The following is a 142,946-nucleotide window of genomic DNA, read 5'->3' on the forward strand; positions in this document are numbered from 1 at the left end:
TCGTTTTCATTTCTCATTGAAAATGTGTCTTTGTGGGGAGATAATATTGTAATCATCCTAGGAAACAGGCTTTCATCCTTCATTCTATCTCCATAGTGACCAGCACGGTATCCTGCATAGTTGATGCCTGATCGATAGTCATTGACTTAATAACTAAAGTGGCTTTAAAAAAAAATTCTACCTTAAAGTGGTACCATCTGCAAATATGTGAGAGCCTACAAGTGCAGTCGACTATTCGATTCATCTCTCCCACTTCCAAACAATGTCATCTGTTTCTAAACTTTTTCAGGACTTCTTTTTTAAAATCTAACGAGACCTTACAAGATGATGAAATTGTGTTGGTAAAAACAAATGATTTCGAATGAACTAATTTCCTATAAGCTCAGTAGATGAATGAAACTTTGTGATTATTATCACTCAATCTAAAATTAACTGCTGTTCATGGAAGAGGCTTAAAACAAATAAGAGTTTTGCATTGCTGGTTGAGCCTAAATCTAATCTTGACCTCACTGGAAATATTTTTTATAAGGATCTATTTGGCTCTGCTTTGGAAAAAGCATAATAAGTTGCCCTGAACTGATTGCTAACATTTCGTAGGCTTTTCTGGTTACGTCTGAGGTGTGGCCAGTGCAGATGACAGCACACCCCTCACGTGTGGGTACCCCTGCCCCGCCCACCCTCATCGGGACTCGCGCTCCTTCTCTTTGTCTTCACGTGTTCTGGACCCGAGCTGCTCTCTGACTCCTAATCACCAAATTACCTTACATTTTCAGTCATTCTATCTGAAGATCATGACTCGTATTTTCTATCCATTTACCTCTATGGGGGACCAAAGATGGCATCCTGACATCATGGTACTAAATGTGGGACGTTCTGAAGGCCCCTCTGGGACGATTTTCCTGAGATTTTGGACCTCAGGTTCTTCTACTACTTAAACCTAAAAATCAAAATTAAGAAACTTGAAATTGGCCATGAGCTTGCCTAGAACCCTAGTTTTCCTGGGTACTCCCAGAGGTGTGGGAACAAAGCAGCTCCATTTTTTAGAAGATTTCTGAGAATTAATGGGGTAGAAGCCCTACCGGATGGTGTTTAAAAACATGAAGTCTTGAGTCTACTGGCTTGGATTCAAATGCTGACAGTACCATTTATTAACTTTATGACCCTGTCTCAGATTATTCATACTTAAAGTGAAAACAAGACTTCCAGTAGTATTTACTTCTAAGGCTGTTGTATGGATTAAATGAGATCACGCTTTTTAAGCCTAGCAGGTAGTAATGCTTCAGTATAGGTTAGCCAGTATGTTGTATTCCCATGTAGTCTTCTACCTCTTCCCGGACCTGTGGGGAATTCATGCAGGGTTCCAGGTTCATTGAGAGTCACACCAGTGCCTTACATTTCAACTGCAGCATTCAGTCCTGTGGATGTGCCCTAGTCCTTCCGAGCCTCCAAGCTGGGGTCCCTCAGGCACACATGATGTCTCCCTCTGGAATTGCTCTAGGGAAAATGGTGTTTATTTATTTTTATTTAAAGATTTTTATTTATTTATTTGACAGAGATAGAGGCAGCCAGCGAGAGAGGGAACACAAGCAGGGGGAGTGGGAGAGGAAGAAGCAGGCTCCTAGCAGAGGAGCCTGATGTGGGGCTCGATCCCATAACGCCGGGATCACGCCCTGAGCCGAAGGCAGACGCTTAACCGCTGTGCCACCCAGGCGCCCCTAGGGAAAATGGTGTTTAGAAGTCACTAGGTTATAGACCTTCTAGAAGTAGGACTAAGTGTCTCTCTATGAGCTAAGGGCATCATCTTGATACTCTTATCTGAAAAAAGTAAAAGTAGCTGCTTTCCTACAGAGGGAAAGACATTTTTGCCCCGTAAAGTGAAAATTTTACTACTCTATGCTTCTTCCCACAGTATCCATAAATATGCTGAGGTTGTTTATTTTGCCAGATGGTTTTTGAGACCCTGCTGAAATGAGAGATGCCCTCATTTTATATTTCCCTCAAATCCTACCACAAACCACACTTCTTGGAAGAAGAAAAAAGTCGCCATGTAAGCATGTTTACCTTCAACAGACTAGGAAGCGGGAACTTGTCCATAAATGATGAGTCACCACTGCAGGTCTATAAAAGTAAAGGTGCCTGCCTGGGGGAAGGCAGAGGCTCCAGGCACAACCACCACGATGTTCCCAGGCGTCCTGGCCGCCTTCCTCTTCTTGAGCTGGACCCCGTGTTGGTCCCTGCCCCTTCCCAGCGATGGCGAGGACGATCTGTCTGAGGAAGACTTCCAGCTTGCCGAGGTAGAGTAACTTGCCAATCCCAACGGGGTGTTGCATCTCACAAGTGCCCTTCTCTTTTAAAAGCAGGCCATTCTGGTGTCTTTTCCAGCGCTACTTGAGATCCTACTACTATCCCCTGAATCCCGCTGGAATCCTGAAGAAGTCTGCAGCAAGCTCCGCGGTTGACAGGCTCCGAGAGATGCAGTCCTTCTTTGGCTTAGAGGTCACCGGCAAACTTGATGATAACACCTTGGACATCATGAAGAAACCAAGATGTGGGGTCCCCGATGTGGGCGAGTACAATGTTTTCCCCCGAACTCTCAAGTGGTCCAAGACGAATCTGACCTACAGGTAAATCTTTCTTTACTATTTGTTAATTTTTTGAATAGTACTAAATGCCTAATTTTCAGCACACACTATAGATGGCAGAACATGTTGGGTCCCATTTTCTTTAGGTAGGCTTTAAATATTTAACTAGAAGTTAAATAATTCCAGTACCAACTTTAATACTATTGGTGAGACTATCTCATGACACCTATTATTGTTACATTAACCTAGCATTATTTTTCATTGGAAATCGCAAAGTATTTTTTTAGGAAAGAAATAAAATTTGCAAATGAGGCATATTTATTAAGAGTGCTCAAAAATGGAGAGTCCTACGCTCTCTAGGAACTTGACAAAGCTATTTTGTCTATTTAGATCATCGCAATACAAGTCCATACCTGTATCATACAATATAAATTTCATAAATATCTGAATACTTTAAATGTAAGATTCCACATGGTCAGATATTTGGAGATACTCAAATGTCTGAGTTCATCTTGTTCTCTTTGTATGGCATCATAGTTAAGAAGTTCTTTGAAGCAACGGACCTCTAGTAGAACTTTTAGAGAAGCCAGTGCATTCTGAGTTGAAAAGCAGTATTCCAAGAAAACATATTCTCAAATAGCTTTCTCCTTCCAAAATATAATTGAAACTTCCTCTGTTTAATAGGATTGTGAATTATACCCCTGATCTGACTCATTCTGAAGTTGAAAAGGCGTTCAGAAAAGCCTTCAAAGTTTGGTCAGATGTGACACCTCTGAATTTTACCAGACTTCACGAGGGCACAGCTGACATCATGATCTCATTTGGAACTAAAGGTAATGATGCAGAATCATTTTTGAGACATTTTTACATTCTGCTCCCTAATTGTCTCCACTTTTTAATTCCTTCTTTCAGTCATTCATTGCTTTTTTACAGAATTCACCAAGAATTTGTGCCAGGCAGTGCTGGATATATTTAGATTCTTAACTCTTGCTTTTTATGTGTAGACCACGGCGACTTCTACCCATTTGATGGACCCTCTGGTCTGCTGGCTCATGCTTTTCCTCCTGGGCCAAACTATGGAGGGGATGCCCATTTTGATGATGATGAAACCTGGACAAGTAGTTCCAAAGGTAATGTCTCTTACAAAGGTCTGAGATTCATGATGACTAGATTAGGTTAGACAGTGATCCCATTGATAAGAAGTTAAGAAGCATACTGTAAATTATATTCAATAGTTGGTTATATTTTTCAAAAAAAATTTAAAGTTTATCTTATTAGTCTCTACAAGTGACATTTCTACAAACCTATTGAAACATTGAAAGTGAACAGTTCAGTGACTGTCAATCAAGGTGTTGTTACTATGGATTACCTTTCTGCGTGTACAGTTTATTACAAATACATCCCTAAAAACTATTAGGGCTAGATAGGCAGGTCATAGAGGAGTTGGATGTGAATTGAAATAGTTTTTTTTTCCTTGACAGAAATATTAATGGCACAAGTGCAGTCAGTTTTCTGTTCTCCATTATATGAATTACTTGTTTTCAGACATGTCTATGTCACTGATTTTATAAATACCATTCCAACAAATCAAGATGGTGTCTTACTCCAAACAGCATAAGACAGACAAGATAAAAATTATGAGAGAAAAATGAAACTCAGTGTTGAATGAATTCAGTCCGTAGATGAATCTCCAAAGCTCAAAAGAATTGGGAATATTAATTTAAGAAGAAAAGTGAGATGGTTCCAACTAGGACTTAGTATGGAGCTGTACTGACCCTTGGTTGTGACAGTTAGAGGTAGTCTTCATAGATACCTAATTTTTATTATTCGTTTAAATCAGAAGAATTGTTTTTCCAAAGAGTAAAACTGGGCCTTGGCTGACCAATGCCTCAACTTCAATGCCCCCAATATATCTTTGGAAGGAAAGGTGAGAATTTACATATTTATGTTCTGAATATTACACAGGTAAGAACGATTTTAGGAGGGAAGACTAATATCTAGTATTGTTAAGATAGAGCCTCAGTTTTAGGCTCCTGCATAAATTCTGGATTTGAAATATTTAATCAAAATGAATGAAACTATTCACAAACAAACCATGATTGATTTTTCAGCTAAAGACCAAGAATGGGCTCTCTCACCAGTCATTTCAATGAAGAATTGCCTTTTACTCAGACTATGTGAACTCTGGTTGCTCATGCTCTGCATGAGTTACTAAGTGGGTTATGCATTTTCTTCAGGCACAGGCTCTGATAGCAAATAGTATTTAAGGTCAAATTAAAACCACTGACTCCAGCTTCCACGTGTTTTTTTTTTTTTTTCAATCTTTTATCTTTTTTTTTTTTTCCAATTTAAAATACCAGTATTAGGAGGCTCAGAAATTGCTAGAAAGAATGACTGGAGGAAATAATGTAAATACAGTGACACGGTAGTCTTCTAAAATCGAGGAAAGCTGGCCAGTCATTTCCAAAGTTTCTCTTTCTTTAAACTTTAGAGTCCAGAGATATGCTGGAAAGGATCATTTGGTTGGGATTTGTTCCCAAGTACAATGCCAGAGACCTTATTTAGTGCATGCTCCATACTTGGTCATCACCCATTTGCATGATGCCTCTTATTCAGACAATGTTCTAGACACGCCCTGATAGGTAGCACCCTATGTGACTTCTCTTGACTCCTCCTTCAAGGCCTCCATTGTCCACTTTCTTCACATGAACCAAGAAAACAAAGAGCGAGTCAGGATTCCTAGTGTCTTCCCAGTAAATCCTCACTGATTCCTAATTATTTGAGAGCATTCTGTTGATATTCTAATTATGTAGGCAGCTATCATCAAAGAGAATATTAAATTATTAATAAGGATTAAATCAATATTTTGAATCTTCCTTCAAGCAATTTAATATTGAATAGTAATTTTTTTTAAAAAAAAGAGTGAAATAGCCAAGAAAGAGAAACAGGCAAGGAAAATAGCATTCCATCCATTAACTAGTCACTGTCTTTTCATCATTGCTTTGTTTTCTTACAGGCTACAACTTGTTCCTTGTTGCTGCCCATGAGTTTGGCCACTCCTTAGGTCTCGACCACTCCAAGGACCCGGGAGCGCTCATGTTTCCCATATACACCTACACTGGCAAAAGCCACTTTATGCTTCCCGATGATGATGTACAAGGGATCCAGTTTCTCTACGGTAACTCTTAATTTATCAGTCTAGAAACAATAGATGTATACATTTATTTGCAGATGTATACATTTATTTGCAAAATTATCAGTGAATTTATCATTACCAATATTGCTGTCCTGGTTCTGTTATTAAAACCTGGGAAGACATGCCAATTTTCCTTTCTGAATCAGACCACCTGCTCAAGTAGAAAATATTCTATTCTCCAATATTTTGCAGATTCATATTTGTATTTATACCTTGCAAGGTACTTTGATTCCCACAAAACACCTCTGACATAAGGAAGGAAAATATTTTATTCCCCATTTAGCCAATGAAGAGTCTAAATAATGTATCTCTAGTACCGTGGCTGACAGTGAAAGTGTGGTCTTCACCAGCTTTTATAAGTTTTGGGTATTCCTTCAACCACGTTAGTTTGCCACAGTAGAAACCGTTCAAGTGGCCTGTGGTAACTTTTAATCAATATCTACGATGACCATTTTAAGAATCTCTTCTTTTTTTTTCTTCCAAATTTTCAATAATATTTGCAAAACAATGAAATCTAACCCCAAACCAGCAAAATTACCTGCTATTAAGAGAGTTAAAGTCATCAGTGTAAACACGTCTAGAGCACCGAGCTCAGAAACCTTGCCCATGGCACCTGGCCCATCCTTCCCCCTCTGGACTGAAGTCTACTCTAGCAGCTAGTGTAGGTGTGGGCAAGTGCTTTGTGTTTCTTGCTATTTCTACAATCCTGAGACCAAGGGACTCGATGATAGAACGAATATGAACCAGGCGGAGAGGAAGCAGCTCAGAATTGTTACTGTGCATGACGCCTGCTCTGCACTCACCTGAGCTGGGGGAAAGGGACAAACTCGTGGCATATCAGGGCTGCTGAAGGCTTGGCTGCTCGCTCATAGCAGCGGGACTGGGGGAAACTGGTGAAGCGACCGCGTCAGACGTCGCCCACTGGTAAAAGAGGCGAGAGATAGAGCAGAGGCGAGGATGCCTGCAGGGACGGTTCGCCCCCAGAAGTGGCTCCAAGAGAAATGTGTGTCTCAAGAGCAGCCTGTCCATAGCTTGTGCCAAGCATGGGGAAGTTTTCCTTTGAGTCTCGCTCCCTTCCCCACCCACCCATTTCTATCACCAACCTCAAGAAACCCAAAGCTGTAGTTGAGAAGAATCTCGAAGGGGCTTGAGGATGGAAGCGGGAGGAGCAGGCCCACCCAGAAGCTTGGCGACCCCGGAGGAAGGAAGTAGGATGGCACGGTGCTGGGACCCTGGCGTAGAAGCTGAGGACCTCCTGTCCTCCTGGAGGGGACTCTGCGACTCTCCACTAGCAGGGGCGGGGCATCAGGAAGGCCGGCCTCACAACCTTCTTCCGTTCATTTCATGACTGCAGGCCCAGGAGATGAAGACCCCAACCCTAAACATCCCAAAACACCAGACAAGTGTGATCCCTCCTTATCCCTTGACGCCATTACCAGCCTCCGAGGAGAAACAATGATCTTTAAAGACAGGTACTCTTGATAATATTTTACACAATGTGCACGTCATGGACATTTGTGAAAAGCTGTGTCTGCAAATCACCAAATATCCGGTCGCATTTCCAAAGGTGAAGCTAACAGCAAAAATAATAGATTTTTGGGTAGTCTGGTGTGGTTTTTTTTTCCCTACATGTTGCAGATGACATAAATGACTGATGGATGAACACTATTTTTCCATGGTTAGCCTTGGCATGATACAGCTTCTCTTTGCAACGCTGGTGGTACTTGTTCTTATAAAGATAACCAAGTAAATGTAGAAACCCAATTTATTTATTTAAAACACAAGTATTGAAATCAGTTATCGTATCAAGAAAGTGTTACAGCATCCACATGAATTCCTTTTGGTCTGGGACGACTTTTCTTCTGGTTACATATGCGGGAATTTGAGAGAGTGTTTACAACCTAAACCTGGCGGTAACGAAAACTGAGATACGAATTTTTCACGTCTGCGTTGTTCCAGTACATGCTTGTTTGTTCATTTGTTCATCAGTCATTTACAGCAAACGCTGTATTTTTGCTTTTGCATTAGATTCTTCTGGCGCCTCCATCCTCAGCAGGTTGATGCCGAGCTGTTTCTAACAAAATCCTTTTGGCCGGAACTTCCCAACCGTATCGATGCTGCCTATGAGCACCCCTCCCGGGACCTTATCTTCATCTTCAGAGGTAAGCCTTTCCCCAGTGAGGCCTCCCACATGTCCAGGGCGGGCAGGGATGAACTTGGTGCTGCCTAGTCTCAGCACGATGACCACACTCCTGAATAAATACCTAAACTAAGAGGCAGCCATAATGAAATAGAAAGCAGAGCATACCCAGAGCCTTTCTACTAAATGTCCCCAAATGTGACAAGTAAAAAGTCTGCGTTATTACTTATCATTACAAATTTTCTGTTTATTTTATAGCAATTGTGTCCATTTTTTCTTATTTCCTTTTAAAAATTGTTTGCTGAGCAAAACATTGACAATGTACCTTTTGAAACATTGAAAAAAATATTATCCATAAATCCCCCTTCTGAAAAGTCAATTTATTTCATATTCTCACTTTTTTGGTAGTCCTTCACCATATGTAATATGTATTTTCAAATATTTATATTCATAGTGTATATACATTTTCATATTTTACTTGTTCCCTTGACATAAAATTACGGGCAGTCTTCCAAACTGCTGCTCCGTCTTTACGGTCATCATTCATAATGGCTACACGGCACTCTACTGACACTGTTTCTGTTATTTGACTATCATAATTAATGCTATAACAAGGTCACTTTCTATCTGGTATAAAATCTGAGTTTTCAATCTAATTCAGTGTTCCCACTGTCCTGCTTATTCATGAGGAAATTTTAATACACTTTTTCCTCAGCTCCAGATTAACAGTCAGAGGTAATACATTGCCAAATTAATTATGATATTTGGTTGGTAATTATATTCATAATTAGGAAATTAGCATCGCATAAACATGGTGACCACAGACACTAATTGATTTTTAAATGTATAAAATGAGTCTTTGTTAAAGTAAATATCTATATAATGTGAGTCCTAATAGAGTCCCTTGGATAATAAAACCATTCTTTCACTTATTCTAGGCAGAAAATTTTGGGCTCTTAATGGTTATGACATTCTGGAAGGTTATCCCCAAAAAATATCCGAGCTGGGATTTCCAAAAGAGGTTAAGAAGATAAGTGCAGCCGTCCACTTTGAGGACACAGGGAAGACACTCTTCTTCTCGGGAAACCAGGTCTGGAGGTACGGCTGCCATGTTTACTGACCCATCACCCTGTGTCGCACGGGCTGAGTCAGTCCCACACCACTCTCGCCAGGTTAAACCATTATCTCATGCATTATTTAAAATGGCAAACCAGTCACATTAATGTCTGTTCCATGTCAGCCCCTGGAGGCAAGTCCTCAGGCGGGTATTTAGACTTCTCGAGTGTGCTTGAGCCAACACTCCACGCACACAACTCTCACTTCTCTGGAGCCACTCTTTCCTTTCTCGGCTATTGTTGTGCCTCAGCCCTGCTAAGCCATCTCCTTTACTTTCACATGTTCGTCCTCACTGGTCTTGCTCCCAAGTCCTCTTTCTTGTCACCCCTCCTAACTTACATGGAGCCCCACCTTCAGTGGCTTGAGAGGACCAGGAGTAGGTGCAGGAGAAGATGGAGAGAGAAGGCCGCCACTTCCCCAGTGTCTGCTCACCAGCAGAGAGGTTGGCCAGGAAGCTGCTGAGCCCACGGTTTTTAAAGTCAGCCCTTTTTTGAAGGACAGGTGGAGTTGGAATATTTAGAACATACGTTGATATGAAGGCAGCTTTGACACTGGCAACATTTAAGAGCCCAGAGCCATATATATATTTGGGAATGAGACTATCTCATAGGAATCCCATACTTGAAAGGTTTAAATTAGTAGCTTTATCTGTACACACACACACACACACACACACACACACACACATTCCTATATGTGTCATCTTTGCTTTTTGACTTCCTTATTTCTGACAATGACATTCACTACTGTCTAAATACTACGGCCAGATTCTCCCTGGTACTGCTGTTCCAGTCCCATGCCCTATATAAGGTCTGTGGTGCAATGAGGGCGTGTGACTTACCTAATCGCAAATGCACTGTGCTTTTATCCCCGCATTTGGCTTGAAGTCCTTTCCCTGCATCTCTCCCTCTTGAAATTCTACCCTCTAGTCAAAGTTAACTGGAAATACCATTTAACCTCAAAGTCTTTTGGATCGCCCCATTCATAGGCATGTCTCTTCTCATGTCTCCTCATGGCACTTGATGTCTCCTTGTCATGATGCTTGGCTTCCATTGCTTAGGGTGGCCATGTAGACGTGTCCCACCTCTCTCTCCATAGTTCAGTTGGTCTTGTCTTTCATCTGTTGGAACATAGCTCAAGAATAAGAAACTCATCAGTAACAGGAACAGTTGTACATGATGGGAGGTTGTTGTAGGCTAATTTTAGGATGCGTGTGGTTGGCTAGGGTGTGCCTGTGTGCAGGGGAGGTGGACTATGGAACTGGAGCTACGGGAGGGGAGAGCTATGCTTCCCCTTCCTAGCTTCAGAACCACCAGATGCCCCAATAACATTTTAGTCCAGAAGCTATACATCAGATATTCTGGCATCCATTACCACACTTAGCAAGTTGTCTCACCCGGGATGGGAGGTCAGTACATAGTTGTTCAATGCACAAACATGCATTTATTTTGGTCTAAGAACACTTTCCTAATAACACACTTTTATAACAGATATGCAGTTTGTGAGATGGAAATGAGCTTGTGACTATCTTTGCAAAGATGGCCTTTAGACCAGGCAGCAAATGCCCTGCAAGCATCCACCATGCACTCAGTATAATGATTCCTGATTTGAAAAATCTACCGGATGTTCTAAACGGACTTAAAATTTTACAACTCTTGTCAATTTTGTAAGGTGTCATGATATCCATTATATCATCTCTGAGACAATCTCTAAGAAATACGACCTACTTAAGAGTTTGTTTTTCTTACTACGTAGCTATGATGACACTAACCAGGTCATGGATAAAGACTACCCCAGACTGATAGAAGAGGACTTCCCGGGGGTTGGTGATAAAGTGGATGCTGTCTATGAGAAAAACGGTAACTGGTTCCATCGCACTGACCTCAACAGGGTGGGGGGGCTTCTGTATCCCCTCAAAGTCATTTCCCTTTAGAGAGTGGTTTTATACAGGACTTAGGGTTGCTAAGAAACGTATAGCAGTTAAGGAATTAGTTACATAGGCAGCAAATAAAACATAACACTTAGAACAAATGAAAATGTTGCTCAAAAGATTGCTAATTCTACAAATGAAAGATGCCAAACTTTAAACACTATCTTAAATTATTTTTTAAATATTTTATTTATTTATTTATTGGAGAGAGTGAGAAGGAGAGAAAGTGGGGGGGCAGAGGCAGAGAGAGAACCTCAAGCAGACCCCCTGCTGAGTATGGAGTCGTATGAGAGGCTTGATCTCACGACCCTGAGATCACGACCTGAGCCGGAATCAAGAGTCAGATGCTTCACTGACTGAGCCACCCGGGCGCCCTAACACTATCTTAAATTATGCTTAATGATACCAAAAGGCAAAAATTATTGCCATAATTTAAATCAGGAATAGAGTGGGGAGTCATTTATATAGAAAGACCAATGACTACCATAACTATATAGTTATTTTTGCTTTATTATGAAGAGGGGCATTTTCCCAAACTTAAATAACCAGGATCCATCAAACCTGGAACTCATGGCAAGATGACCACTATTTCAAGGTGACAATTCAGGAGACCTGGGAAACTTGTACTTTTTTTCTACCCTTAAACTATAAGCAATACACTGAAGCATTAGTAGGGTTTTAAACACAAATGTTGGCGTGTTAAGAAACAGTGGGATGTAACACGTTGTACTCTTAATGTGAGCTGGCGTAAACGCCTCCTGTTTTTGACTCTGAAACTTTCTTTTTGGTCTTTCCCTCACAGGCTATATCTATTTCTTCAACGGGCCCATTCAGTTTGAGTACAGCATCTGGAGTAAGCGCATTGTGCGTGTTATGCCAGCAAATTCCCTCTTGTGGTGTTAAGTGTCTTTTCAGTGCTGTTATTTAAATCCTGGAGAGCATTTGAGATAATACTTCCAGCGATACTGGGTGTGGGGCACGGGGATGTCAGGGGGAAGCTTAGTTCTGTGAACGAGCTTCGGTAACTTATCTTTGAATAGATGGTATATGGACAGTGATATGTGGCTGGAACCACAGCGAATTTTAAAGTAATGGAATTCAGAGGCTGTAAGGATCACCTAATTCTTGCACGCTCCACAGAAGCAGCAGACGACAGTGTTTCCCACAACAGAAATGGGACATATGGTGTGTCAAAGACAGTTAGCATAATGTTTAAATATATTTATAAGGAAACTTTGCAAAGGCATAGAAGCCAGTCACAGTTATGTAATTAATGAATCATCTTTATTAAAAAGTATAAAATAGTATGAGAATGGGATTTGTGGGGAGCATATGGTACCACCAACAAACAGACACCAAAGGGAAATATCTGTAATAAAGATATTGTGGACAACTTTCCAAAGAAGTGATTTTGGTTTTGCACTGAGAATATTTGAATGTACGTGCCCCGCTTCCTACTGACACTAGGACCAGAGTCACTCCAGATGAGAGACAGGGCCCAATGCCGAGGACAGTAGAGGTGGCCTGTGGGTTTGGTTTAATTCTCACTGTTGACCGTGATTCCAGGCCTACTCTCAAAGAAGACTTTTTTTTTTTTTTTTTTTGCATGTTCTAGAAGATAAAGAGAGCCTGTCTCTCTTTGTACTCAAACATTTCAGGTCTTCCAAAAATATCAAAGAATTAAAATGGCTATCACAGCGATCTAAGGCCACAGCATCATTCTTTCATAAATCATCTGATTCTTTAAGACGAAAGGTAGTATTCTAGCCTGTCTCACCTAGATAATTGCTTTAATTGTCCAGTTCACCGTGGATAGACAGGCTCTTTTCTGAAAATAAAAAATATATCGTATAAATTGGAAGCATGCTAAAACAGAGACATTCAAAATAAAGAAAATACCCTGCTGGACTGCAGTCCTCTTGAGGATGTGGAAATGGGCTTCTCCCTCTCCTTGTTCTTCTCTCACCCCCGTGAGGCTTGCCCTGTCCAGTACAGGCGCTCACTGGATGGGGGAATGGCCACAGGCGATCTCGGACGTGCTGGGACCTCTTGTTCACAGAAATTCAGGCAAAGAAAAGTGTATTATATTTGCAAGATGTGTCAGGAAGCGTTTATACTGTTTATAATAAAAAAGTATTTTCAACAGACATTCTTATATAGTATATTTTGTCTTTCCGTGGAATTTTAGGCTTTCCTCCCACAAAGAGGGTCCATTTAAATGATTCCTTTTTCTTGCCAGTATTTCTTGGTGAATATAACTCACTCACTCTTTTGTTTGTAGAAGGACTAAATTCAGAATTTAGCAGTAACTGTCCCAGGCCATGTTACCAGGAGCTCTGACAGGGTTTGGTCAGCCTGGTGAGGATGGGCCAACCTCCCCAGACCGAGCTCACAGTTCTCAGACTCTCCCCCTGGGAGCAGTATTTGGAAATGAAGTGGGAAGAGCACTAGATCGGGAGCAAAGAAGATTGAGTTCTCATGCGTACCTTGAAGCTCTGAGGACCTGACTCTCTTGAGGTTTAAATTAGACTATTGTAAGTTGGTGAAGTTTGGAAATACGGGGAGCCAGGGAACTCTCATGAGGAAGGCAAACGCTCTCTGCAAACCTCAGGCTCCACTGAGCTTAAGGCTAGTTCCCTTCTGTTTTCTTAAACGCTCTCCGTCCCCAGACATTTAGTAAGTGTCTGTTAAAGGTCAGGCAGCTAGGATGTTGAGATGAACTAGAAAAACTTGCTCTCTACTCCCAAAGAACTTATATCCTGCATTGGAGGCAAAAATAATTAATTAATTTAGTAAGTTAAGTGATTTTGAGGGGAGAATGACCAGTTGCTGCAGGTGCAAGGAGGGCTGCTGATTGTCTCCTCCCAGGGCACCCCTCAAAGTCAGTCTCCACACTGTTCATCTTCCCGGACTGTGTCATAGGATTTTCTATTGGAGTAGAAATGTCCGTCCATCCATCCATGCAGTAAATAGTAATTGAGCACCTATGCTGTGTCAGGAACTTAAGTAGATGCTGTGGATACAACGAAGGGCAACTTTCTTATTACTTTCTTGGAGCTCAAAGTCTGGCTGGGGAGATGGGTATCAATCAAATAAGTATGAAATACAACCATGATAAATGCCATAAAGAAAAGAGCGCGGTACTCCGAGACCCTCCAGTAAGAGGGATTTTACCTACTGTGTGGAGGGGGCGGCGGAAGGACTGGCATGTGACTATCTCCTCTTGACGGTTGAGCCGGTGCATGGGAACAGGAGCTTTTTTGAGCCCCTGGATGCATTTTCACCGTTACTCTGAAAGGAGGTGGGCGCCTGTGTCTGGAAGAGCGCTTGGGGGCCCCTCTGGGCCTGGGGCCCAGTGGGCTGCCGGGCATGGTCCGAGGCCCCCGTGCCCCGAGCCAAGGCCATGCAGCGGACTCGGCGCTCGGGGGCCTCTGCGCGCAGGAAGGGCCGCTTCCTCGGGTGGGTTCCTCTGACCGGCGGCGGCTGGGAATCGCTGGAGACGCGCCTTCTGCGCCGGCGCAGACCTGCGGCGGAGGCGCGCTGCCCAGGGACCTGAAGTCCGTTTAGGAGGCCCCGGGCCGCTCCGTCCCCCGGAAGCGCTCCCGGAAGCGGCTCTGCGGGAGGTGTTAGACGGTGGGGGCGTAGGGCCCTGAGCGCGTCCGGTGCTCGGGCGTTAGCCGCTTACTCTGAGCACCTGCGGAGCCCATGCGAGTCCCGAGAGCGCCTCCGGCAAGTCCGCACGCAGAAGAGCGCCGGCCTCCTGGAAGGTGGGAGCTGCGGCGGCTCGCTTGCGGGAGACGGGCTGTGGCTGCGGGGGCGGGCGGGGCGCCTGCTCACCAGGCCACCAGGGGACGTCCCCGGCTCAAGGTGCTCCGGTGGCCCCGCGGGGGCGGCCCCAGCAGGGACAGGTGCTCTGGGCAGCCCGGGTCTCAGGACGAGCACGGGGCACCAGGCACGGGAGCCGGAGCCCCCGGGGCAGCGAGTGCAGCGGCCGGCTGTCTGCTGGAAACTGCGAGCGGCCAGGATCCTGCGGCTGCCCTCTCGGGCCGGGGGCAGCAGAGGGGACGCTCCCGGAGGAGCAGCGCCTGCGCCCCCGGCATCCCTGAAACTTGGAGTCTGAAGCTCCGTCAGGCACCGCGGAGAGAAAGCCTGGGACAGGGGCAGGGGGAGGCGGGGTTCAGGCGGAAACCAGGGAGACAGGGCGATTTCTGTGAGGGCTCGTTGAAGAGTAGGGGGCAGGGATTTTCAGCTCTGCGGCTGCAGGGCCGGGCGCCGCCATATTCGTCCCTCGGTCAGGGCTGGAAGCCTCCGGGGAACAGAACAGCGCCCCCAGCGGAGGGCGGGTGCCGCGCACCCAGCCGCCTGCCCTGAAACCGGGCTGTGGGTCCTCACAGCGGGCCTGTCCCCCAGACCAGCACCAAGTTCTCTGATCCGCAGGCCTGCAGAGCTTCAGCTCTAGAGGAAAGACGATCGACCTTCCTTTTACTTATACTCATTATTTCCTTTATTATTTTTTCATTTATTTCCTTATATTTTCCAAATCCTTTAATTTTTTTATTTATGTAATTTTCATTTTTACATAAACACTTTTATGTATATTTTTAATATTTTGTTTTATTTTATTTATTTTGGGATCTAGATTCTTTTAACAAGCTGACTAAAACATACCCAGGATCTAGTTTTTCTTGTTTTTGTTTTTCTTGTTAATTTTCTTCTTCTTTATTTTCTGCTGTGTGTTTTTGTTGTTGTTGTTCTTTTTTCTCTTTATTCATTTCTTTTCTGGACAAAATGACGAGACAGAGGAATTCACCCAAAAGAAAGAACACAAGGTAGAACTCATGGGCAAGGATTTAACCAACACAGATAAAAGTAAGATGTCTGAACTAGAATTTAAAACAATGGTTATAAGGATACTAGCTGGAATTGGAAAAAAAACCATAGAAGACAGCAGAGAATCCCTTACTGTAGAAGCAAAAGAACTAAAATCTAGTCAGGCCAAAATTAAAAATGCTGTAACTGAAACACAATCTCAAGTGGAGATCATAAAAATGAGGGCAGATAAAGTGGAGGAGTGAATCATGATACAAAAGATAAAATTATGGAAAATAATGGAGCTGAAAAGAAAAGGGTAAGAAAGGTAATGGACCTCAAAGGTAGACTGAGGGAACTCAGCAACTTACTTAAATGTGATAACATTCATATCATAGGAGTCCTAGAAGATGAAGAGAAAAAAAGGGGAAGAAGGTTACTGGAGCAAATTATAGCTGAAAACTTCCCTAATCTGGGGAAGGACACAGATATCAAATTCCAAGAAGCACAGAGAACTCCCACTGAATTTAACAGAAGCCAACCATTGCCAAGGCAGATCATAGTCAAATTCACAAAATACATAGACAAAAAATCCTGAGAGCAGCAAGGGAAAACAAGTCCTTAACCTACAAGGGAAGACAGATCAGATTCACAGTGGATCCGTCCACAGAGACTTGGCAGGCCAGAAAGAAGTGAAAGGAAATAGTCAATGTGCTGAATGGGAAAAATATGCAGCCAAGAATTCTCTATCTGGCAACGTTCTCATTCAGAAGAGGATAAGAGAAAATGCATTGAAGGAGAGATGAAGAGTTTCCCAGATAAAAAATAAAGGAATTTGTGAACACTAAACCAGCCCTGCTAGAGATTTTAAGGAGGACTCTTTGAGTGGAGAAAAAAAAGACCAAAAGCAACAAAGACTAGAACAGACGAGGAAACATCACCGGAAATACCAACTCTACAGGGAACACAGTGGCATTAAATTCATGTCTAATCACCCTGAATGTAAATGCACCAATGAAGAGACATAGAATATCAGAATGAATAAAAAATAAGATCCCATCTACATGCTGCCTACAAGAGACTCATTTGAGACTGAAAGACACCTGCAGATTGAAAGTAAGGGGATGGAGAACCATCTATCATGCTAATGAATGTCAAAAGAAAGCTGAGTTGTCATATCTATATCAGACAAACTAGATTTTAAAACAAAGACTGTAACAAAAAATGAAGAAGGGCATTATAATTAAGGAGCTTACCCATCAAGAAGATGTAATAATTGTAAATATTTATGCCCCCAACTTGGGAGCACCCAAAATATACATCAATTAATAACAAACATAAAGAAACTCATTGATAATAGTAATAGTAGGGGACTTTAGCACCCCACTCACAGCAATGGACAAATCATCTAAGCAGAAAATCAACAAGGAAACAATGGCTTTGAATGGCACACTGGACCAGACAGACTCCACAGATATAGTCAGAGCATTTCATCCTAAAACAGCAGAATACACATTCTTCTCGAGTGCACATGGAACATTCTCCAGAAAAGATCACATACTGGGTCACAAATCAGGCCTTAACAAGTACAAAAAGACTGAGATCATACCATGCATATTTTCAGACCACAGTGCTATGAAACTTGAAGTCAACCACAAGAAAAAATTTGGAAAGACCACAAGCACATGGATGTTAAAGAGCATCCTACTAAAGAGTGAATGGCTTGACTAGGAAATTAAAGAAGAATTTAAAGAAATACATGGGGAAGCAAATGAAAATGAAAGCATGACAGCCCAAAACCTTTGGGATACAGCAAAGGCAGTCTAAAGAGGGAAGTATGTAGCAATACAGGCCTATCTCAAGAAGCAAGAAAAGTCTCAAATACCCAACCTAAACTTACACTAAAGGAGCTAGAAAAAGAACAACAAATAAAGTCTAAAGCCAGTGGAAGAAGAGAAAGAATAAAGACTAGAGCAGAAATAAATGATACACAAACAAAAAGAAAACAGTAGAATGGGTTAACAAAACTAAGAGCTGGTTCTTCAAAAGAATTAATAAAATTGATAAACCCTTAGCCAGACTTATCAAAAAGAGAAAAGATCCAAATAGATAAAATCATGAATGAGAGAGGAGAGATCACAAACACCCCAGAAATACAAACAATTATAAGAGAATACTATGAAAAATTATATGCCAACACACTGGGCAACCAGGAAGAAATGGACAAATTCCTAGAAACTTACAAACGTCCAAAACTGAAACAGGAAGAAATAGAAAATTTGAACAAACCCATAACCAGCAAAGAAACTGAATCAATAATCAAAAATCTCCCAAAAAATAAAAGTCCTGGGCCAGATGGCTTCTCTGAGGAATTCTACCAGACGTTTAAAGAAGAGTTAATACCTATTCTTCTCAAACTGTTCCAAAAAATAGAAATGGAAGGAAAACCTCCAAACCCATTCTATGTAGCCAGCATTACCTTGATTCCAAAACCAGTAAAAGACCCACTAAAAAAGAGAATTACAAGCTAATATCCCTGATGAAAGTGGATGCAAAAATTCTCAACAAAATACTAGCAAATCGAATTCAACAGTACATTAAAAGAATTATTCACCACGACTAACATGATCAAGTGGGATTTATTCCTAGGCTGCAGGGATGGTTCAATATTCACAAATCAATCAACGTGATACACCATATTAATAAAAGAAAGGGTAAGAATCATATGATCCTCTCAATAGATATAGAAAAAAAGCATTTGACAAAATACAGCAGCCTTTCCTGATCAAAATCCTCTGCAAAGTAGAGATAGAAGGAACATACCTCAACATCATAGAGTCCATATGCTAAAAGACCCACAGCTAACATCATCCTTAATGCAGAAAAACTGAGAGCCTTTCCCCTATGGTCAGGAACAAGAGAGTTATGTCCACTCTCACCATTAGTATTTAACATAGTGGTAGAAGTCTTAGCCTCAGCAGTCAGACAACAAAAAGAAAGAAAAGGCATCCAAACCGGCAAGGAAGAAGTCAAACGTTCACTATTTGCAGATGACATGATACTCTACGTAGAAAACCTGAAAGACTCCACCAAAAATTGCTGGAACTCATACATGAATTCGGCAAAATTGCAGGATATAAAATTAATGTGCAGAAATCTGTTGCATTTCTATACACAGTAATGAAGTAGCAGAAAAAGAAATCAAGGAATCGATCCCATTTGCAATTTCACTACAAATAGTAAGATACCTAGGAATAAATAGCTAAAGAGTAAAAGATCTATACTCTGAAAACTATAAAACACTTATGAAAGAAATTGAAAAGGATACAAAGAAAGGGAAAAACATTTCATGCTCATGGATTGGAAGAACAAACATTGTTAAAATGTGTATAATACCAAAGCAATCTACACATTTAATGCAATCCTATAAAAATACCACCAGCATTTTTCACAGAGCCAGAACAAACAATCCAAAAATTAATATGGAACCACAAAAGACCCTGAATAGCCAAAGCAATTCTAAGAAAGAAAAACAAAACCAGAGGCATCACGATTCCAGATTTCAAGCTATATTACAAAGCTGTAGTCATCAAGACAGCATGGTACTTGCACAAACACAGACACACAGATCAATGGAATGGAATAAAGAGCCCAGAAATGGATCCTCAACTCTATGGTCAACTAATCTTCGACAAATCAGGAAAGACTATCCAATGGAAAAAAGACAGTCTCTTCAACAAATGGTGTAGGGAAAACTGGACAGCCACATGCAGAAAAATGAAACTGGACCACTTTCTTACACCATACAGAAAAATAAATTCAAAATGGATGAAAGACCTAAATGTGAGACCTGGAACAGTACAATTCCTAGAGGAGAACACAGGCAGAAACCTCTTTGACCTCAGCCACAGCAACTTATTAGACATGTCACTGTAGGCAAGGGGGGAAAAAGCAAAAATGAACTATTGGGACCTCATCAAGATAAAAAGCTTCTGCACAGCAAAAGAAACAATCACCAAAAGTAAAAGGCAGCCTATCAAATGGGAGAAGGTTTTTGCAAATGATCCATCTGATAAAGGGTTAGTATCCTAAATCTATAAAGAACTTACCAAACTCAATACCGGAAAACCAAATAATTTAGTTACTAAATGGGCAGAAGATGTGAATAGACACTTTTCCAAAGAAGGCATTCCGATGGCCAACGGACATGAAAAGATGCTCAACATCACTCCTCATCGGGGAAATACAAATCAAAACCACAATGAGGTATCCCCTCACACCAGTCAGAATGGCTAAAATTAACAAGGCAGGAAACAACAAATGTTGGTGAGGATACAGAGAAAGGGGAACCTCTTACACTGTTAACAGTATGGAGGTTCCTCAAAAAGTTAAAAATAGAGCTACCCTATGTCCCAGCAATTGTGCTACTGGGTATTTACCCAGAGACACAAAGATACTGATTCAAAGGGACACAAGCACCCTGATGTTTACAGCAGCAGCAACAAGCAATGGAGAGAGCCCGAATGTCCGTCAACAGATGAATGGATGAAGAACATGTGGGATATATATATATATAGTGAAATATTACTCAGCATCAAAAAGAATGAAATCTTGCCATTTGCAATGACATGGATGGAGCTAAAGATATTATGCTAAGTGAAATAAGTCAGTTGGAGATATACTCACATGTGGAGCTTAAGAAAGAAAACAGATGAACACATGGGAAAGGGGAAAAAGGAGATAGAGAAACAAACAATAAGAGGCTCTTAATGATAGAGAATAAACTGAGCCTCATGGAGGGAGGTGGGTGGGGGATGGGCATTAAGGAGGCACCTGCTGGGATGAGCACTGGGTGTTGTATGTACATGACGAATCACTGGGTCTACTCCAGAAATCAATATTGCACTGTATATCAACTAACAAAATTTAAATTGAAAAAGTAAAATAAAAAGTAAAAACACAAAGAAGCGCTCTTTGCAGTGCTTCTGAGAAATTATATGGGTGTTGCTGGCGCTCAAAGATTTCTGGCAAGATCTAGGAGTGTTCTACACCCTCTTCCGGAAGATTCATAGTATGTGCTAGAGTATTAAAGGCTACCAATAGTCCTGTGGCAAAGAAGCTGTTTAACTTTGTTGAACAAGATTTCCCAAACATATCTGAACATAGAAGATTATTTTCTTTCACTCTCCTTTTTAAAAAGATGCTTAACTGGATTTCAGAAAAAACTTCCTCATTTGCTTGCATCGATCGATCGATAGATAGAATTATTTTCCAACTTCCGTCTCTGCTCCAGTCTCATTTCCAAATTCCCAATTTGATTGGTGTTACCTGGATCAGTGTCCTCCTGTTGTGGCCACAACATCAAATTCAAATTATACCCCATGTCTGTTTGGAGCTCCCCAAGGGGGGTGAGAGTCGTCTTTAAGGAACGCTCCTTGTGATCTGCTGTAGTGCATGTTAGCTGACACGTGGAGAGCCCGTTGACGCAGATGTTCACGAATGACATGCGGAAACCAAAGGACTTCTTGAGAAGTGACCACAGATGTTGGGGTACAAATAAGAGCTGATGTCCAGCCTCCCTCAAGTGGAAGGTCACCCAGAACAGCCTCTGCACTGGGGTGGGAAGTTTGAAACCTGGCAGAGTGAATCCATAGTCCAGATGCATCTGGACCAGGAGCAACTGACAAGGTCCCGTGCTGGGGTGACACAGTTCGCCCCTGAAATTATCCTGGGAGGATTTGCATGTCAAATTAAAAATAGTGTTCTGGATCTGCCTGTCCTCGCGTCAGAATAAAAATGCTGAAACATCCAGAGCAGAACCTCACAGAAAGAGGCAGCTACCGTGCCTAGTCCCAGTCACAGGAAATAGCCGGATTTTGAAGACTCTTTGCAAGACTGTGAGATTTACAGTAGTTCCGCTAGGTGGCACTGGCTACACTCTTTTGAAAATGATGAAATGTTCAGATAATTTGATTAAGTCTCAGAACTAGGGCTCTGTTTGGTGTAGGATGAGGAACTTGGCCAAATCACCGGTGGTTTCATTCCTGACATTATGCCATTGATTTTTAAATAAGGTTTGTGTCCCTGCCACTCACCCCTCAACTGTAAAGCTTCCTTCCTGGAGTGGGAGTCAGAACCATGTGTCCTGCCAGGCCACTGAGACTGCGGCAAGCCCCTTGGAGTGAGAGCTTGTGAGTCATCACGGGCCCCTGGGTGACAGACTTGAACATAAACCACAAGATCCACAATGTGCACAGAGCTGCCTCGTAAAGATGGAGCGAGAGGGAGCTGACAGCCAGAGGGAAGAAACCCCCAAACTCTTGGGCCTACTTCCTGGGACACTCACCTCTTAGGGGAAGAGAATGCTTAAGGTTTCCAAAGTTTCTTTCTCTCACACGACTTAGTTTTGCTAATTTGGGGGGACTATTTTTTTTTAATGATTTTTTATTATATTATGTTAGTCACCATACAGTTCATCCCCGGTTTCTGATGTAAGGCTTGATGATTCATTAGTTGCGTATAACACCCAGTGCACCATGCAATACGTGCCCTCCTTACTACCCATCACCGTGGGGGGACTATTTATACCTGATATTCTGGAGTGTGCCAAATGCCGATCTCAAATTCCTCCCTGCTCATAAAGAACTCTTACTTAACCTGAAAGGACAACATTATGCCCTAACATTATGCACCGAGAGAAGGAAAATTTCTCTTCCATACATTTCGAATTCATTAGACCCACTCCAGAATCAATCATTTAAAAATGTCACCACACATCAACTGAGTGAGAAACCATCGTGGCGTACGTGATATCCAGCCACTCTGTGAGTCCCTTAAGTCTCGGTTGTCATGGAACTGGGCTTGCGTGAATCAGAACCCACCTGCTAGACCTTAACAGTTCTTTAGAGGTGGAGGTCTTACTGTTCCCATATTCCTAGCTTCACGTTGGCTTAAAGGACATCATCCAAGCATCCTCAGCGATGTCCCTGCCTCCTGCACCAAAAACATTTGCAATCGGTAACTACAAGTGTGTTTTGGTTTGTTTTTTAGTATTTACATATTCTAGCAAGATTCGTTTACTTGACAGCCTTCCCTTTGCTTGAATACGCTGAGTGCCAAAAGCCCAGTACTGGTCACAAAGCAGTTCACGGGACCCTTCCAATCTTAACTGACAAGGACTTGCTGTCTGCGGTTAGAGGCATGGCCTTTCTGGGCTGTGGACCTGAGCCAGCCTGCGCCTCACTTGATGGGTGCCCAGTGGCTTGTGCCTATGTTTGCAAAGCCGTGCAAGGGAAGGAGGCTCCTGAGAGCTCTAACTACCTCCGAGCACGCGGGGAACAGTGTGTATGCTTATGTTGGCCCTGGTTCTGGAAAGCTCTGGTCTGGATCCTTTCCAGCTGAGCAGAGGACTGGCACAAGGAGCCATCTGTGCCTGTTGCCATGCTCACTTGTCTGAGTCCATTACTCAGGCGTTATCCCTTCTAGGTGGGGTTCCCTGCTGAGTAGTTTATTGCCGATTTCAGAGGGAACTTCTGAGCAGGTCATGGTTTGAGCAACAGCATGGTAAGTAAAGGCCGAGGAAGCAGGGCAATGGGGAAGTGAAATGCTGGGCGATACTGTACAGTAACAGTAATGGAGGCAGGTATTTGAACAGCAAAATGACTCAAATTATGTGGGACTCCCTGGAAAATGAATAAGTCAGAGCTATTTTACTGGAATTGCATTGTGCACTCTGTATGCATACCATGCCTCTGATTGATATTTACATTTAAGTTCAAAACATTTTCTGCAATCTTCCAATGCAGCAGATTTGGGGGGGGGGAAACATGACAATATTGTAGGTCCTCTGTTTACTGAAGACGAAAAAATTAGAGGAACCAGTTAGACCATCGGCTTCAGGTCTTTCATTCTACAAGTAAGAGACTGAGGCCAAGAGAGAAGACACCATCTCTCCGAGATCGTACAGTAATGTTGGAGGTTGGTCCGTGAGAATCATCCTACCTTTCTCCTTCCGTCTTGCTAACTCCCCTGCCTTCCACAGGCCAGGGCGCAATGTGTTGAGACACCCATTGCTTATCAAGGGTTGTGAAATAGACTCACTTCTTCCAAAGGAGACCACCACTCTGATGGTGCAAGGGGGCTGCGTCTGCCTCTCTGACCTCGGCTAATGGCCGCGCTCCGCCAGATTCTCCACCTCTGCGGCTCGTCCTCTCCCCACAGCTGAGGTCGCTTGACCTGGACTGACCTTGGTCGGGAGCGATTGAGGGAGGCCCAGCTCAACTGCGTGGACTCAGGGAAATATTTTCTCTGCCAGAACAACTTTGGCTTTGCCTCCCATTTTGACAACCCAGTTTCTGTGTTTTTCCGAGTTGGAGTCCCCACTTTTGCTACAAACAGTACCCCTCTTCATTCCCCATACCAGAGTCCCTACTTTTTAATGCTCTGTGTCCAGTGCATTCTGTTTTCTTTTTGCCAGATCTTGGGTAACTCAACGTTGGGTCCCCCTGTTTGCTAATGAGGGGCTGGCCTTTTCCTTCGGTGAAGACATAAGTACTGAGACAGATACATACAACTATCTCAGTTTTGTTTGGTCTATCAATTTTTCTTCCCTCTCTTGCTCTCAGTGGTCAAGCTGGCTTCTTCACGAAGAAAAGAGCTGCCAGCTACAAAGGCCTGCAATTGCACGGCACCTGGGCACCACCCCCCCCCCGCCCGGGGGGGCCCACTCCCAACAGTGTCAGCCCAAAGCTGGTTACAACCTCTGCTTCTTCCAGCTCTGTCAGTGTCACCTCCTAGAACGTACCGGTTCTGGGACCGTCTCCAGGCCACCTTGACGCAGAGCCTATGCGTGTGCCCGACATCGCTGGCGCCCCTCTTCCTACCAGATTGTGCCTCTCTTGCTTTCTCTCGCTTTGTTTGGCAACACAGGTAGGGACGCCCAGACCTATAGGCCATCCACACCCGCCGCATCCCGTAGCCCTGGGCCACCACTAGGACGACCCCGTCATTGGGGGGTCCATCCTCGGTAGGTCAGCCAGTGGAGGAGGCCCATCCTGGCCTTAGCGGCGGGGAGTTCAGGGGACCCATGATCTAGAGCAACCCTGTGCGACAGAAATAGAACCAATTCACATACGTCATTTTACATTTTACAGATGCCTCATTAATCAAACTAGAAAAAAACAGGTAAAATAAGCTTTAGTGATATGTTTTATTTCACTCAATATATCTAAAATATCAGTATTTCAAATATAATTAAGGTTTTGAAAAATTAATACAGAGATATTTTACATTGTGTTTTTCGTACGAAGTCTTTGGATTCCAGTGTGTATTTTACACTTACAGCAAATCTCAATTCTGATTATAGCCTCGTTTCCCGTGCTCAGTAGCCCCCTTTGCGAGCAGCTGCGAAGGACACAGAGCAGGAAGGAGAGGACGTGGGCGCCAGCGGTCACACCCCTGCCCCTTGGAAGACAGAGGAGAGCAACGGGGACCCTCCGTGTGTGGTACTGTCGATCCCTTCACTTTCTCTGTAGCTGTTAGCCACCTTTTGTCTTCACTGTATTCCAAATCTAGCCCCGACCTCGTGAGAACCCTCAGCGCCCCCTCCTGCGTCCTTCCATTACTGCAGCCCACCAGCCCTTTGCCATCTCCCTCCCAGGTACAGATCGTGGAGGGGTGGTGGGAGGAATCCACCCTGCGCAGCCGTCTGGCGTGAAGTCCACCCCGGCGAGGATCAGCGGGTGGGGAGGCTGCCCCCAGCGGCCAGAGCTGAGAGTATAGATGCACAGGTCGCCATCTGTGGAACACGGTGCCTCGGGGCAACACCTGCCCTGCCCCTGGGACACTGGCGTGCGACCCGCACAGAGACTCAGCCTCTCTGGGTCTTGGTAACAGACATAGTAACAGTGACGGGCCTCCAGGCTCTCTGGGGTCCCACAGCTGTTTAAGTGCTTGACGTGTAGTGATTCTCTATGTTCATTGCTCCTTTATACATGAACAGCCAAGCACAGAGACACTGAGAGCCTTGTCCCGAGTCGCACAGAGGGTGTGCAGAAGCCTGGGGGTTCTGAATCCACATATTCAAGCTGAAATAATGCCTGCGTAGCACCTCGTAGACTCCTGGGCGCATAGCAGGGACAAGTGACAGCCTCCAGGGCAGCGAGGAAGAGCTGGTCGGGGTGGGGGGACATGCAGCACGACCTCAGACCAGAGCTGAGGTCACACTGTGGGTTTGCAGCTGGGAGTTCTCCACGCATCCTGCTCACACCGTCCGGGGGCCGCTTCCCATCAGCGTAGTCCAATGACTCAGTGTTTCTGTATATGTTCTGCTTCTGGAGGATACGGAATTCTGTGTTAGAACTTCCGAGAACTTGTGCTACAGAATCAACACTAAAAACATCAACATCCACTTCTTCACAGTCACTGAGTCCAGCCTCCTTCCAGTTCTGGGCAGAGTGAGGCTTCTTCCTGTGGTGGGGAAGACCGTCTGGTCAACCACTGTCCTGTCCATACCACAAGCGGGGATCAGCATGGGAACACACGAGCTTAGACGCAAGGAAGAGTACCCAGTACGGGTCTACTATTATTCGCCCGTGAAATGCATCTTAAGGCTTATTGGAAGAAATAGTTTTCCTTTAGGAGAGGTCTTTAGGCTAGTTTCAAATGTGATCTGCATTTCCTAGAAGTCCCTAGGGGAGAGACCCAGCGGCTTCTCAGTTGTAAGGAAGATTAGCCAGTCATCAAGGATTTCTCCCAAGGAAGGGCAAGGGTGAGCTGGGATGTCGGAGGCACCTCATTCTGGGGCATAGCCCAGCGGAGCCTATAATCCTGCTGCGTCCTCAGGACAGGCATGAGCGGGAGCGTTGGCAACCTAAACCCATTTCCTCCTGCGCTCATACCCCACAGCCATGCCACGTGACTCCATCGGCTGAAGCCCACATAGTCCTATTTTCCAACCACGTGCCTGACTTTATTTCCAGCATCAGCCACTGAATCAGCTCTGAGCATTCATACCGGAGCCAAGCACACCAAATCCCCTGGGTCTAATCCCATTGTTTTAAAACCATACGGCGTAGATGTAGTCATTCCGTGGATGGCACACTCACATGGCCTCGCCCTTCGGGTCCAGCAACAGGCCTGTCTCCCGCTGTCTGCAGGATGCGCTGGCCCATCTCTTCGCCCGTCTCCAGCCTGAGCTGACAGCTGGGGCCATCAGTTCCTGAATTCCACCTCCTTGGAAAAGGAAGAAGATATGTTAAGGTGTTTCTTTTGGCAGAATAACCACTGATGATTCTCTACTTAGTGAGAAGGATTAAGACTTTGGTCCCGGGGCAGAAACACACCCTGTGGCAGTGTGTTTTACACCCTCTGCATGCCTGTTACCAGACATGATATCACGATCGTCAGAATTGAGTCAAGCGTGGGAAGGCCCTCGGTCTCTGCCCTCGAGACTAGTTCCCATAGTCAAAGCGCTGGGAGACAGGCACACTACCGATGATAAGACCGTCGCCCAGATTCTTAGAGTCAAACTTAGCTTTCAGAGTTTTGTTCGTTGCTTCCTCTTTGCGACACATAGTCATTCTGTGTATACAGCAGACGACTTCTGCTTCCTGAAGTTGTTGGTGTATTTCTCAGAGAAGAAGTGAAATGAGGTTTAGTGTAAAACTGGGCCAAACCACCCAAGCCTGGGGGGTGGTCCCTGCAGCCCAAGCTACGGCGAGTTGGTGACTGGATAGCATCATCTCCAGGCTGGGCCAGTTGTACGGCCTTGAGTGCATCTGGCAGCCAGTCATTCTGTTCAGAGAGGGTCATATTGACCACAAAGCTTCCCAGGTTCCTGGTCCTCTGACTCAGAAAGACCCTTGTATCTGAGGTGCTGCCCACTGGCCTGCAAGAGGGTCTTGCCCACAGGACACAGGAGTTACAGGGGGAGGGAAAGAAGACAGGGTACGGGAGAACATGAGGGTCCCTGGGGAAGAGGACGACGGTGCTGTTGGCAGCTCTTTATCCTGCTGTCAACGGCTGTGCCCACAGGACGCTGGGCAAGTGTGTCTGCCCCAAATCGGGCACACATGGGAGGCATGGAAGTGGGACGTGCTGTGTGTATGCTCGGCAGGGGGAGGCTGCGACCCTTTAGTCCTAAAGCACGGGCATCGGGAAGGGTACCCACATCCTGCCATCTTCTCCAAGCCGAGGGCAGAGCTCTGTGCGTGAACCAGCTTATTCTTCCCCACACGTAAACCCAAGTTACCCTCAAGGAGCTACTGGTAGTCAGTAGGAAAGAAGGAAGGCGCAGCGAGCTCGCTCACCGCATGTAGAGCCGAGGTACTTCATAGAAGAGCACCTTCCACGTTCCCGTAGTGAGACATGCTCCGTCCTTGTAGTTGTCAGTAGTCCTGCGAAGCCTGTTCCTTTAGGGCCCGCGACTTCTGCATCAGCGTCTCTCGGGTGTTACAGCAGGGAGTTCGGGAGAGTTCTGTTGTTACATGACGGCTGAGCCTGTACAAACTTGACAGAGAAAGTGGAGCCCCGGAACAAGCTGGAGCTGGTCATTCACTTGTGGTTTAAAAAATGACTAATTTATAGGAAAAAAGAAAACCAATTACACTATAAGTAAATTTTATTACAGGGAAAAGTTTTAAAGCAAATGCTTAATTAATAACCCGGGCTTTCTTGCTCCACGCAGCAATTCGTGGGGGGATGGGGGGGACCTGGTTTGCCGTCACGCTCCTGTGCCGATAAGTGTGCTATGACCCAGAAGATTCAGAGCAAGATGATGAGGACACAGACGCAGTTAGTCCTTGGACAAGGTGGGCATTAGGGGCACCCACCTGCCCCAACAGAAATCTGCATATAACTTTTGATTCTCCCCCAAAACTTAACTACTAATAGCCCAGTGTTGCCAGAAGCCTCAGGATAACATGAGCAGTCAATGAACATGTATTTTTTTTTATTATAAACCATATTATAAACCATATTCTTACAGTAAAGTCAGCTAGAGAAAAGAAACTGTAATTAAAATCATAAGGAAGAGAAAATACATTTACAGATGTGCAGGTGTATTTACTGAACGGCAGGCAGGTATGGGAGGGCCGCCGGGGCTGAGCCAGGACAGGGGCGGGCTGGCGGGCTGCCGCCAGTATAGCTGAGCCCGCCTCGCAGCTGCGGCCTCCCGAATGCCCTCCTGGAGGAGGGTGGGGGCCTCTGCGCCCCAGTGCAGCCCCAGCGGGTCAGGAAGACCGCCATGCCCTGTGCAGAGCCGGCTGGCCCCTGGGCGCTCTCCTCGGCTACAGTCCAGGCACCCGGCAGCCTGCGGCCCTGCCCCTCTCCTCCCCAGTGCGCGGAGGACAGCGTGTGGGACCCCTGCGGTCATGGCCTAGTAAGATCCTGGGAGCCTGGGTGCGTGGCTGTGAATAAAGGCCTTGTTGCTTCTGTCAACTCAAAAAAAGTGGGGAGTGCCTGGTGGCTCAGTTGGGCATTGGACCCGTGGTTTCAGATCAGGTCATGATCTCAGGGTCCTGGGATGAAGCCCCTCGGTAGGGCTTGACTGGGCCTGGAGGCTGCTTAGGATATGCTCTCTCCCACTCTCCCTGCCCCCTCCCCCCTCATGCACCTGCCGCAAACTCGCGCTCTAAAATAAATAAATAAAAGTGTGTAAGTGGACCCGTGCAGTTCAAACCCGGTCCTTCAAGGGTCAGCTGCAAGCCCCTGGTCTAGTGGGGCTTCAGGACCTCCTCCTCTTGCGGCCAGCAAGCGTTAGTGGAGTGTGTGAACCTCGCCATTCCGAAGTCTTGCGGGCACAGCAGAGCACAAAGCAAGAAGGGGCATGATTGACCGCACTTCCCTTCTCCGACCTCACTCGCCTCTTCCTCTGTCTCTCATTCGTTCACTGCCCTTCCGCTGCCTGGGTGCCTCTCTGCTCTGCAAACAAAACAGCTCGTTTCCACCTCCAGATCTTTGCACCTGCTGTCCTCTGCTCGCCTATCTCCCTCGGCTCTTCCCACCACGGGCTCCCGCTGCCTCTTACCACCGAGCCCCAGGCGAGCCGACCCCAGCGGTCTGTTGTGTTTCCTGCAGATCCTACCCGTCTGGAGGCATCGCTTGTTTGTGTGCAAGGAGCTTCTGTGAAGACAGGTGGAACCTGCCTTAGTTTCCCCGCCCGGCCAGGTGCACAGTACACCTTCCATGGATGAGCTGTGCGTTAGGAAGCCGGGTCAGTATTTTGCTATATGTTTTGGACTTCACTTAAGATTTCATCTGAAGAAAGGTATCGACATTGTATTAAAAATGCAAAGTTTTAAAATCACCGATTCTGATCCTTAAGTCCCTTCCATCTTGAATTGTGACAGTGTCCGATGCAGCGTTCGCCTCTCCTGCTTCCCACAGCCAGATTGATTTCCTGTTACTATTTCTACTAAATACTTTTGGAATCATCACCCAAATTCAGAGCTTTGGAGTTATTTTTAACAGTTCCTCCTCCTTCCCCTTCTCCACACAACTGGTTGCCCAATGGTCCTAAGTGCCTTCCTCATCCACTTCTTATTTCCGTTCTCCAAGGGTGTGAGTGAGCCCAAGGGCAGGGGTCAGGACCTGCTCAGCCCTGGCCTGGCCTGTTGCAGTGGCTGCCACACCATTCTCCCTGCACGACTCCTGCCAGCCCGTTACCCACACAGCGACCGATCCCCTGCTGCTGTGGAGTGAATCTCAGGGACCTGCCCACAGCTACTCCTGTCCACCACAGCCCCCCCCCCATGGTCCTGTACACAGGGGTCACCGGACCCTGGGACACGGGACCCCCACTTTCCTGGCTAGGCTTCTCCAGCCCAGGTTGTGGCCTCGAAGTCTACTAGCAAAAGAATTTTGTCTAATAGGTGGCCGTGGTTAATCCAGTGTTTCCTCCAGGGAAGTGAAATTGCAGGATTTGAGGGAATCTGCAGACATCAGTTTGGACAAGAACGAAGAGGCACAGAAGGGGTGTTGGGCGCAGAGCTCGGAGGCAGGTCCTTGGCCGCTCGAGAGAAAGGGGCCGTGGAGGAGGACGAATGCCTGATGGATGTGCCGCCTCCTCCTGGAAGCCCCCCTCCTCACGCCAGACAGTTCATCTGCCTCGTGAACCCGGCACTCAGGCGCTCTGTTTTGTCCTTATTCCTCCCTGCACCACCGAGAGCTCTTTGAGGGCAAGCGGTACAGGGTGGCACTCTGGCTAAGGGTTCTGGGTCGTCCACAGAACTGAAATAAAGCTGCACTTGCCGACATCCAAAAGCACAGATTCCAGCACCGTCCTGGCATCTCAGGAGGAGGGTCCCAGTTTCTCTGGGAGGCACCATCCGCAGGATGCTACTCGGCTGCTTCCGAGGTAACGTCCCCCACCCAGGAGGCAAACTCCAGGAGGAGAGCCGGGTTCTCTTGGCCTAAAACCGTTGGCCACACAGGGCCTGAACTGGACAGTTCCACAGCACAGGGATCCCAGGGACAGGGAGACAGTGCGGCTCCGTGCAATGGGCTGCTTTTTACTACAAGAAGGAGAAAGGATGTTTTGCAAACAAAGCAAGATACCTCCGCTACTTGACAATTGTTTGCAGAGTCGTCTTTGTCTTCTCCAAGGAGGCGAGTAATGCATTCTCCCCTGGAGGGCAGGGTTCCCTCACTGATTTTGTCTGTTTACGTCTGCCGCTCCCTGAGCACGGCGTGAGCCGTGAGCTGGGCCGAGTGTCCATCCTGTGCCCCGTATCACCTGATTTCCTTAGCAGAAGTGCTATTACTAAACTCACTTTACTGATGAGGAAACCGTAACTTAAAGAGGAGACAGACTTTCTTAAAAGCACAGTCAGGAAGAAAGACAAGCAGGGCTCAAACCTTGTGGAACCCCGGAGCTCAGGCTCTTTGCCACCCCGACGTGCCGACTCCACAGTGCAGATGATTGAGGCCCGTTTCTAAGAAGTATGCGTGTACAAGATGGCCGTGAGTGATTGTGCAGTCCTGCACACAGCTGCACGTGAAAGACCTGGGCACGCGAAGACACGCCACTGAGAGGCAGGTGGGCAGTCAAGAAGTGGCCGTGGAAAGAAGGGAGCCTCGTGTGCAAACTGCAGGCTACCTGGTGGGGTCAGTCCCAGCGTCTGTGGGCTCAGGGACAGCCCAGGGTGTAAACCATACATGAGCCGTCTACAACGAACTTCTGTGGACTGTCAGCTTCTGTGCGAAGAGAAGACAGGGTTATAGTGACTCTTGGACATAGAACAGATTGAAATGTTATAAAACCATCAAGTTTTAAATCAGTGTGAGGTTCACGAGAAGCTGGAGGCTGCCTCTACTCTCGCGGATTGAAGTTGGTGAATTCCCCCGCCACCCAGCTTGATGCCGCATGACGGGGTCGGAGAGAATCCAAACCCACCTGGTTCTGGCAGTCCTCATGCTTTTAGAATGTGACTTGTCCCCAGAGAAGGGAAACTGCCCGGCTTTTCACATGACTTTTGGACACACGCACCACGGGGACAAGTGTGCCTCGAGGAGTTCTCAAGTGAGTCCCTCGTGCCCCTGGAAGGCAGACCTGGGGAGGGGCAAGGAGGCGTCCTGGGCAAAACTGACCTGAAGTGAGTGGATTCTGAGTCCTTCTGGGGATCCAGGTGATCCTGTCCTGGGCACTGGCCTTCACAACAAAGAGTCATGGTCTTTCCCCTTTCGGTGTCTCATCAAGGGAATCTGAGCCGAGGGTTGCAGGTGCACGATGGACAAACCTTTTTAAAAATTGAAAAGAGAAAGAAAAAAAGAGTTTATTGGAGCCCAAGTAAGGACAGGTGTCCTGGATACACAGTTTTCACAAAGGAGAGAGCTCAGGGCAGGAACATTTGGGCAGGCTTATATATGGTTTTTCCATGAGGAGTTACAAAGTATCCTGACAAAGGACGTTCCGGAAAGTTACAGACTTTATCTTACGTTTTTACTGTGTTCAAATATGTTCAATTATTATCTTATGGGAACCAGGGAGGTTTTTTGGTTTTTTCTTACCTTTGTATTTGGAATGCTCCTTTTTTGGTTCTTTTTTAAATGAAGCAGATGGACAGTGTGCGCTCAGGGCAGAAACAGACCCTGAAACCATTGAGGTTTTGTCGGATCATTTTGACCTCTGTAAATGCCTCCCTGGGAGCCCGGGAGCAGGGCCCACCAACATTAAGAGGAGAAAATTTCCTTTATCTGGGTGTCCTTCATGAGGAGCTCTCCCACATCTGAGGGAAGGGAGCAGTTTCCATGGAACCCTGTGGTTTTCTCCACACCCTGACTCATCCACTCATGTCCTAACCCGGCCTCCACGCCGCCCTCGGCTCTTCTCTGTGATGGGAAGTTGAAATCTTCATTCCTTTCTTCATCCCTGCAACACTGACTGGTGGTGTTCAGATTTTAGTGTGTGTCTTACACGGGGTCCTTACGAGAAATGCAGATTCTAGGTCACGCTCTGCACGCGGTCCTCACGCTGAGACACGCACATCCCGGTTCTCAGTCTGGGATGTGGCTTCGTACCCGCCTGAATGTTGCTGGCCCGGCCTGGGCTTCTCTCACCTCCTTTCCCTGATTAGATCATAATCTTTGAGATCGGGAGATGCGTGTTTTCTCTCTCTGGTCGCCCTGAAGGAGTACCTCACATGCTTACAAATACACATGAGAGGTCCCTATCTGCCGGAAGTCGATAGAAACTTCTTCCATTACCCATCGTTTGAATGTCAGGATGGGGTATGGACGAGAAAGAATTGTCTTCTAGGTTGAAAGACCAATCAGAAGAGAAGTAGACAAGGTTTTCCAACTCAAGTTTATACAGATTATTCAAAACACCAGAAAAAAAAAACAACCCAGAAGTTGGAATTTTAAAATCTTTTTGTTTTCTCAGGCATATTTTTTATTAATTTTACTTGGAACATTATCTAGAGGTGAAAAATGTTGCCTCCTTCTGCTTTATACCTAGCTCATATACATTGCTTTCTTTCATTAATAATTGATAGAAAAGCACAATTTCAGATTAGCTCCAAATTCGTCAAGAGTGCAAACACACACCAGAGGCCAAAGTCAGGTACTACTCAGCGGCCTTCGTTCAGGGAGGAGGGAGCAGGGCCTGGCTGCTTCCTCCGTATTTAACGATGTGTCCCTCCTTATCTAAAACCCATCAGTGTTTCCACTTAGTTCTCAGGACTTGGTGCAGACTCGGCAGCGTGGCTTACAGACAGCACCTGGTCTGACCCTGCACCCCCGCCTGCCACTCCAGCCCAGTCTCTGGTTCCGAGGCCCTCCATCCCCTCACATCCCAGCCCTTCCCACATCCTCAATCATTCTGCCTTCAGTTTCTTGAAGGTGCCACCGTCTGTGTCCTATGTGGCCTTAGTATCTCCATTTTTCCTGGCCCAGCTAACTCCCTCTTCAACACTCAGGCCTCATTTCAAACGTCACTTCATCTGGGAGCTTCCCCTGACCTTAGGTCTGGGTCAGGGACATGACCCTCCTTTGCTCGTTACAGTTGCCTGTTTCTATTCTGTACTCTGTGCAGGACTGTAAGGTGGGTGCGCGGCAGGGAAATGAAAGGTCTGGATGTGTATGTGCTCATCGACACACACGCATGTGCACACACGTATGTACATGTACGTACACATCGAGCAGCCAGGAGGGGGACGATTGGTCTCACTCGTCATGGCCCAGTGCCCTGTGGTTAGGTTCTTTCGAGCGCGGGGCTCAGGACCGCCCGGGGTTAGCCCACGGTGGGAGCTCGTGGTGAGGACGCTGTGGGCATGAGGGAAGGCTCGAAGCTCTGTGGGCACACAGCCGGTGCTGCCGTTGGGGCCGGCAAGAAAGGCCCCAACGTGGGCCCCAAACTTTAGAGAGTCTTGCATAACAAAAACATTGACATAGAGAAACTGCTTTTTTCTATTTGACATCCCAAGAAGGTGCTTTGAAATTTTCCTAGTCCCTTCAGTGAGCAGCACATGGGAGAAGAATGCACACGGCACATTGGCCCTCCACGTCCATAGAGGCCGGGCTGCGGGGTGGCGGTGTGCACCTGTGAGCGGTGGGGGGCTCAGGCAAGGGGGAGGTCTCCCCCAATATGTGCTGTGTGCGTCTCTGCAGACGAGCCTCCCCTGGTATCTTTCCTCCTTTGCTCCTCTCTGTTGCTGTCATGCAGTCTGGGAAGGTGCTTACAACTACCTGGAAATCTTGAGTCAGAAAAGGGACGCGCCAAGGGGGTCACCTGAGCGCTTGACTTGATGAGTCCTGATCCTAGGTTCGCACGGGGCCAGTCATGCCCCAGAGTCCTGGCCAGAGCAGGTTCCGCCCCAGCTCAGCAGACCCACACTACCATTCATGCATACGGGGAACCGGGGGACGCGAGGGGATGGAGACAGTGCAGGGAGAGGTGGGAGTCCTCAGCCCCCTTGCCCTCCACTCTGTGAGCCCCCATCTGCTGCAGGTTGTTGGCTGGCAGTGAGAGTGGAGCCATGGGCATGATCTGATTGATAACTTCTCAATATTTAGACATGGAGTAGGTGGGTCTCCACTTGGCTTCTGCCCATGGCTCCCCAACAATATTTCAGGTAACCCTGCACACAGTCTTGCCTCCTCATCAAAGACTCCTGTGCTAACTGACTCCTTGGAAGTGGTCATCCTCGCTCCCTCTAACTTTCTGTTCAGGGAGTGACTCCTCTTCTGACGGGCTTATATTGAGTCTCCTTCTGCCTGCACCAGCCAGCTGAACTGCTCGCGTTTGAGGGCCCCCTGAGAGAGGACCTGCCTGGCTGGCCGGTCTGTGTGGAGCCGTTCTGCAGGCAGACCTCGCGTGCACGTGTCCAGAGCCCGTCTGCCGGCCCGTGAGTGCCTTGGGTGAGGCGCCGCCTCTGAGGCACACCTGCGGCCACTATGGCAGGTCCGTTGTCCACAGAAGCATGGTGGCTTCAGCTGAGAAAACCCCTCTGGGCACTGGCCCTGCAGAGGCCCGGGGCGGAGGAGGTGTTCAGAGCTCCCAGCCCAGTACGTGCTGTCTCCCTCATCCCGCTGAAGCCTACTCTCACATTGATTTTTTTTTTAAGTCACATATGCAATTTTTCTCATTTCCACCTAAACCATGCCAGCTAAGGAAAGGTCCAAGAGTCTAAAGTAAATCATTCCGAGTCTTCTGCAAAAGAGGAAGGAAAAATAAGAACTCTTCCAACTTCAATACCAGATTTAGAGTTTTTCAGATTATTTAGAAAGGTGCGGTCTGCCATTTCTCTATAAATTTACTCTGGTATCAGCAATGCCTCATGTGTATGGGAATGATTTCATTTCCTCTACCGTGGCCAGCTATAGTCACCATAAAATTAAGACAGTGGGGGAAGAAACCCCTGTCTGTATGTAGACAACAGATGAATTCCTTTTCATGACACAGTAGTTTGGGGCACTTTTTGTGACTGTTTTTGTAAAATCCACGCGTTAGGCTGGCCCAAATATGAGGCTAGCCATCTATCAGTGCAGCAGTCTGGGCACACGGACCTAACCAGCCTGCATAAGGTGGCGCAGCTCCTGCAGCTCTGAGTGCAGTGCTGGGCTCAAGGGTAAACCAGCGAGTTGACCCCGCTCTTTCCTCTTGCTTCACACGGGCTCCTCACGGCCTTCCCGCTCAGCAGAGGCGGTGGGACTGGGTAACGGGCGCCCCCAGGACCCTTCGGAGCCATGCTTCCTGACTCCCTTCAGCCAGTTCTACGGAGCATGGATGTGAATGGCACAGACTTCTGCGCAGACGACTGTCCCAAAGTCTTTGTGTCATGTTGGGGAAAGAGGAAGAGACCGATGAGAAAAGATGAAACTTAAGTCTCTTGTACATTAAAGAGTTCAAGTTCTCAGAGTCAAGAAGAGCTTCAGACATGGGGTTCTCAGCTCCTGTGATTCACGGGAACCAGTCCCCATGTTTCATATGCCCATCTTGTAGCACCAGCCTGCAGCGTCTGATGTCAAGGTCAGGGCGGGGATTGGCACATGGGCATGTGTTACGATTCTCACGGTAACATTCCTGCTCAGGCAGGGTGGAAAACCAGTGATCTGGATGAGAGGTTTGCAGTTTGCTTTTATCCCCGCTCCACCAGGGAGGAAGAGCTCACTAGGTGACTTTGGGGGGAGAAGCTGGGCTCCAGGGGAACCCATGCAGTTGGCCACAGGCTCTCAAGGAAGAGCGAGCAGAATCGTGGAAGCAGAGTCGTCCAGCAAAGAAGTCGGCCTGACTTTGGACTTTGACTGCACTGCGACCCCGCCGGTGATGCGGGTCGGCTTCCGGTGCCCAGGTGTTGGGCATCAGCGTCAGGTGTCTTCGGGATGCTGCTCTGCAGGTGCGATGGCAGCGACGTTCTTGAAAAAGTCAAAGCAAATTGGAACGCTACCCAGCAAAAAACAGAAACCAACCACTTTTGATACAGGTGACAAAATGGGTACATCTTAAAAACAAAACAAGCGAAAGAAGGCAGTCACAAAACGTTACATGCTGCCCGATTCATTCCGGTGCCTTTCCAGAAAAGACGAAAAAGCATGTAGACAAAGGTCAGATCACTGGTTCCCAGGGACTGAGAGTGGGAGAAAGGGGTTAATGCAAAAGGTGAAAGGGATTTTTTGAGGGAATGGAGATGGTGTGTATTCCCCCCCACCCCCCTGCCATGTTTATTGGAGGTCAGTATGGCCCAGACGTTTGAAGCGATGTGTGGTTGTCACCTGAAGTTCAACACGGGGATTTGGACTGTATGTTACACCAGAAGTGAGGGGTCGAAATGCTCTGGATAGAATGATAGATCCTGTCCCATAGGGAAGACAAAAATATCGCTGTGGCGATCAGTGTATCTGAAGACAAAAGTGTCCCAAAGTGGGAGGAATTTATTTTATCCCCATTTTTTTTATTCTAGGAGAAAACAGACAACACACAATCCAGCCTCTCAACAGCTGTTGGAGGGTGCAGTACAATTGTGGTAACTGTGCGCGTTGTCATAGGCAGGCTCTGGAACTTGTTCATCTTGCATGACTGAACCCCACTGAGCAGCAGCTCTGCATTTCCCCCGGAAACCACCCCGCTACGTTCCGCTTCCGAGTGTGATTATTTTGACTGCTTCGTGTTGGTGGAGTCATGCACTGGTTGTTTTTCTGTGACTGGCTTGTTCCGCACAGCACGCCGGCCTCAGGATTCACTCATGTTGTATGTGGCACGATCTCCTTTTAAGGCTAAATAATACTCCACTGTGCACGTATACGTGTTCTCTGTCCAGTCATTCTTTGATGGACAAGGATGCTTCTGCCTCTCAACTCTTGTGAGTAATGTTGCCATGAGCACGAGAGCACAAATATCTCTGCAAGATCCTGCTTTCGATTCTTTTGGATAAATATCCAGAATTGGCATTGCAGGATCATGGGGTAGTTCTATTTTTAATTTTTCGAGGAGCCACTGTACTGTTTTCCACAGTGGCTGCATCATTTTATATTCTCGCCAACAGTGCGCCGGACTTCTAAGTCCCTCACGTCCTCACCAACACTTATATTGTTTGTTTTTCTTTTGAATAATGGTCATCCTAACAGGTGTGAGGTGAGGTTTAATTGTCGTTTTGATTTGCGTTGTACTGGTGGTTCCTCGTTGACGATTAATGAGCACCTGCTCATCTATGTGTTGGCCGTCTCTATGTCTTCTTTGGCAAATATTTATTCAAGTTCTCTTCCCATTTTTAAATTGGGTTATTGGGTTTCTAAAATTAATTCATTTGTTTATGGCTGTTGAGTTGTTGGAGTTCATTATGTAAACTTGGATGTTCACCCCTTCTCAGACATCCGGTTTGCAAGTAGCTTCTCCCGTTCTGCGTGTTGTCACCCATTAGCTCTTCCCTGTGCTCTACAGAAGTGTGTGTGTTTCATACAGCCCTACCTGTCTATTTTTTTTTTTTGCTTTTCTTGCCTGTGCTGTTGGTGTCAGATCCAGTAAATCATTGCCAAGACCCACGTTCTGAAGCTTGTCCTCTGAGCTTTCTTACATTTGGGTCTAACCCACTTTGAGCTGGTTTTAGCATACACCGAACTGTAAGGTTCCAGTTTCCTTCTTTTGCATGTGGAAACCTAGTTTTCACGTCACCGAAGGCAGGGGCTGGAGATCTGCTGTGTTGCACTGTCTCCCCAGTCGGTTTGGGCAATGTTTGCTCCACATGAGCAGGCATGTGAGGTTGGGTGGATATGTGCTTACTGTACCTCCTGCTGTCTCTTTGGTAGAATGTCCTTCTTTGTCTTCTGTGTCAACGTTCTACTTAGAGTCTCTCTGTTTCTGATACAAATATGGCCACTTCAGCTCTCCTTTGGTTGTCGTTTGCCCAGAATATCTTTTTCCATCCTTCACTTTCAGCCTTTGCATGTCCTTCAATCTAAAGTGAGTCTCTTGTGGACAGTATGCAGTTGGGTCTTGTTTTTTGATCCTCTCGGTCACTCTGTGTCCTTGGGATGGGGAGTTCCATCCATGCTCATTTGAAGTAATCATGTAGAGAAGGACAATGCCGTTGTCTTCTTGGTCATTGCTCTCCTCTGTCCTGTGGCTCTTCGGTCCCTCTCTTCCTGCCTTTCTTGGTGATTCATTGATTTTGTGTGTGTGTGTGTGTGTGTGTGTGTGTGTGTGTGTGTGTGGTATGTTTTCATCCTATTCTCATTCTCTTTTGTGTATCTTCCTGGGGTACGTTCTCTGTGATTATCATGGGGCTGACATAAAACACCTTATAGTTATAACAACAGGCTTCAAGCTGATAATAACTTAATTTCTGCTGCATACTTACCGAAACTACATTTTTACATCTGCCCCCCGCTCTCTGTTATTATGTCACAAATTACATCTTTCTGTATTGTGTATGCATTAACATATTTTTATAGTGAAAGTTACTTTTACACTTCTGTTTTTGACTTGTCTGACAGCATTGGAAGTGATCCGCACACCACTCTTACGTGTTTCTGGATTCTGCGTGCGGCTGTATGTTCGCCTTTACCGATGAGCTTTCCACGTTCCTATGCTTTGGTGGTGATTCTGGCTGCCTTCTGTTTCCACCTGAAGACGCTCAGACCTTTCCTGTGAGCGTCTTCTCTGGGCTTGCACATGTAAATTCTGAGTTAGATGGACCTGCCAGCTTCTTTCTTCAGGAGCCTGCAGTCTCTTGCTTCCTTGGGCACCTTCGCAGCTTCGCTTGACCCAGCTCTTTTGTGTCCGGCGGTGCCAAGGCTTCTAGAGTACGCTGAGTCCCTCTGTGTCACGCGAGACAAACGCTGGTCCCTTGGGCAGCACCCTGAAAAGTCAGAATGTTGGACTTACACTCCACTCTTCTCTTCCTCCCGAGAAGGGAACCTCTATCCACTTTACCACGGGTCTTCTGAGAGCAGCTCGCTGCCGAGCTGTCCTTGTTCTCAGAGGTTCCTACGTGTCCATGCCGCCGGGGCCCGTCTGTGCTCTGAGACAGGTGAGACAGAGGTCAGTCCCTTGGGAAGCCCCCTCAAAAGCTGGAAGCTCAAACACTCCCCAGATGGAGCCAGGAGTTGGGGTTTTTCTTCTACTCACTCTGCGCAGAGCCAGAGGGAGGCGGTATGGTGAGCGAGTGCTGCAAACCATCACCTTTGTTCTCAGTGGCCCCCAGCCGATGCCATTTCCCGTCAGCATCTAGAGTAGAGCAAGACAGAAACCAGTTCCTCAGGCAGCTCCCTGAAAAGCCTGAACGTGGGGAGTAATGTCCAGTTTCTCTTTTTCTCCGTAGGGAGAAGCTGGGAGCTGGGAGTTTTCTGCTTATCCAGCGTGCTGGTCCAGGAGGAGGAGGTGCTGTGCTGAGAACCTGCCACGAATTTTGCCACTGGCTTAGGTGAGGCTGATTTTGTACTCACCTGGGATGCAGGAGCCACTTCACTGGTTTCTGGATTTCTCACAAACAGAACGGGTCCGTGTGTTATTCAATCAGCGTGTTCAGGTGGGGAGGACAGTCTGGGGGGCCATCCTGCCGTCCTGCTGACACTACTACACAGACGGTTTATGTCCTCATCGTGGTGGTGGTTTGTATACAGTTGCCCAAACTCACCAAAATATACATCTTACCGCATGTAAATTATACATCCATAAAGCTGACTAAAAATAAATCCATAAAAAATTAATGTAACAAAAAAAATTTTTTTAGACCAACAGTATGGCCTAAACTTAGCTCCTAGATACTTCCCTTCGGTACTCAGCAGTTTATAGATCTGCCATTAAATTCCACTTAGAAATAGCATTGCATGGATAAAATTTTCTGACATATGCGCTTTGCTTACTTTTACTGTTTACTTCTCTCTCTTCTCAAGATTGATTCCAGCCAGACTCTGTATTTTTCAGGACAGTGAGGAAGTCATCATGTGGGGATCGCCATTTCTCAATAAAGAGAAAGTTGCATCCTATGTATATCACTGCGTTCTCGGTGCCCAAACAAATGTCTGATACGTCATAGACATTCGTTAACATTTCTTGGAATAAATGAGTAGAAATTCTCTTCTTTGGCATTGCTCTGTCAAAATAGTGGAGAAAACTCGGCCTTCGAGTCAGATCCTGTTTTTGAACCTTGAATTTGCCGGTTCGGAGCTGTATGGTCTTAGTCTGAACTCGTGACTCCCACCTGTGGAAAGGGATAGAATAATCCAGCACACATGAAGGGAGCTCCCCCAGCTAAACAAATCACAGCTTTCCGTTGTCTGAGTGTCGTTACCCAAACAAGAATTTTCATTGTTTCTTTTCACCCAAAAATCTTAATGGGCTGGTTACCCATAATTTGTGTCACTTCCAATCAACATTCAAGACACTTGAAATGCTAACTAGACTGGTTTTTTTGAAACTTGATGCTTCTCTCCCCAATCTGATGACATGACTCATTTCTGTTGCTCATGGTTGATGGAGCCTAGCAGTGCCTAACATAAATGCTGGCTTCTTTAATTGCATGTTTATAGCCATTTTCATGCTCTCAGAGCTCTCTTCTTGGCCAACTGGGAGCTCAAGAACCACATGAGAGCGGAGCCTGGGTGGAGGGACCTCATCTGCTCATACCTTCCTCTGTCCGCTTTCCCTTCAAGCCTGAGGCTCACAGTCCTGCTTTCACTCTCCTCCTGCCTCTCATTCTCGTATGTCTTGAAGGTAGCTTCTTGTTCCTGCTCTGCTCTGCAACCTCAGCTCCTCATCCTCACGTTTTCCCGACACCATTTGTTGAAGAGACTGTCTTTTCCTCATTGTTTATTCTTTCCTGCTTTGTCAGAGATTAATTGACGATACAATTGTGGGTTTATTCCTGTGTTTCTGTTCTATTCCACTAACCTGTATGTCTGTTTTGTGCCAGTACCATACTGTTTTAATTACTACCACTTTGTAATATAACTTGAAATCTGGGATTGTGGTGTCTCCAGTTTTGTTTTTCTTTTTCAAGATTGCTTTGGCTGTCTGAGGCCTTTGGTGGTTCCAAACCCATTTTAGAATTGTTTGTTCCAGCTCTGTGAAAAATGCTGTTGTATTGCGATAGGGACTGCTGTTGTATTGCGATAGGGACTGCTGTTGTATTGCAATAGGGACTGCTGTTGTATTGCAATAGGGACTGCTGTTGTATTGCGATAGGGACTGCTGTTGTATTGCGATAGGGACTGCTGTTGTATTGCGATAAGGATTGCTGTTGTTTTGCGATAGGGTCCGCAGTAAGTCTATAGACGCTTTGCGAAGTATGTGCGGTCATTTTACTCTTAGCCATTCTGCTAAGTTGGAGTGCGGTATTTTGATGCAATTTTATAGACTGATTGATTGATTTTAAAGATTTTATTTATTTGAGAGAGAGAGAGTAAGAGAGCACAAGGAGGGGAAGTGCCAGGGGGAGAGGGAGAAGCAGGCTCCCCGCTGAGCAGGGAGCCCAATGTGGGGCTCGATCCCGGGACCCTGAGATCATGACCTGAGCCAAAGGCAGACGCTTCACTGACTGAGCCACCCAGGTGCCCCTTCACTGTGATTTTAATGTGCCTTTCCCAATTATATGTTTTTATGTGTATATTGACCATTTAACAAATCTCTATTTTGTGAAGTGTCCTAGTTTTTTGCCTGTCTTTTTAAAAATTGAATTATCTATCATTTTCTTATTGATTGGTAGTTTTTTTATATACTCTGTATATGAATTCTTTGTCATATGTGTAGTATATAAATATGCATGTATATATTTATATGTTATATAAAAAATAAATAGATTAATGAATAACACAGGAAATTTAAAAGCCAGAAGAGAAAAGGTGGACAGATACCATCACACACATGAAATTTTTAGTGTTCAGAGTAATGAAAGACAGCAAGACTCCATAATATATAACAGACACCATATATATATATATACATACACACACACATATGATATATGTAATGTATAATATCGCATCACCTATATTACATATATATATAACTGACTATATATATGAATATACTATATGTATAGTTCAACCAGCCAGACCTGTTCCTGAGTTCAGAGAAATGAAATGAATAATAGGACCACCCATACACACTTACAAGAATGTGCAGACCAACTTTATTCCCAATATCCCCAAACTGGAAATAATGAACTATCCAGAGTGAATAGAAAAATGGTGGCATTCCCATAGTGTGGGACTCAACACAACATAAAGGATACATTTCAGCTGGATGCAGTCCATGAGGGGAGGAAGTCAGACCCAAGATAGTAGACGGTAGGGTTCTATTTATATAACGTTCAGGAACTGGCAAAACAAATACTTATTGATCGTCATCAGACAGTAGTTACACTTGGAGTGTTGTTACCTTCGGAGGGAGGGAGAACGAGGAAGCCTGGGGAGCTGGACATACTCTCTCCGGATGTGGGTGGCGGGTTAAAGTTACGTGCGTTGTGTGCTGAAGATTTGCACCCTTTGCCACATATGTGACCGTCTCTTCCAGCTCGCCCTGTGAGCAGAAGGATTTTGTTTGGTTTACTGGTTGAGTGTGGCTGTCACATGACGGGTGCTGCACGTTGAAGGAAGGTTGTGTGGATGAACCAGAGCCGGCGCAGTTTTCACATGGAAATGGTACCCCAGTCGCCACAAACCAGATTTTGGCATTGGATCTACTTTCCTTCAAACACGTTGCTCGTTAATTGAATCCTGTTTAGAAAGGATTAGCCTGGAGAGGAGCCCACTTGAAGTTGCATGTGCAGAGGAAAACCGCAGTGGCCTGGTCCTGACGGGCAGCTGCACAGCTGTGTGGCGGTTCCCGGAGCTCCAGGAACACCGCGGCTGGTTCTCAGCGACCCGTCTAGACGGCCATGAGGAGCTGAATCATGTGTTAGAGGAACCCGGAGGAACTTTGGTCTGCATCCAAAACGGGGATTTTAACAACAGTTTAGAAATTAATGTATAGCAAGAATGAAAGGAAGAAGAGCCATGTGTACAGGAGAACGTGGTGTAGGATAAAGACAGCGTTTAATTCTCTTGGGGACTTGATGGTGAATTGGCAAAGTAGTTCTGGACAGTTGTCCATGAGAAGAAAAACTCTGGCTTCCTATTCACACTACGTATAGCATTAAATTTGATCAATTAAAGATCATGTGTAAGAAAGAAAAGATAAAAGATGTGAGGAGATAATTTACGAGAATATACCGATCACTTTAGGAATATGGGAGACACACTTAAGCAACGTAGGAAATCTGTAAAAGCCCAAAGAGAAAGATGGGCGGAGAGGGTCACATAGGAAAGTTCTCTTCAAACATTTGGAGTGTTAAAAGACGCCGTGAACTGAGTCAAACTGACAACCTGGCGACAATATTTGCTGTGAATATAATAGATAAAGAGTCATTTCCTTTATAAATATAAAAGCTGTTACAGATTTGTAAGATGAAAGAAAGTAACTCAATAAAAAATGGAAATATGAGCACTAAAGATATGAGCAGGAAATGCGGAGGAAAGCGTGTTTCTACGGACGTCGGTAGCCAGCAAAAGGCACGTCAGAGCAGTAAGACGACGCCATTCTGTCGTTGATCAGATGGGCGGAAATGAATTCACGTTCTCATTTCTTCGGTTCTTTAGGGGTTTTTTTTGACATTCCATCCTTAAATGCTTTTCAAAGGGAAAGGGGAACTTAATATTTCCCTTCAGAACTGGGGGACTTCTGGTTGAAGGTCAGGTACACAGAGCTGGCTGGAAGCCTGACCAGGCACGGGGCAGCTGCTCAAGCACAGGAAAGCAGGGCTCGAGCCTCCCCCGATGCCCAGCTCCTGGGGTGGAGCCGGCCCCAAAACTGGCCCCAGCCCCCAGGCACATTCTCACCTCCCAACATTTTCTGGGAATAACACCTTAAAGGGATACTCTTCTCTACCCTTTATGAAGAAAAAGAAGAAATTTGTGCCTCAGGAAAGAGAGGACAGCCTGTCCTTTTAATGTCCTGTCGAGCACCGTGACTGTCCCACGAGGGTTATCTAGTCGTGTAGGAGAACGCATTTTTATTGGGCTTGTTACTCACTGTTGATTGAACGTGTAGATTAGTGAAGACACGTGTTAGTTGATAATTTTGGCCTATCAGCAGTATCAGTGACTTCTGTCCCATAGAAAAGATAACCCCAGTGGTTGTGGTTTTATTGTCTTCTAGGATATTACCCAGTTTTGTAGCTGGCCTAAACTTATTCTAGGGTTCTTCTTTCAAATGACTGCGCGCACTTCATTTCTCAGATATTTTTCGGACTAGTTTCACCATCCTGCTCATTCTCTCATCAATTAATTGAACAGATCTTTATATGAGTCATGGTTTTAACTTCTTGAAAACTACACTTCAATGCTCTTTCTTGATGTTATCCAGTGTTCAAAGCCCAGCCTGATGCTCATTTTTTCTAGAGATCTCTAACCACCCCAGACGATCTCTACCTGCCCTGAATGACCATAGCGACCACCTTTTCCAACCGGGAGCCCTAAGGTTTCTTTAACGTGCTGGGAGGCCAGGGAAAGGAGAAGAAGTGGGAGGGACGTGTCGGTGATGGTCACGCATGTCGGCCCCACCGCCCTGTTTTAGGGACCGTTTCCTTGTGTATGAGGAAGTGTGTTAGACTTTGCAGGCTGTGTGGTCTTTGTCCCAACTACTCAGGTCTGCCTCGCAGCAAGAAATCAGCCGTTGACAAGATATAATGGAGCAAATGTGGGTGTGCTACGATAAATCTTTATAAACACCGAAATTCGAATTTCATATAATTTTCACATGTCTTGATGCATTACTTTTCTTTCAGTTTTTTTGCCATTTTAAATGGAAAAACATTGTCAGCCATAGGCTGTCCCGGAGCAGCAGGTGACCTGACTTGGCCGCCAGCCTCCTGCGGCATTGAAGGAGCCTGCAGTTCTCCCATAGGTCATCTGTAGTCCATACTGTTGCTATTGTGTTGTCTGGTCAGGGTCTCAGGATGTATGTTTGTGAGGGCGGGTGCCTCATACTTCCTTGGAAAGCTCTTAAGGACCAAGTTCATTGGAGCAAAGCAGGCTCGATGACTGTTGAGTAGGAGAAAGAGGTTTGCTTGGCATCAGCCTGGCCTGAGGAAGGTCTGGGTAGTGGCCGACTGCTCCTCTGAGCAGGTGGAAGGTTCAGGAAGAAGCCAAGGGAATGGCACCCTCAGAGAAATCCTTGAAAGACACCCAGGAAATGTAGTCGGCTACCATGTAGCCCTTTGAGTAAGATCGAGAGTAACCAGGAGGCAGATGGCCCTTTTCCATCACAGTGAAGCCACCAGAAAAAAGCCAGCTCTGACCTCCTTGGGTGCCTGCAATGCCCTTCTGTGTCTCTAAGGATCAGGTGCTGATGAGGGACGCTTCGTGCCTGTTCTCCAGGCCGGTCCTTTGACAAGGGCGCACCTTCCCGCCGTCTGACATATAGTCTCCAACTGTTTGCTCACTTCCAAAAAGTCTTCCTCACTTTCCGTCCTCTCTCCTTCCCAACACACACACATGCATGCACACACACACACATGTGCACACGCACGCATAGGCCTGGGCAGGCCTCCTCCACGGCAGGGCCAGCGCTCATCTTCGTATTTACTGTGCGTAGGACATCATCGGGACTCGGCAGCTTTTTTTTTTTCTTCTTTTTTTGGAATGGGGCTTTTAAATAGCACCTCGTTTAATGCAGCCATTTAAAGAGGTCTCTGAAACACCTGATTTTCATCTGGTTTTATCTTTGTGGCCAGGGAGTGTGAAGGGACAGGAAGAAGAAACAGACTTGGATTTTCATGTGAATCCTCATAGATGCCCCCTTTAAACTCCAGAGTGGTGGTCCCCAGAGCACCATTGCTGGACCCCATCCTGGAGGTTCCGATGGAGGAAGTCTGGGGAAGGAGCCAAAATCTCACATGTCTAGCAAATTCTCAGGACAGGCTGCCGCTGCTGCTGTGGGACCACACTTTGGGAGCCAGTGTTCCAGAAGATTAGGTCCACAGCTCCCCTATACCAATGGGAAGTTTGGGAATTCATCTTTTGACTTGGAGGCCTCCAGCCTTATGATCAGCCTCTGTCTCCAATCCCAGACCTCCGATTTCCATCCCAGCCCACATCACCACTATCCTCTGGCCAGGACAAAAGAGGATGAAAGCAGCAAAGAAGGATCTGAGATTGTTTCAAATTCAAGTACAAGAAACTGACAAAAACTTTGGTTTACAGGAAGGAATTAGCCTTGAAGAGGGAGTATAATTTTTGAGCTCATAGAGTGATCCTCCAAGAGGAATTTGGGGCTAATTTGGGAATTAGGTGGAAAAGCAGCTTTCCGCCAAGAAATCACACAATACTGGTCACACCCACCACCGGAAATACTTCCATCTTCCAGTGGGTATTTAATACTGTGCCTGGGCAGGGGGCATGAGGGGTGGGGAAGGCTGCAAAGGGAGGGAGGGGCCAGATCCTGGAGATGGCTTTGTCATACTTTGAATGACAAAGAAATCTGCCCTTGGCAAACTAGACTACAACTTTGCCTTTCTCTCCCACGTTCTCTACACAGCAGCCAGAAAGGCATTTCTAAATGAAATTCAGCCCTGTCTTGCCCCAGCTTAAATCCTCCAGCTCCAACTAGTGCCCTCAGGATTGAATTGGGACTGTGGCAATGCAGGCCCCTGCTTCCCTCCCCAGTCCCATGTCAGGAGATATCCTCCCCTGCCAGCACGCATGCACACCCGCATGCACACACACACGCACACACACATGAACGCTCACATGTGTGCACACATACGCACGCACACTCACATATGCGTGTGCACACACGCACGGCCATCACAGGCACACACACACATGCACACGTGTGTGTGCACACGCACGCTCGCACATATGCACACGCACACACACGTGCATGTGTGCGCACTCACACAGATGCATGCACACAGATGCACACACATGCATACACGTGTGCGTGCACACACAAAGCTCTGCTCCAACCGTTCTCGTGGGCTTTGCACATTCTCTTCCCTCTTCACTTTCCTCACCCCCTGCTTTCCCTCTATGTTCTCACCCAGGTTAAGACTCCCCTTAAACTTCCTCTGGGAAGTCTTTCCTGACCCAGAGGAAAAGATATGTGTCCCTCACAGGCTCCAGGACTACACAGTGACTGCTTGATCCCTGTAGGCCCCAGGGGCAGCTACCCCAGGACACATCTTTCTCAGTGGATTGCAATGATCTGTTTACTGCTTTCTCCCCCATTACACTGTGAGCTCCCTGAGAGCAAGAACTGTGTCCCTGGAACCTAAAACCATACCTAGCACACAGTCAGTAAGTACCTATGGAATTAGTGGATAAAGAATATTATCTTTTTTAAAAATACAAACATTGGAATTTTGAATTAAAATTTTTATTCTAGAAAATTTGGAAAATACGACAATGTACAAAGAAGGAAATTAAAATCATTTGTAATCCCCCTATTTTGAGGTAGCCCCTTTTAGTTTATGCATTAATTTTTGAGAAAGGGGATACTATGTAAAAAGGAGAATGTAGGAGCTTTCTGGCAACGATGTGTATTGCATAGAGAATGGAATTAAAAGACCAGTTAGATGAGGGTTCAAACTCTGGGTATAAGACGACAAGTGCATGGACAGAGGACAAGAGAACAAAGCCGTGAGATGCATGGGTAAGTAGCAGGTGCGGTGGCAGGACCTGGTAATGGATTCGAGGAGGCAGGGAGCGGGGAGCCGAGCAGAGAGATGCTGTCTGCTGACCTAAAGGTTAATAAACTGTTGAGTAAATGGAAGATTTTGAGATTGAAAGAACAGAGGTGTCCTTCTCTCATCGATTTCTTCATCAAATATGTATTGGGCGTCTGGTCTGCTCCAGGCACTGGTGAGGAATGGACACGACCGCAGCCACTGAGCCCGAGCACCACTGCGGAGAGGCCACCTCGCCCGTCCTCGTGTCAACTGCGCCGTAACCTCCACACTGTACAAGATGGCAACAGTTCTCAGCGATTTCTTGAGACGTCAGCGCGAGAGCCAACATCCTGACCACACGACAGGTCTCTGCAGGTAGGCTCCATTGTTGATCAATACTGAACAGACGGGCTTAGTGCACTAATGCCCACAGAACACTTGCTTTCCCTCCAACTCATGTAACTGCCCCCCCTTTTCTCTCCCTCCTAACAACCCCTTGCTTTCACCCTGCAGTGGGACAATACTGGGTTTCCATCCGAACGCGCTCCCCGAATTGCGGCTCTTTATTTTCTGGGTAAAGGTACATCAGTGAGCACAGCAGCAAACTGCTGGCCTCCTGCAGCTGTGGCTCGGGTCGCCCACACATGGTCCCGTGGACAGAACGGGCAGGTTTAGGCTGGGAGAGCAATCGAGGAAAGTTATCAAGTCCTTTACAGAATTTTCCAAGAGCAGCTAATTCCTTTAATTCCCGAACACAGGCGTGTATGTTCGCGGCTGCCAAACAAGTTGTGAGCCACTGTCTTTGGCCGGTGAAGAAAGCAGACAGTTGCTTCAGATGGAGGTAGAAAAACCCCTCCTTATGCAATGGCTAGTTTTTGGTTGGTTCCAGATGTGAACGGGCCAGAGTCCTTCCTGATGAAAATTGGGAATTAGTCTTGCTCTGAAGAGACATCCTCTAATAAAAAATTCCATTAATAGTCAATAGCTAGAAAAACCACAGAAAATTTCAGAAACTCCTGGAGAAAAAAAAACACTAAGTAAATAAAACGGCCCACTTGTGTAACACTGGTTACACAAGTGTTCACTTTGTGAAGATACTCTGAGATCAATAATTTGAGATTTATAATTTGGACACTTTTCTGTGTGTATATTGTAGAGCAATACAAATTTTACTTAAAAGCAAAATTGCTCCAGATACAGTGTCTTCTAAAAAAAAGAAAAGAAAAGAAAAAAACCAAGAATAAAACAAACCAGGGAAATCCTTCTCTGTTTTTCCGACAAGGAGAATGGTTGCTGCCTGAGGACAGGACACTGGTGTAGCCTGTGAGGAGCACTTTCCCGGCTTCCGACTCTGGAGTCGGTGAAGCTGGGCCCATCACATTCCAATTCCACCTTCTTTACGGGCTGGTTGGCCACTGGCAGATTGTTCAAACCCTTCAAGCTTCGTGGAGCTCATCTGCAAAATGGGAAACCATCGACGTCTCAGAGTCGTTATGCATATGAACGAGATGATGTGTGTGCCGGGTCTGGCCCGGTGCTTGCCATACGGAGCGCCCGCACGAGTGTTCCGTCCTCACTTCCTCCAGCAACATCCCTCTTTTACACCTTCCCAGACGTTCACAGGTCTGAGCTCCCATTGAAGGCAAAGGGAGATGCTACTGGGACAAATACGCCAAAGACTGGAAAGCAGGAGAGGCCCGAGGAGGAGCCAAGGCCAGCCAGGCGCTGGCACTCATGAGTAACAAGGAAAATGTGAAGGAATCGTTGTCATTACTGAAACCCAGCCAGACACTGCCGCCAGGGTGCCAATGACAACAAGGAGAGCTGAAATTATAGTATTTGCTCACTGTGCAGATTTTCCCCACAGAAAAATAGGGGGAGTAAATCAAAAAACAGCAATACGATATATCACAACAGTGGATTTTCCCATGGTGTGAGTCTAGCAGGGAATTTGGGGTTACTTTTTGGTGCCAGTCTTACAGGAACACTTGGTTGACTCATTAAAACCCAATCAATGGCTATTTTCATGTGTGTCATCTTCTGACATGACGTTTTGGGGAACTGGGATATTCTGCTATTGGCAACGTGTGACATTAACTTGCTTTTCTTGCGGTGGTTTTCCCTGACTTTTCCATTCTCCCGTGTTTGGGGCCTGAGGGAACCCGATCGAGGTTCACCTAGCAATAGATTTTGCACAGTCATTAGCTCTAAAACTTTCCCGGGTGCCTCCCTTCCTTCCGTGGGGACCCATCCTGGCCTTCATCCTCTCTGCTGTTCTGTGCCTTCTTGACGTCACAGATAGTCTTGGCCTGAGGCTGCAGATTGATGGGCTTACACGGTGACCTTGGGGATTGCTTCCTCATCATACATAACGGGTTCAGTGTTCCCCCACTGATAGCTCATCTCCTTGGGATGAGGAGGTCGTGGTTTCCATGAGTACTGTGCCACCATAGACCCATGCGGCTTGTACTTTTCCTTTGTGTATTTCTTATATGGGGGCCACTGTGGCATATCGATTATTTTAAATAAAAGTGACTCAAGAGACAACCTGTGCAGGAAGGACACTGAGACCGTCCCCTGTCCCCCTGAAAGCAGGAGATAAACGTCCAGGTGAAAGGTGCCCTCCCTGTGCCAGGAGGTGAAGACACATCCTTATCACCAGAGATGGGACATTTAGAGCCGAGAAGACTGTGTCAACACCCTTGTGACCTTGTGCTAATGTAATCTGCCAGCCCAAGTCTGTTTACAATTCCTTAGGGACTGAAGCTCCCAAAGTTAAGTTTTCTTTGTCCTGTCAATGCCTCACAGATTTATGGGCTCTTTGTCTTGAAAGTGTAATAGCTGCCCGCCTGGGTCATTTCTTCAGGTCTCAAGCATATAACAGGGCCTCTATGTGCTCACAATAAACTTTGGGGTTTTTTTCCTGTTGATTTGTCTAATGTAAATTTAATTCTTAGTCCAGCTGGAAGAGCTCGAAAGTCAGAGGAAGAATTTTTCCCTCCCTTCACTTCAATGTAGAGTAATGATCGATCCCATAACCTGTGACTTAAACAGAGGAAATTTGTTATTTAAAATTATGTATTGCTTAAATGCAAAAGACACTCCAAAGGTGATACCATATGTGTCATTGGGTGGTTAGGTTCCAGCCTTGGCTCAGAAGAATACCTGACCTTGTCTATCCCCAGTGCCGTACAGCCTTGGGCTGGCCTCTACCTCTTTAGGGACATATGAAGGGGAAACAGATCTAGGAAATCTGATTCCCTGACCTTAGCATCTCCAGCCCATTTGTTTATTGTCACTACAGAAACGGGCCAGTGCTCAGGAAGGCTCCTGCTCTCTCACCCATCAGTCTGAGCATGTAATACAACTCTTCCTCCTGTCCTGTGCACGTGGGGACAGGGGAGTGAAGGCAGCAGCTCTTGGCTGGGGTTTGGGACTGATTTTTGCCATTAGAACTCCAGCCAAGGGCCCCTGGGGGGCTCAGTTGGTGAAGCGTCTGCCTTCGGCTCAGGTCATGATCCCAGGGTCCTGGGATCGAGTCCCACATTGGGCTCCCTGCTCAGCAGGGAGTCTGCTTCTCCCTCTGCCTCTGCTGTTCCCCCTGCTCATGCTCTCTCTCTCTCTCTCTGTCAAATAAATACATAAAATTAAAAAAATAAAGAAAGAAAGAACTCCAGCCAAGAGGCAAGCATTAATGTTGTAGGGAATTCAGATTGCATGTATCCATGGGGGAGGAAAAATTTCAGTTCTTCTGATTGGACTAAGAATCAGATTGACATGAGACAGATTCACAGGAGAAGATAAAATTTAATTTCATACCCGTGGGGAACCCACACACACATGAGATTCTAAAGACAGTCAGGCCCAATGTGTTAACAGCATCCTGGAAAGGTAGCAGGGGGTAGGGGGTGGGGCCTTCCAAGGGAAGGAATGAAATTCACAGGAAGGTGAAAAAAAGTAAATGTTGAGTAACAGGTGTTTGCTGGGCACTCAGAAATAATGCACAAACAGGCCTTGCTGGATTCCTTCCTGTCCACTGTAACCTGTTCATATCATAATGCAGTTCTCTCTCTACCTGGAGCAGGCCCTCTAAATTCTTTTAGGCAGTTAGGGAAGGTAAAGTTTCTTCCTGAGTCTTTTGGGTCTTGATTGTTTTCAGCTGAAAATAATCTCCCTGCCAAAGTGGCCAATCTCAGGGTGGCCTGCCCTTGTCCCCTACACATCATTCAAAGATCTGGTTCTAAGAAATCATTACACCCATTCTCTCTATAAAAACAAGAGCCGAGATAATATGAACAATGACAGGTGGCAAGTTTATGAGAATAAAGGGAGGTGTAATTGATAAGCACTTACCATTAGGTCACATGGATGCAGCCATCACCTGCTAGAAGCCTCCAAACCCCCACAAGCTGGGATGCATAGGACTGTTTGTCCAGTGGCCTGTGAAGTACGTTGCACTGTCACAGCTCCTTTCTCAGCTGCCTGCCTGCCCGCTACCCTACGACCCAGCAATTGCACTCCTGGGTATTTACCCCAGAGATACAGAGGTAGTGATCTGAAGGGGCACCTGCACCCCAATGTTTATACCAGCAATATCCACAAATAGCCAAACTATGGAAGGAGCCGAGATGCCCTTCAACAGATGAATGGAGAAAGAAGATGGGGTTCATATATACACTGGGATATTACTCAGCCATCAGAAAGGATGATTATACACCATTTGCATCAACATGGATGGAACTGGAGGGGATTATGCTGAGTGAAATAAGTCAAGCAGAGAAAGACAATTATCATAAGGTTTCACTCATACGTGGATTATAGGAAACAGAGGACCATAGGGGAAGGGAGGGAAAACTGAATGGGAAGAAATCAGAGAGGGAAACGAACCATGAGAGACTCTGGACTCCAGGAAACACACTGAGGGTTACTGAAGGGAGGTGGGTGTGGGGATGGGGTAACTGGGGGATGGACATTAAGGAGGGCACGTGATGTGATGAGCACTGGGTATTATATGCAACTGATGGCTTATTGAACACTACATCTGAAAATAATGATTTACTTTAATTGAATTTAAATTAAAAAATCATGTTGCTTCTACCACCATTAAAAAAAAAGAAAATTTGTGGTATAGCTAAACTTTAAAACAGGATTTTTAAAGAACAGGTTGAATCTATATTGGGTGACTTGGAGGTTTTTCTATGTAGTGATCATTAGTGAGAAAAGCAGGAATCAGAGAAATGTACGTAATTTAATTCCACTTCATAGAACAAATCATGACAAACTTCGTTCCCCCTTATGTGAGTGTGAGGGTGTGAGGGTGTGTGTCTGTGTGTGTGTGTACTGTTAAAAAGAAAACCTCAGGTCCACAGTGGCGTCACTTATGTTAAGGCCTCACTTAGTAAACCAAGATTTAGTATTTAACTTAATTACAGTTTCAACTCCCCCAGGAATGTAACCTCTAAGCAGCCAACGCAGAATATCCTGGGCAACACGAGGAGGTAATGCGCTCACAGACCCATCCTTTTCCCCTTAGGAGAGCAGCCTTGCCCAAAACAATGCATTCTTTGCTAATAATTTCCTTTTTTCTACTCCTTCTCTGCCTTTAAAAAAACGTTCCTTTTCTGTAGCTCGACAATGCTTCCCTCCACTTGCTAGATGGGATGCTGCCTGATTCGTGAATCGTTTAATAACGGCAATCAGATCTTCAAGTTTAGTCGACTGAATTTTGTTTTTTAACAATACAATATGAGCAAGAAGGAAAAATATAGAAGATTGTATCCAGATTGTTAATGAGAGGAACCAGAGAGCAGGACGGGGTGAATTACTCATTGGAGAGAGAAGACAAGAGGGGGTTGCCTGTGGGACAAATGGACTAAGGGACAGCAAGACACCATATTGAAAAAGGAAGTTGTCCATGACATCAGTTGCATACGTGATAAGAACTCATTTCTAAAAATTAGCTGAATGTGCATTTAAGCATGAAGAGACTGAGAGAGGAACGATGACCTCGGTGGTGGCCATCTCCTGCGTGGAATCTTAGTTGATATTCTGTTCTTCATGTTTTACAGAGTTGATCCCTTACTCTTTTCCATATATCTTTTGTAGTTCAAATATTTTATGACTGACATGCATTATTATATAGTCAGAGAAAAAAATGTTAAATTTCATTGTCATAAAAACATTTGCTTATTTTTATTTCAGGTGGTAGTTCTCATTCTCTCTGTATAATTCCAGCAGCCACTAAATTAATTATGTTCAGAAATTGGACATAGAAACACATAATCGCGGTCTCTGTGTCATGCACCTTATTGGGGCAGATCCAGCAAGGAGAGGGCACCAGCGGAGGGGCGTAGAAGTTGGGGAGACACAAACTCACTAAATCCACGTTGCAGGTATAGGGGAGGCAACACTTTACCTCTACCCACCTCAGGTTTTCAGCAGAGCCCTTTACCAATACGGCAGATTAACGAGAGAAAACCTCGAACTGCATGCAGCCCACATCACGCAGGAAAAACCTAAAAGAAAAATAACCTAGAATGGCCCGGAATTCCAGCTTATAGTCCATTTTCCACAAAGAGCAATATGTTTGCCGGGAAATGACAAGACAAAGGAAAGCAGTTTGAGGCTTCCAAGGGCGGCAAACTGAGGGGAGGTAAACATACGGGAGGAAATTAATGAAGCAAGATTTGTTCGTAGAGTCCTCTGGTCTGACTCTGATAAAAGGAGGATTTATATCCTGCCTTTAGGCAGAAAAGGGGAGCTTTTTCTGCCTTTGCTGTTTCTTAATTGTCTTCAGCTCAAAACAATTTTTATGCCAAAGAGACATATTTTGGGATGATATATTCCGGCTTCCTTCAGTGCATCAGGCTCCAGGATAAAAGTCAGAAGAGGACAATCAGCTCAGTCCCAAGGGCAAAAGCAAGAAACACAGAGGCTGTTGGAGACCTGAGGAGGGCTTGAAGCGAAGGTGTGGGCTTCGTGGGAGCTGTGTTTGCAGAACACACCTGTGAACGGGCCCTGGAAGACTAGCTGCCCTGGGGTGGATGAAAGACAGGGTCAAAGTCTTTCCAGAAGCAGACAAGAACTTGACTAGACACACAGGGAGTTCTCTGAACTTCTTTGACTTATGCCTAAAACACGGTTGTTTAGACATTGTTGTCACTCACTAGGAGACATTTTCTACTTCTAAAATGAATTCTAAGCATGATTCATGCTTCCTTTCAGGGCTTAGTAATCATCTGATGGAGTTGGTGTTAGAAAGGAGGAAGTTCCATGCTGTCTCCAGAGAGTGGATCTTTTTAGGGGCACCTCGGGTTGGAAATCCCAAGAGCTTGTTATTCATAGTGAAACTGAGATGTGGAACTTGAGTTCGTGAATTTTCTTGGTGCTAAGGAAGAGCCTCTCTCCTTGATCTGTATTTGTCTCAGATACGTTAGGTAGCCATCCTGCACAGAGAGCATCCCACTTCCAATTTCGTGCCTCCATGCCCAGGTGGCTTCCTTCGGTCCCTCCTTGTGTGTGGGCGCACCTGTGTGTGCGTGTGTGTGTGCTTCCTTCTTTGGCCTTTCCCTTCCCTAGATGCCCTGCTTCTCTTCCTCTGTGTGGGCCCATGTGATCCTCCAGCAGGGCCCCACACAGTTTACTTTTGGTCAAGACCCAGGCATATCCCAGTGGAAGAGCTCTCACCCAAAAAATGATCTTCCTCACAAGCTAGTGATGCTGATTCCGAGTCTTCCAGTAAAGACTAGTTATCACTGTGCATTTGTCCTCTGGAGGATTTCAGGTCACTATTTTGAAATTCTTTATGTCTTTTAGAGTGCTCTATGGCAATGAAAATGTCCATGATACTGGTAGCTCTTTATGGCGTCATCAAACAATACCTGGTAGAAAAATTTGTTGAAAGGCAGCTGAGGGTAAGAGAGGCTTCTGGTGGCTCTAATTTTTTTGGATGGAAATGGCTCAGGAATTGGGGTGGTCAGTCATTTAAATATTTCATAAGTTTGCCTTAGATCACCCCTGATTTAAGGACAGGCATAGAAAAGAGACACTTGCTGCAGAAATGTGAGCACATGTCTGTGCCCGGTGATGTCCCCTCCGTGTTCTATTTCAATCCCTTTAAACTCAAACACCCATTTATTAACTGCTTCGTAATACTATCCCTTTGTGTTCTCTGAAGGCTAAAATAGGGTCCACGATGATTGCTAATTTATAAAATGTATACACTTTCTGGACAAGTTAGATAAAACATTTAGAAAATTATACGTAGACTATATGAAGAGTAAGGACGACGACGATGATGATGGTAGAGCACACCTGCTGTGTAGAAAGGACCGTGTTAAGTAGCCTGTATATGTAACACGTATGAATCTCAGTCCAGCTGTGGCAGATGTGATGCATTTTTAAAACATTTAACCTCAGATCTGAGCCCATTTCAGTGGGCTGGTAGGAAACTCAAGTTCAGTCATGCTCGCACTCCGTGTCCTCCATATTGATTCACCCAGCCTGCACATTCTTTCGCTTCTACTGCCTGTGGCAGGCCCCCTCCAGGGGAGCTAGAAGCCCCCGGCCCAGATTCCACCTCCCTGCTGCACCTCGCAGTGCTTCTGTGGTCCCACCACAACCTTACAGTGCTGTCGCGGACTGGGGTCCAGTTCTTCATGGCACCTGGAACCCGTAGACTCCCCTCCACGGCCAGCATTGGCTCCGTGTAGGAAACATCCATCTTTTCTCAAACCAGAGCCGTTTCAGTGGATCTAGTTTCTTGGAAAGAAGTCAGAATGAGAATAACATGCTCAGTGTCGTAGACATTGAGGCAGGAACCACTGAGCTGGCTAGCTGCTTGGGTGGAGCTTGAAGGAAAGGAGACAAATACAGGAGAAAATTTCGTGGTTTAAAATCATCTTGTCTCACTCTTGAAAAGAACTGTGAGCATTCCCTCTGGTCTGTTCTCTATCCATTGATTTGTTTTCTCTCTGAGTTGATCTGACCCTCAAATACAGGTGGTCAATCCTTTGTGAGAATCCCACTACTTTTTACTGACACCAAGTTCAACAGATTTGCTTTCTGTGGTCTAAATAGTGTCTCTGGAATCCAGGTCTCTTGGCTTTACGGACATCTTCCAGAGGCTGGGCCTTGTATCAGCCCCCTGTGGGATGCCACGTCGGACCAGGCAGAACTGGTCTCGTTAGTCAGTTACTGACCCACCAGCGTGGGGTATATGCTACTACAGGCCGTACGTTCTCAGTGGGGGCAATATCACTCCCAAGTGGGTGAAAATTCATCACTGGGGACAAAAAAGTCTTATTTTTTATGTATAAAGGAGAGATAGTTATAGAGCATATAAACAAATACATAGTACGTCTCTGGTATTAAATTTTCATCGGAGAAGTTCTAAAATGTCTGTTTATTGGGGGCAATAAGGAAAGAAATGTTGACAGACATTGCTGTAGGTGTCGGAAAAGGAAGAGAACCCACGTCCATGGACAGGCTGTTAAGGGGCCAGGCGCAGCGTCGAGCGGTTTCGTTCATCGTCTTACCGGATCCTGCAAACAGCTGTCTACGGAGGAGGAAGCCGAACTTTCATGACTTGCCCAAAGCCACCCACTTTGTAGGTAGCCTAGCTGAGGTTTGAGGCCAAGTCTCTTTCCACAGCTGGCTCTTCTCGTTAAACCAGCCTGCAAATTCAAAATCAGTGCAGACGTGTCTGCGTCATGCTCTCCACCCTTACGTGTTGCCCTTGTTGTTGGAGAGCAAGAGCAGGAAAATAAACAGTTGGCTGACTACACACGTGTATGGATCACACTGCGTCTACTTGTGATGTGCGCGTAGGACGTCTGCTTCCTGCTGCATCTCACGTCTTGGTTTATTGTCTGAAGGGGAGCCGCTTGCTGGGGGAAGAAAAGAGACCACAGAGAGAAACCATGGTGGCCTGTGCCTTTCCTGCCTCCTCCCTCCACTTCCTTCCTGCGGGCAGCGCCCCGTGGGAGCGCCCTCACTCCCGAACCGGACCTGCTCCGCCTTCCTTGCCTGCGCTCTGCAACTTCCCGTGTGCGGTTCGTGAACTCGGCGATGCTTTGGGGCTGAGCCCTGGTTGGAAAGGCGCAGATTTCTAACCAGTTCCTCTGACGTTCTCTTCCGAGCAGCCAACTAGCAGCTCCATGTAGGGTCCCGTTCCAGGTCATTCTGGGGGAAGGTGGAGGGGACTCCGTGAGCAGCCCCCACCGTCAGCACCCGCTCTTCTGCGGTCCCTCTGTGATTCTGTGCTGGCTGAATGTATATGCACTTGTGCTGGAAAAACTGTTACTGAGGTTGACTTTTCTCCTCTATGGAAAAAGTTAGCTGGTCTAACCCAACCATGGCAGGACCAACATCCAGGGACAGAAGTAAAAGGAGAAAACAAAGAATGAACTTTTGTTGAGGTCATAGCATATGAGGGTAGGTGCTTTTAATGGACTGTGTCATTTATTCTTTACAAAAACTTCACATTATCCCCATTTTACATAAAAAGAAAATGAAGCATGGAAAAGTTAGCCTAAGTGCACACAACTGGTGAGGGTCACCCTTAATGGCATGTTCTTGAGGGGTGCTCTGGGACAATTCCTGGGGAGCTCGGCAGCAAAGCCACCCTAGCAGCAGGGCACTGCCCGGGGCCAAGGCCAGGAGGAAGCGCACAGAGCTGACTCTCCAGAGAGCAGCCAGGACGGCCGCCCCCGGGCCTCCAGACTCACCTACAGCGTCTCGGGACTGCGAGCTTCCTCCCGGCCCCCACAGCCGCCAAGGGGACAGTCTGGCTTTAACTGAAAAGATTGAGAGAATCGCAGTGTCATTGGTGTAGTGTTTGCAGTAGTAAGATACCCATAAGAAGACCAAAATCTGGAGAAAAATCAAAGTAATGTGTGACAAAATGGTGCATGTTGTAGCAACAGGGCAGCACAGTCAGGAGACCTCCCGGATGTCTCCTTCGGCAATTCACTTCCTTTTTCTGGACTCCCCATTCTTTATCCATAAAAGGAGAGAGTTAACTAGCTGAAACTTTCTTCCTGCACGAACAGACTATTGGTGGAAGGGTCAGCTGAGGGATTTCTTTGTATATTTGGGGAACATTTCTCCTCTCTGGGCCTTGCCAGTGACCGTGTTCCATTTGCCTCCAGAGCCTCAGGGATGGCACCTCAAATAGTCGACGGTGATTGTATCAGGGAGACGCCTCGGAAGGCCCTGTGTCTGGCTCAGGAAGGAAACAATATAATAGGGAAGCATTGTGCTGTAGAGTCTGCTCTTTCCTGAGGAAGGTCTTATCGGCAAGTGGTCCCTGTCGTGAGGGTCTCTGACCTCGACCACTTTCTGTGCTTTCATAGACATGCTCTTCTTCACAGGGAGCACTGCCAGGGACCCCGTGACTCTAACTTCCATCAGTGTGTCCCGTGGAAACCAGTCTGGGCCTGGATCATTATCTTCCTGTAGCTCCTTTGAACACAGGAGAGAGGTCTGGGCACGTAGGCGATCGCCCTTCTCATCCCCATTACCAACCTCTTCTAAATGTCTTACCTAAGAGAGCAGTAAAGGAAGAAGCATAGCAAGTCACTGAACCGGTAAGGTGTGTCAGGCATTAGGCTAAGTACTCTTCCCTATAATTTAACATAATCCTGGTAACAACTCTTGAGGTAGCTGCTATTTTTATTCCAGTTTCACAAACGGAGAGACTAAGTCTTACGGAGATTAATGATTGTGAAAGATGGTACAATGAGCTAAGATTCTCAGGCTGGTTGACTTGACCCCCAGAACCTAAGCTCACAGCCCCTGCGATGTTCTGCGGCTGCCGAAATGGTCCTTCTCCCTCATACTCAACCCACATGGGGCATTTGGCCAAGATCAGACCATTAAAATTTGGGTATAGTTTTTGTTTTGTTTTTTAGAAACCTTCCAGAGAGGACATTTTTCCCCTTCCTTTGCATCTTGGGCAGCTTTGCCTTGTATCTTACATCCTACGCTTTGTGGACTTCCTCAGAGTCCTCCCCGGACCAGACCGGTTCCTGCTGGGACTGAGACCAGTTCTTGCCTGCTGTCAGTATGGTACGGAGCACACCTTCCGTGTAACGAGCACTCCCACAAAGAAAACGCACCGCTGATGTTCTCCAGGCCCCGTGCTTCAGCAGCAGTCATCCACGCATATGCTCGAGCGCCTGCTCGCATCAAGACCGCGTTAGGCACAGAAGACGAGCAGAGCCTGCCCTCACGGAGCAACATTCTGCTGGTGGAGAACCAGCCCCTCCCAGATGTTCTGATAAAGCCCATTTTCTCCTGCTTTCTAGCCAAACCACCATGCTCCTCTTACGGTTCTTGACTTCAATTCAGTATCTGACAGAATGACCTTACGGTACTTACAGGAGATCTTCCCCTTCACGCATCCTAGAGCCACACGTGTTGCACCGTAAGCCGCAGGACACTCCCCTTCAGGCCAAGAGAAAGGACGTGAATATTCATGAGCATGTACAGCCCGTGCTTGCGTTTAGAATACTCCGTCTCATCTCATCATCGCAAAAGCTTAAGGAGGCAAAGGTCATTATCCTTGTTTTCAGATGAAATATCTGAAGATCCTAGAGGTCAAGTCACAGAGCTGAAAAAGGGCCGAGTTGAAAGAAGGGTGCCAGCGATGGGGCTCCTACACGGGCCCCCTTGTTCTCCTGCAGCGCCTGCCTCGGGGAAAGACTGGGGAGAGCTCTCGGTTCCTGGGCCTGGGAGGTGGGGCATAGCAGTGGCTGAATCCTAAGCCACCACCCTGGGGCCCGTCCACCACCAGACTGTCCACACCAAGCATTCTCTACCGACTGACAGACTCCAAGTGAACGGAGCAACCAGTCCAAGAGACAAGGAAGCTGAGCGGACAGGGAGGCAGATTTCAGAGACACACCTTTCCCATCTTCCACAGTTGAAGGGTTGACCTTAGGCTGCCTACTGCAGCCTGTTAGGGAGGTACGGGAATTGGCCTCTGGAATCTCTACCCAGGTGCGCCGCTGGGGTCAGGCAGGTTAGAAGCAGGATCTAAGTCTGGACAGCGCATAGAGCAGACCTCACAGCGTCGTGATGTTACAGACTTTTCCTCGTTAAACACGAGGTCTCTGTATATCACTGTTCTCCAGGGAGCTGGGTGCAGCCTGGGGAACATACTTGTGGTTCAGCAAAAGGATTTTATTCATCTGACTTTTTAAATTTTATGTCTTAAAAAAAGCCTATTTCACCTACAGTAAATACAAGGAAATTATTACAGTAAAAATTCAGATGCTGAACTTTCCAAACATACATCTCTAATTATTGTAACATTTTAGGTGTGTAGTGTTTCTCATATAATGCATTATTTTAGAGGGCTTACTGATTTTGGGGAATATACCCTGAGTTGTCCGAGTGATGAGTTCGGTGCTAATTGACCCATTGTTGGTCCTAGGAAAAGCTCTGTGCTTGCGTTTGCGTGTTTTTGAGATAAGTCAAGGGATGATATCAACTGTGAGTCACTCGGAGGATTTCATATTCACAGAACACGGCCTAAGGGCTATATAAGTAGGGACGTTTGAGGAACTTTGTACCGAGAAGGAACCGGGTAAGTTGGGTTGAGCCATTCCCAGTTCAGAATGAAGTTTCTTCTGTTGGTGCTGACCCTGCGGGTCGCGGCTTCGGGGAAGGTTCCCCTGACCAACTCTGCAAGCTCTAAAGAAAATGGTGTGGTGTTTGCTCAAGTAAGTGTTGACCCAGCGTATTTACCCAGCCCGATTTGTGTCTTTAAAATGTATTGCACTGACTAGTTTTATCTTGAAAAGCACTAGTTGAAAACAAGTTTAGGGGACTACTTGCTTTTAGCACTGTATTTTTCTTCGCCAAAGAGGAATGTAGCAAAGTGGTGTTGTTTTTGCAGGAGTGTTATAAAGTTCTCTTATTGAAACTGCCCTATAGGTCACTGCCTCCGGAGCTGCTCCACGGCTGAACTCTACCCACCCTGAAAATAACGTGACATATGCTCAAGTAAGTATCAACACTGGGGTATTGATCCAGTCTGATTTTGTCTCTAAGATCTGTTGCACGGGGGCGCCTGGGCGGCTCCGTCGGTGAAGCGTCTGCCTTCGGCTCAGGTCATGATCTCAGGGTCCTGGGATGGAGCCCCGAGTCGGGCTCCCTGCTCGGTGGGGAGCCTGCTTCTCCCTCCCCCACCCTTGCTCTCTCTCTCTCACTATTTCTCTCTCTCTCTAATAAATACATAAATACATAAAATCTTTAAAAATGTTTTGTTGCGATGACCAGCTCTATCTTGAAAAGTCCTGGCTGAAAACTGGTTTAGGAGGGCTCTTTGCTTTAAACACTGATTTTTCTTTGCCAGAGATGAATGTAGGGGATGTATTGGGTTCTGAAACAGTGTTACAGAATTGGTGGGTGAATTTGTTCCTTTTACTAAAAAACTTTGGCCGAGGAGAGTTAGTTAAAAATAATTGCAGTCAAGTTCTGTTCAGTATTTTACAATAATTATTTAATGCCATTTAATGATCTGAGATTTGAGCAATGGCTTGATTATGTAACCGTTTCAGCCTGCCATGATGGTTCAAGAATACTTTTTACTTTCTGGCATCCCAAATATTTCTTCATGAGCATGTTTTAAAAATAGGGTTTTTTCCATATGTTTCTTTTCCCTCATTGTATGAGTTTGGACGATCTCTCCACTCCCTACAACTCTTCTAACCTTGCATTTACCATTGTTGTCCATTGTGTTGAGCTTTGGAATTTTAAGCAGGAAAAATTTATCCCAACTTAAATTAATAATTTATGCATCCTGGCAATAAAGGTTTTGCTGCTTACTTGATGCCATGATGTGCCAGATGCTGAAATAGATTTTAAATAGAAACAAGCTCAAAGAGGTAGACACGTAAAGTGTTTCCAGTGGCCTTCCAGCAATCAATATTGCTAATAGTTGCTGACTCACCTTGACAGCACAGAGAATTAAGATTTTTTTCTCATCATAAATAATGGTGTGGTGCCTGGTCCAGAAGCACCAATGTGCAGTTGAGTCCGCAGTACAGAGCTCCACCAGAAACCCCTCTGTGTATGATAAGCTCTAACTAAATGTATTTTTTTCAAGAGGTACCTGGAAAACTTTTATGGTTTCGTGATGGACAGAATCCCAACGACAAAAATGAAAGTCAATGGGGACTTCATGGAGGATAAAATTCGGGAAATGCAGCAGTTCTTGGGGCTCAAAGTGACTGGGAAGCTGGACCCGTCTACCCTGGACATGATGCACACGCCCCGATGTGGAGTCCCTGACGCTCATCACTTCCGGACAATGCAAGGGAGACCCGTCTGGAAGAAACGCTTCATCACCTACAGGTGACATCACAGCTGCGCACCTTCCTACCTTCCCTTAGGTCTGACCTCCAGGAACCTGGGCCACGGATAGAGCCCTAAGTCTGGAGGTAGATACGAAGCCTCCCTCCGTTGTCAGCACTCCTCCTGTGTTAACATTCATTCTTTCAAGAAGGGGGATTACTCACTCAAGGAGGAGTTGTTTGGCTTGTCAGCCCAGAGCACAGTATTAAGGCTGCAAGTAAAAGGAGAATGAAACCAAATCTGTAATAAATAAGAGACAGGAGAACATTTTATAGGACAGGCGAGATAAATGCAGAGGCCTGGGAGCAGGGCAAAGGGCGTACACGTCTATGAATGTCAGTCCTTCCCAGAGAAAACCGATAAATCATAAATGAGAAGAAATCCGGTTAGATTCTGTTTAAGGAGGAAGCTGTCCAAGGATAGACACTTCTGTAGCTAATGGTGCAGGGGTTGCTATCTAGACTATCGATTTACGAAATGATTCATTCTCCACCGATGCAGACAAAAATGCAGTGTCGCAATAAGACAGAATTAACACATGGTTTCCATGTATTTTTCTCTCTCTATTTGCTCTGCTGGTAAAGAATCAATAATTACACTCCCGACATGCGGCCTGCAGATGTTGACTATGCCATCCAGAAGGCTTTTCAAGTATGGAGTGATGTGACCCCCCTGAAATTCAGGAAAATCAATTCAGGAGAGGCTGACATTATGATACTTTTTGCATCTGGAGGTAAAGAACGTGGACTTATTTCATCTGTGTGGTTGGCGTGACCTATAGCATGTAAAGAAGGACTAATTTTCTTTCTTTTCAAAAGCTCATGGAGACTTCACGTCTTTCGATGGCAGAGGTGGGGTCATAGCCCATGCTTTCGGACCTGGACCCGGGATTGGGGGTGACACGCATTTTGATGAGGCTGAAATCTGGACTAAAAACTACAAAGGTAAGCAAAAAAGATAACAACAAAAAACAAAAACACAAAAAACAAAGAAAAAACCAAAACCACACATGAAAAACCCTTTACAAATTCTATATTGCGTCCTAATTTTGAAGGGCGGCATTCTGAGAAACGATTATACGACGGAAAAACTCATTCTGATTATAATTGTGTTGCTAAATAAAACGTGACACTTTGTCCCAGTTTCACCCTCTATAAATTGAGGATATTGAACTAGATTATCTTGAAGTTCAGGTTTAAGAATCTGAGGGTGAGCTAGTTCCTTAGCGTGAACCAGAGTTCAGAAAGGTGAACACTGTGATTTAGGCGGTCGGTTTTTGACGGGGCAGTCCGTGCGTGAACTCACGCAAACGCAGACGCTGACTCTGTGCTCACCAGCCGTCTGGGGTGGGCGCCATCCGCGTGATCCGCGCTGGCAATCTCTTAGATTCGTCGTGACACAGAAAGATGAAGTCATAGAAAATTTAGAAATCCCTGTAGCGGAACAAGGTTAGACGGTCACACGGCCTCTCGAGGTTCTGAGATAGGAATTACAGGATGTCCCGCTGACCGCTTGACAATGCCCTGTGTGTGTTTGCAGAGGAGGCTGTCATTCACCATCCCTCTCAGACAGCGGGGGGAGGGGGATAAGCAGTCTCCCTGCTTGAAGGAATCACTACCCACTGGAAAATTCAAACCCTCATATCACAAGCCTTCCTAATCATTCTAGGGGAAATTCTAGATTGTATGACTGACTCATGCGGAGAGTGAATGGAGAGAAAGTCTTCAAGAATGGGCTCTACTGAGCGCCCCCTCTCTGGCTGATACTGCCTGCCTCAGATGGCAGTGTTTTCATAGACCAGAAAGGCTATTTGTTTTAGTCTGACACATGACCCAAGGCTTATTAAATTCTTGATCGAGGAGTTTTGCATTGTCAAAAGACAACTGACACAGAATTAGGTCCTCATTGAGCTGCAAAGCCTCAGCTGGTCATGTTAAATTTGTCTAAATTTCATCCAAGGTTATTTTGGGTGTATAATGTTTTCATCCAACATGGTAGACCTGGGTTGGTTAGCCTCATAGCATGTTTTAGAATTCTAAAGGACTTTAGAAAAATAATTTAATACAGATCTTTATGGAGAGAGGAAATTCAGAGCAGGAGACGGTTAGCAGCCAGCTCGTGGAAAAGCTGGGGCAGAGCTCACATTTCCTAGTTCTCTTCTTTTAACCCAATGTGTACTTCCCACCTGTCCACTTTGATTTATTTCTATTTGGTGCAATTCTGTGCTTTCAAAAAGCTTAATTGTTTATGATAATTATAACTCAGAGTGCTCACTCTCCCAGTAAATGGAATGAACAGTTCACTCAGTGGTTGCTGAGTTTCTCTCACAGCATTGGGTGATGGGGGTGCTGTTTGGACACAGAGACGAAGAGGACACAGTCCCACCCTGGAAGAGCGCACAATCTGGTGGGAAACAGAGTACACGCAGAAAACCACGATTGTGAGATGAAGATCAGTAGTGGTCTTTTGCGCAAAGCTTTACGGGAATTGAAAATAGGAGAAATTGAGATTTAGGTCAAATTGTAATAGGTTGGGACATTTGACAATGTGTGGAGACGTTTTTGGCTGTCAAAACTAGAGAGGCTTCACTACTTGAATTTAAGTGTTGAACTCTGGAGTTTTCTAAACACCTGTGATGCACAGGACAGCCCTCACCCAAGGAATGATCTGGCCTACAGTGTCAGCAGTGCTGACATGGAAAAGCCTTGGCTCAGAGGGTCAAGCCTTCCCAAGTGTGTGCCATCTCCTCGTGTCAGATTTCGGTTGTGTCATTGTCCTCCAGATGCAGACATATTTCACTGCTCTTGCCCCCTTCTGGTTGGTTTCCTCTCAGGCACAAACTTGTTCCTCGTTGCTGTTCATGAGCTTGGCCATTCCTTGGGTCTTAGCCATTCCAGTGATCCAAAAGCCATCATGTTCCCTACTTACAGTTACGTTGACCCCAACACCTTTCGCCTCTCTGCTGATGACGTACGTGGCATTCAGTCTCTCTATGGTGAGTTGACTTTCTTTACTGTTTTGTCTTACAATGACACTCTCATGAATTGTGTCATGGTATCTGCATTTGAACAAAACTTTCACCTCTGTCTTCTGTCTGGAGCCTTGTGAAAACCCTGTGAGGGAGGTAGCACACAGATTTCTGTAATTTTGTGGAAAAGCGCAGGAGACCTAGTGTGCTGATGCCCATGACGGGGGCAGATTCTGAGTCCGCCGGCCTCAGGTTTGGTCTTTCTATCCACCTCACCATTGTCTTTGAAGAAGACACGCGAGAGATTATCTGCCTCGAATAGGAAAACCAGAGTGATCAGATTTTTCTCCTCCATGATTGCGACCACATGGGGGAAAGATCTTTATTGTCTATTTCCTGTGAATGTCATAGGAAACATAAATTGCTTTTTATGCATTTTTCATCCAGAAAATTAATGTTTTAGAAAGAATGGTTCTTCCCCTTAGCAGCTAAAATGCAGATTGTTTTTTCCCTAATGCTTCTTGAAATGTATTTTCAGGACGTCCAGAAAGGCACCAACCCTCATCAAATCCTGACAGTAGAGAATCAGCCACCTGCGACCCCAACTTGAGTTTTGATGCTGTCACTACAATGGGAAATAAAATCTTTTTCTTTAAAGACAGGTAAAATCGTCTTCGTATCTGACCAATATTAAAGGCTCTGTCCTTGGATTTTTAGAATGTTTTGTCAGAGAATGGTGGAAAATGAAGTAGATGAAAATTGAGGAGTGACTTGGAGTCAATTCTGTAGGAAGTAGACAGCCAGAAAGTTCTTTGAAGGGAGAGAGTGGTGTGATTATATTTGTGTTTAATGAGAAAACTGATGCGTAAAAAATGGATTTGCAGTAGGAATCTGGGGTGAGAAAAGGTAAGGCAGGAAGTGAAGCCAGACTACTTTAATCAGAGGTAAAAATGGTTAAGTCTAGGACTAAAGGTGTGACAGTAACAATTTAAGTCCTGATTCTTTTTTTAAATTTTCATGAAAATTTATAATTTTTTCTTTTTTTTATTATAATAATGTTTTTCTATTTTATTATGTTAGTCACCATACAGTACATCCCTGGTTTTTATGTAAAGTTCGATGATTCATTAGTTGCATATAACACCCAGTGCACCATGCAATACGTGCCCTCCTTACTACCCATCACCGGCCTATCCCATTCCCCCACCCCCTCCCCTCTGAAGCCCTCAGTTTGTTTCTCAGAGTCCATAGTCCCTCATGCTTCATTCCCCCTTCTGATTACCCCCCCTTTCTTTATCCCTTTCTTCCCCTACCGATCTTCCTAGTTCTTATGTTCCATAGATGAGAGAAATCATATGATAATTGTCTTTCTCTGCTTGACTTATTTCACTTAGCATTATCTCCTCCAATGCCCTCCATGTTGCAGCAAATGTTGAGAACTCGTTCTTTCTGATAGCTGAGTAATATTCCATTGTATACATGGACCACATCTTCTTAATCCAGTCATCTGTTGAAGGGCATCTCGGCTCCTTCCATGATTTAGCTATTGTGGACAATGCTGCTATGAACATTGGGGTGCCTATGGCCCTTCTCTTCACTACGTCTGTATCTTTGGGGTAAATACCCAGTAGTGCAATGGCTGGGTCATAGGGTAGCTCAATTTTTAACTTTTTAAGGGACCTCCACACTGTTTTCCAGAGTGGCTGTACCAACTCGCATTCCCACCAACAATGTAGGAGGGATCCCCTTTCTCCACATCCTCTCCAGCATTGTTGTTTCTTGCCTTGTCAATTTTTGCCATTCTAACTGGTGTAAGGTGGTATCTTAGTGTGGTTTTGATTTGAATTTCCCTGATGGCTAATGATGTTGAACATTTTTTCATGTGTCTGTTAGCCATTTGTATGTCTTCATTGGAAAAGTGTCTGTTCATATCTTCTGCCCATTTTATGATTTGTTTATTTGTTTCTCGCGTATTGAGTTTGAGAAGTTCTTTGTAGATCTTGGATACCAGTCCTTTATCTGTATTGTCATTTGCAAATATATTCTCCCATTCCGTGGGCTGCCTCTTAGTTTTTTTGACTGTTTCTTTGGCTGTGCAGAAGCTTTTTACCTTGATGAAGTCCTTCATTTTATCTTTTGTTTCTCTTGCCTTTGGAGATGTGTCATGAAAAAGGTTGCTGTGGCCGATGTCGTAGAGGTTGCCGCCTATGCTCTCCTCTAGGATTTTGATGGATTCCTGTCTCACATGATTCTTGATTATACAGAAAGGAATTCCAGGATAACTTAGAGCACAGATTGAAGCAGATATTGGAAGGGTAGGGCATGGAGAAGATTAGTGTTTGGTAGATGGGACAAATATTCTCCATTTTTTAGATTGAAGGATAATTGACATACAATATTGTATTAGTTTCAGGTGTACAACACAGTAACTTGGGATTTATGTATATATTACAAAGTGGTCACCAGAATAAGTCTAGTTCCACCCGTGACCATATCGTGATGTTACACTATTCCTGACTCTGTTCCCTGTGCTGTGCATTTCATGCCTGTCTCTTACTTACTACAGAACTAAAAAGTGTCCTTCTTTTTTTTTTTTTTTAAAGATTTTATTTATTTATTCGATAGAGATAGAGACAGCCAGCGAGAGAGGGAACACAAGCAGGGGGAGTGGGAGAGGAAGAAGCAGGCTCATAGCAGAAGAGCCTGATGTGGGGCTCGATCCCAGATCGCCGGGATCACGCCCTGAGCCGAAGGCAGACGCTTAACTGCTGTGCCACCCAGGCGCCCCAAAAGTGTCCTTCTTAATCCCCTCCACCAACCCCCAGCCTCCCTGCTGGCAACCATCCATTTGTTCTCTATCTATGAGTCTGTTTCTCTTTTGTTTTGTTCGTTCATTTGTTTTGTTTAGATTACACTTCTAAGTGAAATCATATGATGTTTCTTTCTCTGTCTGACTTATTTCACTTAGCATATGCTCTAGGTCCAACCATGTTGTCGCTGATGGCAAGATGCAAGATTTCATTCTTTCTTATGGCTGACATTCCACCGCATGTGCACCACGTCTTCTTTATCCATTCCTCAGTCGATGGACATTTACCCTGCTTCTATATCTTGCCTATTGTAACTAATGCTGCAATGAGCATAGGAGTGCCTGTGTCTTTCCTAATTAGTGTTTTGTTTGCTTTGGGTGAGTACCTAGAAGTGGAATTGCTGGATCATATGGTATTTCTAGAATTAATTTTGTGAAGCACCTCCATACAGTTTTGCAGAGTGGCTGCTCCAGGTTGCACTCCCACCAAGAGTGCACGAGGGTTTCCCTCTCTCCACATCCTCACCAACACTAGCTATTTCTTGTCTTTCTGAGTCTACCCATTCTGACAGGTGTCAGGTGATATCTCATTGTGATTTTGATTTGCATTTCCTGGTGGTTAGTGATATTGCACATCTTTACATGTATCTGTTGGTTGTATGTCATCTCTGGAAAAATATGCAGTTTCTCTGCCTACTTTTTCTTATCAGATTGTTTAATTTTTTAAAAAATATTGAGTTGAGTTCCTTATATATTTTGGATGTGAACCTCTTATTGGATATATCTCTTGCAAATATCTTCTCCCATTACGTTGTTTGCCTTTTCATTTTTGGTGGTTTCCTTTGCTGTACAAAGCTTTTCAGTTTGATGTAGTCCTCCTTGTTTATTTTTGCTTCTGTGGTCCTTATCTGAGGGGATGGATCCAAAAAATAAAAAAGAAAAAGAAAAGAAAGAAATCTCTAAAGCCAGTGTCAAAGAATTCACTGCCTATGTTTTCTTCTAGAAGTGTTATGGTTTCAAGTTTCTACATTTACATCTTTCATCCATTTTGTGTATGGTGTAAGAAAGTGGTCTAGTTTCATTCTTCTGCATGTGGTTCTCCAGTTTCCCCAACACCATTTATTGAGGAGACTGTCTTTTCCCTCTTCTCAGCTTCTTTGTCATAAATTAATTGACCATACAAGAGTGGGTTTATTTCTGGGCTCTTTATTATGTTCTGTTCAACTATGTGACTGTTGTTCTGCTAATACCATACTGTTTTGATTAATTTAGCTGTGTAGTTAATTTATTAGCTTGAAATTAGTAGTCAATTAATTTACTTAATTAATTAGTTAAGTTAATGTAGTTAATTAATTTAGTTTGAAATCTGGGAGCATGTTACCTCCAGCTTTGTTCTTTCTCAAGATTGCTTTGGCTATTTGGGATCTTCTGTGGTTCCATTCAAATTTTAGGGCTCTTTGTTCTAGTTCTGTGAAAAATCCTATTGGTATTTTGGTAGGGATTGCACTGAATCTGTAAATTTGCTTTGGGTAGTATGGATATTTTAACAATATTACTTCTTGCAATCCATGAGCATGGTATATATTTCCATTTATTTGTGTCCTTTTCAATTTCTTTCATCAGGGTCTTACAGTTTTTTAAGTCCAGGTCTTTCACCTCCTTGGTAAAATTCATTCCTAGGTATTTTATTCTTTTTGATGCAGTTATAAATGGTATTGTTTTATTAATTTCTTCTGATAGTTTGTTATCAATGCATAGAAATGCAGCATATTTCATATATTGATTTTTATATCCTGCATCTTTCCTGAGTTCACTTACTAGTTCTACTAGACTTTTGGTGGAGTCTTTAGGGTTTTCTAATTATAGTACCATGTCGTCTGCAAATAATGACAATTTTATTTCTTCCTTTCCAATTTGGATGCCTTTTATTCTTTTCTTGGCTAATTTCTGTGGTTAGGACTTCTGATACTATACCGCATAAAAGTGGCAAGAGTGGACTTCCTTGTCTTGTTCCCGATCTTCAAGGAAAAACTTTCAGCTTTTCACCATTGAGTATGAGGTTAGCTGTGGGTTTGCCATACATGGCCTTTATTTTATTGAGTTGTAGTCCCTCTATAATCATTTTGTTGAGAGTTTTTATCATGAATGGATGTTAAATTTTGTTAAATTCTTTTTCTGCATCTATTGAAATGATTACAGTTTTTATCCTTCATTTTGTTAATGTGGTATATTGCAATGATTTGTGGATATTGAACCATCCTTGTATCCCTCGAATAAATTCCACTTGATAGTGGTACATGATCCTTTTGATGTATTGTTGAATTTGGTTTCTAAGATTTTGTTGAGAATTTTTGCATCCATGTCCATCGGGGATATTGGCCTGTAATTTTCTTTTCTTTTCTTTTTTGCAGTGTCTTTGTCTGGTTTTGGTATCAAGATAATGGTGGCCTTGTACAATGAGTTTTGGAACATTCTTTCCTCTTCCTCTTTTTTTGGGGGGAGGGAATAATTTGAAATAATTTAAGTCTTTAATTATTTAGTATAATTCACCTGTGAAACTGTTTGGTCCTGGATTTTTGTTTGTTGGGAGTTTTTGATTTCTGATTCAATTTTATTTCTAGTAATGTGTCTATTCAAATTTTCTGTTTCTTCCTGATTCAGTCTTGGAAGAGTGTATGTTTCTGGGATGTTAATATCCATTTTTTTGGTTGTTAATATCCATTTTTTTTGGTTGTCCAGTTTGTTCACGTGTAATTGTTAATAGTAGTCTTTTATGATCCTTTGTATTTCTGTGGAATCATTTGTAACTTCTCTTCTATTTCTGAATTTACTTATTTAAGTCCTCTATTTTTTTTCTTTATGAGTCTGGATAAAGGCTTACCAATTTTGTTTAACTTTTGAAAGAACAAGCTCTTTCATTCGTTGATCTTGAAAATATTTTTTTAGTCTTTCATTTCTTTCCACTCCAATCTTTATTATTTCCTTCTTTTAACTAACTCTGGCATTTGTTTGTTCTTTTTCTAGTTCCCTCAGGTGTAAAGTTAGATTATTTATTTGAGGGGCAGCTGCATGGCTCAGTCAGTTGGGCATCTGCCTTCAGCTCAGGGTCATGATCCTGGGGTCCTGGGATCGAACGCTGCATCAGGCTGCTTCTCCCTCTCCCTGTGCCTGCTGTTCCCCCTGCTTGTGCTCTCTCTCTCTCTGTCTCCCTCTCAAATAGATAGATGAAATCTTTTTAAAATAAAGATTATTTATGTGAGATTTCTCAAATAGATAGCCCTGTATCGCCATGAACTTTCCTCTTAGAACTTTTTTACTGCGTCCCTAAGATTTTAGAATTTTGTGTTTTCATTTTCATTTGTCCCAAGGTGGTTTTTATTTATTTTTTTATTTCTTCATTTCTTCATTGGCTGTTTAATAGCACATTATTCAGTCTATACATTTGTAGAGGTTTTTCCCAGTTTTCTTCTTGTCATTGATCTCTAGTCTCATTATTCTCCATTCTTGAGATCCAGAAACTAAGACATTTGGGATAAATAACTTCTTTTAGATTGGAAAACTGGTAAAGGAATTGTGGGTGCAGACTAGAACCTAGACCCTTGATTTCAAGTGTCAGGGTACTTCCATATGGTGGCTTACCCATTAAAATCATTGTTAATATACAAGAACTGATTAAAATCCATTCCTTGTGGTGTTCCTGTTGAGACATCCATGGAACAGAATGTGAGGATATTGGAAAAAAAAACATTAAGTCATTTCACAGGTCCTTCCCAGTGACCATTTCATGGTTCTTGAGTCTACAGTGATTTTTAACATGTGTTAAATGTTTTTCATCAGATTCTTCTGGTGGAGACGTCCTGAGAGTCCAATGAGCAATGTTAGTTTAATTTCTTCTTTGTGGCCAACCTTACCATCTGGCTTTCAAGCTGCTTATGAAGTTGGAGCCAGAAATCAAGTTTTTCTTTTTAAAGGTAACTCTACTGTTTAGTTTGCTACTGAGTCTACTTCAAGGAAGAGAATAAATGAAGGAAATACTACTAATTTTTATAAACATAGAAAAAAAATACTCCAGACTTAATTAATGGTGAGTCTGAACTATGAGCTAAAAATAACTTACATACCTAGGTAATGTGCAAAAATTCCAGGAAAGGTTTGTCAAATATAAGATCATAATACTTGTAAAAAAAATACAGAACCATAGGAGACAAACCATGTTGAAGGACAAGGAGCAGCATGTTTTGGAACTATGGGTAAAGAATGATGTTGTCTGTAGTGAGTCAGTATTTCTATTACTCTTTTTGAATGATTCCAATGTATCTTTTCTATTTCTCTTCACAGATGATAAGTACTGGTTAATTAGCAATTTGAGACCACAGCCACGCTATCCCAAGAACATACATTCTTTGGGCTTTCCCGACTTTGTGAAAAAAATTGATGCAGCTGTTTTTAACCCACTTCTCCATAAGACCTACTTCTTTGTAGATAATCAATATTGGAGGTGAGCTTAATGATTGGTAATGTGACTCCTAAAATTCACGCAACAGTCAGGGAATGGGGCTTTAGGTAGGGAGTCTTTCTATGTAAATTCCCAAGGATCCTTGACCTTCCTCAGAGAGGAATCAAGAGACATAGATCTGGACTAGTTATTGTCATCCTAGTTCTGTTCCCTGGACTTTGGGATTCTGATTTGAGATAGCACATAATGTGTTTCTAAAAGGAACACTTTAAGTAAAATGTCACGTCATGAATCACGGTGGAAGCACAGTGGAGAGCAGGGGCACAGACAGACAAAACACGGTGTTCACACAGTCTGTTCAGGGAGTGCACTCTTCAGATCCCTTTTAACAACCGTTGGGCCCAAGGAGACAAATGAGGAAGCCATCTTCTGAGGGCAGCGAGTCTGGCAAGGGCTTCATCTGCAGGAAATTAGACAGTCGGGCTCTCTAAGCAGCACTAGGCACTGGCGGAGGCATCGTGCGGAGTGGGGAAAGTTCCTGACCAGAAGTCGGGACCCTTAGGGTCTGAGTCCTGTAGGGCCTTGGAATAAATCAGTGAACTGTTTAGGTCCTTGGTTTTCTTATCAGTGCAATTTAAACCTTTTCAGGAAAAGCCTTTCAAGAGAGAATAGGTGGGTTTTGTGGTTCATGTCATGAAATGTCAAGCTCATCATCATGAAATCCATTTTCTTAATGGAGGTCCTACTGATTATTTCTTTGCTCAGGTACGATGAGAGGAGACAATTCATGGACTCTGGTTATCCCAAATTGATTACCAAATACTTTCCAGGAATTAGACCTACAATTGATGCAGTCTACTATTATAACAGTAAGTAGGTCAGGAAGCCATGGATACTGAAAATCCCTTTTTAAAACATGGACAATGATAAAGCCTTCAAGGTCAGAGAACAGGGATTCAAATTGGAAAAGAAGAGGACCCTGCAGTTCTCCATAGGGCTGCAGAGGGAAAATTCATAGTCTGCTTGGTTTAGCATAGGTGGGCTCAAAGATTGAGTGACAGAGAACAAACAGTTTATTTCTAGAGTGGTTTAGCGGGTGGGAGCATGTGATTGTCGCCACTTGCATGCGCCTGAGTTTCTGGAATGTCTGATCTCATCAGGCCACACAGCGTATGCAGGCGGCCATGTGGCAAGACTCTGGCAAGCTGGGCTCGAGCACTTTCTACACCTTGCCTCTTTGACCTTCCCGGCAGCCTCGCCCACCCTGCATGGGCTCTTGTGGACTAGGGCTACGGGTGGGATAAGAAAAACTTGAGGTTGTTGGTGTTTGTGTCTGGGAATATCTTCAGGCAAGGTCAGCCAAAGCGAACTGTTGGCTGGGACCAGGCATTTTGTTTCTTTTCCCACCCCCATGTCTTACTCCTCCATCAAGGCCTCTGTGTGCCCCACCTGCATCCAATTGCTTCCCTTCCAGTTGAGCTCTTCACTGGGAGTGCGGTTTTTCAAAAACAGTCACATCTTAGGAGTTAGCTTTAAGACCAAACAATCTTCTCAATGAAATTAATGAAGATATTTAGTGGTGAAATGATGAGTAGTGAACAGATAGCCAGGGAGCCGGACACCCAGCACAGGGGCCCAGCATTTATATTCTCAAATGTCTAATATAGATCATTTATGAAATTTGGTCTACTATAGGTAATCTATAAAAGCACAGATCCGTGTTTCCTTTTTTTTTTTTTTCAAGAAATACAAGTGAAGAATTAAACTATTCAATTTGTTTTCATTTTTAGGACACTACTATTTCTTCCAAGGACCTGACATATTTGAATATGATGTCGTATCCCAACGTGTCACCAAAAGGCTGAAACAAAATATCAAGTTAGGTTGTTAGGAATGGTGTGATTAGTGATGCTGGTCAGTTCACGTCGGTTAAATAAGTATTTATCGCATACTTGCTATGTGCCCAGTGTAGGTCATGACACAGTGATGTGTGTCTTAAAATAAGGTAAAATCTATAGGCCATAGATAAATTGTCATATAGACAGGTGACTATGCAAACAACTTAAGATTTTTTTTTTTATTTTGAAAACCCTCATTGTCTATTTTTACTTGATTCAACTATTAAGGTTGAAAACAGACACTTTATCAAGGGGCAACAGAATATCTTGTTCCTTGAACATCCCAGAACTGAGAAATTATCATTATTTCTTTGCCTTAACTAACATTAAGCAATGATTAGTTTCTGTGGCCATTAAGTGCTTCAGCAAGTATATCATTTTAGTTCTTTCGGAATAAAAACAGACTATACCAGAAAATAACATTTAGTGTAAGTAACATATAAGTAAAGTATATAATTATGGCGATGATGTTATTTTATTCTGTGCTCAGTGTTGATTTTTCTAAATCTTAAAGTATATATATATTTTTTTCTTTTGTTCAAATAAAAACTTTGAGAGAAAGTATTTGGTTCCTGAGAATTTTTTTCTTGAAAAACAGTGTGTATTTCGAAAATAGTTCTGGACCTACTCCTACATAAGGCGAGACTCTACATAACTGTACCAGGGGGTGAAATGGGAAAAACTTGTATTCGCCTTGGCAGCTCGTCGAAGTCCACATAAATCCCTGGTCCGGAGTCGGGGAAGAGTTCTGCAGACCACGTGTGACCCTGAGGAGCCCGCCCAGAGTACGACGATGAGCCTGGAGAGAAGACACGTACTGGGAACTTCCCGTTCTCCTATAATTCCCACTGCAGCTCGGGCCTCACAGTGTGGGCCACGTCATTGCTGTGAGACCCTGGCAAGACATTACATCGCAGCTCCCTTCGCTTTAGGAAAAGCGGTAGTGTGAGCCGCCTCACAGATTTATTGAGACAAAAATGACACAGGATGAGCACGTCAGGCTGGTGGCTTGGACTGCCTCTACCTGTCGTCCCTGCCTTGACACACTTGTTCCCTATTTTCTGGATTGTCCGTACACATGCGAAAGCTCCAGTTCAGATGATGTGGGTTTGTCCGGGCGCCTGGGTGGCTGCATCGGTTAAGCGACAGGCTCTTGGTTTCAGCTCAGATCGTGATGTCAGGGTCCTGAGATCGAACTCTGCATCAGGTTCTGCGCCCAGTGGGGGGTCTGCTTGAGATTCTCTTTCTCCCTCTCCTTCTGCCCCTCCCCCTGCGTGCTCTCTCTCTCTCACTTGTGTGCACGCTTTCTCAGATAAATTTTTTAAAATATTTTAAAAAAGATGATATGGGTTTGTGGAATACTTGGAGTTTTCAATTGGTTTGCAGACATTGCTGACTGACTTCAATCGTTTTTTGATTAATGGAACGGAGGTCAGAAAATTGGAGGATCAGAAAGGGGGATGGAGTTCTCTGTCCTTCATAGCTTAGATCCAATCTCAAATAGGTGCTTCTTCAGTTTAAGAGTCCTAGCGTTGTCTCTGCAAGGCATAGGGTCACGTCATTCTGAGAAGAAATGTGATTTCCCCGCAGGAAACTGCACTCTGGACATCCTTCAAAAGAAGAAAGTTCCCCACAGGATTAGCATCAAAAGAAAACAGTGGTATCTGGGGTGAGTTGTCTTTGGCCTTAGGTAATTCGGGGGGAAGCTGTTTCTCCTCAATGATGACTGAATTGGAATAAAAGCCAAGAGGACGCCCTGCTCGGTCTCATCGGTGCTCATGAGAAATGCCTCCAAAGATTTGCAAGGGAACCCTTCCTCCCTCTACCTCCGTTTGCGTTATATCTTTACGTTGTGTTTAACAAACCCTTCCAATGGAAACCATGGGCCGGGCACTGTTCTAGGTGATGGAGGCACACGCGTGTGCACACACACACACACACACACACAGAGCTCCCTTAAGTGTCAGTACAAGCATGAGGCAAATGCTATCATTCTCATTTTTCAGATGAGAAAGCCAGGACACTGAGAGGTAAACTTACTCGCCCAAGGTCACACAGCCTTGCAGCTGCAACTCAAAGCCAGTCGGTTTGACTCTAGAATCTGTTATTAACCACCACAAAATTCTGCCTTCTCTAAATCATAAAGTGGGGAAATATCGAAGCAAGCACTGCACTCTGTACCACTTCGTACTTTCACTTGACCTTTCAATGACCAAGTCTTTAATATGTCAGAAGGATTCTTTGTGTATCCGGTCCAGGGAATATCACTTTGCCTTGGGAAATGTAGTAGAGCTTTCTTGCTAATGTCAGGAAAAAATTATCCAAGACTTGGAAGCTAGAGTGCTGGACATTCGTCCACTGGATCTTCTGGAGACCGGTCGATTTTATGAGCGTGAACGCCTCTGACTTCACATCAACCGGGCTATTTTATAAGTCCACAAGGACAGAAATAGTATAAAAATGGCAATAACGCAAACTGTTTCTTCCAACACCAATACAAATAAATATTATGTATTAGAAATTAATAGGAAATTAGAATAGAAACTAGAAATTAATTGATTTCTGCCTGGTAGAAGAGAAAACCCCAGATGTTACATTTTATTGCCCTATAAGATATTAATGCATTTATGTCATTAGAAAATTCATTTTAGCATTTCTTTTTTTTTTTTATTTTTTTTATTATGTTAGTCACCATACAGTACATCCCTGGTTTCTGATGTAAGGCTCGATGATTCATTAGTTGTGTATAACACCCAGTGCACCATGCAATACGTGCCCTCCTTACTACCCATCACCAGCCTATCCCATTCCCCTACCCCCCTCCCCTCTGGAGCCCTCAGTTTGTTTCTCAGAGTCCACAGTCTCATTTTAGCATTTCTTACTGCATATATATTTTTCAGATCTTTCTTTGGACCAATTCCCTCATTGATTAGTGAGTTGGATAATATCTTTAACATGTCCATCTCAAATTTACATAAAAGTCACTTTTATTTTTTTGGAAATTATACTTGAGCATTAGTCGACCAACAGGGAGAGCAGAAAGCTGCCCACCTTTTGGGCCACCCAGTGGAGAAGACCACACACTACTCCTCAGGCCAGACAGAACCCAAATCTAGTCCTCCTAGTCCTGCCTCCCTCCTACCCTCTAGTAGTGTAGTGAGGGACCCTGCCCCTTCTGGGTAGCATACAGTTTCCCAGTTTCACTTTTTTTGCCTTTGTTCATTCATTGAAAAGTATTTATTGAGAATCTGCTGGATTCTAGGCCATGATAGGCACGAGGGGCCCAAAGAGGACTAAGACAATCTCTGTCTTCAAAGGCACAAAATATGGTAAAAACATAAAAAAAAAAGACAGACACATAAACAACCAATCACTATGTAATTAAGTGGGTAGACTAACTGAAGTATGTACAAGATAGAAGAGTCAGTCAATCTCTGCCAAAGAATTCAGGGGCCACAGAAACTGTGGAAAACAGTATTTGTGATGTGCTTTAAAACAGGAGAGAAATCTGTCAGGCAGAAAGTGTTAAACTAAACGGATCGAAGACAGAAGAAGCAGCCTCTTCAAAGACCCATAATACACAAAGAGTAGCTTTTTAAAAATCGGAGTGTACAATATGCAGGAACAAATGACAAGAATAAGACACCAGATTATGAAGGACCTTTCCTGTCATGAGTTTGACCTTTGTCTCATAAATGATCTGGCTTTATTGGTGAGACTTAAGATCGAGAGAAATCACTAAGTTGCGTATTAGAGGATCTTTTTGTTGGAAGTTTGGGGGTTGATCAGAAGGAATTAAGGCTAGATCCAAAGGAGAACAGCTACTATACTATTGCAGTGGTCCATGCAAGAAACACTGAGAACCTGAGGCCTGTCCTAGGCATAGGTAGGAGAGAAGCGATATTAAAGTGTGATATTATAACAGCTACAAGGGAGAATAAATAAAGTTGAGTGACTGCATGTGGGTTATGACTGAAAAGGAATAATAGAGGATGATATTTTAAGGATCTGGTTTAACAGATTATCTTGAATAGAGAATAGGCAAGGAAAAACAGGTCATGGAGGACGTAGTGCCATGGTTGATGTAAGGGAGATAATTGGGTCTGTTCAGTCTGGGAGCCTTAAGACATTCAGGTGGGGATGTCCAATAGGTGACAGGATGGGATCAAGGCCCAGTAAAAGAAATGAAAATATGGTAGTCCATAGTGTGTAGGTGGAAGATAACAACTTAGTAGTTAATGGGATATCCCAGGAGGAGCATAAGTAATGGTCTTTACAGTATGCATCATCCCTCAGACTGATTTTCTAGCATTATCATTATTAGAATATCAAGATATTCTGAGGTTGTAATATACTGAAGAAAAGATTGTGCTCACTTATGTAAGAAAACTTCCAGCTCACAGGGATTAAAATCCAAGGCCTTGTCTTTCTATGTGTTAGTACGTAAATATGACTTCCAAGGATCACTTTTGTTTCTGCTTGTATTGGAGTAATGAGTATTGAATTTTCCTTCCTGCTGTGATTAATTAAAAGATTGGGCAAAATGTATGAAGCAGCTGATTCCATTCACTGGGTGCCCGGAAGTATAGTCCGAAAGAGAAGAGAAACAAGTGATGCAGACCCAAAAATCTTCCTTGCTCTTCTACCTTCAGCCAGTTTCCAGAACAGCACATGGGAAGGGACAGAACACAGCAGTCTCACTGAGTTGAGGAGGCCGTCGTTGAAGATCAGGGAGATGGACGTGGCTGTAACTGGCAGAACAGAGCATAAAAGAGGAGAATGCTATAATGCTATACAGAGAAAACATTCCAGAAATTGGGAGAGGAGTCCCCTCGGGTCTGTCCATGAACACTAAGCTGAGTATGTACCACCAGGAAGCTATAGACTGAACAATCCCCAGAGGTTACCCAGAACCAGGAGAGGTTTCAGTCCCATCCAGCCAGAGTAGGAGATAGTGAATGCTTGTGGCAATCAGTAAAGCTTCCATAATAGGGGGGCTGACAGAGCCCTAGGGTAAAGCATCCTAAAATAGCTAAAAATCAAATCTTGAACAGATCATGGCGATCTGTAGAGTAACTGCCTGCTCCAACTAAAAATTGAGCGCTTTTTAAAGAAAAAATAAAAAGTCTAAATATCTAACAATATATCATCCACAATGTCTATCATCCAGTAAAAACTTACCAGATATGCAAAGAAGTCTGAAAATGTTAGCCATAATACAAAAAACAATGAGTCAATAGAAACATATGCAGAAATGATAGAGATGATGAAATTTACAGAAAAAGGATGTTAAAAACAGTTATAAATATATTCCAGGGTTTCATGGAAAACACAGACATAAAACAGAAATGAAAGATATGAAAAATGAGTAAATGGAATCAGAGCTGGAAAACGAGAATTTCCACTGGATTCATTTTCAGGTCGGACTAATCATTTGTTAGTTTCTCGTCACTTGCTTGTGTTTGTGGTTTCATCTTTTGTTTCCTTATACCTTAAGTTCCTTTGTTATTACATAGTCTGGACTTGATAATGAGCCCTGGGTGTTATACACAGCTACTGAATCGTTGAACACTGCATCAGAAACTAATAATGTACTATATGTTGGCTAATTGAACATAATAAAAAAAATTTCCAAAGACCTTGTGGATCTAAATGTGTTATTTACTGTTTCTATTGAATTTCATTTCTAGAATTTGTTCCCCTGTATATCAGGTGAATTTGTGGGACCCATTTTTAAAAATCTTAATTTGCAGCAATCTAGAGGTTCTAACAAGGACATGCTTTTTTTTTTTTTCCTTAAGAATATTGGTTATTGCTTCTATTAGGAAGCAAAAGGATTTTTCTCATCTGAAACCACCTGGGTCTCTTCCCAGGACTTGTGGCAGGAGCTTTTCGACGCAAAATCTCTACCTTGCAAATTGTCCAAGATGGAGTATCCTCAGGGTCCTTCTGACATGAGCATTTGACCTTGGAGAATTTCCTTTTTTCTCCCCATTTGTTCTTGGCTAGCTGCTCATTCACCCTTCATCCAGCTTCAGCTCACTGTGTCTGTGTGTGTGCATGCGTGTGTGTGAGTGTGTGTAGGGACAATGCGGGAGCCCTAGAGATTTCGGATCTCTCCTACAAGCCCAAGAAAGCATTGGAAAATGAGCTTCACTGAGTTTGAAGTTGTTTTACAGGGAAAGGACCCTTCGGAATACATCGTCTGCTGTACTGCAGGAAGTAAAAGTGTGTCTTGTCTCTTGACCCATCACGAAAAACTTGGAAAGCAGACTTGTCGGCAGTGACTCGCCGTACAAAGTCCATGATATCGATAAGTTAGGAAATTTGCGCTGTGATTCACTGTCTGATCTAAAGCAAGTTAGTTGCCCTCTTTGAGTCTCAGGGAAAATAGTGTGTGTCTGTGAGGTTTGTTCTGAGGGTCAACGGAGGTGGAGTTCCTGGCGCTTCCTAGTTATTCACCTGAAGCTTGTTTCTCCCATCTCGTCTTCCCCCCGACCCAGAAGCCCCCAGTCTTGCTGTTCTCCTCCCCCAGAGGTCTGTTCACATCCCAACAACCTCTCCGACATTCCGGGAAAGTAGAGAGCCTGTGGGGTCCCTCTTCCATTTTCTCCATTTTTCCTTCCTTCCCAATCACTAAAGATCATTCAAAGTTAGAAATATAGTCGCCTCATTTTTAATCATCCCTCTAGATATCCAATTGTTATGAATAATAATGTTTATTATGTGCCTAGAAGTTTATATATATTTTGTCTTATGTATATCAAGCTTGTAGGATAGATTTTTATTGCCATTTCAGGAACAAAAATGAAAGGGCATAGAGAAGATAAGCAGGTTTTTGGTGTCACAGAGCTGGTAGGTGCCGGACTGAGACTCGAACTGAGGGGCTGTTTAACCCCAAACTCATACTCTTTTACTATGCCACTTTCCTTCTTTGGGCTGATAATCCTTTAACCAGCAAGGAGCATGATCTGATGCTGTTTGGCCCCACGACTAACGGCAAAATAAAATAATCAAAAAATTATCATCAAACCCAAAAATCCTAGTCCTCTTCTGTACATTTTTGCAGCAGTCAAGTTAGCAAGAAGATATCTTCAGAGAGATGTGAATATAAGTGAGGTTTGAAGAGACATTTTTCCACTTAAGCCCTAAATTCATGACTTAGAACAGCATGTTCCCATCCCGTAGCTGAGTAACACAGGACTTTGAAAAGAAACTGGATTGTGAAATGTGTTTTGGGACACAAAGGTATCAAAGTGGGTATTTATGCTCAGAACCTGAGAACTGGGTTTTTTTGACAAGCACTCAGGAATTCATGGCCAGCAAGATTTTGAGAACTTTTTCAGGAATTGGAACATTGACTAACCTTGGTGAATGAGGAGGCTTTGTGGATTTCTGAACGTTAGTGACGCATAGTGACTGCTCCCAGATATGTGTCCTAACTGGGTCACATCTGGGCAGCATGAGTGAAGGACATGGGCAGGAGAGCCTGGACTTGAAAAGGGGACATGGAAGTCAGGGGTCTGAAACTGAGGAGAGGGGCCCCCTGAACTGAAGACGGATTATCAGACAGACACTGTGCTAAGAGACACATAGAGGATTCAGTTTTCAAAAATGGAGAGCTTGAGGGATAATATTTGTGGGGACAGTTAAGTCCAGGCTAAGAGGAGGTTTGAACAGATAAGATGCAGGGATCAGAATTAGTGCGCAGACACTGCAAACTGGTGTTTCTGTTTCTTTGGGTTTCAACTGGACAACGTTTGCCTCGTCTCTGCTACTTAGTTTGTTCATGGACTTGAGCAGATGTTTTAAGTTTCCTGAGCTTCAGTTTTTTCACCTGTGAGACGAGGATGCTGACCTTCCCCTTACAGTGCAGGTGTAAAGCTCGGACGCACTACCTGTAACATTGCAGGACACGTAGACGACTGATACGTAGTTTCTTCCTTTCTGGAAGAACGGTTCTGAATATACATCGTTTGACCATGTTACACATGCCGAGAAGACTCAGAGATGTTAATTACCTAAAACTATATAAAAGAATGAAAGTTCAGAAGCTTGATTCCATTTTTCTCACAATATAGTTTTCGCGGAGAAGAAGCTGGAACGCCAACACCAGAGAGGTTGTATGAGTTCTTCCCACCGTGGTGTATGTCCGATGCTCATTTTAGCTATGGCTACAATACGAAACTTCATTTTGTCATTCTTACATAATGTGACCCCTCCAAGGAAGTGTCAACTTTACAAATCATGAGTCAAAAGAAGATGAGGTGTCCCAGAGCAGTGCCTAGGACCACAGATCTGTCAGGGCAACGAGTGTTACCGGTTTTTGGTATTTGAGAAAAATGTGGAGAAACCTAACTCCCAGAATAAAGCACTAATGAATGCCAGAGTTTAAGCAAAGAATATACAGGTAGCAAAAGAAGAGGCCTCCCAGCCAAGGGTACACACCCAAGGCTTTCATCTGTTACAGAGATGCATAAGCCATGAGGCAGAAACACGTTTTCCAGTGAGAGTCTGAATATACAAATGGACAATGGCCAGATCCTATGTAAAAACAGCATTTTGACCCATAGCGAACGGCAACCTGCCCAGGACACCAATTCCCCTTGTGTACACTGCACAGCTCGGGAAGCCAGGCTGCTGTAAGTCAGTCATGCCGGAAGCCAGGTGTGGGGATCTAGTAACAACCCAGGACGCTAAACAGCTTCTGTGGCAATCAGTCCAAGATGGCCAGGACTTGACTGACCACTGGTAGCTTCCCTAATTTTTGTTCCTGTTTCCAACTCTAGACCAATCAGAAAAAGCCACATATGCACTCGATACGAACAACACGGGAAGCCAGGTTTGCAGTTAGCCCCATACGGCCCCCTTAGACCGAGAGCCTCCAGTCAGGACACACGGAGCCTTTCCTGTTTCCACAGTCGCTTCCCACTCCGCCTGAGCTGTTGAATCTGCCGGAACACAGGTGACGGTGGCCGACTGCCCTGTGACAGCGAGCTCCTTGTTCCCTGCGGCTGAGTCTTCTCCAAAATATATAAAGAACCCTCAAACTCAACAACATAAAAACAATCATCCAATTTAAAAATGGGCCAAAGAAGAGACACCTTCACAAAGAAGATATGCAGATGGCAAGTAAGCATACGAAAACATGCTCCATGTCACCTGTCACCAGGGAAATGCAGATTACAAACAACAACGAGGCACCACTACACCCCTCTCAAATGGCCCAAATCCCGAACACTGCCAACACCAGGTGCTGGCGAGCATGCGAGCAACAGCAAGGCTCACGCACGGCTGAGGGGGTGCAAAGCGGTGCAGTGTAGCACACAGCTGGGCAGTTCCCAACAAATCTAACCGTGCTCTTACCATACGATCCAGCAATCACGATCTTTGGTATTTACTCCAAGCTGTTGAAAACCTGTGTCCACACAAAAACCTGCACATGGTGTTTCTAGCAGCTTTACTCACAACTTCCAAAACTTGGAAAGAACTCAGATGTCTTTCAGCAGGTGAGCAGATCAATAAAGGCTGGTAACATGCAGTCAATGCGGTATTATTCAGCACTGAAAAGGAATGAGCTAGGGGCGCCGGGATGGCTTAGTCAGTTAGGCATCCGACTCCTGGTTTAGACTCAGGGCAGGTCTCAGGGTCATAAGATCGAGGCCCGTGTCCGGTGGAGGATCTGCTTGAGATTGTCTCCTTCTTCCCACCCCCCACTCATGCTCGCTCGCTCTTTCAAGTAAAAATAAACCTTTAAAAAAAGGAACGAGCTATCACAGTATGATAAGGTACAGTGACTTAAATGCATGTCACTACATGAAACAGCCAATCTGAAGGCTGCATACTGTGTGTTTCCAATACGCGACACTCTAGAAGAGGTAAAACGGTGGGGAGCGTAAAAACTTAGCAGCTCTCAGGGGTTGGGGGAGGGGAGGGATGAATAGGCAGCACACGGGGGATTTCTAGGGCTTGAAGATGTGCTGGATGATGTCATGGTGATAGAGTCATGGCATTCCACATTTATCCAAACCCGCTGGAGCACAACCCCAAGAGCACACCGCACGTAAACGACGGACTGTGAGTGGTATGATGTGTCACTGTGGGTTCACCAGGTGTGGCAAAGGTACCACTCTGAGGGGGGTGCTCAAAATGGGGGAGGCTTTGTATGTTCGGGGACAGGGAGTATGTGGGAACTCTCTGTACCTACCCTCCATGTTGCTGTGAAACCAAACTGCTCTAAAATACTAAAGTCTTTCCTACAACGTTAACGTGAGCAGACGCAGTCCTCCTGCTACATGCTGTGCCACGATAGGGTCGCGCGAAGGGCAGCAGCTCAGATGCGTTTTAATGTATGCTTCAAAATAGATAGAAATTTGAAAATTATCTGTCTCTATATTTATACCTATCTCTATAATAAACATTTCCTTTAAAAAAAAAGAAAAGAGCCTGGCCAGGAGTCACTGAAGCAAGACTTCCCAGACTTGCACGTAAAATGAAAAGAAACACAATAGCTGTGACACTGAAAACAAAGTCTCCTGCTTTAGAATGAATTTTCTGCGGCTTCTAGGGACGGTAAAGTTGTATTGGAAAAGCAGATTTGATGGCCCACCTATGTCTCATGAAACCATGGGAACTCTGGTGATCGGAAGGGACGGAGGGAGACTTGGCTCCTCACGTGTCTGCTCCACTCACTTACTTTCTATCACTTTCTTCCCACGAGACAACGTTGAAGCCATGTCTCTACTGATTGGGTGTTGATTTGGAAAGAGAGAGAAAAAAAAACCTGTGACCCATGTTGTACCCCTCCGAGGCCTGTCCCGTAGGAGAGGATAACAGAAGATGTGCTCAGACACGGTGGAACCAGCCCTGGAAAACAATTACGTAAAGGCATACCATTGCCAACTGACTCAAGACGAGCATTCCCAGAATGTATAGGTCAGGCTCGAAGACGCGTAGCAGAGCTGTCTTTCCGCAGTTTGCTGGACAAGGCCACGGAAGGTTGGCTTGCAGGTGGACCCGGCCGTCTGGGGCGGCACCTGCCCCGAGCTGCTGCTCCCTCCGGTCCGCCGTCGGCTCCCACCGCGACCCTCCCATCGGAACACGTGCTTCTCAAGCAACACTTTGTACAGTTAGACGGAACATGCCGCCTGTTGGCGTACCACTAGAAACTTCAACTCGTGTTACTCTGTTTGCACAATTGCAATGCTTCTGCCAAGAATATTACAAAACGCTCTCCTTCTTTCCAAAATATCAGAGTTGCCCGGAGCCACACAAAGCCTGTTGCCACCACCAAGCAATTTTAGGGATGGATTTCGACAGCTTACCACTCATGCTGAGTGGTCTGAGTCATTCTGCTCTCATAAATGAACAAGGACTGAGCCATCCACGTGCTCTTATTATCTGTTCCTAAATCCCTTTTCTGCTCTGGTTCACCTTCCAACTGAGATGTTTGGACGTTTCTGCAGCAAAGTCATGAAGATTAGCATATGGGGTCGGACTTCAATTATGAAAAACATGTATTAAAAAAAAACCTGTAAGCTACATCAAAAACTAATGATGTACTGTATGGTGGCTAAGTTAACATAATAAAAAAATAATAAAAAATAAAAATGCAAAAAATAAAAAATAAATTTAAAAATGTAAAAAATCTATAAGCAACATGTTTTATCCTATAATTCAAAGAGGATATATTGCCTGATTAGTGCTCCTCTCTGACTGGTGAGATTCAGAATCGTGGAAAAAACAGATATAATTTTATAAATTTCCCCTGATCACCGTGATGTAAAAAAGTAAAAATTAGAAGGAAGCACAGTGAAGGGTTAATCATGTTTTCCTCCTTGTGGCATGACTATTTATGATTTCTTTTCTACCTTCTACTTTTTTCTATATTCTGTATTTTCCTATGATAACAATAAGAAGTTTTACTGAAATATATAAAACTTTATTTAAAACATTGTGTAGAGGGCCGCCTGGGTGGCGCAGTCGTTAAGCGTCTGCCTTCGGCTCAGGGCGTGATCCCAGGGTCCTGGGATCGAGCCCCGCATCAGGCTCCCTGCTCCACTGGGAGCCTGCTTCTTCCTCTCCCACTCCCCCTGCTTGTGTTCCCTCTCTCACTGGCTGTCTCTCTCTCTCTGTCAAATAAATAAATAAAATCTTTTAAATAAATAAATAAATATAAAACATTGTGTAGAAACATGGCTTTCCATCACCAACAGAATAAACGAAACATCTTAGCCAGAGTCTAATGGGTTTTCACAAATGAGCTCCAACCTGTCTGCCCACAACTTTATTTTTCATTTTTTGCCGCTACTCTTCATGCACTTTTTATTTCAATAAAAAATTAATTCTGTCATTTTCCAAACAGAAGTTCAGCTTTCTTGAGCCTGCGTGGTGTTCATTCTGTTCCTGGCCTTTCCTGCACGTCCACACCTCGGTGACTTTTCCTGCAGTAGACACCTTCCCCCTGCAGAACACCTGCCAACCCCTCTCTCTACGCCCCGACAACGCCCTGCCCTCCTGGATTGCACCCTTCCTCTCTTCCTTCCCTTCGTCCTGCATTTCATCCTCCCTCCTTCCTTCCTATTTTTAAATACCTCATTTGGTCACGTTTTCTCCAACTTTCTCCGTTACTTGTGATCTCCAAACACACGGTCTTAGTCTGGGGGTTCTGAGGCACTGAAGACGGAGACTCAGGAGAAATGAACGCATCGCTGAAGGAATGATTCTCTGCTGGTGGTGGCAAGAGTCATGTGTTATCTTGTCTGATCAGTCCTGGACAAGCGTAAAGAATGGGGAGACAAACGGGAGAAGTTATCCGAGAGGCTGTGACTTGGACTGATGCCAGCTCTTGAGTCCAAGTTTGAATCAGATTGAATGTAAGTTTACCGCCTGGCCTCTGAGCCCCGTGGGTCCGCATTGCGCCACCAGCCTTATCCGACCCTTGTGTGTATTTAGCCGCGTAACAACTGATTGCTCTGTGGAATGGTCAGTCTCGTTTCTGTGCTGGAAAAGCCCAAGTTTCTTCTAGTGTTCACAGATCCCTTTACATTTGGTGTACTTACTCTCATTCTCTTCCTTCTCTCTTCCACTCGGTTGCTCTGTAATCTACCTATCCTTCCTCACTAATGCTTTCCCTTTAGAATTTAATCTACAAAATGCAAACTGACTCTCTCACATTGTCAGAAAACCCTTTGATGATGCGATATTTGAGTATTTTACAGACATAGGAATGAGGAATGGGAGTACACACGCCTTCGATTTATTCTTTATTAGACACACTTAGGATTATCTCTTGAATCTTTTTCAAAGACAAGAAAACAACAAAAAAATTCAGCTAATAGGGTATTTGGTAAATACGACCTATAAGATCTGGGGATTTAGAAACATCTACATGATTCATGAGGTTTTTTTGACTTCTCATTCATCTCTTTGACTTTTCCTATAAGCCTTTCAATCTTAATTAATATATTATTAATTCTTTAACCAATATTAGGGCAGCTGCTTTATGCCGGGCACCATGCTCACCCTTAGGAGCACAGAGAAAAATGAGAATTTACGGTGATGGAGGGAAGCATCACACTCCAGCTCAGCACGACCAATCTGCAAGAGAGGCAGGTCCAAGGTGCCACTGAGAAACCAGTAATGAACTCTTCCTGAGGCTGGAGACTTCTGGAAAAGTCTCTGGAATCCTTGCATGAGATGACCAACTCTGCACAAGCAGACTTCCACATTTATTTCAGGAGCAATGACGTGGCCCATTTTGCCAATCGTGCTTGACCATCTGGGAAAATAAACATGGTGTCTGTAAGGTTTCCCTCTAAGCTTGAAATATATTTTACCGGTTATGATCCTAGAGAACATTTACGCAGGAAAATCGTTAATCCAGGAGGAATTGAGAGCGTGGCTTCCACGTCTCTTCCGTTTACTCCCTAGCAACCTCTGCCTCGTCCAGCGAGCCTTCCCCGAGCCCAGCCGCGGTCCTGGCCCTGCTGCTCCCCAGCCCCCTTAGCTACCCTGGCATCAGTGTGGACAAGCATTTCCCCCTGACTCTGATCAACACCAGACCCACACCCTTTCCCCCAAAGGAACGAAATGTGTTTCGATAGAATCTCGTCTAACAACACATGCACACTTCAAGCACAGTCCCTGCCAAGTGGCCTTCAGACGACTGGTCGCCTCCAGCCACAGGGGTCTCACTGCGTCTCCGACGCATGTTGGATGAGATCTCTCCGGTGTTTATTCAGAACATGCAAAAATACAGCAGAGGAAGGAAAATGCACGAGAAATGCAAAGGCAAGGAGCAAAACTTGCAGTTACTAAATGTTCTTTTTTTTCATCATCTCACTGAGCTTCTCGCTCCTGGTGTTCTGCTTTCAGCAAACAAATAAGCAAGCAAAGAAAAACTGAAGTGTGGTGGCAAGTCGAAAATGTGCACTTAGTGGACGTGTCACAAGTGTAAGCGTGGCTCTTTCCAATCTGCATTTCTTTCTCTTTTTCTGCTCTGTTTTTCTAAGGGAAGGAAGACGAGGTCGAGAGGGAGAGGGGCAAGTGGCAGGTGGCAGGTGGCGGGAGGAGGGCAAAACGTTCAACCAAGTTCCTTCCCCTGTGGATGTCTCCAGTCTTCCCTACAAGCGTTGGTACACTGCTGGCAGGAACAGCCCTCTGCCGGACAAGAGAACAGGAAGGAAAAGGAAGGGGGGGAGGAGGGAGAGAAGGGAAAGAAGAGAGAAGAGAAAACAGATAAGCACCCTGGGAGACAATTAAGACTGGCTTTTGTTTTAAAGTTCAAAGTAGGGGCACCTGGGTGACTCAGTCCATTAAGCACACCACACGGTTAAGCATCTGCCTTTGGCTCATGTCATGATCCCAGGGTCCTGGGCTTGAGCCCCACGTCAGGCTCCCTGCTCATCAGGGAGTCTGCTTCTCCCTCTGCCCCTCCCCCTCTGCCTCTGCTGCTCCCTTCCGCCTCTCTCTCTCTCAAATAAATAAAATCTTTAAAAAAAATAAAGTTCAAAGTATCTATGATTTTGAATTGAGGGAGGAGGAAAAGAGCCTGAAAGAGAATGAGAAGAGCGTAGGAGATGATGACTTCGGTCCCGTGTGCAATGTACTTCATTTCGACTCCCCCAGTTCCTGTGGGCCGTCTGCCCAGGTCTGCCACCTGTTCACAAACTGGGCACAGAACGAAAACCAACTGGAGGAGAAAGGATACAAGTCCTCCTTCACTATCTTTGTTCTGTGCTGCCCGTGAGACTTACCTCCTCAAAACCTAAGAGATCCAACTAGAAACCAAGAGCACATACTTCAGACCAAGGACTCAAAACATGAAGTCTCCCTTCCAATTTTATTCTAGATATTATTTCTTCTGTTTTTACAGAATCTAATAGTATAGACTCAAGTTATGTAAGCACAGCTTTTCGTTTACTTACATCTCATTATATTTGATTTAAAATGTGTTTTTCTCAAAATAAAACTGCATTTCAGTGTTCTAGCCAATTCTGACTTTTTACCGAGTCAGCCTATTTCTCCTCTCAAACACACAAACATAAATTGTCTAGTAAATTCTGGGCACTTTTTTTTTCCAGAATAAAAAAAAAATGCCCCAGTTTTCTTCTTACGAAGACAGGAAGCATTTCCTGGAGCTTAATCACTGTTATGATTTGCAAAATTGGAAAGGTTGAGAGAAATTAGTAAAGTAGGTTGTATCATCCTACTTCAGATTCGGAATTTTTGGACATAGTCCTGCTGCCATTCGGATGAAAGCAATCATGAGTCAAGCTGCGGGTGACCTAACCCACCGCTGTCGCCCTATAAAAGTCAGGGCTCCAGAGAGTGGACCCAGGAGGAGGTAGGCAGAGGCACTACGACGACATAGAGCCAAGAAGAGCCCGTGGAAATGCAGAACCTTCCAGCTCTGCTGTTGCTCTGTGTGGCTGTGTGCTCGGCCTACCCAGTGGACAGAGCCGCAGACGACGAGGACAGCATGGAACTTGTTCAGGTAACTGGTGCATGCCCCCCTCCCAGGCGTCGGCAGAGCCCAGTGGGAAAACTGTTCTCTGCTTTCCATTCACACAACACATAGGATGCTTTGGGCTTACTGTGTGGGAGTGGATCAGGGACAGAGAGTGACAGCGTGTGGGATGGGGACGGGTCTCCGTATCCCACTGTGCGGCTCCCTGTCCTGCAGGAATGAACAAAGGCCAGAAATACTAGGTGTTTTCCCTAGATCGCCGGCACCGTGGCTGCGGCCACACTGGGGCGTGAGGCACACGGGAAACAGGTGGAGAGGCGGAACTAAATGTATCTCCAGTTGGGACTTCTGTAGGTGTTTTAATGCAACATAAGTTTAGCTAGATATAAATATTGCTAGTGTCATGTTTATACACAGGGATTTGTCCAACTTTTGTCCTTAGCCGGTCCCCGTGAGACCCATAAAGTAGACCGTTGAGGTTGTTGACTAAACGAGCCTGAAATACACAATTATGCCCTCTGTGTTCCTCCTTTAAGTTTGCTAGACATTTATCTTGATTCTCTGCTTCATCTTCATTGCTGTGGGAGTAGACAAAGCTCCAGAGATTACTTGGTTCAAAGACAGAACCGAAGCAGGCGGAGCCTGTAACTGAATAGTTGACGCGAACGTGACGTTTAGCTTGGTTTCCGCAAACCAGACGGCCCACAGATTAAGTTGCAGCTGCAATTTACTATAACAGGCTAAAAATCATGAGTATGACCTGAAAACTCTACCTATTATCCCATTAGCAATACCTGGAACGCTACTACAACCTTGCAAAAGATACCAAAGCATTTGTGAGAAGAAGGGACGGTGGTCCTGTTGTTGACAAACTCCGAGAAATGCAGAAGTTCCTCGGGCTGGAGGTGACGGGGAAGCTGGACTCGGACACTCTAGACATGATGCACAAGCCCAGGTGTGGGGTCCCCGACGTCGGTGACTTCGCCACCTTCCCCGGCATGCCCAAGTGGAGGAAGACACACCTCACTTACAGGTGACGGCTCCAGACAGGTTTTCACGTAATATTGAGATCTTGTAAATGACTGTCACAGGAGAAAATAACATCTTCAATGTTTCTCATCAAGGGTTATGAATTATACGCTGGATTTGCCAAGAGATGCTGTTGATTCTGCCATTGAGAAAGCTCTGAGCCTCTGGGAGGAGGTGACTCCACTGACTTTCTCCAGGACTGACGAAGGAGAGGCTGACATAAAGATCTTATTTGCAGTTAGAGGTAAAAAAACAAAAACATGAAATGCATCCATTTATCCAGTTGCTGTTGTGGGGTGGGGGGATGTTCCAAATAGATCTTAATTATCTATCTTTCCAATAAAAACATTTTCTCTGTTAGATCATGGAGACTTTATCCCCTTTGATGGACCTGGAAAAGTTCTGGGTCATGCCTACCCGCCCGGGCCCGGCATTTACGGAGACGCGCACTTTGACGATGACGAGCAATGGACGAGGGATACTTCCGGTTAGTTCCACGTCTCTCGGAAGGATGTGGGTGGGTGATTTCTTTAGATTTAGGAAATTCTTAATAGCTAAGAATCTTCAAGAAGTGGGTGTTCCACATTTTCCAGATGGCTCAAGAATTAGTAGAAAGTATTTCTGTTTTAACCATTTTTCAGATGTCTAAAAAGTTTATTCTCTGTCTTGGTAAGCACAATATGGGAACACCGTTAAGTAGTTCTTTGATGACTACGGTTCTGGTGTGAGCTGAGGACCATCATTAGGAATATCCTCTCATTATAATGAATTACACATACCCAAGGGCCAGTGCACCGCATGGATTCTGCCTTAAACCGGGCCCTTGATGTTGCTTGCATGCAATTGGGGGAAATTTCTTCCTTACTCTTCCAAACAGAGATGAGAGTTAAATTTCGGAAACGGAGGTCCCTGTTTAGGTTTTCCTGGTAAATCAGCATTTTACTGTCTCTAGGTTAACAAGAGCTTCTATAGTCTTGTTCTGAAGGGAAGGACTAGCCCCCAAATACAGTGTCAGATTTTTTAAGTAGAAGAATATTTCTCAATTCATAACTGTATGCCTTGAGGATTGGCTTCCAAAGATTTCAAAAAACAGACTAAAATAAATGCTACTACTTCTGAAATTCATTGGGATTTATAATCGAAATGCAAACAGAATCTCTGTAGGGAGTAGGAATGTGACGTTTGTGCTGGATAAATTTCTTTGGTTCGATTGATTTAACAACTTCTTCCTGCAAAGTCTCTAATGAGGACTTTACTAGGATCACAAAATTACACGAATAAAGCTTACAAAAGTAAACGTAGCATGTCAGACATAATTCCACGATGACTTCTGATTTTTTTTTAATAATATGAAGGAAAAAAATACAAATACAGGTAGTGTTTGTGTGGCCCAAATCTCTTTTGTGACAAATGATAGGCGTGATTGGGCATGCTATCTTTTAGACCAATCTCACAAACCCTGTAACAATTATCCTTACTAATATTTCCGGACCCAATATGTGTTTAATGATAATCTTGAGGTGGAAAAATTATGCCGGCAAGAGTCCAGTGGAAAAGAATGGGAGAATGCTTGTTTAAGGATTTCAGAATTGAGATGAATAAATTGTGATTCATTGAACTGAGACCATAACTGGCAAGCGGTAATACGTTGAGACCGTGTTTATCTTTTCCTTGGCAAATGGAGAGAAATGTTTATGGATGTGGTAAACAAGGGGTTTGGTTCCATTCCGGAGCACAAGACAGAGGAGCTGGTTCTCGGGAAGTCAATAGGATCCTAAGACGGGAGAGGGGGTAGGCGGACATGGGTGGGTATTTCGTCTCAAGGACTGACTTCAAGAATGAGCCTTGAGAAACACTTGGCTTTCCATTAAGTGTGTGATCAGTCCGCGGGTCAGTTGACCACAGAACGAGGCAGGAAAGCGCCGTGTGCCTCCAGGACGTAAACCAACAGCTGACCTGCGTGATGATGTACGTGCGTTTAAGGAATAAGTCCGTGTTATCTCTGATTTCTTAACTAGGAACCAATTTATTCCTGGTTGCCGCTCATGAACTTGGCCACTCCCTGGGTCTCTTCCACTCGGCCGACCCTCGCGCCCTGATGTACCCGGTCTACAACGCGCACACAGACCCGGCCCGCCTCCGCCTTTCTCAAGATGACGTGGCTGGCATCCAGTCCCTGTACGGTGAGCGAGGCTGCGGAAAGCAGGCCGGTAGCTGTGCGGGGACGGTGTTCGGGAAAGCTGGACAAGGCCGCGTGAAGCCTTTGCAGCTCTTCTCAAAGCACCTGACAGTGTTTGGAAAGCATGGACGTGGGCGATGGCATCACAGTTGTCCTTCTGTTTGCCTCCCCCAACCGTTTGCTGCAGGATCTCCCTCTGTCTCCCCGGATGACCCCGCGGTGCCCCCGGAACATGTGCCTCCAGGACCCGAGACCCCAGCCGCGTGCGACCCCAGTCTGTCCTTCGACGCAATCAGCACTCTGAGGGGAGAAATCCTGTTCTTCAAAGACAGGTCAGACCGGAACCTTCCATTTCCCTCTCTGTTCTTTCCATGTACATGCTTAGAAAGGACAACAGAGAAACCTGGTAGAGATTTTTCAATGCTGAGAGCAAAAATGTTTTCTCTGACCTTGCAATCACTGAGATCTCGGGCTTCACCCTCCACATTTTCCTAAAAGCACCAAGCTCGTTTTCGAAGACTTGGTCTGATTCTTCTCCTCTCATTGTTGTTCCTGGTCGCTATAAGCCACGCTTGCTTTCCAAAGGCTCACGTGGAACTTCAGAATTAGAGATTTATCTTTGTTCCCTTTAAAAACGCCATCGGGAGAGCATGACACTTAATCAGTCAGCTGACTCACAGCAGATAAATATGCACACGGTAACACATTCAAGCTGCACACATGGGGAGAAAGTGAAAAGCACGTCTCCCCGCCACACTGGCTCCCGGCATCCACCCACCGTCAAGGACACGTGTAGAGGCTTCCAGAAGCGTTGTGGAAATACTGACACACACACGCACACACACACACGCACACACACCGGTCTCTCTGTTTGAAAACGTAAGCGGTGTTATGGCCCCTACACTGGTTTGCAAGAATGTGGTCACCTTCTCTCCAGAAGGTCCTGCCCCGGAACCCGCTGGTAGGAGGTTGCGTATGGGCCCCCAAGAAAAAGCAAAGACCTTTCCCCACCGGCGATTTCCCTGATTTCTGCCTGCCCTCGAGCCTCACAGACGGCGGATGGGGGAAGATGGATGAGGCACCACGATGAGAAAGGGATACTAACGGTGAACGTCTGTGTCTCCGTTTTCATTTCCTTTTCTGTATGTTTCAGGCATTTTTGGCGCAAATCCCTCAGGACGCTTGAACCTGGATTTTACCTGATCTCTTCGTTTTGGCCGTCCCTTCCTTCAGGCCTGGATGCTGCGTACGAAGACACGAGCAAGGACATTGTTTTCGTTTTTAAAGGTCGTTATGAAATAATAATTTCTCTAACTTGCTGAAATTGCCGCTTTCACAGGAAAATTGAATAGGGTTTAATTTTCTCTACTCTGACAAAGTGTGTCTCCTTCGTCACTCTAAGGTAGTGAAGAGATAGCTGGATCTGGTTTTCTTTTATTTATGTTTGACAGATAATAAAAATGCACGTAGGGATATAAATTGCTCAGAGTTGTCAATTCCTTCTTTGGATTTGTGTTCATCCATTAGAATCTGCAAATTTTTGTTAAAAACCCACTTTGAGCTGGGGATTAAATCTTTATTACAAAAATCAAAGGTGCTGAGTATTTCCAAAACCCAAAGTCTTCACTGTCATAAAGTCAGTGTGACTCTGAATTATTTTTCTTAACAGGAAATCAGTTCTGGGCCGTCAAAGGAACTGAGGCACAAGCAGGTTATCCAAAAAGCATCCACACCCTGGGTTTTCCCTCAACCGTAAGGAAAATTGACGCAGCCGTTTTTGATAAGGAAAAGAAGAAAACGTACTTCTTCGTAGGGGACAAATACTGGCGGTAAGATGGGGCTGGGATGGCTTTGTATGGAGCCTCGTTAGGGAGATTATCTTCTTCCTCCGAGGAAACCCCCGGGTCACTCTCAGCCCAGCCTCCCTCCCAGTATGGAGGGTGGGGACATGCTTGCTTTCAAAGGCAGCAGCGCTGGTCACAGGCGGTCACGGGCGCGTCTGCCTCGCTCCCACCTTGAGCCTATGAGCTGAGCTCCCCCTGCTAACGCCCAACCTGCCTGGATGGACTCTTCTCGCCTCTGCCCTCTGCCCCCCAACCCCGCCAACCCACTCACCCTTCAAGTCCTGCCTCAAGCTTCCCTGCTGGACTCCAAACCCATATGGGCTTGTCTCTTTTTAAAAGAAGCTTCAAGAATCCAGGCCACAATTCAGCGTTCCTTTCTTGTCGACTCATCACCTCCTTGGGTGTTTTTCTCATCTTCCCAACCTTGCTATACGGTTTTTCAGGGCTTCCCCTAACCTCATGCACTCATTAGTGCGGCCTGTTTAGATGAGCAATAGCGGCCCAGTTTTATGGCTAGAACCCAGGACTCACGGAGGCCGATGCCTGGGCCGTCTGCCCAGACTGGGTGGGCCAACCAAGGTCCAGCCAACGAGTCTGAAGCACATTCCCGTGCTTTCTGGTCTCCGCCATCCCTTTCCCTAGGAGGCTGCCACAGGAAATCCAGATGTGCTGGGTTGGAGGACGTACAGGAGCTGCGTAGGGTAGAGAATCTGAAATCTGTATTTGAGATGAATGAGCCAACTCATCTGTTCATACTTCATGTCAGAAAGATGATTAGGGTTCTCTCCGTCCAGGAGAGACAGAAAGATGTGTGTGTTCTTTGTGTGACAGAAAGATGATTAGGGTTCTCTCCATCCAGGCTTGAGAAGTATGGTGACAGACATCGGGTAGATCGGGGTGTTGCCTCTGCTCCTGGTGGAGATACAGTTCTAAGAATCATGTCTGCAGCTCCATTAAAGTCACGCATTTCTGTGGTGCTTGACATGTTTGACATTTATTGGCGGTGCTTAGAAAGTTTACTAGGACTCCACATTAAACCTAACAGGACTTAAGAATTTTGGTAACATGTCCTCTGAGCAATGCTGTGCTGTGTTTCTTTCACTGGATGCAGGTTTGATGAGAGGAGACGCTCCATGGAGCCAGGCTTCCCCAGGGAAATAGCAGAAGACTTCCCAGGGGTTGACCCCAAGGTCGATGCTGCTTTTGAAGCATTTGGTAAGAGCATACTTCTTCTGCTGGCAATGGGGTACTTGAAACATCTTATGGTATCAGAGGGACAATTGGATTAGTTTGTAATGACAGATTTTTTTTAAAGATTTATTTATTTACTTGAGAGAAAGTGGGGGAGGGGCCGAGAGAGAAACACTCAAGCAGACTCCCTGCTAAGCACAGAGCCCAATGCAGGGCTCGATCTCATGACCCCAAGATCACGACCTGAGCCAAAACCAAGAGTCGGATGCTTAAGTGACTGAGCCTCCCAGACGCCCCATGAAATGACAGATTTTCTTTAACCAGTTTCTTTCCCTCCTCCCCAAATTGCAACTTACCAATTCTGTACCAAGTCTATGACAACTTCCTGTAATACATTGGTTCGAATCATGAAGACAGTCAACATACATCTCCCTATTTTGTACATGCAGGAAACACCGAAGTGCTCACGGGTCACGTCCTTACATGTAGACCCGTCACCTTTCAGGTTCCCATGTGGGCATAAAAACCCCCTCAAGTGGTGTGGCCAACTTTCTTACTGGCTGGCTTTGTCCTCCGCTGCATCCTGTTGTAACTACTAATCCCTGAGAAGAGGTCCCTGAGTAGTCAGTCCCTGCCCACACTGGTCAGGTGAAAATAATTACTTTTTCATGTGCCCAAAGTTTTAAAAAAGTTATATCTTTTTCCTGCTCAAGGAAAGGTAGCTGGAGGCTGGTGACCCTTCTTGAAAGGAAGCCTGAGCAGCAGGACAGCAGAGCCATAAAGGCCCCCCTGCTGTTCTGAAGGAGTTTCCATGCTTCTCTGGGGCCAGAAATGACCCTCAGGAAACGAAAGGGGAGGAGGACTGTCAGGAAAAAAGGAAATAAAGAGTTCATAGTTTCCAAAGAAACAGAGAGTTCTGTCTGATCGGAAGCAGATAACCTAGCAAGCGGAGCCTGGCTTTGCGGTCCGAGCTGGAAGGCAATGATGTCTGCAGCCTGTCCCCAGCAAGGGACCCGGGGCAAGCATGTGTGGGCCCTCCACCTGCTCATCTGTAGAATGGACTTAGATACGCGTCCCTCATAGGACTGTTGCAGAAAGAAATGAAAAAACAATCAGATAAAATGCTTATCAGAGTCCCTGCAATAGTAAAACCCTATAAACACTTTGTAATTTTAATTACCTATTATTCTGAGTTTCGTATGTTGCCAAATTTATTTATTTGAAAAAAGATCTCATGGTTTCCCTTGTCCATATTTCCAGGGTTTTACTATTTCTTCAACGGATCTTCACAGCTAGAGTTTGACCCAAATGCGAGGAAAGTGACACATTCCTTGAAGGGCAACAGCTGGTTGAATTGCTGAGACGCCGAGAAGCGCCCCCTGGGCACCGGCCATGGGGCTGATAGCCCTTCCCCTTAGTCTCTGTGAATGGAGATGGTTCCTTATCTCCTGCGTGTGTGGGACCGACGGCGCGGGTGACGCCGCGTCTGCTGGTCGCTTCACGCGGTACCGGGCATTCAAGCTGGCTGCTAGTCGGCTCTTGGTCACATGGAGTAACCTCCACGGGAGAAGGGAGAGCGCTCGTGTGCAAGACCAGTGACTGTATATAGACTATTTACTTGTTATTTAATAAAAAGAATCGGACAGTTATTTTATCGTCTTGTTTGTCTCAAGAACAAGTTGTCCCCACAGCCTTGGGTGTGGACCCGACAGGAGACAACCTGAGATCCTTGGCCCATGGTGTGAGGATTCGGATCTCCATGGCGGCCGCCTCACCATGGGCTCGTCCAGAACTGAGGACAGTGTAGTCCGTGCCCTCTGCAGGTGTCCTACCAGCACATGTCCCTGTTTCCACCACCCAGATGTCCTACCGTTCCTGAAACGCCCGAGGGGAAAGACCTCGGAAAGCTGTCACCTTGCAGGGCGGGCGCTAGAAACAATTGTGAAGCAGAATCTTAGGACTGTGGCAGATCCCCTCATTCACACACTTTCTTTTCCAGGTGGAGAACAACCACCCTGTTCTTCACCTTCTCCTTCTACGTACACGTTTCCTCAGTGGGGCCCTTGCGCTGTTCTTTTTTTTTTTTTTTTAAAGATTTTATTTATTTATTCGACAGAGATAGAGACAGCCAGCGAGAGAGGGAACACAAGCACGGGGAGTGGGAGAGGAAGAAGCAGGCTCATAGTGGAGGAGCCTGATGTGGGGCTCGATCCCGTAACGCCGGGATCACGCCCTGAGCCGGAGGCAGACACTTAACCGCTGTGCCACCCAGGCGCCCCCCCTTGCGCTGTTCTAGCAAACAGCTTCGCTCACGGCCGCCGCACGCATGAACGCATCCTCCGGTGCTCGTGCCGTTTGTCCGGGCCCAAGGTCCATGAGCAGATGCTGGTGCTCAGATGGATTTATCGCCCGAGTCAGGGGTCTAGCACGCTCTGCCACGCAGTAAGAGCTCTCGCACGCTGTAACTTGCCCATTCATTGGCGGATAACGTATTAGTCGTATTCCGTGCGCCAGGCGTTGTGCTGCGCTGTAGGCGTAAGCACCCGAGTAAACACACACAGCTCCTGCCTTCATCAGGCTCATAGTCCAGCAAGAACGAACATATGCAAATAACCACCATCACGGACCTGCAACTGTAAGCGTGATGAGTCCTAAAGGAAAACCATCGACATCTTCAATAGAATAACAGGAGGATTTCCCCTGCACTGGGTCGTGTTAGAACTTCCGAGGGAATCACCCCAGAGGAGGTTTTGAGGGGAGGCATGGGTGAACCAGGTGAGGGGATCACGGCTCAGGCGAAAGCAGTCACACTACAGAGTCAGACAAGAACACGAAAGACAGCAGGGCTCTACGGGGCGTTGAAGAAAGAGGAAAGAGGCCACGTCATTCCCAGACAGCTTCCTAGAGCAGAAGGACAAATGTCACAAACGATGGCAGCATTTGCTGGGTTGGGGGACAGCTTGGAGACACACAGCTTTGTGAGGAAAGGGTGAGAATGGGGAAGAATGGCTTAGGTTTGCCAAGTTTTGAAATGTCGTGAGATACCTAACTAAGCCATGGCTCAACGAGTCTGAACTCGAAAGAGGCGACACAGCGACTATGGGGGTGACGGGTGTTGGCCACACTTACTGTGGTGACCGTTCTGCAACATGGACATATATGGAGTCTTCTTCTCATGCACCTCAAACAAATACAATGTTGTCTGTCAATCATATCTCAATTTTTTTAAAAAAGAGAGGAGATTTAAATACGTGGCTTGTCAGCATTTAGACCGTCCTTAAAACCATGAGTATGAAAGAGACCATATGGGAGATTGTGAGACGGAACTCTGAGAAATGGCAGTATTTTGGTAGGAATTGAGCATTTCTTTATTTTAAAAATTACCTGAATTTATTTGGATTATTTTCTGCAGGTGTGCTAGGTGGCCACAGCACAATTCTGAAAGGTAGAAAACACGGCGAAAAGTTAATTTTCCTCACTCCTGTCCCCACCAACTAGTGCCTTTTCTCAGAAGCTAGTTTGACACTCCCTGCCCTCATCGAGCTTATAGTCCAGGAAGAAAGAACACACGCAAATAAGCACGTACACGTGCATGTGACCCACAGAGCTACTCTGTACACACGCAAGCATTAACACCGTCTGTTAAAGTTAGACTGGTAGCAGGTGAATTCACGCTGCTATGCTCTTTGCTCTTTTCACTTAATACATCTTGGCAACCACTCCTCATTAGTACATGCTTCACTAATATCGGCCGACTTCTACGAAACAAACACATAATTTATTTATTCAACCCCCTACTTGATGAAACCCATGCTTAAGTAAATCAAGAAGAGAAAAAAGGAAATGAAATTTAAAAATAAAAATAAAAAATAAAAACCATCAAAAATAAATAAAATACACACATCTGAAAAAATAGAAATACTACATAAGGAAAATAATGATTTAATGATATATAAAATAAACATTTGAAAAAAATTTAATGTATTTGAAATTAAAATAATAAAAAATACATCAAAATTATGTGCGTTAGAAGATTATTTTTAGTATGCAATGTGTCAGTAGGTTATTTTCAACATTTGATTAGCATTCCGATACCCTCACTTGTGTATCTGATAAAGAAGGTCAACCTTCGACGGCTGAGCGGAGCTGGGGGAGCAGGGATGCCCTCTGTTGGATTCCCCATCACACAAGTCATTAGATGTTGTTTACAGCAGTAGTATTGCTGGAATGGTGAAGCTGAATTCTGACTGAAGTGGGTAGACATATTGGTAAGTTGGGATGCTTTTAGTTACAGGTAGCAATAACTCCCAACTGGCTTAAAAATAAGAGTTTATGGGGCTCCTGGGTGGCTCAGTCGGTGAAGCATCTGCCTTCAACTCAGGTCATGATCCCGGGGTCCTGAGATCGAGTCCTGCATCGGGCTCCTTGCTCAGCAGGGAGTCTGCTTCTTCCTCTGCCCCTGCCCCTGCCCCTGCTAGTGCTCTCTCTCTCTCTCTGACAAACAAATAAATCTTTAAAAAAATAAAAATAAAAGAGTTTATCAAAAAGACAAAAGAAAAGTGTTGGTGGGGTGCCCAGGTGGCTCAATCAGTTAAGTGTCTGACTCTGGATTTCAGCTCAGGTCATGATCCCAGGGTCGTGGGATCCAGCCCCATGTCAGGCTTCCCACTGAACAAGGAGTCTGCTTGAGATTCTCTCTCCCTCTCTCTCTGCCTCTCCTGCTTGCATGCATGATCTTTTTCTCTTTCTCAAAAAAAAAAAAAAAGGAGAAGAAGAAGAAAAAGAAGAAGAAGAAGAAGAAGAAGAAGAAGAAGAAGAAGAAGAAGAAGAAAAGAAAGAAAAGGAAAAAGAAAAAGAAAAATAAACAAGTGTTGGAGAGGATGCAGAGAAAGGGGAACCTCTTACACTGTTGGCGGGAATGCAAACTGGTGCAGCCACTCTGGAGAACAGTGTGGAGGTTCCTCAAGAAGTTAAAAATAGAGCTACCCTACGACCCAGCAATTGCACTCCTGGGTGTATAACCAAAGGAATGAAATGAAAAAAGAGATCTCAGCATTCCCATGTTCACTGCAGCATGATTCACAACGGCCAACACATAGACACGAGCTAAGTGTCCTCCAGTGGATGAATGGATAAGAAAACATCGTGTGTAGACACAATGGAATGTTATCAAGCGTTAAAGGAAAAAAAAAAAAGGAAACTTTGCCATTTGCAACAACGTGGATGAAACTCGAGGACGTTATACTAAGTAAAGTAAGCCAGACAGAGAAGCACAAATACCGCGTGATCTCACTTACAGGCGGAATAAAAACAATGTCAAACTCCTAAAGCAGAGGGTGCAAGGGTGGGTGCCAGGGCGAAGTGGGTGCAGGACACGGGGAGAGTTGGGCAAGAGGAGAGGACCTTTCGGTTATGCGAGATGAGCAGGTTCTGGGGAGAGAACGCCCAGCGTGCTGACCGCAGTTACTAAGTCCGTATTGCAGACTTGGAACTTGCCGAAGGTGGGTCTTCAGCGCTCTCCCCGCTCACACCCGCGAGGACAGGTGACTCGGTGCGGGGCTGGGTGCGTTACGAAGCCTGGCCATAGTCATTATTTCACAGTGTGGACATATACCAACACACCGTGCCGCACACCTTAAAAACGTACAGCGCTCACTTGTCAATCATACCTCAGCAAAGCTGGAAAAGATTGTGTAAAGCAAAACCACGAAAATAAGAATAAAGGAATTTGTTGATTCCCATCACTCAGAAGCACGGCAGTGGCGCGGGTCTGTCTCGGTGTGGCCGTGGCTCTGGAGGCCTCCTCGGCCCCCAGCCTGTGTGCCAGCTGTGCCTTGGGCTTTCCCTGCGGCCACTCGAGGCATTGCACCCACACGGGGCACCGCCCAACCGCAAACCACACTGTGGGCTGCCCATCTGGTTCTTTCGTAATCGCGGGGTCAGCTGGGAAGGCTCGCTGTGGCAAAGGGGAGTCCTGTCCCCCAGCCGTGTTGCTGCTACACAGGGTGTGGGGGAGATACTGACGCAGAAATCCCTGTCCATCCACCGCAAGGAGGCTTGGCCGGGTGGCAAGGGGAGGTCCTAGGTGCAGATAGTTCGTAGAAGGAGCTGGGCTGGGCAGCCAGGAAGCAGCACACATTCCTCGTCCTGGCCCACCCGAGTCACGGTTCTTCGCTTGTCTGGGGAGAGGGCACTACACAGCTGTTTGTTGACCGAATACCTGGTTTTCAGCAGGTACCGCACAAGGGACTGGAGGTGCGGTGTCCGTTTCGCCCTTGTAAGGACAGTTGGGTGGGTGGCTTATTTCCGTTGTGCAGAAATAGAAGTTTAGAGTGACTCAGGGACTCTGCCATGTTCACGCTGTGAGTAGCAGAGTCAGGACCTAATTTCACTCCTTCCTGGTTCCAAAGATCATGTTCTTATTTTGTCTAGAGTAACAGACGATCAATCAGCCCGGACGGCCTTCCTGTACTTCGCTTTGACTCCGTTCTGAACAAGATGTTGTGTGTATCACACTGCATGACCGCAAAGAGGGGAAGCTGACTCTACCTCAGTCCCGCAGTTTAAAATCCCCACAGCCCAGAGGCCGAGGTTCTTGTGTCTGTGCCTGACCTCTGGCCTCTCTCTGTGCCCCATGCTTTCCTCACTTAAAACGGGCAACGGGGGCCTCCCTCCTGCCACTGCTCCCCTCTGCCCTTTCGCCCAAGCCACCTTGTTCCAGAAGGATTGGAGTGTGTGTGTGTGCTGACAAGCCAGCCGCCCATGTTTCTTGACACCAAGTAGAGGCCAAGCTCCAGGGACCAGACTTGTAGTCCATGTTAGGGCAAGTCCAGCTCTAACGGTGACGCGGTGCTGAATCCCAGCACTGTGTTCAAGAACTGGCTTGATTCCTCTTGCCTTGGAAATGTAGAGCACACCTGCTTTCCAGGAAGTGACACGACATGGCGGGGGCGGGGGGGGCGGGAAGCAAAGCAGAAATTCGGCAAGAAACCAACGGAATGGTGGGTTTAACACCGATGAGAAAATAAAGAACAGAGACGGTACCAAATCTCACCGTCTCTGCAGACGGGTTACTGTCTCCAAAGCCCGTCGCCAGAAATCACACCAGGTTGTGAGCCCGCTGTGAGGAGAAACACTGGGAAAAACACACTGCACGTCCTCAAACATGGCAGGAATAATTTGAGAAAGCAATTTTCTGTAAAACTGAAGACACGAGCAGGACCTAATTATAAGAAAGTGTTTAGCTTGCCAAACTGGGTTTCAGGTAGAATTAATTCAATTCTCGGCTTTATTAGATGAGTAAAAGTTTTGTAAATGCCTGGAAATATTCTGTTTGATTTTAAGTCTGCACTAATAGATTTGGATTATTTGGAAGAATTAGCTATTTTGAAATCATAGTTGTAATTTGAAGTGTTGATGAAAATGTTCATGAATCCAAGTAGTATTAAATGTTTAAGGGTATTTCAAGATTTTAACCATAGGAATCCATCAAATATTAATCAGAGAGTTAATGAAAGTGATTATAATTATTTTATGCCCATTTCATGGATTAATAAACAGAATAATATTAGAAAGTTGAATTTAAAGTCTTAAGAAACCTTAAGATTTAAGTTTATCATAAATCGAATATCAGTTATAATACGAGTGAAATTGTACTAACAGGCATGCAAAAACAAGCTGCCCTCAGACATTAAGAAATCCACCGGAAAGACTGACATATATTTCCAGTCCTATTTTAATGCAGAAAGGAAGCAAATAGTTCACATATATTATCTCTTTTAATTCTCATTTACAGGGTAGATAGCATTAAAGCAATTTTACAGATAGGGTTGCCGCTGCTCAGAAGGACTGAGCCGTACCCCCAGGTCGGCAGACGGGAAGCAACAGAGCCAAGGGTCTAATGCATTTGCCTGACCCCAGGCTTGCGTTTGATCCTCTCTGCTGCTCCTTACTCCGTGTGGACAAGATTGATCTGCCAATGTGATTAATGGCAAGAGGCACGGAGCAAAGAAAAGACCAACAGAGGAAATAGGGCAGGAGTTGAAAAAGAGAGAGAAAGGGGCATGTGCTTTGTAGCAGGTCGGTTGGCCTGACCCACGAGGGGTTGCAGGACACAGACATGCAAAAGTCAGACTCGTAGCTTGAGAGGTTCCTGTAAGTGTAAGTTCCATTGAGATAAGGATGGTGAAGCAGGTAAGAGAGTGTTTCATGTGCATCTAAGTGACTAGGAGTAAGGTCTGTTATTAATAAAGCAGTCATATCATAAATCAAGAAAATCTGATGATCTGTCAATGGGATTAATGCATTAAGAAATCACTGCAGGGGCGCCTGGGTGGCACAGCGGTTAAGGTCTGCCTTCGGCTCAGGGCGTGATCCCGGCGTTACGGGATCGAGCCCCACATCAGGCTCCTCTGCTGTGAGCCTGCTTCTTCCTCTCCCACTCCCCCTGCTTGTGTTCCCTCTCTCGCTGGCTGTCTCTGTCTCTGTTGAATAAATAAATAAAATCTTTAAAAAAAAAAAAAGAAATCACTGCAAAGCCCAACACCACAGAAAGGGGCGTGGTGACTCGTACGCACCGCGTGTTGCCCCTCCTGAGGGGCTGGGGCGACATGCGACCCGTGAGGCCACAAGTAGATTCCTGAAGGCGAGGAAATATTTTATTGACTCGTCACAGAACCGCAAATCAGTACCCTTGATGAGTCCCACATCTGAAAGTGACAATGCAGTCCTTAAGCTTTTCCGTACGTTAACTTGCTCAGAGTTTCTTTCCCCGCAAAGCCCTAATTTGTCACCGTTTGAATCTGAAGCAGATGCATCTTTTTGTCCGTGTCCTCAGCCCACAGCAGTCTCATGATTAGTCAGACTCAAATTACATCCTTGTGCGTGAGCGAGACACACACGAGGGGAAAGTCACAGCCACAAGACCACAGTTTGCAGAAACTGAGGTCAAAATCCTGCTCTGCGAGGAGAGGACAGCGATGTCGCCCACTCTGTCAGTGTCGTCTGGGGAAGGTACCGCCCACTCGGAGGCGGACATAAACGGCAGACGTGGTAGGAGACGTTGGCCGGTTTCTCCGCTCGCTCGCTCTTGGCAACGCCGACCGGGCTGTCACCACACGCAAGCACGCTGCCTAAGGCTCGCACGCGTCAGGCAACAGAGCGGACCAAGACTTTCCCTTCTTAGGACTGACAGTCACCAGGGAGGCAGGTAAGAACTAGAATGATCGACTATAAACACACCGTACCTATGTGGGCAGGAGATACGTGCTCTGGAAAAAAGAAAAAAACTTAAGAGTTAAGGGAATGGCAAAGGCAGGAGGCCAGGGGTGGCGGTGGGTCGCAGCAGAATTAACGTGGTCAACCTGAGCTTTTCTCCCCAGAAGAAGAAAGACGAGACACAGCTTTTGGGACACAAGTGACTTCAGGCCCCTGGCTAGTCCCTGTGATCTGTGCCCGTCTCCCCGCCCTGGCACAGTCTTGCAGAGCTACCAAGGAGCTGTTAGAACAAAGGAATGGGAAGCCCCAGTCGTTAGGGATCGTAAGGGAACAAAGAGGATGCAAGAAGGAGCCCAAGAGGGAGCCGTCTCTAGCAGGCCCCAAAGAGCCTGACCCCGTCAGAGACAGCAAATGTGCGGTCCAGCTCGCAGGGCTGTTTCAAAAGTGAAGATGGACCTAACGCACGTTCTTGAGTTGTTTTTGCAGGATCGAAACCAGGCCCCACAGGGATTTCGAGTTAGAAACTGTCACCAGCAAGACTCCCACTGACCCCACTTCTTCAGCACAGGAATGGTGAGCTTAGCGGTCTGAGGCAAAGCCAGGAAGAGCCCCAGGGGCCTGGACCCGTGTGAGCTCCCCCACCGACCCACACCTGCACGGAGGGGCCGCGGCGTGTCTACCTCGCTGTACTGTCAACGTCCCCGCCCAAGGAGGAGCACAGGCCTCACTCACGCGCGATGCGCGTGCAGCCATGTTTCCTGAGTCCGCGTGCACCACCTCACGCCCACCTCTCCATGTGATGACACAACGCCCCGTTCTGAATACTCATCGTAACCCTAAATAAAAGAAACCCACTGGCCCCCACTTGGGGAGACACGGCTCTGGAAGCCGTTCGCCACGATCTTCTTGTTTGCTGCAAATAAGGCTTCCTTTCTGTGACAACTTCACCCGCAGCTGTTTCTCCCTGTGAGCGAACTCACAGGCCTTGGGTTACAGAGCTCCTTGCAGCCATGAAGCGAGTGGGTGGGATGGGGGGGAGGTCTAGAAGATACGGTCGGAGGCGCAAGGGTTGAGGTGGGAGCAGATTGTGTGGGGTTATGGAGGTCAATGTAAAGTTGGTTTTTCCTCTCTGTGAGAAGCCCATGGCGGGTATGGACCTGAGGAGTGTCGGCGTGCTGTGCTGGTTTGGGTTCCCGGGGAGCAAGGGCGGGAGCACAGACGCTGGTCAGGAGTCTCCTGCAAGGCTCCAGGCAAGAGGCGGCGGGACTTCCCACCAGGGCGGTAGCAGTGCAAGTGGAGAGACGGGCTTCTGGAGGCATCTGAAGGGAGAACCACCGGGATTTAATGATGGACGGGCCGTGAAACGGGAGAACAAAAGAAGGGTTCAGAAGGACCCAGCAGCTGGAAGGGTGAGGTTGGAAGGATGTGTTGGGCAGATCAGAGGCTCACCTTTGGACGTGTTGCGTATTTGTCTGTTTTCATCCAACTACTGACCTGAAGAGTCATGGTCATCCGTAAAATCAAGCATGATAACAGCTGTATCAGAGTCTGTGATTCTAGATTGTCTCTTCTTGCTGTTTGTGAGAGCCCGGGATTATTATACTCACATAAGGGTGTCTGACACAGAGGGCAGGACCTGGCGTGCGGGTGGTATGGACAGTTTGGGACAGGAGTGCGGAAGCCCTCATAGATGATCCAACGATGAGCAGGTGGTGGGTGGAGAAGCGTTTCACAGGTCAATGGAGGGAATCAGGGAGAAGTGTGTGAAGAAGGGAAAGGATTAAGATATTAAGATGACAAAATAGAGACTCACATGAGGAAAGTAATCTAGATTGGTCATGGAGGAAGTGGGTAGGGAACCAGGAGGAGAGAGGTGTCTGGAGAGATTTTTGCTCTGGGTCCCAGGGCTGAGACTGGAGACCACAGGAGGGCTTTCACTCCTCATGGACTGGGGGTCAAGAATGCTCCAGCTGGCCCTCCTGAGAAGCAAGGCCAGACTTGGCCCCTCGAGCAAGGAAAGGGGTATGGCTGTGGCTCTCTGCCTCCTCCAGCCTCCTGTCCCCAGGTTGGGGACAGGATCTCTAAGATCACCAAGGCTTGAAACCAGAATTAGAACCATGGTATCTCAAAGTCCTGCACGGACTGATTTATAGGGGAGCACCATCCTTGGAGCAAAGCTGGTCTGCAGATAAAGGAAAACCAGCAAATATTCAGGCTCAGGCTAAGAACAAGAGGGAGAGACAGAGAGCCCATAATCTTCCCGTTTCTCAGGAAGGCTGTCCTGAGATTGTATTCCATGAGATTCCCCAAGTTCCTTATAAATCTACTCTAATTGACCCCCCCAACAATCTTGGCTTAGACATAAGTTGGGAGTGGGTTGACAAATCACAGACTTTCAGAGGATACGTGGAATTGGCTGTGGGGTCCCAGCCGTGCAGAGGGAAATGTCATGTCAAGGTGAAGCCAACAGTCCATGAGCAGAGAAGAAGCAGCTGGTTCCACTACCGTCTGTGTTTTCATGTGTGTCTTTGACCTGCCCACCCTGCCTTCTGGCTGTTCAACCGTTCTCTTCTGTGCAACCATTAGTCCGCGGCATGCCGTAACTGTCCTCAAATGTCCCACATTGGACTGTCCCCAGGGCCCAACATGGTGTCTGCCTCTTAACCATGGCTTATTAATAAGCTTTTATTGAATGAATGAATGAATGAATGAATGAATGAATGAATGAATGAATGAATGAGTTTAGGAAGGAAGCAATGCTTGGTCCTAGATGTTCTTCAACCAATAAGAGTCTAGCAGGCCGAGCATGCTGGGTAAGGGAACAGCACATGCAGTGGTGTGAAGATATGAGAGATAACAACATTTTTGGGGAATCACGAAGAGTTGGTTTGACTACAGTGAAGAAAAGATATTTTTTTTGGAGTTATTTCGTAGAGGGAGGAATATCAAGAATTCAACTTGCTATTACATAACTAGAAACATCACATTTTCATTAATAAATGTAACAACCAAGAAAACACTCCCCGAAACATATTAATTAATCAATTTGGTCCATGCATAATTCAGCAGTAAATCCATTTTGGACATGGCCAGGCTACAAACAATAAATTGAACCAGTAACTTCAGCAAGTGTTACCTCCTACACACACAGTACGTTTCTTAAGCATTTTGAAGTAGATCACACGTGCTTCAAACAGGGGGCACAGAATTTGGGGGAGAAGCACCCTGGCCGTCCAGATTTACCAAAGAATCCACACCGTCCTTTAATCCTTAATAGTCAGTAGGGAAAAGCCACTTCAGGGGTAAGAGGGCGATCCCACCCTGGGCAGCCCGCACAACAACAACTGATTCATAATGTAATTGTGTTTATCAATAAAAGCTCCTCAGTGTGACTAAGAGGAAGCCGTTTCACTTTCCCAAGATCAAGGTGAGTGTGTATGTTACATGACTTCCTGGCCATGATTTACGCGGCTGAGAAATTTGCCACCGCGACACCCAGTATTAGAGGCACATGTGGCCTGGGCCAACGAGGGGATGATGACACATCTTACAGGGTGGCTGCTTCTTGGGAGAGCTTCCAAACTAGTTAAGGAGTCACTCACTGTGTTGGCTCACGTTGGGCTCTAGCCAAAAACTATATCGCCATCGACTTGCCGTACCTCATTGCATAATAACAATATCTTCAAGAATCGTGATGAATTTACATTATAGGTAGTTTCTTACTAGCAATATTTGGCATATTGACGTGTTCTCACTCCTAGTTGCAAGAGTTTTGCTTCCAAGAAATAAAACAAATGAAAACGTAGGGCCTCGATTTCCTCGTGTCCAGCGTTGGAGGGGGCTAACGTAGACGATTTTAGGTGCTTCCCCCCACGAGGCTGGACGCGGCTCGAGCAGCTATTACGTGACGAGCATGATGTATTTTTGCGTTTGGGGATTCGCGTAGCCCTAAAGCTGTCCCGGAAAATCTTGATATTATCGTTTGCATTTTATACGTGAGAAAATGAGATATCAGGAAAGTTAACATGCCGAAGGCTACAGGTCTAGAAAGCTGCAAAATCAAGTTTCAAAGTCAAATCTGCTTTCTGCAAAAATTAGATTTCCTCCCTGTGTAGCATTCTGCCTCCGTTCTGTGTTCTGTTCCCGTGTGCGTCCATGAGAGGTCTACGCTTGTAGTCACGCTGTCGGGAGTTCCATCAATGGGAGTCAATCAGATTTGTAATGCATGCATAGTATTTTGGTTAATATTCTAAGAGCAAATATATCTTTTTGTTTCAAGAAACTGCTAACTACAGACCCAGAAAATGGGTTTCATGTCTGTGAACCCCTGATTATCTTGTATAGCTATGGAGCCCCTGATCATGGAGACAGTCTTAAAGGTCAGGAGGTGAGGATAATTACCATATGCAGTCATTCAGTTTACAAGGCACCTACCAGTTCAATCATATCTTAACTACATGGGCTAGCCTTTATAATTTCCTTTTTGCAAATGATAACAGCCAAGATTGCTCAGCTGTGATTCAAACCCGTGTCATTGGACTCAAAATTCTGTGCTTTTCCTACCACACCTTTTGGAGGGTACCTGAAAGAAAATTCTCTGGCACATTCCCTTCCCACGTGCCACCGTTTTGTGAGCAAACACTGGTATTGGAACACACATTGAGCCTGGAAGCAGACGGGGCTCAAACCTCCACTGTGCCATCTACTGGTGCCTTGGAGAAGGTAACGTGTGTTTCCATTTCTCCTCGCCCAGATAGTGGACACATCCAGCCCCGAGGGACCAGCCTCCCTGCGCCCACGCCGCAGCAGCCCCCAAGCTTCCAAGGAGCGGGAAACAGAGTGTGGATCTCTAGGCCTGGGGGGAGACCACCCAAGTGTTCCCTTTTCCAGTTTAAGGAAACTGCTGCTCTCCCTCATGCTTCCCTCAAAACTTCCCTTCTCAGTTGAAGACATGTTGCGTAAGCCCCCCAAATGACCTTAGGTTTTCCCAGAAGTTGGAGAGAGATATTGCCTTTAATCGAGTGCCTGTGGATTGCAGTCCTAAAGACGTAGGGAACACACCGTTCTTGGCAAGTTCAGGGGAAATGATGGGTCAAAATACCATTTTACATCCCAATATATTACCCTATGGCATATATTCTCCATAGAGCCGCACGCATGTGCTCGCTCACAGACACGGTGTTAAGTGGATGTATGTATAGAGAGTTAACCCGATATGCATATTGATAGGTTTTGAGTCACGAAGGTCAATGTGTATCTACGTATATGTATAAAACATGCGATGCACACTGGACCCCTTTATACGGGGACTGTGCTAACCCTCAGTATAAACAAGGATGCAGATTTGCTCTTACAACCCCGACAGCAGGGCCCTGAAGGGAGGAGAAACAGAGGACTCTGGGGATTTGGGCATGACCTCAGGCTGAGCTCCAAGGCCAGCGAAGAAAACACCCCAATGTTCTAGTTGTGTCGCTCTTAGGATGAGGCTTCTAAGGGCTTCTGCTTCTCGGGGTAGATTCTCTAAAAACCCTTATGCCCTCTCTACCATATCTGTACAAGTTCTCCTGCTCCTTTTGAAAGCTGTGTGTCCTGGGAAACTAGTTTCCTTTCCCAAAACCATGGAGGGGACCCATGGGCCTAAGGGCATGTCCTGTCTTCCATGAGCGTCTGTACAGAGCCCATGCCAGGCTCAGGACGCCACAGAATCCAGCTGGAAGGAACAAGCTACAGCTCTCTCTAGGCCTTACATCGAATGCAATTGGTAAAGGACAACTAATCATAAAAACAGTAAAGCTAACTCTTCTGTACCCAGTGCCAGACACTGTTCTGATTGCATGTAATTCATTTAGAAAATAACGTGATGCCGTCCCAACACAACATCTGTTAGCACCAAACCCAAAATAGGGAAGCAGAAGTTGATGACCTTTTCAACTGATGCCTAAGATTAAATTGTTTCACGAGGAGATTCAAAGCCTCGGCAAACCGGCCCCTTCCTGCAATGAAGCAGATCTCCGAATTTCTCTGCAGTGTGAAACATGACTCTGAAACTGACTAGCTGCATGTCCTGCAGCCCAAATCCCAACGACACCTACTCATGGTTAGTGTGCAGGATGGCTTGGGAGCCCCCACTCTCATCAGCTGCCCGGGAGCCAACAGAAGACCCTCCAAGGGGGCCTCCTGAAAGGTGGTCCAGACAAACGTCTACCCACGCAGCTCCTACACACCCCTCTCCACCTGCCCCTCCAAGAACGCCCACTGATGCTACGTGCACCAACAGGACAAGATGTGTTACCAGTACTAGGTTCTGAGAACTGAGTACCAGAACTAACAGAGGGGTGCTTACCTGAGTAGCAAAAACAGACTCTGAATTTGTTTGGGCCATTAGTGGATTTCTGGGTAAATTGGCTGCAAAGTACATCCTTGTGTTTTAAATCTCATTTTTCCTATTGTCTTCCATAAAAATTCTGGGGTTGTGTGCCTACATAAATATTCATTGGTATAATGTAAATGACACCTAAAATTTTTAACAGCTACTTCAAGAAACGATTGTACGATAATCAGGCCGTAACCACTTCATGAGAGAAATAACTTCTGAGAGCAAAACTGGTATCTGATTATTTTGCAATCCTAGCATGGGGTCTGAAGCCTGGCATAGCATACGTGTTTAATACACGAGAGTGAGTTCAGTCTACATGCGTTCACTTTTTATAGAATATTCAGGGGATGGTTAACTAGTGTGTTCTTATCCACACGCGGTGTGGCAACCTGATGGCTACAATTTCTTTGGGAGTTCACTACGATTCTATCTCCTCCCGAGCTGGCCAAAATGAAAGAAATCCCTCTGAAAGAAGAAACACCCTCCAAAGTGTGAATGTGTCACTTGTTCTATTCTATTGAGTTTAACTTACCATTTTCCATATCAAGCAAATGTGTCCCCAAAGCTGGTACGCCGTGGAAAATGGATAGAAACACAAACACGAAATGCCGGCGCTCTTTTCAACACATTGCCTTCCGTTGGGAGAGTCAAGTCAAGGTAAGGAAAACGTGAAAAGTGCTTTAAGAGAGCGGATGTTTTGTGAACACTCAGAGCAGGGAGGAGAGAGGAAATGTGGCAGCAGCAGCACTTGACCGAGAGCTGGGGGGTTGGCAGAATGTGTGACGTCGGAACCGAGGGGCTCTGACGTCGGACAAGGCGCAGAACAGGGTGCAGCACACGTGGGGAAACAGGGAACTCGGTTTGTGCGGGAGACTGGGAAGCAGCCCCGGGACGTCACTCCGGGCCTGAGCACGGTAGGTCTTCCACGTGCTGTTCACTTTGGTTAATGAAGGAAACCACGGAAGGATTTTAGTCATAAAAGGAATTACGGAGCCTCTTGTAGTTGACGCTCACCTGTCCCGGCCACTGGACGAGCATATCCCGCCGTGTGTCTCAGTCCCAGAAACCCGCCTGACACACGGGCTGCTATTTCCAGTTTTTAGATGAGAAAATCAAGACATGAAAAGACTGATAAGATGAAAACAGAAAGGGAGACAAACCGTAAGAGGCTCTTAACTCCAGGAAACAAACTGCGGGCTGCTGGAGGGGAGGGCGGTGGGGGGCTGGGGTAAATGGGGGATGGGCACGAAGGAGGGCACCGGATGGGATGAGCACTGGGTGTTATACACAACTGATGAGTCACCGAACTCCAGATCTCAAACTAATTTAAAAAAAGGACACAAGAAAGACCGAGTGACAGGCTATGTCGTAAGGGCACAGTTCGAACTCCAGTCTGTGGTTTCGGAAGCTCTGTTCCAGGTAAGAAGCCGCACGGTGAGGGAGGAGTTGCGCTCTGGAGGGAATTACACCACCTGCAGCTGGAGCTATCGAGCAGCAGGTGAAGCTGAGTAGGGCTCTGGAAAACACGGCAGCCCGCGTTCAGGGAGGAACTTCCGTGAGGCTGTAGGCTGACGTTGCAGGAGCAGAGACCCCTGTCCCGGGGTGATAAGCGGCCAGAGATGAGAGACGAGGACTCAGAGCTGGGCCTGAGTGAACGGAGAGGTTCGGAAGGGGAAAAGGAAGAGACCCAGCAAAGAAGAGGAAGTAAAAAAGAAAAAAAAAATACAGGGAGAAAGCAAAGTGCAGAGACTCCCAAGCCAAGGTAAGAAGGATCTCTCCAAGACAATGCCTGAGAGGGTCAGCGGCACCTGTGAACCGAGGAAAAACCATTTGACCCGGGGGTGGACGCTAGTTGTCACCCCTGAGAGCCCAGTGCAGGGGATCAAAGTCGAGGTCAACTTCAATGTCTTTCAAGAGTGATTTATAGTTTCTAGAATATAGATCCTTTACGTCTCAGGTTAAGTTAATTCCAAGGTAACATATGGTTTTTGGTGCTATTGTAAATGGGATGGATTCCCTAATTTCTCTTTCTTCAGTCTCGTTATTCGTGTATAGAAATGCAACTGATTTCTGAGCATTGATTTTGTATCCCGCCACATTACTGAATTGCTCTATAACTTCTAATAGTTTGGGAGTGGATTCTTTTGGGTTTTCCATATAGAGTATCATGTCATCTGTGAAGAGAGACAGTTTGACTTCTTCTTTGCCTATTTGGATACCTTTTATCCCTTTTTGTTGTCTGATTGCTGCTGCAAGGACTTCTAGTACTATGTTGAATAATAATGGCAAGAGTGGGCATCCTTGTCGTGTTCCTGATCTTAAGGGAAAGGCTTCCAGCTTTTCCCCATTGAGAATGATATTTGCTGTAGGCTTTTCATAGATGGTTTTTATGAGATTGAGGAATTTGTATGGACCCAGAAAAGGCCCTGAATCGCCAAGGAACTGTTGAAAAGGAAAAACAAAGCTGGGGGCATCACAATGCCAGATTTTGAGCTGTATTACAAAGCTGTGATCACAAAGACAGCATGGTTCTGGCACAAAAACAGACACATGGACCAATGGAACAGAATAGAGAACCCAGAAATGGACCCTCGGCTCTTTGGGCAACTAATCTTTGATAAAGCAGGAAAAAACATCCGGTGGAAAAAAGACAGTCTCTTCAATAAATGGTGCTGGGAAAATTGGACAGCTACATGCAAAAGAATGAAAGTTGACCACTGTCTCACACCGTACACAAAGATAAACTCCAAATGGATGAAAGACCTTGATGTGAGACAGGAATCCATCAAAATCCTAGAGGAGAGCATAGGCAGCAACCTCTACGACATCGGCCAAAGCAACCTTTTTCATGACACATCTCCAAAGGCAAGAGAAACAAAAGATAAAATTAACTTGTGGGACTTCATCAAGATAAAAAGCTTCTGCACAGCCAAGGAAACAGTCAAAAAAACTAAGAGGCAGCCCACGGAATGGGAGAATATATTTGCAAATGACACTACAGATAAAAGACTGGTATCCGAGATCTACAAAGAACTTCTCAAACTCAATACGCGAGAAACAAATAAACAAATCATAAAATGGGCAGAAGATATGAACAGACACTTTTCCAATGAAGACATACAAATGGCTAACAGACACATGAAAAAATGTTCAAAACCATTAGCCATCAGGGAAATTCAAATCAAAACCACACTAAGATACCACCTTATGCCAGGTAGAATGGCAAAAATTGACAAGGCAAGAAACAACAATGCTGGAGAGGATGTGGAGAAAGGGGATCCCTCCTACATTGTTGGTGGGAATGCGAGTTGGTACAGCCACTCTGGAAAACAGTGTGGAGGTCCCTTAAAAAGTTAAAAATTGAGCTACCCTATGACCCAGCCATTGCACTACTGGGTATTTACCCCAAAGATACAGACGTAGTGAAGAGAAGGGCCATAGGCACCCCAATGTTCATAGCAGCATTGTCCACAATAGCTAAATCATGGAAGGAGCCGAGATGCCCTTCAACAGATGACTGGATTAAGAAGTTGTGGTCCATATATACAATGGAATATTACTCAGCCATCAGAAAGAACGAGTTCTCAACATTTGCTGCAACATGGACGGCACTGGAGGAGATAATGCTAAGTGAAATAAGTCAAGCAGAGAAAGACAATTATCATATGATTTCTCTCATCTATGGAACATAAGAACTAGGATGATCGGTAGGAGAAGAAAGGGATAAAGAAAGGGGGGGTAATCAGAAGGGGGAATGAAGCATGAGAGACTATGGACTCTGAGAAACAAACTGAGGGCTTCAGGGGGAGGGGGTGGGGGAATGGGATAGACCGGTGATGGGTAGTAAGGAGGGCACGTATCGCATGGTGCAATGGGTGTTATACGCAACTAATGAATCATCAGACTTTACATCAGAAACCAGGGATGTACTGTATGGTGACTAACATAACATAATAAAAAAACATAAAAAAAAAAAAAGTCAAGGTCAAGCTTAGACAATAAGGCGGGTGGTAAACACCAGAGAGCTGTTTGGGGAGTCAAGGTCAGCAGACAAGTGCATGGGGTGAGGAAAAAGATTTGTACCAAAGGAGGCGCTGACATGGAAGCGAGAAGGGTGGAAATCACAGTGGAAGACATCGCCTATGCACAGAGGGACTGAGCCACCACACTGGCTGTTCCACACTGAATTCTGGTAAGAACGAAGAGATGCATTTCAGCGTCAGACACATAGAGGTGTGTGCGGGGTTCAGTGACGATCCTTTCTGGCCCGAGGGACAGGGTGGGGGGTGGAGATGTTATTACAGACATGACAGGACCAACGGAACCAGCCCCGTGTCTCACAACACTTTCTCTGGTAGGGAGGCCAAATCCCTTACCCAGAGCCTGTGCGTCATGTCTGGTGACGGCACCGTGAAGGCCGGTGGACTGCAGGTGCACAGACACATGAAGGTAAGTGACTCCAGGTCGATGCGTTGATCATCTCCACCTGGAAGGTAGCCACGACGGCTAAAGGGACGGCAGGTGCAGTGTCTGTTAGACGTCAGACACACACACACACACACACTGGTTGTCTGTGAAGCAACCATAGGGCCATTCGGAAGGAGAACATACCGGGTGGGACAAAGCCATTCCTCATGTTACTCCCAAAACAAAGCAGCATGAAACATGTGTAAAGGTTCTGCTAAAGGTCATTTCAAGAGTTGTAGGACCAAAAAACAAGAAAAAAAAAAATCTGACTCTCAAGTTGAACTACAAAATTAAAAGGCCGTATTTCCAAGCATAAAAAACATGCAGCAAGATTGCTACTCCAAGACTGAGCTTAATATGGAGAAACACAGCCATGTCTGAATCGTTCCTCAGAGCAGCAGGCGTGAAGTGACCGAGAAAGCCTTGGAAACGGTTTGCATGTTTAGAAACAGTGAGGAGTCCGTGGAAGCAGCAGCTGACAAGAGCACGCTTGAGCCTGCCATGCTCCCGGGGATACGGCAGAGAGGAATAATTTCCCCAAAACTACAGCCAAGCGGGGGCCAGGGGGAAGAAGTCCCCAGGGAAAGAGCATTCCAAGGTGAAGAGCAATAAAATTCTAACCTGTCTTGAGCTTCTTGGAAACTATGCAGAGCTGAGGCATTGGCAGGATTTGGGTAGGATTTAATCCCCAGCATTCTGGTCTAGATTTTTATGTTTTCTTTTCCACTCTCAGATAGATCACATGCAGGCATTAATCAAGGAATTACTGAATACCTAACTGGAAATTTCAAGATTCAGGACCACGTGAATCTTGGAGGCTGGCTGCCAAGCCAAAACTTCATTTAAATTCTTTGTCCTTCTGGGAAGAAATTTAACAAACAGCTATTTCAGTGACAAGTTTGCGATGCACGTCAGCATTCCTGAAGTTGTAATGAAACTCTTACGGCTTTTAGGGCTTTTCGATGGTGAGCTCTGCCCTCAGGCCAGGAGCAGAAGGTGTGAGTCCACGCTCCCCGCGGTCTCCCCGGCCACGACCTCCCCCCCAATCCCTGCAGAGGTGTGAGCACCGTCCGTGGGCGACCTCTCTGTTCTCCCATCTCTTCACCTGAGCTAGCCCCTGGGTTTCTGTGCTTCACACCACTGAATCGTCGCTGCTGCATAGAAATAGGAGACTTCACTAGAGGAGAGGAGACAGGGGACCACGGGGCAGGGAGGGAGGCGGGGCTCTCAAGCCCCATTTCCCACTTCCAGAAGGCACTTCTGATCGCATCGGCTTTACAAGTTGGCTTTCCCAAAGGGATTTTGTTTAAAGGATATAGTAGTTCACGAACGTTGGAAAACTTGCAGACCATAGGCTGTGTAGACTCCTGCCACACTGAACTCTTTACGGGACCCTTCCCGGGGGTTGCTTTGTAATTCCTGGCCCAGCCCCAGACGGTCACATGCTCTCGAGCTAAGACGGGGACCGTTCTTCCCACTGCCCAGTGGAGCAGGGTGCCCCCTCTTCACACCGGCCAGACTCCCCAAGAGTCAGGGTGTGCCTGCCACCCCTTGACTTTAAAACACAAGCTCCAACGTAAAGAGTTCTTGCGGGATTTCCCTTGCCTGCTGAAGTCAGTTCAGTTGGTGTTCTGTGCTCCCGGCCCCACCCTCCTCCATCTGACGCCCGGGAGAAGGACAGGATTTCAACTTCATGAGAATTTCTTCTAATTCCTCTTACTGTCTCGAACTCACGAATTACTCCACTTCGATGAGGAAGTTGTGGTTAGATAATTAGGGAGGAAATGAGCTCTTTCACATCAATCCAAAATACACTGAAGCAATATTTATACCCACGGTGTTGATCTTCGTGTGGCAAGAAGACAGAAATCGGTGAGGTGAGAAAGCCAGCCTGACAGGTGGGGGGGCGGGAGCCCCGTCAGGTGCCGAAGGGGAAGAATAGAGGCAAGGGGTTCTCAACTTCACGTCTCGTTCGACACTTTCCAGGAAGGAGGGTGGGGCGCGAGTAGAGAAAGCCACAGATTTAGGTCATCTTTTCTCACCAAGGGTAGAAAGGACACCCCCCCAAGACACTTGACTATGGGACTATGGGTACATTAATGCACATTTTCCATTACATAGCCCTGTATTTATTTTAATACACATACAAAAATAATAACCCATTAAACCATGATTTTACAGTTACGGTAGCTACAATGAGGCAAAACTCGGGGCGCCTGGGTGGCTCAGTGGGTGAAGCATCTGCCTCAGCTCAGGTCATGATCTCAGGTCCCTCTCCCTCTGCCCCTCCTCCTGTTTGTGTGCTCTCTCTGTCAAATAAATAAAATCTTTTAAAAAATGAGGCCAAACTTGTAAATTTCAAGAAAAATACAAATAATACTAGAGATGGTACTGAGATTTGACAGAAATTATGATGGCGGTAGGAGGATTAATGAAGGTCAGAAAATTGAGAGTTGGACCAACTCTACCATCTCTTCTCTCCCAGCACTTTCTGGTAAAACTAGTATGAGCAGCTTTAGATGGACTCCTGTTAAAGCCGTCTTAAGACGTCCCATACGATGTTCATTTACTAATTAACCTCCTGCCACAGTAACAGGTGCACGGAAGATGCTAAATAACATCATTGGAACCGACGAACGCATAAATACAGGAACACACGCATCAAAGAAGAAAGCCTCGCGGCCGGACGCCAACGAGCAAAGATGTGCTCCCATCAAGGGGAGCGAGGATGATTAAAACTAAGACAGCAGGGGGGCGCCTGGGTGGCACAGCGGTTAAGCGTCTGCCTTCGGCTCAGGGCGTGATCCTGGCGTTCTGGGATCGAGTCCCACATCAGGCTCTTCTGCTATGAGCCTGCTTCTTCCTCTCCCACTCCCCCTGCTTGTGTTCCCTCTCTCACTGGCTGTCTCTATCTCTGCCGAATAAATAAATAAAATCTTTAAAAAAAAAAAAAAACTAAGACAGCAGGGGGCGCCTGGGCGGCTCAGTCCCTGAAGCGTCTGCCTTTGGCTCAGGTCATGATCCCAGGGTTGTGGGATCAAGTCCCGCGTCGGGCTCCCTGCTCAGCGGGGAGTCTGCCTCTCCCTCTCCTTCTGCTTCTCCCCCTGCTTATGAGCTCTCTCTCTCTGTGTCAAATAAATAAATAAAGTCTTAAAAAAAAAAAAAAAGACAGCAGACTCCCAGTAAGACCATAAGACTTGGTCTCCTGCCGGCCCCTGCCTCACATGGTCCATTCTGATGGGTTTCAGCGAAGGATCCTCTGTGTCCCATGATGCCAATGGGCAGTGTCTACACAGGGTGTGAGTTATCGCTTAACCCACCTGTGGACGGGGGTTTCTCACCCCTGGGCCTGAATAAAGAGCGAGAGACACTGTGGGACCCTGGAAGAGGTGTCCCAGGAGACTTGGCAAAGGCAGAAGGGCGCTGCTCTGAAGGCGGGATCGCTGCCCCGCGGTGAGCACCTGCAGGGCTGTAAGCTTCGGCCGTGCGGGTGCTGAACCACCAGACAGCACCGCTGCAGGCGCTGCAGCCCTGCCCTCCGCCCTGGGAGCGGGAGCGGGGTGCAACCTGGAGCGCGTCAGGGCCGGCACAGTCAAGGAGCAAAGCCCACCTTTCCAAATGCTCACGGAGTCTTCTAGAAGGCTGCTCAAACAGGATAGGAAGGAATTGGACACAACTGTCTTGTGCCTCCTTCACACACACGTCCTGTTTGGTATTAATCATACAATTGCGACACCAAGTGAATCTAAATAATCTGCAAGCGTCACCATCTCTGATAATTGCTGGAGCTATTCATCGCTAATCAAAGAGGATGTTATGAAACGTGAGTTAGCCAACCTCCGGCTTTCTGGAAGTGCAGACCTGTATATAAAGAGGGCGCTTTCTGGCTGAGGCACTGGGACGGCCGGTGGGGAACATCAGTCCTTCGGCTGGGAAGGAGAGCTAAGGCCAGCATGCCCAGCCTTCCTCTGCTGCTGCTGCTGCTCTGCGGCGTGGGGTCCCTCGGCTTCCCGGCAGCCACCCCGGGAGCACAGGACCAGGACGTGCGGACGGTGCAGGTAGATGCCGGCTTTCACACGCCGCTAACGTAACAGCCTCTCTGTGCGTTTTTGCTCAGTAGTACCGAGCAGCACTTGTACGTAAGGGAGTTTATTGGAGGGTGGACTTCTCACACGGAGAAATGTTTGCTGGGAAGGGCCCTTTCCCCAAAACGGTATCCAGCTGTGCGCAGGTCCTTCTCTTCCCTTTCCCAGGTGGAGGTGAGTGGGAACTGAAGGAACGATAGGTTACAATTACGAATTGTAATTCGGACTGCACGCTCACTAGCGGTGGGGAGATTAGGCTCCACCAATAATAATTTCCACCATGAAATCGAAACGCCATCTTTAAAGTAGTTCTCCACCTCAGCTAAAACTTCTTATTGTCCATCTTTAGAAAAGAGAAAGAGTTCCCGTCCAGCGCTTCCATAATTTTCTCTTTCATCAGAAATACCTGGAAAACTACTACAATCTGAAGAGCGATGGGAAGCAGATCGTAAGGCAGAGGAACAGCAGCTTGGTGACTGAGAAGCTGAAGCAGATGCAGGAATTCTTTGGGCTGAAGGTGACCGGGAAGATAGATGCTGACACCCTGAATGTGATGAAGCAGCCCCGATGTGGAGTGCCCGACGTGGCTCAGTACGTCCTCACTGATAGGACCCTCCGATGGGAGCACACACACCTCACCTACAGGTAAGCAGACCGAGCACCGGAGCGAGGGCGCTATTTCCCATCAGAGCTGTAAGCAATGAGTCCTTACGTCTCTGTTTTATTCCATTTTAAGGATTGAAAACTACACGCCAGATTTGCCAAGAGCAGACGTGGACAGTGCCATGGAGAAAGCCTTTCGACTCTGGAGTAACGTCTCGCCCCTGACCTTCACCAAGATCTTTGAGGGTCAAGCAGACATCATGATATCCTTTGTCTGGGGAGGTAAGCTCTTCTTGTCCCACAGGAGTATTCTCACCTTAAGTTCGATTGCCCCTAAAGCCCTTCATCTTTGCATCTGGAAGAACTTGTTTAAAGGGGTGTTGATGTTATAGGCTTAAGGAAGGAAACTGTATCACATTTGCTGGAAGTCTCTTGGCCTCTCAGCAAAGCCAATGCTTTCTCTCCTGGGTTAGCCTAAATTGGAACCAAGAGGGACACTTCTCGAATTCTGTTTCTGACAGATCACTACGACAATTCTCCCTTTGATGGACCCAACGGAAACCTTGCTCATGCGTTTCCACCAGGCCCAAATCTTGGAGGGGATGCTCATTTCGATGAAGATGAAACATGGACCAACAATTACAGAAGTAAGTCAGCTGATCCTGTCTCTCTCCATTGCCCTATCCCTTCTTGCTTCACTGAAATATTGCTTGGCTTAACTGAAAGAACGCTTTCGTAGAAGTATGTATTTTTCTACTATCACTTATAAAGTTAATGATACATTTAGAAAACTGGAAGAGAAGGGTATTTCTGTTAGTAATAACACCTCTTTGGCTGCAAATAGGCCCCTCTAAAATTTCTATTTAAAAAATGTTGAAAATCTTAATGTTTTTCTTGTGGGCATCTACATAGAATTATTTTTTTATTAGAAGAACACACCAAAATTCAACAGTGTTAGTAAGATTATGTGAAAATTAAGGGAGGAGAGGTTGTGTTTTCCAAAATTTCCAGCATAGGCACATATCAGCTTGTGGATAGGAAGAAAAAAACTGTTACTGGGACTCCATTGCTTCTCCGTGAACTAATGCGCGACATCTAACCCCTGACAAGACTGGCCGATCTGTGCTGGACTCAGAGTCGGCTGAGCTGGGTTTTTCGTTTTATCAGTGTAAACACAGAGTTTGGGCTTTAGCCTATGTTCTCACTATTAATAAAAGCCTCCCGTCCTCCCATCTTTGGGGGAAAGTTTTATAGCTATTTCAAAAAGCTACACAAAAACATAAGCCCTAGTCCTTGTAGAGTCATGGATTCCTCTTAACTACATGTCTCCAAACTGAGAACACTTCGAGCAACCGCTAATGGGTTTATTGGACCTTTTAGATTACAACCTGTATCGTGTGGCGGCCCACGAATTGGGTCATTCCCTTGGACTTTCTCATTCTACTGATATTGGGGCTCTGATGTACCCCAACTACATGTACGACGGTGATGTCCAGCTATCTCAGGACGACATCAATGCCATCCAGGCCATATATGGTGAGTGCACAGAAGATTAGGGACGAGGGGCCGTTGGAACAGCCATCACCTGTCTCCTCTAAGAAGCTGTCCCACACCAGGCAGAACTAACTGCAGATCTCTTTTTCTTTTAGGACCTTCCCCGAATCCGGTCCAGCCAACAGGCTCCCAAACACCACAGGTGTGTGATAGTAACCTAGTCTTTGATGCTATCACTACAGTTCGGGGAGAAGTGATGTTCTTTAAAGACAGGTAGGCCATCAGCTCCATTTTGTGTTTCATGTTTGTAGTAATAACAGCGCTCACGGCTGTGGGTGCCGGTGGGCCACTACTGTGCACACACATTATTTACCTTACACTTGTTTGCATACATAATTATAATTATAATTAAATGTGAGCAATTTCATGCATTTGCACAATGTGATGAACTTGTAACAGCTTTTTCCCCCACATGTATTCTGTTGTTTGGTTCTCAGAAAAACATACCATTGAAGTAGAAAATTCAGTGAATAGAATCCCGTTTTTCAGATCAGTCAGGTAAGGCAGGGAGAAGGGAAGAGATGCTCTCAAGGCACTGGGTTCTCCAGTGACAGAGCGGTAACCGATCTTCTGACCCCCACTCCCCAGCTCTCCTCATTAATGCCCCTCCTCATGATGAAACATGGTTGAGGAGTATTAGTACCTTGTGAGGACAAACCCATGCTTTTCACGGCACCATCATGCTGAGCAAGGCTGTGTGGCCGCTTTATCCCAGTAAAGATGCCCCCACCCCACGCCTGTGATCTGCAGAGACCTAGAGAAGGGAAGGAGACATGGTGGGGAAAATCCCCGCGTTCATGGGGTTCCTCCTGTAAGCAGATATGGGCGGTCACCACATGCTTCTCTTCTCTCAGGAAGGCCCTGGAGCCCCCTTTGCAGCATGTGGCCTCACAAATGCTAGGGTCCCCTCACATGCGAGACGCAGGCCTGCTGACTGTACCATCCTGATTCCTAGAGGACCGTGCAAGAGAGTAATACAGTCTTTTTCTGAGTGAGGCCGTCCACAGAACGATCAGCGCTGAGGAAGGGCCAGGGTATCAGCACATAGCAAGGAGGGGTGCTCTGATGGGCTCACTGGTCAGCTGCTCTTCCTGGAGTCTTGTCCGTACTGTTTCATCACTCTGTCTGTGGTCATATCCACCCTAGAATGGAGGGTATTGGTTCCAAATGCTTCCTGTCCTCTCCTCTACTAAGGACAAGGCTGGGCGCAAACCATATAGGGTGTGACTCCAGCCAGGCTGTGCAAGGACATAGTTGGTTTGAAAGGAGCAGGACACACCTATCAAAGCAAGAATCTGAGGGATTTCTTCAAGGTACAGGCACAAATCTAGGATTCGCAGGAACTGAAAGGACACTGAAATCACTTATGTGTGACCAAGTCACGAAGCCATGGGAGGCTAGAGACGGTAACAGACTTGCCCAGGGTCTCGCAGCCAGCAGAGGCGGGATTGGAGCTGCCTGTCAGGCTGCCAATGGCGGGGGCCACAGTCTTCCCTGTGGGCTATAGAACCAACCCAAGGAGGAGGAACGGAATGGCTGCCAGACCTGAGTCTGAAGTTAACCTTTGCCTCTCTCTTATCAGCTATGTGGCCATAAACAGCTCCCTTCACCTCCCCGACCTTGGTCTCTCATCCGCGAGATGAGAGTACCAGGCTCTCGTAGGGTGTTGGTCAGGCGTGGTGCAGGGGAGAGGCCGCTGCCACCGGTGTGCCCTGGATGTTGGCGACCAGCAGTGGGTTCCGGCCACGGGCGTTCGCCACTGGCTCCCAAAGGCTCCGCCAAAGCCAGTGGTTAGATTGTGAGAATTTGTGCACAACTGATCCCTTTGTAATTATTTTGCTGCATGTGACTGTTTATGTTCTTGAGGTTGGTTGGGTCGGATGTGTTTGTTAGAGGTCAGCCCGCCCTTGCATCCAGGAGATCAAAACCTTTTCCACTGTTTTTCCAAATCAGGTTCTACATGCGCCAAAACCCCTTCTACCCGGAAGTTGAGCTCAATTTCATTTCTACTTTCTGGCCAGACCTGCCCAGTGGACTTCAGGCAGCTTATGAATTTGCTGAGAGAGACGAAATCCGGTTTTTCAAAGGTAACGCTTCCCCCTACTGTTCCGTTACTGTGAATTCATCTGCTCTGGGGCTGAATATAGGTGAGTCCTGGCCACTTTCTTTCCGTGGCCTTCGGAAAATCAGGCGATCTCACTTATCACACCGATGGGAGTCCATCACCCTCACTAAGCATAACCTAGTGCATCTCTGAGTCATTTTAAATAAGAAGTGTATCTATGCGTGTCCTGCCCGTCCATGAACCTGGACTTACGGATGCGTTTCCTCTGCAAACTACTTACGTACCCACCCTGGGGATGCTCAGGAACAGAAGGGAGGGGCTGGGGCCCACAGGACAGAGCGGATGACACAGAAACATTCAAGTGTCCAGATTTCCTAGAGACCGATTTTAGTACCAGTGGGTCTCCTGAGGGAGGGAGAGGCGGCCCTGGCAGCCAGCTGTCAAAGTACGGTCCTCAGACCAGCAGCGTGGACATCCCTGGGGAGTCTGTTAGAAACACAGACTCTCACTTAGCATGATGTCCTCAAGGTCCGTCCGTGGGATCGGATCCCACTCCAGACCGTCTGGAATTCTAACAAGATTCCAGGGCAATTTCTATGTACATTAAAATATGACAAGTCCTACCATGAATCGAATGGGACAAACTTCTTGGATTCTGTCAGAATGAAACATAATCCAATGACGGGCTCTTGGCTTTGAAGGCCCTATGCCAAACACCAGTATTTCTGCAGATAGATGTTTGGCATCATACACACAAGCGTTAGAGTACTTGACCCAGCCAGAGGATCGAATGCTGTTCAGATGGGCAAAAAACATTGACACACGCTTTCTGGCCCTTAGATAACAAAATTAAATAGGATTTTAGATGCGCCAAGTTTCAAGCTGCTTTTTCATAAGGGGTAAATGAGTGTATTTGCGCTGTGAGAATAATCCTGGCTTCGCGATCTAAGACCAGTTTTATGTGCTGTGGGGCTTACCAAGTATAAATACACGGATCTGGACACAGCACGGTTACTTACTTGGCACTGTGTTCTACTCAGATGCAATGGTTTTTATTTACAAAGGTTGCAAGTCATTACAGATTGTGAGTCATTGCAACCCTCTGGCCTTTGGGAAACCACTGTTGTGAACTTCCACAGCCCACGGGCAGCTAGAGGAGTGAGCCTTGTATCGCTGACGTAGCACGATGAACTCTTCAGTCACCGGGACATCTGGCTTTGGAAGAAACCCTCAACCCCACAAGCCAGTCACTCTCCAAGCTTACTGCAGATTAGAATTATGTAGGAAACTATAAATTGTATACTAATTTAATTGATCAGGGCTATGTTATTAGCATCGATATCTTTAAAAATCTCCCTACATGGTTCTAATGTGCAGCCAGGACACAGCTCTAACGTGGGAAGCTGAGGACATGGCTGGAAATCAACACACTGTCTTCTGGTGCCCTGGACAAGTATTTTCATCTTTTTTTTTTTTCTTTTTTGATTGGCAGGTGATAAGTACTGGGCTGCTCAGGGGCAGGAAATGCTGTACGGATACCCCAAGGACATCTACAGATCCTTCGGCTTCCCTCAAACTGTGAAGAACATCGATGCTGCTGTTTCTGACGAAGAAACTGGGAAAACCTACTTCTTTGTTGCTGAAAAGTACTGGAGGTAAAGACGGAGTGCAGAACATGTCAGCGCACCACCTCCTTCTACCTAGAGAGAACATTCTAGATTGAACCATTTCCAAATGAGTCTCATACTGCCTTGGCAGGCTGCCGTCTCTGTGAATGGCTATAACCAGTCTAGCAGCCATGTCCGTGGTTGGTGACGTCATGCAGCACTTGCACTGGGAATGCAGGGAGCACGTGGGGCTGAATTTGGAAAAGGACGGCTAAGAAGCAAGGCACTGACCTTCACAGAGCCCCTTCTGCCGATAGGAATGTATCTTTCATTGCAGTTTACTGTAGTAAGACAATGTGCAGCACCTCCTGGAGAATTAGAATTAGTTGTTGGCATTGAGAGGGACCTTAAAAATCTCCTATCACCCAACGTCCTACCTCCCCCTCCCCCATGCTACACAAGACCTATGGGGTTAAAAGTTTTTGTGAGAGTCCTGCTGCAAGTTCCCTGTAATGACTTTGAGAAGTCTACACAATTAACACGTTCTGATGCTTCCAATTACTTTTTGACCAGGTATGACGAATACAAACGGTCCATGGACGCAGGTTATCCCAGAGCGATAGCAACTGACTTTCCTGGGATTGGCCTTAAAGTTGATGCTGTTTTCCAGAAATATGGTAAGTGAATATATATATGTTTCCTCCATTGTGTTGTCATAGAGTAGTGTCAGCGTTGTTATTTGGAACAATAAGTGCCAAAAACATCTATTCTCACAAATGGCAGAGTTTTTCAAGAATTCGGGTTAAACCCAGAGATCATTTGTGTAACGTAGTAAGTCTCTTTTGTTTATTTCCAGGCTTTTTCTATATCGTTCATGGAACCACACAATACAAATTTGATCTTCAAACTAAGAGAATTCTGAGTATTGACAGAGTTAACAGTTGGTTCAACTGCTGAAGGAATTGACCAACTATTGCAACAGAAAAATACATTTCAAGAGCCCAAAGACGTGTCTTCCTGAAGAGTCATTTGCTTAAATAAAACACAGAGCTATGAAGTATAACTGTACTTACACCTCATTCTGCACTTACTTTTTATGCTTGAGAATGCAACGTGCTGTAGTTTAGTTCCACAGCTGAGAGCTAAGAAAGGCAGGCTCATGGCTTGTGGATTCAAATGGGCCAGTTTTGCAAAGAAAAAAAGGCTTTTCCAAAGTATGAGACCCTGACATCGATCCCGGAGGGCAGCTCTTCAAGAGAGGAGACCAGAGATACGAGTCTTCACCAGAGCAAAACCGTTCACAAACATAAGAGCAGCCACTAGACTGTCCTAATACGCAAGGAACAACTTTCATTACAGAAAATAAAGTGCTGTGTGTTTCAAAAAAAGCCATCCATGTCTCTACTGTTTTATAAACTTTCTAGTATATTTATTACACGATTATTTCCTGATGATAAAGTCATACATCCAGAGATTAGTTTTCAAATTTGAAGTGGGAATAGACGAATATGCAAAATATTCACGTGGGACGCTAGGATATACAACAAATTGGAATATCCCCCCATTTTCACGGAATTTACACCATGTAGAACAGGTTAAAACCTACTTCTCAGGTCCTGTGTAAAGATTCCCAAATGGGTTGTCGGTAAAAGCAGTGACGGTCTGGTAGAGACTTCTCCCTCTGACCACGTGGGGGGCTCTGCTGTCCCAGGGTCCCTCTCCCTGCCATTGTGGAGGAGGGGCGGCTGGTGCCTGGTGCCCAGCGGGGACCCGTATCACCTCCAGATGGAAACATGCGATTGCTGGTGCAAATTTCTCCAGTGGCCCCCAGCTTGCTCTGGGGCTCGTGGAAGCCCAGCTGCAGCTTCCGCAAGATGGACCTGAATTCTCAGGCCACCACTCCGAACAATTACTCCAAACCTCAGTAGATTTTGCTTAAGAAATAAACTTTGACTGTTCTAAGCCACTGAGATTCTAGATTGTGTGAAGGCAGCACAATCTAGTTTTCTTGATCAAGGTGTTGACGCCTTATTTGGGAGGATGTTAATGTAAGCGGAGTCCTCAGGTAGTAGCTGAGCCCCGCGAGGAGGAGACTGGGGGTGCTCATGGTGTTGGCGGAATTTCCAAGTACATAGAGAGCCTTATGAATGTTTTCAGGTACTCGTGGTTCAGAGGCAGGCAGTTCTCGACTCAAGAATTTGGAAAGAAGTGTAACCTCTCCTTTGGCCAGGTCTCCCCCCTTTTAATAAACATTTTGATATTGAAATATATATAAGATAAATACAGAGAAATGAGCAAGCATTAATATTCCTATCACTGAGTTATGACAAAGTGAACAACCCATGTAACTCTCACCCAGGATGAAGAAACAGAACGTCACCGGGGACACAGCAGGTCCCCACAAGATCCCGATCACCGCTCAACACTGCGTCAGCTTAGCTCACTAGAATCAGAGCCTAAAACAGGACTAGTTCAACGGGGCCGTGGGGGGAGGGGTGTTCTCAGGAGAAGAGTGGGCAAAACACTTTTGAGCAGAGAAACAGCTACAGAATGTGGTCGCAGATTGCTCTGAACTCAGGAGCAAGGGCTCTGGAGCAAACATTGAATCACAGTTAGTCCCACCGTGAGACAAAGGGGCCAGGCTTTTGTACCCCTGTGTCAAGCAGTCCTCAGTGGAGGTCTGGTTTGGGGGAGGGGCATAGCCCCCAGGCAGGGCGGCTCCCATTTGGTAAGGAAACGGACAAGTGGGAACAGCAAGCCGCCGTCCCCCAAAGTAGCCAGGAGGGTGAGTGCCCTGGTGCCGACGCGGGTCTGGAAACACGACCGACCGCATCCACTACACACTATTTCCCAGAGGCAACCACCGTGCTAACTTCGAACTTCTGAGATGAAACGTGCCTACTTCTCAACGAAATTAGATCCAGTTTAGTTTCTCCTTATCTCCTTCCCTGCGTTCAACATCACGTTTCTGCCCTTCGTCCACGGGCGATGCACTTTGATTTGTTACCATTTGGGGTTTTTTATAAATAATGCTGCACTTACGGAGGCATTTCTGTTGGTTATACACCTAAGAGTGCCCTTGCCGAGCCATAGAGGTCCTCAGTCACATGACTTCTGCAGATCTTCCCTGGGCCTCCTGTCTTCCAGCCACAGCAGCAGGGACTGCTTCCGTCCAGGTTTGAAACCAGCTTCTAGCCTCCTAGCTGCTCTCGTCAGGCCTGTACTTTCTGCTCCGGGGTTCACGTGCCCTTTCTGTGGCTGCTGCATCCAGCTCTGCTCTGGAACTCACTCAGAACTCACGCACAAGCTACCTACAGGTGAGAAGATCAGTCGCTTGTGGAGCCGTCATTTTACCAATGTGAGAGACACGGATGAAGAAATCTATCTCCCTCTCGTTCCCCAGAGAGATGTTCCTAAGATGTATTTCAAGTGGGTCCTCAGATGGTCCCGTTCTAAGCAAGACGTTTCCCCTCTCTGCCTGGCTGGCAATCCATCTTTGCATTGTCTCTCCACTATCCCTGTTTTGTTCTCCCCAACCCTCAATCCAGCCCTCTCTCTGGATCACATGCCTGAGTAGGTACCTACCCCTAAAATTTCATCTGAGGCTCTGCTTTCTAAAAATATCAGATTACACCAATTTGTGCTAGAAGTGGGGTAGAGATAACCCTTGGTATCAGCGTGTCATCACAGTTACCAAGACTCTTATCTGTGGTTGATTGTGAAGAAATAGAGGTGAACGATGAGTAACGGGTCATCAGCTGGCTGTGAAACTTAGACGACATGGGAGGACTGGGGTTATAGAAAGTGTGGAGTGGGCTTGTCGACCACACTGGGAATTTGGTAGGAAGAAAGTAATTCGTTCAGGGCAGCTAAGTATCAACTGAAGACACACTGTGAAAGTCCAAAGACATTAATGACATTTAAGAAAATCCTCATCTGTTATAGGCTGTGCTGAAAATCAGTCCCTGATCTAACTGCAAAGTTGGACTAGGAAGCTGGAATCATGGGGGAACAAATCTGAAAATACCGAACACCTAAATTTTCTTGAAACCTCCAGATGGCCAGAATAGGCTCTCCCCTTGCCAGAGGAAGGCAACATACCCTTGCACAGGGAACCAAGAAGCCCCGCCTGAGTCAATACCTCACAAGTTGAGGCTTGTCCTCCTCCCAAATTGCTTCCTTCACTCACTGTTTCCAGGCAAATAACTAAGGTCAGGTCTGAGCACAGTTCAAATCCTAGCTATGGCAGGACATTGCTTACAAACCAAAGGAATTAGAGGATATGGCCCTAAAGTATCACCAGGAGCCAGGAGGACATGTGTGGGAGTGGACTTGAAAGGCACTGGACCAGGATGGGGGCATGTAAAGCTGGACAGGGAAGAATTTATTAACCTGGTGCACTCATCCGTGAGAGTCGATATTCTGGCCAGGAAACCAGGTCTTTGTTCAATACTCTGCTTCCCTGGAGTCTCTACCCTGGGACACAACGAGATTCTACAGCATATGTGGTAGAAGCGCCCAACCTTGTGTAGTGTCAGCGGATGAGCCCAAAACCACAGGGAGATGGGAATCTGAGAATGGATTTATTATGTGAGATTGGAGGACCCAGCCCAGGACTCCTCCTGGTCCAGAGGGCACTGCCGTCACAGAGGCCACACAGAATGCACTAGTGACAGGACATCCTGGTGCCTCAGAGATACGCAGTGATGGCTGTTCTCTGTGGGGTGGGGGTGAGAGTATGAGGTGTGCTTGGACTCAGGCTCTCTAGCGTCCTTAGCATGAGGGGAAAGGACAGATGGCACACTTCACCATCAAAAGCAGGGTAAACCATAGCAACTCTAACAGGGAGGCTAGAATGGTTCTAGAGGGCCTTGATCTCCACAGAGCATGTGTTTCTAGCAGAACAGCCAGTAGGATTGCTGAACTTACATTTTTAAAAATCAAAAATTGCCAATATCAGTTACATAGAAAATCCTTGTTTCTCATTTAATTTCCAAATCTAACAAGATTTACAACCTCAAGCTCATTGATTGCAGAGGAGGCTAGGTCTCCTTGAGGAAGGATCCTCTTTCATACCTACGTACTTATGTTAGTACATAAGAAAGACCCTTCTTCACAGGGGCTGTGGTAGTGGGCTAGAGCTGCTGTGGCAAACACCACAGCTTGCGTGGCTTAAACAACAGCAGTTGACTTTCTCAGGATTCTAGAGGCTATAATTCTGAGATCAAGGTGTTGATAGGATGGGTTCTTCTGAGGCTTCTCTCCTTAGCTTGTAGACGGCCATCTTCTCCCCATGCCTTCCTGTGGTCTTTCCTCTGAATGTGCCAGTGTCCTATCTCCTCTTTGAATACAAACACCAGTTATGTTTGATTAGGACCACCCTAATGACCTCATTCTAATTCAGTTGATCCTTTTTTTCTATAAAAGATTTTATTAATTTATTTGACAGAGAGAGAGGGAGGGAGCACAAGCAGGGGGAATGGCAGGCAGAGGGAGAAGTAGGCTCCCTGATGAGTAGGGAGCCCCAAAATGGGACTCGATACCGGGACCCCGAGATCATGAACTGAGCCAAAGGTAGACGCTTAACCAACTGAGCCACCCAGGTGCCCCCAACTCAGTTGACTCTTTAAAGACCCTATGTCCAAATGCAGTCCCATCCTGAGTCACTGGGGCTGGGACTTCAACATATGAATTTTGGAGGAGACAAAATTCAGTCCATAACAAACACTTAGCCTGTGTCCGTGTGTGTGTGTGTGTGTGTGTGTGTGTGTGTGCACGAGTGCACGTGCATGTGGTAAATTATCCCACAAAGGGACTTGTGTCCATTTACCAAGGTAACTGTGCTTTGGGGAAAGAGGAGTGTCCAGATTTTTCAAAAACAATTGGATACCAGATTGGGACGGACACTGATAAAGAGATCTCAAAATAGCAACTTGATCTTCTAGTTCAGAAAGGAGCCTTAAGTTACACCTGAAACTCCTATTACACTGTATGTAAACTAACTGGAATTTAATTAAAAACTTTAGAAAAAAGAAAGAAGTCTTATGAAAATTAGTGATAAAGAAAGCTCTGACTCAAGCTCACGCTGGGTCCAGTGGGTCCATGGACACATCGTGTGGCTCTCTCTCTGGTCAAACTTGCCTCTTGGTTTGCTGACTTGTGAACTTAGAACCTTGGAGTAGGAAGGATGAGTGGGAAGCCTCTGAAACCGCTCCCGTCTACCTTCTCTATCAAGATGGTAAATTAGAAGCAACAAAAAAACAATACTACATCCTGAAGGATTGCAAAAAGCAGCCATACCCTCAAAGACTTAAAAGCAACAGGGAGGGTGGTCCCTATCACAACCCCATTCAGTTTATCATCTGGCCCTTGCTTAAAAACAGAATGAACCATGGCGGGTGATGGCGGACCTCCATAAACTCAGCAAGCAGGTAGCATCCCAGCGACCGTGCCAGACGTGACTGCTTTCCTGGACCAAATCAGCCCAGCTGCAGACTCAGCATGGAGGGACTTGGGAGGAATGGTTGAGGATTTCCCTTACTTTCTATGAGCCCAGAGGCACTGAAAATAGGGTATTTGCTTGTTTGTGTTTTGATTTGGCTTCAAGCAAAAGTTTACCTTCTCTAGTTGGAGGCTTTGGGGAGAATTTAGCCCCAAATGCTACAATAAGGGGAAGGAGTAGCTTTTTTCCTAGACCTAGTCCATGTGTCTTGAAGAGGCACTGTGCTGGCCAACTAATTGTAGTGAGAGCCAGGAGCTCTGCTCCGCCATTCAGCTCTCTGAGATCTTAACCAAACGACCTGGACTTTTCTGTAGCTTCATTTCCTATCTGAGCGAAGAAAACTAGTGCAAACTCCCAGGGCCTCCCTGAAGACAGACAAGGCTACATCGCCCGGCACAGAACCTGCCCCACAGAAAGTATTGAAGAAATGACTGCTGTCTTTTCTTTCCTACATCATCCTAAGCCCAGAATTTTTCATCTTTGTTACTCTCCTCTCTCACAGGCTTCTTTCTACAAAAAAAAAAAAAAAAAAAAAAAGCCCACCATTCGTCTCCTTAGTGGATAGTCATTTTCATGGCAAAATTTGTGACCTAAAATCTTCACCTAAATGACTAAGGAAAATAAAATGGGTGAAAATTCAGTAGTAAGCTGTGTTTCCATCTGAAGCAAAGTGGTATTAAAAGCATGGGAAAGGGGGCGCCTGGGTGGCTCAGTCGTTAAGCGTCTGCCTTCGGCTCAGGGCGTGATCCCAGCATTCTGGGATCGAGCCCCACATCAGGCTCCTCCACTATGAGCCTGCTTCTTCCTCTCCCACTCCCCCTGCTTGTGTTCCCTCTCTCGCTGGCTGTCTCTCTGTCAAATAAATAAATAAAATCTTTAAAAAAAAAAATCATGGGAAAGGAAGTCTCTGGCTTTGCAAGATAACCCCAACCTGTAACAATAGCAGGATTTCCAATAAAAGAAGAAGTTGTAAATTACCGTGGCTGGTGTTGTGACACGGCTGACCTGGGGCCGTGTGTGTGCCTGCAGTGTGAGAATCAGAGGTGGTTGGATGGTGAAAAGTGATAGGTAACCAGTTTTCTAAGAATTGGGCCATCCCGGGCGGGGAGCACTGCATTTCTCAGGCTTAGCTGCAGGCGCATTGAGTCATGGATTTCCGTGCGCCCCACGTGCGGCAGGGCTGACAACACTGGCTCCATCTTTGGCCTCCTGTCGTGTTCTCCCCTCTCCCGCACAGGCCCTACCACTTCAGAGAACTAACAAAGATCGCCTGTGGTTCACAGGTGGCACCCACCTTAGAGAACTACGCGCGAGCTCACCCGCACGCCCCTGGCTCTGTAAAAGCTGGGGAAGCCAGGGCAGGGGCCGGGGGTGTGGGAGAGCAGTCGGGCGCCGCCCGGATTGCCCACCTGGCCCCCCGGTCTGTAAGTTACCCAGATCAAACTGTGTAAACGCTAGGGGGGCTTGCTTTGTCTGGGGCATTAAAGTGCCTTCACAGTCTGGGGGATACGTCGCTGGCCCTCCTCCACCTTCTGACAGACAGCAGGCCAAAAGCTGCAGTGGACACAGCAGGGAGACACGAACCAAAAGAAAAGCCTGGATTAGCAGGATGATCAGAGTTAAGAACAGAAGCCTAACAGGTAAGTTGGAGTGGTTTCAGGCTTCAGTCTCGAGAAGGAGAAAAACAGAAAGTGTCAAAACGTGAGACAACAGTGTTGGGGTGAGAGCCAAGGTTCACAAGGCAAGAGAAGAGGCTTTTGGTAAAAATGTAAGTGGTAATGGTTAAGATTCTTTTTTAATTTTATTTATTCATTTGAGAAGGAGAGACAGAGTGCGCACAAGCAGGGGGAGGGGCAGAGGGAGAAGCGGGCTCCCCCCTGAGCAGGGAGCCCGATGTGGGACTCGATCCCAGGACCCTGAGATCATGACCTGAGCCGAAGGCAGACGCTTCACCGACTGAGCCCCCAGGCGTCCGTAACGTTAGGATTCTGACTAATCATCTCCACTTGTTCGCCGGCTGTCCTTGCATTTACTAATTAACTTTTCCGATCCTAATCTACCCCCTTGGGTTGTTCTAACCATTAGGAATAACACATATTTTAGGGCCTGGCATACAGTGGTATATGCCTACAAAGATTTCAGCTTTTTTTAAGAAACAATTCTATGCTTGCCTGACCATGGACACACTCTAATGTGTTCAACAATGTAACCAATAACTTACGGGCAAACCCAGGACTCCTCCCGCTCCAGGTCTTTAACGGCATCCCGGTGTGACGGGTTAGTGACGGATCAGCGCTCACACAGCGTCGCTCCCATGAGACACGTGCTTTGGTGTCAGTTACAATCACAGCTTTCATTACACACGAACTTTCACTGTGTCATTACCACAGAATGAGATCCGCCAACACCAATAAAATAATGACTCCCGTGGAGACCAGGCATCCCGAGCTCCCTGGATCGGTGCCTGCAGCATTGCCAACGGCTGGTCAGGCCAACACGCTTTGTCGGGTGAAGATTTGGGAGCGAGTCAGAGAAGACTTGTTCCCAGCATCAAACATACGTCACAACCCCACGAGTGAAGGGAGGTCCACCCTACTTTTACAGACGACAGAACATTGGCCCGCAGAGACGATACACATGCTCCGAGTCCAGCTATCAGCCCAGCCCGCTCTCAGGCCAAGGACCATGGCACCGCACCCAAGCTAACCCGCCGGCCTCAGAGCCACCTCCTCCTGGAAGCCCGCCCCATGCAGTCAGCAGGCTTCCGTGCAGGGAGGGGCTATTCCTGCACACTCAGGAACTGACAGTCCCGTCATGTTTTTGGGACATGCCCTTCAGGCATGGCAGAGTTAATTTAGCTTTGGTGAGAGAAAATCAGAATTCTCCACAAAAATTTTAGGGTTCTCCATACTAATAGGTGAATTCGATAAAAATAAGTTATTGCAGACTTATGATGTGAAAAACACCCCACTGGGCAGAGAAAAGAAGGAGAGAGAATGTGTGATGTACATGCAGAGGTGAGTGGTGATGGGGAGGACCTGCCATCACTCCCTGTGACAAATCTCCACCCGTCTCCTCCTGTGCACTTGGCGGGGGAGGCAGGGAGGAAATGAGGATGAAAAGAAGATTTTTTTAAAAGCAAAGAAGAAGAAGGTCAGAGGTATTTTTCAGTCTAAGATGCAATTTGATTGATTCCAAGGTAATGAGTTTTTACAGAGTGGTTACTGTAAGCAAGTCTTGCACTCTGAAACGCGTGGCATCCACTCGGAATGAGCGAACAAGGCAGGGGTATCCGTGGCTCCTTCCTTCCTCAATGGACCCTCCTTTCCAGCACCTGCTCCCTCTGCTCCATGCCTGCCCCTCCCCAGGAACAGTAAATCCATCTGAAAATTAGTAACGGCTGAGATCTGGAACTCAAGCAATGAAATATCTCTCCTAGGGTCTTCTAGATAACAGTGCCCACATTCAGAGCAGTTTTACCTGGAATTTCTTTCCATGCATCTACTTATTCTTAACCCACTTACATTTGAGTTTAAAATATAGTCTTTTTAAAAGAAAATTGCACTGCTTTCAAAAGTCTACACATGGGACATTTTACCAGGCTCTTCAGCTGCTTCCCAATAAACACACTGAGGTGACGAGTCCATTCCTTTTCCTCTGTACCAACACAGAAACCATTTCTGAGAAATCAATCATTCTTTCCTCACCCAAGTTTAAAAGGGGAAGTCTTTACATTCAATGTTTATGAGTATTCTTGATGTTCAGATTAAAAGAAAACACATGCGTGAATCACGCTTCACATAAAAGCAGCATCGCCCTAAAAGGACAGCCACTGGAGGGGCACAGAAGCCAACAGGCAAAGAAGGGTGTTTTCCTGAGATAAGGACCGTGAGAATGGAGCATCTCGCCATCCTCGTGCTGTTATGTCTGCCAGTCTGCTCCGCGTATCCACTGAACGGAGCAGCGAGGAAGGAGGGCTTGACCACGGATTTTGTCCAGGTACGTCATGGTGGCGGCCACTGCAGCCACGCGCCCTCCCAGCGGCAGGAACAAATGTGCCTGCTTGGTCTTGCAACACAAACAAGGCTTTGATTGGTAGTTACTGTGCTGGAATAAGTTAGCACTGGAAACACTAAAGTACTAGAGATGGGTTGTCCGTACCTTTGAACAGAGAAGGGAAACAAGGGGCAGGAAGGGCTTAGAATTCCTCAGGCTTGTATAACAAAATACTAGCAGCTGCTCTGGGGCCAAATGAGATGAGCAAATGAGAACTGCATGAAACTTCTCTGGCTTTAGAATTTCTTTGGTTGAAATAAGAGGAACATGCTCTTTTTGATTTTTCAAATAATTTCAGGTAATGTTCATATCGTTACTTGCCAGGTTTAGGCAAAAGAATTGATCCCACTTCAGTCTTGAACCAGGTCTATATTAACAGTATAAATTTCTGCCCCCTTTCTGCCTTTAAAAACCATTCCTTTTCTATAGTTGGACAGAGCTCCTTTACACGTCCTAGATGGGTTGCTGACTAACTCATGAACTATTTCATGGCAATTTGACCTTTTAAATCATTCAGTTGAATTTTTGTTCTTTAATATCCCATTAGCAATACCTGGAACGCTACTACAACCTTGCAAAAGATACCAAAGCATTTGTGAGAAGAAGGGACGGTGGTCCTGTTGTTGACAAACTCCGAGAAATGCAGAAGTTCCTCGGGCTGGAGGTGACGGGGAAGCTGGACTCGGACACTCTGGACATGATGCACAAGCCCAGGTGTGGGGTCCCCGATGTCGGCGACTTCGCCACCTTCCCCGGCATGCCCAAGTGGAGGAAGACACACCTCACTTACAGGTGACGGCTCCAGAAAGGTTTTCACGTAATATCGAGATTTTGTAAATGACTGTCACAGGAGAAAATAACATCTTCAATGTTTCTCATCAAGGGTTATGAATTATACGCTGGATTTGCCAAGAGATGCTGTTGATTCTGCCATTGAGAAAGCTCTGAGCCTCTGGGAGGAGGTGACTCCACTGACTTTCTCCAGGACTGACGAAGGAGAGGCTGACATAAAGATCTTATTTGCAGTTAGAGGTAAAAAAACAAAAACATGAAATGCATCCATTTATCCAGTTGCTGTTGTGGGGTGGGGGGATGTTCCAAATAGATCTTAATTATCTATCTTTCCAATAAAAACATTTTCTCTGTTAGATCATGGAGACTTTATCCCCTTTGATGGACCTGGAAAAGTTCTGGGTCATGCCTACCCGCCCGGGCCCGGCATTTACGGAGACGCGCACTTTGACGATGACGAGCAATGGACGAGGGATACTTCCGGTTAGTTCCACGTCTCTCGGAAGGATGTGGGTGGGTGATTTCTTTAGATTTAGGAAATTCTTAATAGCTAAGAATCTTCAAGAAGTGGGTGTTCCACATTTTCCAGATGGCCCAAGAATTAGTACAAAGTATTTCTGTTTTAACCATTTTTCAGATGTCTAAAAAGTTTATTCTCTGTCTTGGTAAGCACAATATGGGAACACCGTTAAGTAGTTCTTCGATGACTACGGTTCTGGTGTGAGCTGAGGACCATCATTAGGAACATCCTCTCATTATAATGAATTACACATACCCAAGGGCCAGTGCACCGCATGGATCCTGACTTAATCCGGGCCCTTGATGTTGCTTGTATGCAATTGGGGGAAATTTCTTCCTTACTCTTCCAAACAGAGATGAGAGTTAAATTTCGGAAACGGAGGTCCCTGTTTAGGTTTTGCTGGTAAATCAGCATTTTACTGTCTCTAGGTTAACAAGAGCTTCTATAGTCTTGTTCTGAAGGGAAGGACTAGCCCCCAAATACAGTGTCAGATTTTTTAAGTAGAAGAATATTTCTCAATTCATAACTGTATGCCTTGAGGATTGGCTTCCAAAGATTTCAAAAAACAGACTAAAACAAATACTACTACTTCTGAAATTCATTGGGATTTATAATCGAAATGCAAACAGAATCTCTGTAGGGAGGAGGAATGTGACGTTTGTGCTGGATAAATTTCTTTGGTTCGACTGATTTAACAACTTCTTCCTGCAAAGTCTCTAATGAGGACTTTACTAGGATCACAAAATTACACGAATAAAGCTTACAAAAGTAAACGTAGCATGTCAGACATAATTCCACGATGACTTCTGATTTTTTTTTAATAATATGAAGGAAAAAAATACAAATACAGGTAGTGTTTGTGTGGCCCAAATCTCTTTTGTGACAAATGATAGGCGTGATTGGGCATGCTATCTTTTAGACCAATCTCACAAACCCTGTAACAATTATCCTTACTAATATTTCCGGACCCAATATGTGTTTAATGATAATCTTGAGGTGGAAAAATTATGCCGGCAAGAGTCCAGTGGAAAAGAATGGGAGAATGCTTGTTTAAGGATTTCAGAATTGAGATGAATAAATTGTGATTCATTGAACTGAGACCATAACTGGCAAGCGGTAATACGTTGAGACCGTGTTTATCTTTTCCTTGGCAAATGGAGAGAAATGTTTATGGATGTGGTAAACAAGGGGTTTGGTTCCATTCCGGAGCACAAGACAGAGGAGCTGGTTCTCGGGAAGTCAATAGGATCCTAAGACGGGAGAGGGGGTAGGCGGACATGGGTGGGTATTTCGTCTCAAGGACTGACTTCAAGAATGAGCCTTGAGAAACACTTGGCTTTCCATTAAGTGTGTGATCAGTCCGCGGGTCAGTTGACCACAGAACGAGGCAGGAAAGCGCCGTGTGCCTCCAGGACGTAAACCAACAGCTGACCTGCGTGATGATGTACGTGCGTTTAAGGAATAAGTCCGTGTTATCTCTGATTTCTTAACTAGGAACCAATTTATTCCTGGTTGCCGCTCATGAACTTGGCCACTCCCTGGGTCTCTTCCACTCGGCCGACCCTCGCGCCCTGATGTACCCGGTCTACAACGCGCACACAGACCCGGCCCGCCTCCGCCTTTCTCAAGATGACGTGGCTGGCATCCAGTCCCTGTACGGTGAGCGAGGCTGCGGAAAGCAGGCCGGTAGCTGTGCGGGGACGGTGTTCGGGAAAGCTGGACAAGGCCGCGTGAAGCCTTTGCAGCTCTTCTCAAAGCACCTGACAGTGTTTGGAAAGCATGGACGTGGGCGATGGCATCACAGTTGTCCTTCTGTTTGCCTCCCCCAACCGTTTGCTGCAGGATCTCCCTCTGTCTCCCCGGATGACCCCGCGGTGCCCCCGGAACATGTGCCTCCAGGACCCGAGACCCCAGCCGCGTGCGACCCCAGTCTGTCCTTCGACGCAATCAGCACTCTGAGGGGAGAAATCCTATTCTTCAAAGACAGGTCAGACCGGAACCTTCCATTTCCCTCTCTGTTCTTTCCATGTACATGCTTAGAAAGGACAACAGAGAAACCTGGTAGAGATTTTTCAATGCTGAGAGCAAAAATGTTTTCTCTGACCTTGCAATCACTGAGATCTCGGGCTTCACCCTCCACATTTTCCTAAAAGCACCAAGCTCGTTTTCGAAGACTTGGTCTGATTCTTCTCCTCTCATTGTTGTTCCTGGTCGCTATAAGCCACGCTTGCTTTCCAAAGGCTCACGTGGAACTTCAGAATTAGAGATTTATCTTTGTTCCCTTTAAAAACGCCATCGGGAGAGCATGACACTTAATCAGTCAGCTGACTCACAGCAGATAAATATGCACACGGTAACACATTCAAGCTGCACACATGGGGAGAAAGTGAAAAGCACGTCTCCCTGCCACACTGGCTCCCGGCATCCACCCACCGTCAAGGACACGTGTAGAGGCTTCCAGAAGCGTTGTGGAAATACTG

General features: G+C 45.8%; 5 protein-coding genes across 6 annotated transcripts in view; all 5 read left to right on the forward strand.

The window, feature by feature from the left end:
• Positions 1–2,134: 2,134 nt before the first annotated feature.
• On the forward strand, positions 2,135–13,111 carry MMP13 (matrix metallopeptidase 13). The gene is made up of 10 exons (XM_045797647.2): positions 2,135–2,294; positions 2,383–2,624; positions 3,267–3,415; positions 3,587–3,712; positions 5,599–5,760; positions 7,133–7,250; positions 7,807–7,940; positions 8,857–9,016; positions 10,790–10,893; positions 11,767–13,111. The coding sequence occupies exons 1-10, from the start codon at positions 2,178–2,180 to the stop codon at positions 11,865–11,867; spliced, it is 1,413 nt and encodes a 470-aa protein (XP_045653603.2). The 5' UTR covers positions 2,135–2,177; the 3' UTR covers positions 11,868–13,111.
• A 1,471-nt stretch (positions 13,112–14,582) lies between these two features.
• MMP12 (matrix metallopeptidase 12) lies at positions 14,583–76,963 on the forward strand. 2 transcript variants are annotated; one of them, XM_045797646.2, is made up of 14 exons: positions 14,583–14,731; positions 25,138–25,276; positions 40,529–40,630; positions 49,104–49,291; positions 62,858–62,926; positions 64,032–64,279; positions 64,864–65,012; positions 65,098–65,223; positions 67,113–67,274; positions 67,786–67,909; positions 73,894–74,027; positions 74,395–74,554; positions 75,278–75,381; positions 76,303–76,963. In XM_045797646.2, exons 6-14 carry the CDS (start codon positions 64,062–64,064, stop codon positions 76,401–76,403), a joined length of 1,278 nt encoding a protein of 425 aa, XP_045653602.1. In that variant the 5' UTR covers positions 14,583–14,731; positions 25,138–25,276; positions 40,529–40,630; positions 49,104–49,291; positions 62,858–62,926; positions 64,032–64,061; the 3' UTR covers positions 76,404–76,963. The 2 variants fall into 2 exon arrangements, with proteins under 2 accessions (XP_045653602.1, XP_045653601.1); XM_045797645.2 differs by lacking the exons at positions 14,583–14,731; positions 25,138–25,276; positions 40,529–40,630; positions 49,104–49,291 and adding an exon at positions 62,485–62,643.
• Positions 76,964–92,305: 15,342 nt separating this feature from the next.
• On the forward strand, positions 92,306–100,007 carry LOC123792355 (stromelysin-1). The gene is made up of 10 exons (XM_045797517.2): positions 92,306–92,407; positions 93,169–93,413; positions 93,505–93,653; positions 93,771–93,896; positions 95,428–95,592; positions 95,776–95,920; positions 96,742–96,875; positions 97,258–97,417; positions 98,544–98,647; positions 99,884–100,007. Exons 1-10 carry the CDS (start codon positions 92,306–92,308, stop codon positions 99,982–99,984), a joined length of 1,431 nt encoding a protein of 476 aa, XP_045653473.2. The 3' UTR covers positions 99,985–100,007.
• A 22,585-nt stretch (positions 100,008–122,592) lies between these two features.
• On the forward strand, positions 122,593–129,974 carry MMP1 (matrix metallopeptidase 1). Its single transcript, XM_045797516.2, has 10 exons — positions 122,593–122,740; positions 123,168–123,412; positions 123,504–123,652; positions 123,892–124,017; positions 124,751–124,906; positions 125,020–125,137; positions 126,878–127,011; positions 128,482–128,644; positions 129,170–129,273; positions 129,453–129,974. Exons 1-10 carry the CDS (start codon positions 122,636–122,638, stop codon positions 129,551–129,553), a joined length of 1,401 nt encoding a protein of 466 aa, XP_045653472.1. The 5' UTR covers positions 122,593–122,635; the 3' UTR covers positions 129,554–129,974.
• Positions 129,975–138,992: 9,018 nt separating this feature from the next.
• LOC123792353 (stromelysin-1-like) overlaps positions 138,993–142,946 on the forward strand; it is a 7,495-nt gene continuing 3,541 nt past the window's right edge. Inside the window, exons 1-6 of the mRNA XM_045797514.2 lie at positions 138,993–139,097; positions 139,702–139,946; positions 140,038–140,186; positions 140,304–140,429; positions 141,961–142,125; positions 142,309–142,453. Of these exons, the coding sequence (XP_045653470.2) occupies positions 138,993–139,097; positions 139,702–139,946; positions 140,038–140,186; positions 140,304–140,429; positions 141,961–142,125; positions 142,309–142,453 (935 nt within the window). The remainder of the gene's footprint in view (positions 139,098–139,701; positions 139,947–140,037; positions 140,187–140,303; positions 140,430–141,960; positions 142,126–142,308; positions 142,454–142,946) is intronic.

This window comes from Ursus americanus, chromosome 16 (assembly GCF_024610735.1).
Source record: "Ursus americanus isolate L20-20 chromosome 16, mUrsAme1.1.p, whole genome shotgun sequence".
Taxonomy (NCBI): Eukaryota; Metazoa; Chordata; class Mammalia; order Carnivora; family Ursidae; genus Ursus; species Ursus americanus.

Coding starts and splice junctions, on each gene's coding strand:
- MMP13 (XM_045797647.2), top strand. CDS start 2,178: ATGTTCCCAGGCGTCCTGGCCGCCTTCCTCTTCTTGAGCTGGACCCCG. Junction 5,761..7,132: donor AGGGATCCAGTTTCTCTACG/GTAACTCTTAAT, acceptor TCATGACTGCAG/GCCCAGGAGATGAAGACCCC. Junction 10,894..11,766: donor TGCTGTCTATGAGAAAAACG/GTAACTGGTTCC, acceptor TTTCCCTCACAG/GCTATATCTATTTCTTCAAC.
- MMP12 (XM_045797645.2), top strand. CDS start 62,539: ATGAAGTTTCTTCTGTTGGTGCTGACCCTGCGGGTCGCGGCTTCGGGG. Junction 62,644..62,857: donor ATGGTGTGGTGTTTGCTCAA/GTAAGTGTTGAC, acceptor ACTGCCCTATAG/GTCACTGCCTCCGGAGCTGC. Junction 64,280..64,863: donor AAACGCTTCATCACCTACAG/GTGACATCACAG, acceptor CTGCTGGTAAAG/AATCAATAATTACACTCCCG.
- LOC123792355 (XM_045797517.2), top strand. CDS start 92,306: ATGCAGAACCTTCCAGCTCTGCTGTTGCTCTGTGTGGCTGTGTGCTCG. Junction 93,654..93,770: donor GATCTTATTTGCAGTTAGAG/GTAAAAAAACAA, acceptor TTTCTCTGTTAG/ATCATGGAGACTTTATCCCC. Junction 95,921..96,741: donor ATCCTGTTCTTCAAAGACAG/GTCAGACCGGAA, acceptor TGTATGTTTCAG/GCATTTTTGGCGCAAATCCC.
- MMP1 (XM_045797516.2), top strand. CDS start 122,636: ATGCCCAGCCTTCCTCTGCTGCTGCTGCTGCTCTGCGGCGTGGGGTCC. Junction 123,413..123,503: donor CACACACACCTCACCTACAG/GTAAGCAGACCG, acceptor TTCCATTTTAAG/GATTGAAAACTACACGCCAG. Junction 127,012..128,481: donor CGAAATCCGGTTTTTCAAAG/GTAACGCTTCCC, acceptor TTTGATTGGCAG/GTGATAAGTACTGGGCTGCT.